The following is a 144179-nucleotide window of genomic DNA, read 5'->3' on the forward strand; positions in this document are numbered from 1 at the left end:
CGGCTCACCAGCACCTTAGTTGCAGCTCGCGGGCTCCTTCGTTGCGGCATGCATGTGGGATCTAGTTCCCTGACCAGGGATCGAATCTGCATTCCCTGCAGTGGGAGGAGGATTCTTAACCACTGTACCACCAGGGAAGTCCCTCTAGTTGGTTTTTTAAAAAAATTCATTTTATTTTTGGCTACGTTGGGTCTTTGTTGCTGCGCGTGGGCTTTCTCTAGTTGCCCCGAGCGGGGGCTACTCTTCGTTGCGGTGCATGGGCTTCTCATTGCGGTGGCTTCTCTTGTTGCAGAGCACGGGCTCTAGGCGCACAGGTTTCAGTAGTTGTGGCTCGTGGACTCTAGAGCGCAGGCTCAGTAGTTGTGGCGCACGGGCTTTGTTGCCTGCGGCATGTGAGATATTCCCAAATCAGGGATCAAACCTGTGTCCCCTGCATTGGCAGGCGGATTGTTAACCACTGCGCCATCAGGGAAGCCCTCTAGTCTTTCTTTTTCCCTATAGGTTTTCTGTTTGGGGTGTCATTCTTAGAAATGTCTTTCTCTCCACAAGATGACAAAACTTTCCACTCATATAATCTAGTACTTTTATGGTTTTGTCCCCACCTCTTAAAAATGTGGTTAAATGTACATAACATGAAATTTACCATTTTAGCCATTTTTCAGCGTATGGTTCTGTGACATTAAGTACATTGACATTTTTGTGCAACCATCACCACCATCATCTCCAGAACTTTTACATCTTTCTCAACTGAAACGCTGTACTCGTTAAATGAGAGCTCTCTATTCTCTCTCCCCCAGCCCTTGGCAACTGTCATTCTACTTTCTGTCTCTAGGAAGTTGAATTTGACTACTCATAAGTGGAATCATACCATTTTTGTCCTTTGTGACTGGCTTATTTTACTTAGCATAATGTCTTCAAGGTTCATTCACGTTGTAATATGTGTCAGAATTTCCTTCCTTTTGAAGGCTGAATAATATTCCATTCTATTATATACCAAATTTTATTTATCCATTCATCCATTGATAGGCAGTTGGGTTGTTTCTACCTTTTGCTATTGTGAATAATGCAATGCACATTGGTGCACAAATTTCTGTTCAAGGTCCTGCTTTCAATTATTTTCAGTATATACCCAGATGTGGTGTTCTTCCCCTTTAAGTGTGAAATCCATCTGAATATAAAGGCTGGTACTGAGGTAGGATGAGGTGGAAACCCACCTTTGTTTTAGTAAAGGGCTGACTAACCAGTCTGTGTCTCGACTGACTTTACGGAATAATTTTTTACCACTGTTTTGAAATGCCACCTGCAATGTCCGCTCTGCTTGACCAGCACAGTGACTCAGTCCAGTGGGACACTCACAGTCCCAAGACCAATAGGCCACACCTGGCATCAGCCTCATTTAGATCTATAGAAGGACACAGGACAGGAATTACAGCATGTCAGCAGAACAGCATCAGATGTGTCATCACCAGGGGTCCTTACAGAGTCCAGGAACTAGACTTTTGGCCTCCAAGGAGCAGCACAGGTATAACGGAACAAAGCCACACAAGAACCAAGACCACCATAGGAACCAATATTGTTTGTAAAAGCTCATGAACATCACTTCCAGGGCCCTGCATGGAAGTATGCACTCGCTCACAGGGTGAACCTCATAGTGAAGCCCCAGGGCCCTGCTTCCCACCAGGCGTTAAAAGCCTCCCAGACTAGGTGCAATTTACTCATTAGGGGGTCATTTTTACTATAAGCAATGCTGCCTGGTAACACAGCTGACACCCTACCCTATTAGGTTTCCAGGCAAATAATGCTGGGAGAAAGTGAATCCAAGGTCTTTTCCTTTTGGAAAAGGAGAAAGGGTTTTGTTAACTCTTTATTCCCACCATCTTAATTACATAGCAAATTCAAATGGTGACTATTTCTGGACTTTCTGTTTTGTTCCATTGAACTGTTAGTTTCTGAGCCAGTACCAAATTATTTTAATGATTATAACTTTACAACACATTTAATTTCTTTCTTTTTTTTGAACTTAATTTTTATTTTATATTGGGGTATAGTTGATGTACAATACTGTGTTAGTTTCAGGTGTGCAGCAAAGTGGTTCAGTTATACATATACATATATCCATTCTTTTTTAGATTCTTTTCCCATATAGGTTATTATAGAATACCGAGTAGAGTTCCCTGTGCTATACAGTAGGTTCTTGTTGATTATTTTATATATAGTAGTGTGTATATGTTAATCCCAACTTTCTAAATTATCTCCCCCCTCCACATGTCCCCTTTGGTAATCATAAGTTGGTTTTCAAAGTCTGTGAGTCTGTTTCTGTTTTGTAAATAAGTTCATTTGTATCATCTTTTTAGATTCCACATATAAGTGACATCATATGATATTTGTCTTTCTCTGTCTGACTTACGTCACTTAGTATAATAATCTCCAGGTCCATCCATGTTGCTTCAAGTGGCATTATTTCATTCTTTTTTATGCCTGAGTAATATTCCACTGTTGTATGTATGTACCACCTCTTTATGCATTCCTCTGTCGATGGACATTTAGGTTGCTTCCATGTCTTGGGTCTTGTAAATAGTGCTGCAATGAACATTGGGGTACACGTATTTTTTCACATTATGGTTTTCTCTGGATATCTGCCCAGGAGTGGGATTGCTGGATCATATGGTAGTTCTGTTTTTAGTTTTTTAAAGAACCTCCATATTGTTCTCCATAGTGGTTGTACCAATTTACCTTCCCACTCACAGTGTAGGAAGGTTCCCTTTCTCCACACCCTCTCCAGCATTTATTGTTTGTAGACTTTTTGATGATGGCCATTCTGACCAAAGTGAGCTGATACCTCATTGTAGTTTTGATTTGCATTTCTCTAATAATTAGTGATGTTAAGCAAATTTTCATGTGCTTTTTGGCCATCTGTATGTCTTCTGTTTTATCCCACTGAACTGTTTGTCTATTTCTGAGCCAGTACCAAATTATTTTAATATTTATAACTTCATAACACATTTATTTTCTTTTTAAAAATGGCTTATTTAGTGAAATTATAATATACTTAGGGAAAAGGGCTCAGATCACAAGTGTAGGGGCCAGTGAATTATTTCAAAGTGAACACCATGAAATCACCACCCAAATCAAGAGATAGAATGTGACCAGCTCCCCTACAGGCCACCTATACTCATTGCTGGTCAGAATGTGCGGTTTGAACTGTGTCAATCTAATTAAGGTGGAACTACATTTTCCAGAATTCCTTTCTCTGAGTGGTTCCATGTTAAGGTTGGCTTGGGGAGTTTGTGTGTGTGTGTGTGTGTGTGTGTGTGTGTGTATAAAATTTATGTTTGTGCAGTTGACTGCTCCCCCTAACCCCACCCCACTGCATTAGAAAATCCATGTGCTGCTATTTCTGCCTCAAAGACAAAGGAATTGATAGATGCCTCACTCAAGGGCAGGAAGGTAAAACCGTTTGTATAGAATCAGGACTCAAATCCTAGTTTTTTTGATTCTACATGTTGTGATCTCTAATTGAACACAGGCTTTTCCCCACACTTAGTTAATTTAAGGTTTTGTAAAATGAAAATACAAGTGCTATATTTGTTGGAAAAATTTGCATGCAAATGGACCTGTGCAGTTCAAACCCATATTGTTTAAGGATTACCTATGTGTATATATACACACATACATATATATGTATATATAATTTTATATAATATATTTTATAAACATATATATTTATAGATAAATAAAGTGAAATCTGTATTTTTATATATATTTGCTCTTGTTAAAAATTGAATTCTTATTTTCTTGAGTATTTTTATCTTCAATGGATGTTGATTTTTATTGAAGGCTTTTTCAGCATCTATGAAAATAATTATGATTTTTCCCATAGATTTTTAACATTTTTCCCTTTTGGTTTTTAATATGGTATATGATATTAGCAGATATCCTAATATTGAACCAACCTTGCATTCCTGGAATACATCCCAGTTGGTTATAGTATATTACTTTCTTGGTATGGTGTTGAATTCTGTTTGCGGATTCTTTAGTATTTTTGCATGAATATTCATGAGTGATATTGCTCTGTAGTTTTTTTAATCATCTTTATCAGGTTTAGGTATCAATGTTATACTTGCCTTAAAAAAGGTATTAGGAAGTTTTCCTTCATTTTAATGCTCTGGAATAATGATGAAGCATTTGGGTACCAGTCTTTGAAGCTTTGGTAGAATTCCACGTTTATGTTAGGTAATTTCTTAGTAACTTTCTCTGTTTCTTCTACAGAAATTAGTCTGTTTAAGCTTTCTATTATTAAGGGCATCATTTTTTTTTTTTTTTTTTGTCGTACGCAGGCCTCTCACTGTTGTGGCCACTCCCGTTGCGGAGCACAGGCTCTGGATGCGCAGGCCCAGCGGCCATGGCTCACGGGCCTAGCCGCGCCGCGGCATGTGGGATCTTCCCGGACCAGGGCACGAACCTGTGTCCCCTGCATCGGCAGGCGGACTCTCAACCACTGTGCCACCAGGGAAGCCCAAGGGCATCAATTTTGATCAGCTGTATTTCCCTAGGAAATTATCCCTTTCATCTAAGTTTTCAAATTTATTTGCAGCAAGATGTGCAAAGTAGTCTCTCATGACTTAAAATTTCTTCTGTTTCAATGGTTATTTCTGCCTTGTCATTTTTCAGTATTTATGCTTTTTCCCTTTTGAATGATCAAATTAACTAGTGGTTTTGTCTATTTTGTTAATTTTTTAAAATAGGATTTTAATTTATTTACTAGATCTATTTTTAAATCCTCTATCATCATTTTCTGCTTTTGTCTTTATTATTCCCTTCTTTGTATATTCTTTTGGTTTACTTTTTTCTTTAACTAGTTTCTATGAGCTTGAAACTTGATTTTTTGGTTTTCAGTTTTTCATTTTTATTTTTTTAATTTTTATTTATTTATTTATTTATTTATTTATTTTGCTTTATAACAAATTTAATTAGTTATACATATACATATGTTCCCATATCCCCGCCCTTTTGCGTCTCCCTCCTACCCTCCCTATCCCACCCCTCCAGGCGGTCACAAAGCACCGAGCTGATCTCCCTGTGCTATGCGGCTGCTTCCCACTAGCTATCTACCTTACGTTTGGTAGTGTATATATGTCCATGCCGCTCTTTCACTTTGTCACAGCTTACCCTTCCCCCTCCCCATATCCTCAAGTCCATTCTCTAGTAGGTCTGTGTCTTTATTCCTGTCTTACCCCTATGTTCTTCATGACATTTTTTTTCTTAAATTCCATATATATGTGTCAGCATACAGTATTTGTCTTTCTCTTTCTGACTTACTTCACTCTGTATGACAGACTCTAGGTCCATCCACCTCATTACAAATAGCTCAATTTCATTTCTTTTTATGGCTGAGTAATATTCCATTGTATATATGTGCCACATCTTCTTTACCCATTCATCCGATGATGGACACTTCAGTTGTTTCCATCTCCGGGCTATTGTAAATAGGGCTGCTATGAACATTTTGGTACATGTCTCTTTTTGAATTATGGTTTTCTCAGGGTATATGCCCAGGAGTGGGATTGCTGGGTCATATGGTAGTTCTATTTGTAGTTTTTTAAGGAACCTCCATACCGTTCTCCATAGTGGCTGTACCAATTCACATTCCCACCAGCAGTGCAAGAGTGTTCCCTTTTTTCCACACCCTCTCCAGCATTTATTGTTTCTAGATTTTTTGATGATGGCCATTCTGACTGGTGTGAGATGATATCTCATTGTAGTTTTGATTTGCATTTCTCAAATGAGTAAAGATGTTGAGCATCCTTTCATGTGTTTGTTGGCAGTCTGTATATCTTCTGTGGAGAAATGTCTATTTAGGTCTTCTGCCCATTTTTGGATTGGGTTGTTTGTTTTTTTGTTATTGAGCTGCATGAGCTGCTTATAAATTTTGGAGATTAATCCTTTGTCAGTTGCTTCATTTGCAAATATTTTCTCCCATTCTGAGGGTTGTCTTTTGGTCTTGTTTATGGTTTCCTTTGCTGTGCAAAAGCTTTGAAGTTTCATTAGGTCCCATGTGTTTATTTTTGTCTTTATTTCCATTTCTCTAGGAGGTGGGTCCACAAGGATCTTGCTGTGATTTATGTCATAGAGTGTTCTGCCTATGTTTTCCTCTAAGACTTTGATAGTGTCTGGCCTTACATTTAGGTCTTTAATCCATTTTGAGCTTATTTTTGTGTATGGTGTTAGGGAGTGATCTAATCTCATACTTTTACATGTCCCTGTCCAGTTTTCCCAGCACCACTTATTGAAGAGACTGTCCTTTCTCCACTGTACATTCCTGCCTCCTTTATCAAAGATAAGGTGACCATATGTCAGTGGGTTTATCTCTGGGCTTTCTATCCTGTTCCATTGATCTATCTGTCTGTTTTTGTGCCAGTACCATACTGTCTTGATGACTGTAGCTTTGTAGTATAGTCTGAAGTCAGGGAGCCTGATTCCTCCAGCTCCATTTTTCGTTCTCAAGATTGCTTCGGCTATTCGGGGTCTTTTGTGTTTCCATACAAATTGTGAAATTTTTTGTTCTAGTTCTGTGAAAAATGCCAGTGGTAGTTTGATAGGGATTGCATTGAATCTGTAGATTGCTTTGGGTAGTAGAGTCATTTTCACAATGTTTATTCTTCCAATCCAAGAACATGGTATATCTCTCCATCTATTTGTATCATCTTTAATTTCTTTCATCAGTGTCTTATAATTTTTTGCATACAGGTCTTTTGTCTCCTTAGGTAGGTTTATTCCTAGATATTTTATTCTTTTTGTTGCAATGGTAAATGGGAGTGTTTCCTTGATTTCACTTTCAGATTTTTCATCATTAGTATATAGGAATGCCAGAGATTTCTGTGCATTAATTTTGTATCCTGCAACTTTACCAAATTCATTGATTAGCTCTAGTAGTTTTCTGGTAGCATCTTTAGGATTCTCTATGTATAGTATCATGTCATCTGCAAACAGTGACAGCTTTACTTCTTCTTTTCCGATTTGGATTCCTTTTATTTCCTTTTCTTCTCTGATTGCTGTGGCTAGAACTTCCAAAACTATGTTGAATAAGAGTGGTGAGAGTGGGCAACCTTGTCTTGTTCCTGATCTTAGTGGAAATGGTTTCAGTTTTTCACCATTGAGGACAATGCTGGCTATGGGTTTGTCATATATGGCCTTTATTATGTTGAGGAAAGTTCCCTCTATGCCTACTTTCTGGAGGGTTTTTATCAAAAATGGGTGTTGAATTTTGTCGAAAGCTTTCTCTGCATCTATTGAGATGATCATATGGTTTTTCTCCTTCAATTTGTTAATATGGTGTATCACATTGATTGATTTGCGTATATTGAAGAATCCTTGCATTCCTGGAATAAACCCCACTTGATCATGGTGTATGATCCTTTTAATGTGCTGTTGGATTCTGTTTGCTAGTATTTTGTTGAGGATTTTTGCATCTATGTTCATCAGTGATATTGGCCTGTAGTGACATCCTTGTCTGGTTTTGGTATCAAGGTGATGGTGGCCTCGTAGAATGAGTTTGTGAGTGTTCCTCCCTCTGCTATATTTTGGAAGAGTTTCAGAAGGATAGGTGTTAGCTCTTCTCTAAATGTTTGATAGAATTCGCCTGTGAAGCCATCTGGTCCTGGGCTTTTGTTTTTTGGAAGATTTTTTATCACAGTTTCAATTTCAGTGCTTGTGATTGGTCTGTTCATATTTTCTATTTCTTCCTGATTCAGTCTTGGCAGGTTGTGCATTTCTAAGAATTTGTCCATTTCTTCCAGGTTGTCCATTTTATTGGCATAGAGTTGCTTATAGTAATCTCTCATGATCTTTTGTATTTCTGCAGTGTCAGTTGTTACTTCTCCTTTTTCATTTCTAATTCTATTAATTTGAGTCTTCTCCCTTTTTTTCTTGATGAGTCTGGCTAATGGTTTATCAATTTTGTTTATCTTCTCAAAGAACCAGCTTTTAGTTTTATTGATCTTTGCTATCGTTTCCTTCATTTCTTTTTCATTTATTTCTGATCTGATTTTTATGATTTCTTTCCTTTTGCTAACTTGGGAGTTATTTTGTTCTTCTTTCTCTAATTGCTTTAGGTTCAAGGTTAGGTTGTTTATTCGAGATGTTTCCTGTTTCTTAAGGTGGGATTGTATTGCTATAAACTTCCCTCTTAGAACTGCTTTTGCTACATCCCATAGGTTTTGGGTCGTCGTGTCTCCATTGTCATTTGTTTCTAGGTATTTTTTAATTCCCTCTTTGATTTCTTCAGTGATCACTTCGTTATTAAGTTGTGTATTGTTTAGCCTCCATGTGTTTGTATTTTTTACAGATCTTTTCCTGTAATTGATATCTAGTCTCATAGCATTGTGGTCGGAAAAGATACTTGATACAATTTCAATTTTCTTAAATTTACCAAGGCTTGATTTGTGACCCAAGATATGATCTATCCTGGAGAATGTTCCATGAGCACTTGAGAAAAATGTGTATTCTGTTGTTTTTGGATGGAATGTCCTATAAATATCAATTAAGTCCATCTTGTTTAATGTATCATTTAAAGCTTGTGTTTCCTTATTTATTTTCATTTTGGATGATCTGTCCATGGGTGAAAGTGGGGTGTTAAAGTCCCCTACTATGATTGTGTTACTGTCGATTTCTCCTTTTATGGCTGTTAGTATTTGCCTTATGTATTGAGGTGCTCCTATGTTGGGTGCATAAATATTTACAATTGTTATATCTTCTTCTTGGATCGATCCCTTGATCATTATGTAGTGTCCTTCTTTGTCTCTTCTAGTAGTCTTTATTTTAAAGTCTATTTTTTCTGATATGAGAATTGCTACACCAGCTTTCTTTTGGTTTCCATTTGCATGGAATATCTTTTTCCATCCCCTTACTTTCAGTCTGTATGTGTCTCTAGGTCTGAAGTGGGTCTATTGTAGACAGCATATATATGGGTCTTGTTTTTGTATCCATTCCGCCAAGCTGTGTCTTTTGGTGGGAGCATTTAGTCCATTTACATTTAAGGTAATTATCGATATGTATGTTCCTATTCCCATTTTCTTAATTGTTTTGGGTTCATTATTGTAGGTCTTTTCCTTCTGTTGTGTTTCTTGCCTAGAGAAGTTCCTTTAGCATTTGTTGTAAAGCTGGTTTGGTGGTGCTGAACTCTCTCAGCTTTTGCTTGTCTGTGAACGTTTTAATTTCTCCATCAAATCTGAATGAGATCCTTGCTGGGTAATCTTGGTTGCAGGTTTTTCTCCTTCATCACTTTAATTACGTCCCGCCACTCCCTTCTGGCTTGTAGAGTTTCTGCTGAGAGATCAGCTGTTATCCTGATGGGGATTCCCTTGTGTGTTATTTGTTGTTTTTGCTTTGCTGCTTTTAATATGATTTCTTTGTGTTTAATTTTTGACAGTTTGATTAATATGTGTCTTGGCGTATTTCTCCTTGGATTTATTCTGTATGGGACTCTCTGTGCTTCCTGGACTTGATTAACTATTTCCTTTCCCATATTAGGGAAGTTTTCAACTAGAATCTCTTCAAATATTTTCTCAGTCCCTTTCTTTTTCTCTTCTTCTTCTGGAACCCCTATAATTAGAATGTTGGTGCGTTTAATGTTGTCCCAGAGGTCTCTGAGACTGTCCTCTGTTCTTTTCATTCTTTTTTCTTTATTTTGCTCTGCAGCTATTATTTCCACTATTTTATCTTCCACCTCACTTATCCGTTCTTCTGCCTCAGTTATTCTGCTATTGATCCCATCTAGAGTATTTTTATTTCATTTATTGTGTTTTTAATCGATGCTTGACTCATCTTTAGTTCTTCTAGGTCCTTGTTAACTGTTTCTTGCATTTTGTCTATTCTATTTCCAAGATTTTGGATCTTGGAAATAGAATCTCGGTTCAGCTTTACCATCATTATTCTGAATTCTTTTTCAGGTAGACTGCCTATTACCTCTTCATTTGTTAGGTCTGGTGGGTTTTTATCTTGCTCCTTCTCGTGCTGTGTGTTTTTCTGTCTTCTCATTTTGCTTATCTTACTGTGTTTGGGGTCTCCTTTTTGCAGGCTGCAGGTTCGTAGTTCCCGTTGTTTTTGGTGTCTGTCCCCAGTGGCTAAGGTTGGTTTAGTGGGTTGTGTAGGCTTCCTGGTGGAGGGGACTAGTGCCTGTGTTCTGGTGGATGAGGCTGGATCTTGTCTTTCTGGTGGGCAGGTCCACGTCTGGTGGTGTGTTTTGGGGTGTCTGCAGACTTTTTATGATTTTAGGCCACCTCTCTGTTAATGGGTGGCGTTGTGTTCCTGTCTTGCTAGTTGTTTGGCATAGGGTGTCCAGCACTGTAGCTTGCTGGTCGTTGAGTGAAGCTGGGTGCTGGTGTTGAGATGCAGATCTCTGGAAGATTTTCGCCGTTTGATATTATGTGGAGCTGGGAGGTCTGTTGTGGACCAGTGTCCTGAAGTTGGCTCTCCCACCTCAGAGGCACAGCACTGACTCCTGGCTCCTCAATTTGGGATGATTTGTTGTCTATTCATGTATTCCACAGATGCAGGGTACATCAAGTTGATTGTGGAGCTTTAATCCACTACTTCTGAGGCTGCTGGGAGAGGTTTCCCTTTCTCTTCTTTGTTCTCACAGCTCCTGGGTCTCAGCTTTGGATTTGGCCCCGCCTCTGCGTGTAGGTCACCGGAGCGCGTCTGTTCTTCGCTCAGACAGGACAGGGTTAAAGGAGCAGCCTCTTCGGGGACTCTGGCTGACTCAGGCCGGGCGGGAGGGAGGGGCACGGAGTGCGGGGCTCGCCTGCAGCGGCAGAGGTCGGCGTGACGTTGCACCAGCCCGAGGCGCGCCGTGCGTTCTCCCAGGGAAGCCACCCCTGGATCCCGGGACCCCGGCAGTGGCGGGCTGCACAGGCTCCCGGAAGGGCGGTGTGGACAGTGACCTGCGCTCGCACACAGGCTTCTTGGTGGCGGCAGCAGCAGCCCCAGCGTCCCACGCCCGTCTCTGGGCTCCGCTCTTTCAGCCGTGACTCGCGCCCATCTGTGGAGCCCCTTTAAGCAGCGCTCTTAATCCCCTCTCCTCGCGCATCAGGAAACCAAGAGGGAAGAAAAAGTCTCTTGCCTCTTCGGCAGCTCCAGAGTTTTCCCGGACTCCCTGCCGGCTAGCTGTGGCACATTAGCCCCCTTCAGGCTGAGTTCTCGCCGCCAGCCCCAGTCCTGTCCCTGCGCTCTGACCGAAGCCCGAGCCTCAGCTTCCAGCGCCGCCCGCCCCGCCGGGCGAGCAGACAAGCCTCTCGGGCTGGTGAGTGCCACTCGGCACCGCTCCTCTGTGCGGGAATCTCTCCGCTTTGCCCTACCCAGGTATGTGGGGAGTTTCTTGCCTTTTGGGAGGTCTGGGGTCTTCTGCCAGCATTCAGTAGGTGTTCTGTAGGAGTTGTTCCACGTGTAGCTGTATTTCTGGTGTATCCGTGGGGAGGAAGGTCAGTTTTTCATTTTTATTGATAAAAATGTTTAGTGCTATGAATTCTGATCACTGCTAATATTTTGGTAAGGATTTTTGCATCTCTATTCATCAGGGATATTGGCTTGTAGTTTTATGGTATCCTTGTCTAGTTTGGTATCAGGGTAATGCTGGACTCATAAAATGAGTTTTGGAAGTGTGCCTTCCTCTTGTATTTTTTGGGAGAGTTTGACAAGGATTGGTATTAATTATTCTTTGAATGTTTGGTAGAATTCACCAGTGAGGCCATCTGGTCCTGGACTTTATTTTGTTGGGAGGTTTTTGATTACTGATTCAATCTCCTTATTTCTCTTCAGTATATTCAGATTTTCTATTTTTCATGATTCAGTCTCAAGGGTTGTATATTTCTAAGAATTTATTTCTTCTAGGTTGTCAAATTTGTTGGTGTGTAATTCTTCATAGTAGTCTGTTATGATCTTTTGTATTTCTGTGGTATCTCTCTTTTTTTCTTGGTGGGTCTAGCTTAAAATTTGTCAGTGTTGTTTATCTTTTCAAATAACCATCCTTAGTTTCATTAATCTTTTATGCTGTCTTTTTAGTCTCTATTTCATTCATTCCTGCTCTGTTCTTTATTTCTTTCCTTCTACTAACTTGGGCTTCATTTTTTTCTTTTCCTGATTTCTTGAGGTGTAGTGTTAGGTTGTTTGTGATTTTTCTCATGTCTTGAGGTAGGTGTTTATTGCTATAAACTTCCTTCTTAGAACTGCTTTTGCTGTATTCCATAAATTTTGGTGTGTTTTATTCCCATTTTCATTTGTCTTAGGTATTTTTTATTTCTCTTGTGATTCCTTCTTTGACCCACTGGTTGTTCCGTAGCATGTTGTTTATTCTCCACATATATGTGAGTTTTCCAGTTTTCTTCTTGTAATTAATTTCTACTTTTATACCATTGTTGTTAGAAAAGATGCGTGATATGATTTCAGTCTTCTTAAATTTATTAAGACTTGTTTTGTGGCCTAACATATGATCTATCCTAGAGAGTATTCCAAGCGCACTTGAGAAGAATGTGTATTCTGCTGCCTTGGGATGGAATGTTTTGTGTGTATCTGTTAAGTCTGTTTGATCTAATGTGTCATTTAAGGTCTAAGTTTCCTTATTGATTTTTCGTGTGGATGATCTATACATTGATGTAAGTGAAGTATTGTAGTCCCCTACTATTATTGTATTGTTGTCTATTTCTCCTTCTTTTTAGCCTGTTAATATTTGCTGTATATATTTAGGTGGCTGTTATGTTGGGAATGTAAATATTTATACCTGGTATATCCTTTTGCTGGACTGACCCCTTTATCATTATCTCCTTCTTTGTCTCTTATTACAGTCTTTGTTTTAAAGACTATAATATTTTGTCTGATAAGTATAGGTAACTCAGCTTTCTTTTTGTTTCTGTTGCATGGAGTCTCTTTTTTTATCCCTTCACTTTCAGTCTGTGTTCTTACAGATGGAGTGTCTTGTGAGCAGCATAGATGGGTCTTAGTTTTTATGTGTGTTTTTTCATGCATTTAGCCACTCTTTGTCTTTTGATTGGAAAATTTAGTTCATTTACATTTAAAGTAATTATTGATAGATATGTATTTATTGCCATTTTGTTAATTGTTTTCTGGCTGTTTTGTACTTCTTCTCTGTTCCTTTCTTCTCTTGATCTCTTCCTTTGTGGATTGGTGACTTCCTTTAGTGGTATACTTAGATTCCTTTCTCATTATCTTTTGTGTATCTACCATAGGTTTTTGCTTTGTGGCTACCATGAGGCTTATATATAACAACTTATAACAGTCAATAAGTTGATAATAAGTTTGAACATATTTTGAAGTTCTACCTTTTTATGCACCCCCAACGTTTTATATTTTTGATGTCACATTTTACATCTTTTAATCTTATGTATCCCTTAACTAATTATTATAGTTATTTTTACTACTTTTTTCTTTTTAGTTTTATAAGTGAATGATCCACTACATTTACCATGAGATTTATACTTTCATATGTTTTTCTGTTACTAATTACTGCCCTTCCTTTTCAGCTTAGAGAAATCCCTTTAACATTTCTTTTAAGGCTGGCTTCATGGTAATGGATCCCTTTAGTTTTTGCTTGCTTGGAAAACTCTTCATCTCTCCTTCAATTCTGAATAATAATTTTTCCAGGTAGAGTATTCTTGGTTGGAACATTTTTTTTCTTTTAGCACTTTAAATATATTGTGTCACTACCTTCTAGCCTGTGAAGTTTCTGCTGAAAAATCTGTTCAGAGTCTTATGGGAGGGTTCCCTTGTATGTAACAAACTGTTTTTCTCTTGCTGTTTTTAAGATTTTTTCATTGTCTTTCACTTTTGAAATTTTAATTGTAATGTGTTTCAGTGTGGATCTCTTTGGGTTCATCTTTTTTGGAACTCCCTAGGCTTTCTGGATCTGGATGTCTATTTCCTTTCCCATGTTAGGGAAGTTTTAAGCCATTATTTCTGCAAATAAGTTTCCTGCCCTTTTCTCTCTCTCTTCTCCTTCTTGGACCCCTTTAATGTGAATGTTAATATGCTTGATGTCCCATAAGTCGCTTAGGCCATCTTAACTTTTTTCATTCTTTTTCTTTTTGCTGCTCTGATTGGGTGAGTTCCACTGCCTGGCCTTTGAGTTGATTGATCCTTTCTTCTGCTTCATCTACTCTGCTTTTGAAACCCTTTAGTATATTTTTCAGTTCTGTTACTGTGTTCTTCAGTTCTGTGACTTCTATTTGGTACTTTCTTATATTTTTCATCTCTTTATTAAAGTTCTCACTAGGTTCATCCATTGTTCTCCCCAGTTTGGTGAGCATTTTTATGACCATTATTGAACTCTTTATCAGCTAAATTACTTATCTCTGTTTCATAGGTTTTATCTTCTTCCTTTATTTGGAACATATTCCTCAATTTCTTCATTTTACATGACTCTTTGTTGGTTTCTATATAGTAGACGAAACAACTACCTCTCTGTCTTGAAGGAGTGACCTTGTGTAGGAGATGAACCTTATCATTCAGCCCTGCCCCAGCTCTTCGTTGTCTCTCAATCCTTTGTGACTGTCCACACGGCCTATTTTTTTTAATAGTTCCCAGTAGTTGAGGGTGTGCCAAGACCTATCAGTGTTCCAAAGAGGGGTATTTCAGTCAGCACCTTGATTCAGGCAGATTTAGAAGCCAGACCTTCAGGCAGCAGCTTTTAAAGCATGCAAATATATACAGTCCTGTGGAACTGCAAGCATAAGTCCTGCTGGCCCCTAGAGCCAGGTGATCTGGAGGTGTTCCCTGGGCAACAGCTGCAAAAATCAAGGCTCCAGAGGAGTGTATAAGTTGCTTTTCTGGGAGTGAGGCAGAGGGAGAGAGTGTAGATGGTGTCCTCTTGCCCATATTTCTTGAGAGCACCTCCACATGCCTCTAAATGCATGCTATACCTGAATCCTGTCCCTTAGGCCAAAGCTCCAGGATAAATAAATACCTCTTTCACAGAAAGACCAAAGGTGTGTTTCAGGCTTCTGTCTGTGCAGTGCCCTGGGGGTGACAGTCTGCCAAGAATTCTCTCTTCTATTGTTACAGTCCTGTGGAACCCAGGAAGGTGAGCCCCTGTGGCTACCAGAGCCAGGTGATAAAGGGATGTTTCCTGGATGGCAGCCACAGAAACCAGGGCACCAGAGGTAAAAACTAGGGCCCTAGACATGTGTAAGAGCTCCTTCCCAAGCAATACTGGCATTCTGGAGTGCCAGTACCTGCTCTGGAGGGAGAGCATGAAGGCTGTGCCTGCCCTCTGCAGTCTCTAGAAAGGTTTACAGTCAGCCCTTGGTGTGTTTATAATTAGAAGCCTTGCCCCTATGCTGCATCAGTGATGCTAAACATTTAGGCCTCTTTCATAAGAAGACTGAGCTCCTGGCTCTCCTGAGCTCCTTGCCTCTTGCTGTGCCCTAAGGGTGGTAGCTGTTTAAGAATTCTTTCTCCTGGCTATAGTTCTGAGGGACCCATAGTGTAAGCCACCAGAGCCAGAAAATGTAGAGGTGTTCCCTGGTGGCAGCTGCAAAAATTGGGGCACCAAACAAGGGTATAAGCTCCTTTCTGGAATATACCAGCAAGCTGGAGTGAAGCAGGGGGAGAGCACAAAGATTGTGCCCACCAGCCTGTCTTACCCAAGGTCACCTCCTAGAAGCGTGCCAGACCAGTAAAGCCTGCCGCTCAGGTCAGAGCTCCTGGACAAGCAAATAGGCCTCTTTCTCAGAAACACTGTGAGTATGTTTTAGTAGGCTATCTTTGCAGTGCCCTGGGGGTAGTAGTCTGCCAAGAAGTGTCTCTGATTGTTACAGTCCTCTGGCACCCAGGAATGTAAGCCCTCATGCCTCCAGAGCCAAGTGATCAAGGGGCATCCTGTGGGCGGCACCCACAAAAACCAGGCACCAGATGCATGTAAAACCTCCCCTCTGGGAGATGCTGACACTCTGGAGCACAGTAGAGAGAGAGCACAAAGAAGGAGCCCACCCCAAGAAGAGAAAACAAAGGTCTCGAGTCGGGAAAAAAGATGGCACCTCTAGGTTTAGCAAAATTAAAGTTTTAGTGAGGATGGCACTCCCTGGTTGGAGGGTAGAGATGACACCTGCCAAGGGGTGAGAAAAAAAGGCACTCACTGGCTTTAGCAATGCAGAGGGAGAGTGTGAAAATGGTGCCCACTATCCTCCGTCCCTGGAGAGTATTGCAGCGCATCCCACCCTTCTGGTGGATGCTTTAAGATTAGCAGTTGAATCTCTTTCTTGTAAAGTCGAAGTGTTTTTCAAATGGCTGCTTCTGTGCTGGGCCCCGTGGTAAGTGAGTTCATGCAAGCCCTTCAAGGGCCATTTCTCAGATTGCTGCAGCCCTTTGGGTCTCATGGACATGAGCCCTGTTGGATTTCAAAGCCAGATGTTTTGGAGGCTTGTCTCTCATGTGCAAATCTTAAAAGTTGTGGTGGCTTTTTTGGGTATAAACCCTTCACTCCTCAGGGAGCCGCTCTGCATTTATGTTTCCTCCTGATTGTGGTTTGCCATGCCAGGGATGGGGTTTGTGATGAAATTGGATCTCAGCCTCTCCTACTGCTTTGATGTGGCCTTTTGCTCATTTTCCCCATGTAGAGATGCTCAGCTAGTTTTCAGAGGAAATTGTTCCATATATAGCTGTAGATTCAGTGTGTCCGTAGGAGGAGGTGGGTCCAGAATCTTCTTACATCATCGTCTTGAGCTGCCTCCCTTGCTTGTACTTTTTAAAAAGCTGTTACTCCAGTTTCCTTATTTAACCTTTGGCTATCTGGTTTATCAAGTTTTTTTTTTAATCCTTTAATGCCCTCCTGTGGCCTACATATCATTATTCTATTTTTGTATTTCCTTCTTCTTTTTGCCATTTTTGTAGTTGCATTTCTGCTTTGTCATAATATGTAAGATTTGTACATCAGTTTTTCATTGTCATTCCGACCTTTGCTTCATATATTGCTTTATATATTTTTAAATGCTCACACCATCAGTCCTTTGCCTGAAATTTTCCCAGTTATCACTTGGTTGGATGAGGCTCATCCTTAATACAGAGGTTGTTCAAATAAGGCCCACAGGCCAAATATGGCCCATAGCCCATTTTTATATGGCTTATGAGCTAAGAATTTTTCTCCTTATTCTTAAAGGATTGTATAAAAAAACACACACACAAACCAAAGAATAATGAGTGACAGAAACCGTATATGACCCTCAAAGCCCATAATATCTACCATCAGGCCCTTTACAGAGAAAGTTTGCTGACCTCTGCTCTTGCAAATTCCTTAAGAAGGGCTGATGGGTACAGAATTCTTTAAGTTTTTATATGTTTCTAACCAATTTTCTTAGTCTTGCTATTTGAAGGACAATGTATCTGGATATAAAATCCTTGGTTCACACACATTCTTTGAGTTTTTTTAACACATTCTTAGAGTTTTAAAAAATGCTACTTGTATTAACTTTTTATTGCTGCTACCTTAAACCCTTAAAATAATACACACTTATTATTTCATAGTTTCTGTGCATCAGGAATACAGACACAGCGAGGCTAGAGTCTCACTCAGGGTTTCATAGGCTGAAAGCAAGGTATCAGCAAGGCTGTGCTTCTCTCTGGAGGTCTAGGGAAGAATTTGCTTTGAAGCTCAACCTGGTTGTTGGCAGAATTCAGTTTTTTTTGCAGTTTTAGGACTGAGGTCAACATTTCCTTGCTGGTTTTCAGCCGGGGGCTGCTCTCAGCTCCTAGAGGACACCTGCATTCTTTGCCATGTGGCCTTCTCCATCTTCAAGGCAGCAAGGGCATGTGAAATCTTGTGCTTCAAATCTCTGACTTCCCCTTCTGTAACCAGGTGGGGAAAACAGTTTTTAAAAGACTCACGTGATTAGACCAGGATACTCTTCCTTTCTTAAAGTCAATTGTAACATATAATTGAATCATGAGGAAAATCACCATTTTCACAGTCCCAGGGATGGTGTAGGCATGGATATCAGAGTGTAGGAAATCTCAGGGCCTTAGAATTCTGCCTACCACACTGCTGCACTGTTGCTTTGCTTGGTGTGTTGGTTTTTAAATGTCTATTGCCAGTTTCTTTTGCCCTTTAAGTTATTTGATCTTTTTGCCTGTAGACTTTGATAACATTTTGTCTTTGAAATCTAATAGTTTTATTAGAATATGTCTCAAAGTTGATCAGTTTTCCCAGGGTACCCACAGCGTCCTTATAATGTAGATCCAGATATACATTTTTTTTTCTATTTTTGGAAAGTGTGCTTGGGCTGTAGGTTAAAATATTACTTCTATTCTACTGTTTTTTCTTCCTCAGGGCCTCCAATAACACAATTATTATTCCTTCTTTGCCTATTTTCCATTCCATTTACATTTTCTCTGAACTTCTTTATACAATTTTCATTTTCTTGGTTGTTTTCCTGCCTTTCTTCAATGACTGTTATTTTCATCTGAATCTGTTCTCCCTTGAGCATCTTGTAACTTATTCCTCATTTCTGAGACAATTTTGTCTTTTTCTTCCATTTCTTTCCTGAGTTTAAACAACTCTCCTTTTACTTCTGATTTTTGTCCATTTCTGTTCTCAGTTTTTGAATTTGTTTCCCAGTGGTTTATCGTGTCCTCAAAAGTTTGTCTGAAATACATTTGTTTGGAATGTTCACTTTTCATGTCCTCCTCCATGAATGCTTATTGGAAATTTTCCTCAGTTGAAATGTAGGGAATTTCACTTCCTGACTTTCTGCAGTAGCTCTGTACGGACTTAACTTTCCTCTTGTTCACAGGTATGGTATTTTATGCTTGTCTTTTTTCTTACTGGCCCTAAAATTTTCCTTTTTTCTCTTTCCCCTTAATACTTTCAAAAGAGGGCTTCTCCCTTTTGCCTTTATTACTCCTCCAGAATCTATGCATTTTGATGACTGCCCCCTTAAATCATGCCTGTACCTTTTAAATCATGTATGTACTTTGAAGTCCCTTTCCTGTAGTTCATGCTCTGATCTGCCTGGACACTTTTTAGTATTTCCAGATTTAGGGTGCTGTTAGTCTTTGTGGTGGCAGTTCAAGATCAACCTTAGACTCCTTCCCTAGTTTCCTTTTTCTGTCTTCACTGCACTTATTTTGGTCTACCTTTGTCTGCCACAGAGCCTTTTATTGAGGGAGGTGGGGCAGAAGTGTGAGAGAGCCATGCATGGGGATTTGGTGATTTTTTTTCTCCTCATTTTACTTAATTATTTTGAAGATTTGACATTATCTGCCTTCGAGTTATATAGAGTATGATTTTGTATAGAATTTACTTTTTCTTTCTTGTTTCATATTGCTTGTGAAGGGAGTATTAGGAGGCAGACAGCTAAGTAGCTGCCATGTCTTTAGTTACCTGAAAGCCCATATACATAGGTTACTAACGAAATATTTTTAAAAGCTTCAGGAAGAACTTGACAGCTTGTGGCTGTCCATTAGTGCTCTGGAGGAAAACGAGTGTCAGTATGAGGACCTTATCCACTACTCAAAGCTTTCTGGCTGCAGTGTAAATGAAGTTCACTAGTTACCTTGGTGTATTTTCTCCATTTACAAACTTTTGACATCTATGGTTTTGATCTGGTCCACCTCCTTTTCCCCTTTCTTCTGGAAATATCACTTAGATTTCCTTTGGGGACCACCCTCAGTTTCAGAGATGGACACATCTCACATAGAGACCTAACCAGTCAGTATACAATTCAGCTTTCAAGTCACAGTGATTGTTTGAGGGTGGCATTGAACCAATCCTTCCAATGAGACTCAATCCTGATCTCTTATTAGAACTATATAAGAAAAGAAAAACACTCTGCTGGGGCTGGTAATCAGGAAATATTCCAGTCTGTTTTAGTCTTCTATATATTGTTCATTGTTTCTGACCATTTAGAAAAGGGATTACATTAGCAAATGGTTTACAGAGTCCCTATTGCCCAAGGAAATCCAAGGTGGAGAAAATATTATAGTGTGGTGCCACCATAGAGCCATCTCACTCAATGAAGTGAGAGATCACCAGAGATAAAAGCCCAGAATAGACACTCTTGAGAAGAGAGATGTCAAATATTATCAAATAGTCAAATTTCTTAGAAAATCTCCTCTTTTTTCAAAAGTATTCAGGGGTAGACCCCACAGCTGAAGTAAAGGAGGACTAGTCCTCCCTTTTTTTAAACAGGCTCAAATATAAACTAGGGAACTTATTAAGAAAAAATTGAAACTATTTTTAGAAAATATATAATATGTGGCCAGATGTTTTTAGAGAGACTTAGAGAGTAAACAAGCTATGGCTCTCTAGATAAAAATTGACCCCTGAGATAAAAACTAGACCAAAAGGTCTTCTATTAAGAATTGGAAGCCTGTAGGTAAAGAAGCCAGGAGAACAGTGCAAGTGAAAGGAGCACTGAAATAACAGTTGTTCAATTCTGGCTAAGAAGCTGAAGGACAATCCAAAACCTGTCTAATCATGGCCGCTCTGAGGGAGACCTGAGTCCACAACAGTTCCTCGTCCTTCCTCTAAACTCCCAAGTGGAACAATATAGCATTCTTGTTGATATTAGTGTTCTCTATCCTTAATCCTGCTACTCTGGAACATCAGATCCTCAGAGGAGTTTTGAGGTTGTCTAAAAAGCAAAATGACTTACAGTGAGAGAGAGAGAGAGAAGAATTTTGTCTTAATGTAAAAATGACTGACATGATAAAAGATGATGAATAATTTGAAAATGTAATCATAGAAGCTTGAGAAGAAATCAACTTTATTTGATTTGGTCTACTAGAACCACTCTGAAAACTGAGAATTTACAACAACTCGAAGTCTCAACCCATATCTGATACTTTGGGATCTCTGTTGGAGAAATATTCCTTTATTCTTTGTGGCACCTACAGATTTAATAGGCAGGATCTACTTCCAGAGAAAATATACTGCAGCCCTTTCATATTATCAGATTATAGCTGATGTGACATTAGATTACCTACACTAGCCTAAAGAAATGACTCAAGGAATTACCAAAGATACTTACATGTGGAATCCCCCCAAAAAAGGTCAAACTCATAGAAACAGAGATTAGAAAAGTGATTTCCAGGGTTTGGGAGGTAGAGGAAATAGGAAGCAGTTGGGAAAAGGGTACAAACTTTCAGTTATAAGATAATGTATAACATGATGATTGTGGTTGAAAATGCTGTCTTGTATAACTAAAATTTACTAACAGTAGAAATTAAATGCTGTCACCAAATTTTTTTAAAAAAGATGTGAGGTGATGGATGTGTTAATTAGCAAGATGAGAAGAATCTTTCACAGTGAATATCAAATTATTACAATGTATACTTTAAATATCTTATAATTTAATGTCAGTTATACCTCAATAAAGCTGACCAAAAAATTACCAAAGAAATAGCTATGGTCTCAGAATCCCCAAGGGTAAAAGACTTTACAGACAGGCTAACTGGAACAAAGTCAATTAGAGTTCAGATGGATTCTTCCTAGATTTTTATAAATCTCTTTTTGTACTGACGTGAAAAGGTTAGGCCATGCTCTAGGGGTGTTAAAAACATGGCACTGCCTGTCCCTTAAATCAGTAGAAGCCATGGCTTAGTCTCCTTGCTTCAGAACAATTACAGTCTTCAAGAAATTAGTCAAAGCATCTTCAGATCTTGTGTTAGGCTCACCTTTAAATCTGATGTTACCACAGGCAGTAAATCTCTATTGCTAAAGGAAATCACTCATCATTTTTCTACTAGTTAACTAAATAATTATAAACTATTGCCGCTTTTTTTTTCTCATATTACCATCTACTGGTATAATATTCTTTGAATATACAGAATAGTTACAATAATTGTTTTAATGTCCTTGTCTGTCAACTCTAATGTTTGTGTTAGTTCTGGGTCAATTTTGATTTTCTCATTATGGGCCCTATTTTCCTGCTTCTTTGCATGCCTGATAATTTTGCCAGAAATCGTGATTCTACCTTGATGGGTACCATAATTTTGTATCCTTCTAAATATTCTTAAGCTCTGTTTTGGAACACAGTTACTTGGAAATGGGTCACTTGGGGCCATGCTGTTAAGACGTGTTAGGAGCAGAGCTGTGTTGACTCCAGGGCTCACTATTCACTACTACGGAGGCCAGGCCCTGTTGTTTACTACCCAGTGCCCGGAAATCACAAGGTTTCCAATTCTGGCTGGTGAGAACTGGTACTGCGCGCACGCGTGTGTGTGTGCGCGTATGTGTGCGTGCGTGCGTGTATGTGTGTGTGCATGTGCATGCTGGGCACTGTCACTTCTAACCCTTTTGGATGGCCTTTTCTCCAGCCTTAGGTAGATTCCTCAAAGGCATGTGCTGCCCAGTACTCAGCTCAGTACTCAGAGAGGACCTTGTGGGCGTCTCTGTGTGGCTCTCTCCTCTCCCGTCCTGTGTCCTGGAACGCTTGCAGCCTGTGTCTCCCTGGACTCTCAATTCTCATTCCTTAACCCAGGGAACCCATCCTGATTTCCACTCCTTGCATCACAGGCTGAACTCCCTCAAGGCTGTAAGTCGAGGCAACAATAGGGCTCACCTCACTTGTTCCCTTTCTTTCAGGGATGAGAGTGCTTTGTTGCTTGATGTCCAGTCTCTTAAAAACCATTGTTTCATATTTTGTCTGTTTTTTTGTTATTTCAAATGAAAGTAAAGGGTCACAATAGAAGCTAGTATATATGATAGACACTCTAAACGTACTATAGAAACACTTCTAAAGTATCATAGAAATGCTTTAACAAATCATCACACTAAATAGGCTGCTTTAATTATAATCTTGACTAGAAATGATCACCAGTCTAACTCTATAATTCTCCTCTTGTTCTGGATGAGGATATTAATATTCTTGGCATGTGACTGTTACGACAACACTCATTTGCAACCCATTAAGATTGATCATCTCTCCTGTGCAGCAATTGGGATCTTTGTTCCTATGCATATTTCAGGACCAAGGTTTTCAGTGCCACCCCAGGACCAGGTTAATTGTTCTCTGGGGCTCTTAGTTAGGCTGTTTCAAGATTCTGACTCCCCAATACCATCAAATTGACAATACCTCCTTACCTCCAAAGGGATAAATACTATAGGAGTTAGACAACTTAAGGAGGCTTTTACCAGCCTGCCAATCAGTGAGTCCCGCACTCTTGAAAGTCAGACACAGAAATGGATGCCCTCCAGGAAACTTGCCTCTGAATGTCAATTAATCAACAATAGTCTCACTCAAGTACTACACATCTGCAGATGATGTCAACCCACTTAAACCTCTGAAACTCTTCCAGTGCTTGAACTCCATGCTTCCTCAAAACACTAAATAAGATCAGCAGTTTGCTCTGATCAGGGAGGCCACTGTCTAACATCTCTCCCCTACCACAGTAAGCAATAAATTCAGCTGTGTTTATTTTTTAGTATTTTGTTCTATTTATTTATTTATTTAGGGCTGCATTGGGTATTCGTTGCTGCGTGTGGCTTTCTCTAGTTGCAGAGAGCAGGGGCTACTCTTTGTTGCAGTGCGTGGGCTTCTCATTGTGGTGCCTTCTCTTGTTGCGGAGCACGGGCTCTATGTGCGCGGGCTGCAGTGTTGCAGCACGCAGGCCCTAGAGTGCAGGCTTCAGTAGTTGTGGCACATGGGCTTAGTTGCTCTGCGGCATGTGGGATCTTCCTGGACCAGGGATTGAACCTATGTCTCCTGCATTGACAGGCGGATTCTTAAACACTGCACCACCAGGGAAGTCCCCAGCTGTGTTTTTTTATATTAGATATTGAGTGGTGGGCTCATCAACCTCTGAGTCTTATATTTGATATTCTAATTTTATAATTGCTCATTTGATTTAGGTCCTAATACTATTATCAGCAGCTACCATTACTTGAGCATCAAGTAAGCCAGGTATTATGCCAGCTGTTTACATACTTTAAATCTGGATTACTTAATCTGAAATGAGAAGATAAAGCTGAATTTATTGCTTACTATAGTAAGGGAGAGCTACATTGGTCAGGCATAATCTCCTGGAACAGAGTTGAATAAACTTCTTTGTAAATGTCCAAGGAACCTGCAAATACAACCTCTGAGATATCGTATATACGAATAGAGATATGGTCTTATAAAAGGTGTGCTAGTAATTACCCAGCATAGAAGGGTATATGTTTACTAGACAGTGGGAGAGTTTTTACCGCTTTTCAGGTGATCGTATTTCCAGGCAGTATCTACTAGATGTTAGACTAGGACATTTCACTGAAATAAAGTATCATATCATTTAGTTGCCAAATCATCCAGTACCTCATTAAATGCTTTTTGATAAAATTTACTTAAAACAATAGCCAAGTATCATGCAACAGCATCTCTTATCATACAACACATTAATATAAATTTACTGGGTGGAAAATGGGGAAAGGGACAGAAAAGATGGGGTGGTTCTGTATTGATATCAAAGAGTTCATAAAAGGATAAACTCAGGTCCAAAATCTTCAGTCCACGTCAAAGACTTCATGTCCTGATGACGGTGGAAACAGCCCAGCCCTAGTTGCTGAGCTCAGGGTATCAGGGTGATGTAGCTGTTCTAAGTGAAGAAGCTCCTCTGTCAAGGACACCACCTCTCTTTAGTTCAGAATGACACTTCTTGGGCACAAGTCTAAGATTCAGTTTATTCTCCCATCGATGTAGAGCAGACTGATCGGATATACTGCTGTGCCTTTTATCTTGGTCCTATTGGAAAGAAAACACACCCCAAAACTGTTAGAAACTAACTGCAGAGCTGAGGACCTATTTTGTCTTTATGGATGTCATTTTTTTTTCAAGATAGGTGGTTCTAAACAAGAAAGCTTGGGAGAGGTAGAACTTTTAAGAAAGAAATTCAGTTCATTGGTTTTCCAAACAGTAGTTTAAAGAGATCTACAGATTAGTGGAGAGTAGCTGGATGAAGACAGAACTTGTGTAATTAGAAATCTGAGAAGGAACAAATCCAGAGTTGCTTAAGACACACAAATATTCCACCTCTTTCGGCCACCTGTCTTCCCTCTGCAACGGGTTTTTGGTCAGCTCAAGTTGTAGGCCATTGCGTTTGCACTTAAACCAGCACCAAGCTTGCTCCAGGTTAGCTGTTATCTGCACATACAAATGTTCTCATTAAAATTTACAACAAAGGAACACTTAATCTTTTTGTGTATTAGTTCAAGAGACTCTTTTTTTTTTTTTTTTGCGGTACACGGGCCTCTCACTGTTGTGGCCTCTCCCGTTGTGGAGCACAGGCTCCGGACGCACAGGCTCAGCGGCCATGGCTCACGGGCCCAGCCGCTCCGCGGCGTGTGGGATCTTCCCGGACCGAGGCACGAACCCGTGTCCCCTGCATCAGCAGGCGGACTCTCAACCACTGCGCCACCAGGGAAGCCTGAGACTCTTTCTTTTTACACTTATAATTTAAAAGCTTTATTTCCCCCCACAATTAGCAAATGGGCTTCATATTAGTTAAACTGGAAGTTTTCTTCCTATAGTTGCCAGTTCAAGAGACTTTAACTAGATATTAAAAGACTCAAATTCTAACTTTATGGTCTTTGCAACCTGTTTGCATAATACACATCCTCCTATAGATGAGAGAATAATTTCTGAATATGGAGTTAAACAATGAATGCAAACCTGCTGATTTTTATGCATTTGTTAATATTTCCTGGATGTGAACTGAGGTGAGAGGGCTTGGGAGAAAGTTAAGATAGGAGTGAAAGTACAAGATGGCATTGAAAATTCATGTGGTAATTCAAACCACACTTTGAGTTCTGTTCTCTAAGCCTAAACACTTCTCCAAAGTCCCTGAACTGTAAAGCCTAGATTTTCCTGCTGTGCTTTATAAAGGTAATAGAATGAATTAGTAAAAACACTGGACCAGCTTAGTGTAAATGGTATTTTTTATTTCCTTTATCAAAATATTTTATACTTTAGCTCCTAAGCACAAACTTCCAAATGAACTGTTAGACTTGAAAACAGTCCCTCTAATAGTCTGCCTTTGAAGATGATCTAGAATCAGTATTCATTTACTTGACAAATATTTATTGAGTGCCTATATGTGCCTAGCACTTTTCTATGTATTTGGGATATTTTGTTATTTTGAAGGTAGAGCCAACAGGTTTTTATTATATATAAAGGTTGCTTCAAAATAGCTGTAGAACATATCCTCTAGAATAAAAAGTAAAATGACTGGTTTTCCCCCTTTGATTATTTATGTTTCATGGACAGCATTTTCATGTTTTGACTCTGAGGTCTCAGAGACTAGTGTATTTCTCTCTTGCTTGGGAGAAGGCAAGTTCGATGAGACCAGGGGTTTCTTCTGGCTTATTCACCCTATAGCTCCATCTCCTAGCACGGCACCAGCCATATAATAGGTCCTTTATAAATTTGTGCTACTATGTACTTGTCCCATATTAACCAGGTCACAGTGTGAGTACAAAATAGTGAGACAAGAAAATAGAGCTCTGCTTGTCATTTAACTTTTAGAAAGCTACAAAGCTAAAGTATTTTCCAGGTCTGTTTGTACATCCTGATGACAGTCACACTCCCATCCACCCCCAAACCAAACCCCACTTTTCTCTTTATCAGAAGTGGAGGGAAAGATGCTTGAAATGACATTCATTGTACATCATGTCTCCTCTTGTATGGTGAATGAGAATGGAGCCAACATTTATTGAAACTTACTCCAAGCCATCTATCAGAGTAACAGTGGTAGGTAATAACTTCCTGACTATTATAGAAGTGGTAACTGATGAGTTACAGAAAGTAAATGTAACTTCCTTAAGGGCCCAGTAAGTGTCATTGTTGGCAAACTCACAAGAGACGAGTCCATATTCCTTTAATTAATTAATTAATTAATTAATTAATTAAAACATCTTTATTGGAGTATAATTGCTTTACAATGGTGTGTTAGGTTCTGCTTTATAACAAAGTGAATCCGTTATACATATACATATGTCCCCATATCTCTTCCCTCTTGCGTCACCCTCCCTATCCCACCCCTCTAGGTGGTCACAAAGCACTGAGCTGATCTCCCTGTGCTATGCAGCCGCTTCCCACTAGCTATCTATTTTACGTTTGGTAGTGTATACATGTCCATGCCACTCTCTCACTTCGTCCCAGCTTACCCTTCCCCCTCCCTGTATCCTCAAGTCCATTCTCTAGTAGGTCTGTGTCTTTATTCCCGTCTTGCCCTTAGGTTCATCGTGACCTGTTTTGTTCTTTTTTTTTTTAGATTCCATATATATGTTAGCATATGGTACCTGATTTTCTCTTTCTGACTTACTTCACTCTTTATGACAGACTCTAGGTCCATCCACCTCAGTACAAATAACTCAATTTCGTTTACTTTTATGGCGAGTAATATTCCATTGTGTATATGTGCCACATCTTCTTTGTCCATTCATCTGTTGATGGACACTTAGGTTGCTTCCATGTCTTGGCTATTGTAAATAGAGCTGCAATGAACATTGTGGTACATGACTCTTTTTGAATTATGGTTTTCTCAGGGTACATGCCCAGTAGTGGGATTGCTGGGTCGTATGCTAGTTCTATTTTTAGTTTTTTAAGGAAACTCCATACTGTTCTCTATAGTGGCTGTATCAATTTACATTCCCACCAACAGTGCAAGAGGGTTTCCTTTTCTCCACACCCTCTCCAGCATTTACTGTTTGTAGATTTTTTTTTTTTTTGCGGTACGTGGGCCTCTCACTGTTGTGGCCTCTCCCGTTGCGGAGCACAGGCTCTGGACGCGCAGGCTCAGCGGCCATGGCTCATGGGCCCAGCTGCTCCGCGGCATGTGGGATCTTCCCAGACCGGGGCATGAACCCGTGTCCCCTGTATCGGCAGGTGGACTCTCAACCACTGCGCCACCAGGGAAGCCCAACTGTTTGTAGATTTTTTGATGATGGCCATTCAGACTGGTGTGAGGTGATACCTCATTGTAGTTTTGATTTGCATTTCTCTGATGATTAGTGATGTTGAGCATCTTTTCATGTGTTTGTTCACCATCTGTATCTTCTTAGGAGAAATGTCTCTTTAGGTCTTTTGCCCATTTTTGGGTTGGGTTTTCTGTTTTTTTGATATTGAGCTGCATGAGCTGCTTGTATATTTTGGAGATTAATCCTTTGTCAGTTGCTTCATTTGCAAATATTTTCTCCCATTCTGAGGGTGGTCTTTTCATCTTGTTTGTGGTTTCCTTTGTTGTGCAAAAGATTTTAAGTTTCATTAGGTCCCATTTGTTTTTGTTTCTGTTTCCATTTCTCTAGGAGGTGGGTCAAAAAGGATCTTGCTGTGATTTATGTCATAGAGTGTCCTCTAAGAGTTTGATAGTGTCTGGCTTTACATTTAGGTCTGTAATCCATTTTGAGTTTATTTTTGTGTATGGTGTTAGGGAGTGTTCTAATTTCATTCTTTTACATGTAGCTCTCCAGTTTTCCCAGCACCACTATTGAAGAGGCTGTCTTTTATCCATTGTATATTCTTGCCTCCTTTATCAAAGATAAGGTGAGCATATGTGAGTGGATTTATCTCTGGGCTTCCTATCCTGTTCCATTGATCTATATTTCTGTTTTTGTGCCAGTACCATACTGTCTTGATAACTGTAGCTTTGTAGTATAGTCTGAAGTCTGGGAGCCTGATTCCTCCAGCTCTGTCTTTCTTTCTCCAGATTGCTTTGGCTATTCGGGGTCTTTTGTGTTTCCATACAAATTGTGAAATTTGTAAGTTGCTTTGGGTGGTATGGTCATATTCACAAATGTTGATTCTTCCAATGCAAGAATATGGTATACCTCTCCATCTGTTTGTATCATCTTTAACTTCTTTCATCAGTGTCTTATAGTTTTCTGCATACAGGTCTTTTGTCTCCTTAGGTAGGTTTCTTCCTAGGTATTTTATTCTTTTTGTTGCAATGGTAAATGGGAGTGTTTCCTTAATTTCACTTTCAGATTTTTCATCATTAGTGTATAGGAATGCAAGAGATTCCTGTGCATTAATTTTGTATCCTGCTACACTACCAAATTCATTGATTAGCTCTAGTAGTTTTCTGGTAGCATCTTTAGGATTCTCTATGTATAGTATCATGGCATCTGCAAACAGTGAAAGTTTTACTTCTTTTTTTCTGAATTGCATTCCCTTTATTTCTTTTTCTTCTCTGATAGCTGTGGCTAAAACTTCCAAAACTATGCTGAATCATAGTGGTAAGAGTGGGCAACCTTGTCTTCTTCCTGATCTTAGAGGAAATGGTTTCAGTTTTTCCCCATTGAGGATGATATGCCTACTTTCTGGAGGGTTTTTATCATAAATGGGTTTTGGATTTTGTCAAAAGCTTTCTCTGCATATATTGAGATGGTCATATGGTTTTTCTCCATCAGTTTGTTAATATGTTGTATCACATTGATTGATTTGTGTATATTGAAGAATCCTTGCATTCTTTGGATAAACCCCACTTGATCATGGTGTATGATCCTTTTAATGTGCTGTAGGGATTCTGTTTGCTAGTATTTTGTTGAGGATTTTTGCATCTATGTTCATGAGCAATATTGGCCTGTAGTTTTCTTTCTTTGTGACATCTTTGTCTGGTTTTGATATCAGGGTGATGGTGGCCTCATAGAATGAGTTTAGGCGTGTTCCTTCCTCTGCTATATTTTGGAAGAGTTTCAGAAGGATAGGTGTTAACTCTTCTCTAAATGTTTGATAGACTTCACCTGTGAATCCATCTGGTCCTGGGCTTTTTTTTGTTGGAAGATTTTTAACCACAGTTTCAATTTCAGTGCTTGTGATTGGACTATTCATATTTTCTCTTTCTTCCTGGTTCAGTCTTGGCAGGTTGTGCATTTCTAAGAATTTGTCCATTTCTTCCAGGTTGTCCATTTTATTGGCATAGAGTTGCTTGTAGTAATCTCTCATGATCCTTTGTATTTCTGCAGTGTCAGTTGTTACTTCTCCTTTTTCATTTCTAATTCTATTGATTTGTGTCTTCTTCCTTTTTTTCTTGATGAGTCTGGCTAATGGTTTATCAATTTTGTTTATCTTCTCAAAGAACCAGCGTTTAGTTTTATTGATCTTTGCTATTGTTTCCTTCATTTCTTTTTCATTTATTTCTGATCTTTATGATTTCTTTCCTTTTGCTAACTTTGGGGTTATTTTGTTCTTCCTTCTCTAATTGCTTTAGGTGTAAGGTTAAGTCGTTTATTTGAGATGTTTCTTGTTTTTTGAGGTAGGATTTTTTTGCTATAAACTTCCCTCTTAGCACTGCTTCTGCTGCATCCCATAGGTTTTGTGTCGTCGTTTTCATTGCCATTTGTTTCTAGGTATTTTTTTGATTTACTCTTTGATTTCTTCAGTGATATCTTGGTTATTTAGCTGTGTATTGTTTAGCCTCCATGTATTTGTATTTCCTACAGATTTTTTCCTGTAGTTAATCGATAGCATTGTGGTCAGAAAAGATACTTGATACGATTTTCAATTTTCTTAAATTTACTGAGGATTGATCTGTGACCCAAGATATGATCTATTCTGAGTGTTCCATGAGCACTTGAGAAGAAAGTATATTCTGTTGTTTTTGGATGGAATGTCCTATAAATGTCAATTAAGTCCATCTGGTTTAATGTATTGTTTGAAGCTTGTGTTTCCTTATTTCTTTCCAGTTTGGATGATCTGTTCATTGGTGAAAGTGGGGTGTTAAAGTCCCCTGCTGTGATTGTGTTGCTGTTGATTTCCCCTTTTATGGCTGTTAGCATTTTCCTTACGTTTTGAGGTACTCCTATGTTGGGTGCATAAATATTTACAATTGTTATATCTTCTTGGATCAATCCCTTGATCATTATGTAGTGTCCTTGTCTCTTGTAATAGTCTTGATTTTAAAGTCTATTTTGTCTGATATGAGAATTGCTACTCCAGCTTTTTTTGCTTTCCATTTGCATGCAATATCTTTTTCTATCCCCTCACTTTCAGTCTGTATGTGTCCCTAGGTCTGAAGTGGGTCTCTTGTAGACAGCTTACATATGGGTCTTGTTTTTGTATCCATTCAGCCAGTCTGTGTCTTTTGGTTGGAGCATTTAATCCATTTACATTTAAGGTAATTATTGATATGTATGCTACTATTCCCATTTTCTTAATTGTTTTGGGTTTGTTATTGTAGGTCTTTTCCTTCTCTTGTGTTTCCTGCCTAGAGAAGTTCCTTTAGCATTTGTTGTAAAGCTGGTTTGGTGGTGCTGAATTCTCTTAGCTTTTGCTTATCTGTAAAGGTTTTAATTTCTCTGTTGAATCTGAATGACATCCTTGCTGGGTAGAGTAATATTGGTTGTAGGTTTTTCCCTTTCACCACTTTAATTATGTTCTGCCATCCCCTTTTGGGTTGCAGAGTTTCTGCTGAAAAATCAGCTGTTAACCTTATGGGGATTCCCTTGTATGTTATTTGTTGCTTTTCCTTTGCTGCTTTTAACATTTTTTTCCTTGTATTTAATTTTTGATAGTTTGATTAATGTGTCTCGGCATGTTTCTCTTTGGGTTTATCCTGTGTGGTACTCTCTGTGCTTCCTGGACTTGATTGACTATTTCATTTCCCATGTTAGGGAAGTTTTCAACTAGAATCTCTTCAAATATTTTCTCAGTCCCTTTCTTTTTCTCTTCTTCTTCTGGGACCCCTATATTTCGAATGTTGTTGTGTTTAATGTTGTCCCAGAGGTCTCTGAGACTGCCCTCAATTCTTTTCATTCTTTTATTCTGCTCCCTGGCAGTTATTTCCACCATCTTATCTTCCAGCTCACTTATCCATTCTTTTGCCTCAGTTATTCTGCTACTGATTTCTTCTAGAGTATTTCTAATTTCAGTAACTGTTTGTTTGTTTGCTCTTTAATTCTTCTAGATCCTTGTTAAATGTTTCTTGTAATTTCTCCATTCTGTTTCCGAGATTTTGGATCACGTTTACTATCATTACTCTGAATTCTTTTTCAGGTAGCTTGCCTATTTAATCTTCACTTACTTGTCTTTTAGGTTTTCACCTTGTTCCTTCATCTGTAACTTTTTTTTGTCATTTCATTTTTTTTTTGATGGGTGGTGCTGTATTCCTATCTATCTTACTGGTTGTCTGGCCTGAGACGTCCAGCACTGGAGTTTGCAGGCAGTTGGATAGAGCCGGGTCTTGGTGCTGAGATGAGGACCTCCAGGATGCCTCACTCCCATTAATATTCCCTGGGGTTTGAGGTTCTCTATTAGCGAAGCAGACTTGGAGCTCCCACCACAGGAGCTCGGGCCTGACCTCTGTCCTGGGAACCAAGATCTTGCAAGTTTTGTGGCATTGTGAAAAATAAAAAGAAAAAAGAAAAAGGAAAAAAAGGACCAGAGCAGCACAATATCAAAGAATGAAAAAGAAAATAATATTAGAAAGATAAAAAACATATTAGGAAATATAAAACTATAATTGAAACAAGTGCAACAAGGTAAAATAAAACCACAACAGAAAAAAGAAAAAAAGGTGGGGGGTACAAGCCAAAAGGAGAGAACAATAACAAAGTATAAAGAATAAAATAAAATTAGTAAAATAAAAGATTAGGAAATATAAAAATATAAGAGAATCAACAATGAGTCAACAAGGTAAAACAGAACCCCAATCTAAGAGAGGAAAAGAAAAAAAGCCTTAGCTATGGGGGGGTGGGGTTTAGGCAGGGGTGGAACTTAGGCAGGGGTGAGGTTTAAGGTGGGGCAGGACCTAGGCTCAGAACCCCCATAGCAGGAAAAGGCCCTGGGGGTGGGGCCTAGGTGGGGTGATGTTCAAGTGTGGGGCAGGGCCTCTGCTTAGGATCTGGGTGGAAGGAAGGGAAGGCCTCTGCAGTGTGGAGTTCTGGAGTTTGGAGGTAAGGCCCTGAGTGAGGGTGTGTGGGTGGGGTTTAGGCCCAGTGCCTTGGACGGGGTCTCTGAGTGTAGAGGTGGGGCCCTGGGTGGGGGGTGTAGGGGTAGGGCTTGGGCTCTGCGTAGTAGGAGGGAGGCTCCGAGGATTAGGCCCAGGAGCCCAACAGGGAAAGCGCTGGCCCTGTTTCCTTCCATTCCTCTGTGCCCTCCCCCACTGTCTCCTCCAGGGTCTCTCCCGTTGCTGCTAGACCCCTAACCGTGGGTGGGTCCCGCTGGGTGTAGGAACACCTTCCCTCCCCCAGCCACCCCTCAGGGGTGCCAGTCTCACAGGTCCAGCCTTTACTTTTGCTCCCCCTTCCCTCCCACTCCCTCAGGACCCACACAGCTGGAGGGGGCCTCAGTGAGCAGAGGGTCAGGCCCGGGATCTCAGCAGGCTCCCAGGGGCCCAAGTGGGCAGGGGAAACCTGGTCCTGGTCCCTTTTGATCCTCTGCCCTCCCAGTGGTACCAAAATTTCCCCCTACAGGCATGGAATCCCTTCCCCACCCCCAGCTGCCCATCAGGTGCCAGTCCTGTCCCACTTCAGCTTCTCCTCCCCCTTCACTCCCCCCCACGCCCAAGGTCCTACCTGGTCTCTGGGGGTTCCTCCCGTCCCCTTAGGTGTCCGTGGTCCCCCAGGTGCCCTCGTTGTGAGGAGACGTGAATTCCGCATCCTCCTAGTGCACCGTCTTCACCCCGCCCCCCCATTTTCCTTTAAATATACCATTCTGACAGTCATATTATCATGTAACTTAATGGCTACAAAAGGGATAAACTGGCATCAATGTCACTGTGATACCTTTAGCTTAAGAATCTCTTCTTTTTTGAGTTTTATTTATTTATTATACAGCAGGTTCTTATTGGTTATCTATTTTATACATATTAGTGTAGATATGTCAATCCCAATTCCAGGGATTTCTGGAATTTCAGGGGCTTGGACGACCAAGTTAATATTAGTCAATGTCAATAATCTTTTAGCATTCTATGATGACTCATCAAGACACAGAATCTTAATCTAAAACTATTCTTTATAACGGAGGCTATACTAAGGTATTGGTTCTTGCCTTTTGCACTCCTGACAACTGTGTTACTGAAGGACATTACACGGACTTGTGTTTCAGGGTCATCGTGTCTGAGGAAGCTTGTCTAAGTCTTCATGTCCGTGGGTCTGCCTTACCTGTTCTGATTCCACACTAGCTTCTTTCAGTGTATCCTCTGTTGCCTCTTTACATTTCTTCAGGTGTCTAACTGTTTCTTCCAATTCCTGAAAACGTGATACAAAGATTTTTTACAAACTCCCAAAGTACTATATATGGAAGAAAAGGCTTCAATATTGTAATAAATGAGCAACCAAATTATGAAAGTATGATGAGGTACTTTCTAACTCCAGGTGCTACCAGACTATAGGATAAAAACTATTATTTTCAGTTGAACCTACAGTATACATTTGTGTATATGATTATAGATTTTGATTTACAGATTCTCCTGAGAAAAGATGATTAACATCTCTTTCCAGAACTGGGGAATACTTTTCATAGCAGACAATCTCTGTTGGAAGGCAAGACCCTGATGGTCTCTTGAAGTCCCTTTTCCGTAATAAAATGTGCTTTTCATTAGGTTGGGAGTAGATAAAAGTCCTGTAATGGCAACAGATGTATCTGAGCTATGGGGAAGAACCAAGGGGTGTAAAGTTCCTGAAAGACTATGAAGTTCACAAGTCTTACTTAGTAACTAGTACTTTGCATGTGTGAGCTTTAGCCGTTCTTTAAAATGAGTATCATTTTTATTAAGTTGAACATGAAGATGAGGTGCCATAGTCAAAGCTCCAGGCTTCATTCCTAGATATGATTCTAAGGACTTAGCTAAGATGAACGACTTGTAAGTTTGTCTTCTTCTATAGAGCCTAGAAAAGCCAGGTGCCCTCATTCTGGGTTTTGCACATGGCCTTTGCTGGTAATCTCTGAGATGAATCTTAGAAACCCTTTTACCTGGCAGTGATGCTCCAGCTCCCACCTCCTCTTCTGCTCTGCCTCGAGTTGCAGCTCTTGCTGTTTATTCTGAGCTGACAGATCATGTTGGCTCTTGGCTAACAGCTGCATTTCCTGCTGTAGGTTAGTCATTTCAGATACACATCTCTGGATACTCAGTGACTGGTAGGGCACAAAGAGGGAGACAGCTGGTGAACCTGTCCAAGTTTGGGATTTCATGTGAATGGTAAACAGAGTGTGTGGAAATCATCTACCTGTTCATAGTTTTTTTTCTGATACTGATCCTTAATTAGCTCCATTTGCCTCAATTCTGTTTCTATTTGCTGAAAGTAAATGTGGAAATAACATAGAAAGATGATCAGTGGAAAAACTGGCTTGCTCTTTTTGCCTATAGGCTGACAGAAAGAATCCCACATGAGATCCACAGTTACCAGTTCCTGCTGGGCTCTCCTTCCCATCCAGCCCCCTGACCCCGAAAGAGCAAAGTCGTGTACAATCACTGTGGAAGAGACAGCTGGGGAGCCAGAATGTGACACTGGCAGCTAATGAGAAACCAAACACCGATGCAGCAGTATGTCTGCGGGAAAAAGAGTCTCCCCCCACCTCCCCCCAGGCAATCTGCCCACTTCCCAGGTGTAGCTGTAATTCCCAGAGAACACATGGTGGTGGTGGGGCTCTGAAACCATCTTCCCCAGACACCACTGCCTGCCTGGATCCTCATCAGATACTAAGGAGGAGAGGAGAGTTAGGGTTTCTCGTACAACCTTCCTCCTCTCTATGTTCTGAGCATTATTCTCCTTAGCTGATAAGTGGAACTTAATTTGGGCCTTTTGATCCTTTATTTTCTCCTTGCTGCTGTTCAGTATCTTTTCCAACTCTGTAAGTTTCTGCCGCAGCTCCCGGTTGGTCCGGGATACTTCCACTGATCTGAAGTTGCTTTCATCAAGGGCTTTCTTCAGCTGTGGGATACAAAGGGAAAATTAGAACATTTTAACCTTCCATTCAGTAAGAGAAGCTTATGTTTAGCTGTGTCCCTATATTTTGTTCTCTTTGGACCTTTGTTTTAAAAAGGAGGTTAAGTGATGGGACTTCCCTGGTGGTCCAGTGGCTAAGACTCTGTGCTCCCAATGCATGGGGGCCGGGTTTGATCCCTGGTCAGGGAACTAGATCCTGTGTGCCACAACTAAAGATCCTGTGTGCTGCAACTAAGACCTGGCACAGCCAAATAAATAGATATTTTAAAAAGGAGGGTAAGTGAGGCAATATTAAGAAGTAGATTTGTGGAGAAACACTCTCAGTGATTTTCATAATTTTTAACACTAAAGAACACAATTTTTCTTAGAACAGATAATGTAAATGTATGTTCGTCATTTGCTTTCTAAGAGCATGGCTTTGGAGTCAGACAGAAGTTAAAATCTCAGCTTCACCATACACTAGTCAAGTAATTTCAGATAATTAACTTCCCTAAGCTTCAGGTTCATCATTGGAAAAGTATGTGAATAGACTACTTCATAGGATTCATGTAACAGTTAAACAAGAGGAGGCAGAGAAGGAATATAGAGCCTGGCACACACTAATTGCTCAGTGCTCATTGCTGTGCTTTAAAGGTTTTTTTTTTTTTTTTTTTTTTAAAGCTTAAGCTCGTCTCTTTCTGTCACTTGTGACCTCATGTATGGAGAAGTGAAAATAAATTATATGGAGTTTATGTAAATACACCTGTCAGTTATTGACTATCCTTGCATGTATTTTTATAATCTTGCTTTTTTTTCTATTGAGGTATAGTTGATTTATGATATTATATTAGATTTAGGTGTATGACATAGTGATTAAAAATTTTTATAGATTATACTCCAGTTATTATACAATACTGGCTATATTCCCTGTGCTGTACAATATATCCTTGTAGCTTATTTACATAGTAGTTTATACTTCTTATGAATATTGCTTTTTGTTTAGAAATTTTAATAAACTTGTCTAGTGGAAAAATAACATAATGATTACTATGAAAAACAAGACAACAGGCCCACAATGAAGTCACTTATGCTAAACCTTATGTCACCAAACTGAGACTTAATTACAGTTTTGGCTCTCCCAGAAAAGGACTCTTAAACCAGTCAATCAGGAATGGCCTGATCAGCATTAGGTGAGTAATCTGCCTGACAGACCCCTGCCATCCCTTAAAGGAAGTAAACTCTACTACTAGTAATCTAATCTACTTTTTTGCCTAGTATAACTTCCTTGTTCCTGCTCCCCTCTGCCTATAAAAGTCTTTCATTTTATACAACTCCTCAGAGTGCCTTTCTATTGCAATCGATTGCATACTGCCTGATTCAAATTGATTTTTGTTCAAATAAACTCTTAATTTTATTATTCCTCAATTTATCTTTTAACATTACGTAAATCATTTTACAGAGTTCCCCCTCTTCCTCATATGCCCTTAAATGAGTACCACTGGATTTGTAGGAAGAAGAGTCGGCAGCTGAGAAGGGAGATGATAGGAGGGTGGTATACTCTGTGGCTGGTAAGTATTTAACATGTGAAAGAAAAAGTTCAAAGTTATTTGTTACCTTTTCTCTTTATACTAGCTCATTCCCTCAGATCCTAACCTCACACTACGTGTTAGTCTTTTATTGTCACCCAACTAAATTTCTGTTAGATATTCCACCATTACCTCAATCACAGCTTTGTCAAAACTGGGTAAGCCCTAAAAACTAACGCTCAAAACCACCCTGGAAGGCAGTTGTGATGATTTCCATTTTGATTGAGGAAACTGAGACTCAGAAGTGAAGTCATCTGCACAGATAGTAAATTTACACATTGCTAATAAGAGGCAGCGCTGGGAGTCTTAAACAGTGCACCCTGAGCCCACCCCTGCCACTAACTGCTCAAGACATCACACTCATACTGTTCCTTGGTCTCTCCTGCACAAGTTCACCATCTTTACTGATCCCCGTTAAAAGGATTTAATTTTTAAATATTCTGAACAACTCTCTCTGAATAAAGGTACTTTTAATTTCAGTGCCCATTTTTGTTTCCCGCAGAAATTATTTCTATAATATTTTTAACACTTATACAGTGCTTTTTCAATTTACAAAGCATCATATAAACGGTTGAATCTGATTTTGTGACTGTGCGCTGTCAAGTGCAATTGCTAAATACACTAAATTTGGGAAAATACAGACTGGCCACCCCAACCAAGTCTTGGAATTATTTAATTACTCCCTCCCCTTTGCTTATGATACATTTAGTGTCTGCTTTTTCTATTAATTAAAATGGATTTTTGATTTGATTGTTCTCTATTTTCAACAGAAACACTTTGCTTGGCTCTAATCATCTGAAGCCCAAAGTTACTGCTCTAGTTCCCCTTAGCCTCCATGTTTCCAGTTTCTCTTCATTCTTACCTACTCTCCACTGCTAACAGACTAACTGACCTAACATTGTGCTCACAGCCTCCTCAGAAACCTCCAGTGCTCTACTTTTACCTAATACTTTCCATCGAACACTCTGGGAGTCAAGGCCATCTACCAGCTGGTCTCATCTAAGCTAACCCCCTTTTCTCAGAAATTTCCTAAAGTCTCTGCTCTGATCAAGAGAGGCAAATCCTTTTTATTTGCTCACATGTCCTATTTATTTCTGTAACTAAGCTTTGTTCATCCTCTTACATAGAGTGTCACAGCCCTGTCAGCTCTGCCAGTCTCAACCCTGTAGAATTTCGTCAAGCTTCCCCTCTTCTTCGATCACCCAACCAGCCTAAAACAAACTTTCCCTTACTTTTGAATTCCTTTAAAATTGTACACAGCTTCTAGCTATCCAGGAAACATCTTCTGATGTCTTCCTAGTTGTCTCATGTAAAGAGTGGAGATGACAATTAAATAAGGGGTAATTTAGCACGGACCACATCTTCTGCTGTGTTTACTTGTGCCTCTTAGGAGGAGGTAGGTGCATGATGGATGCTAGTTAAGTGAATTGAGGAGACAGGTGATTGGCCATCTGTCTAGCAGATGGCGGTCTCCTCCTTCCCACTCAGTTATTATCCTCCAATGGGAAGGCTGTCATCAAGGCATTCCTTCATTGGGCAGATAACTGTATATCAGAAACTTTTTGTGTGTTAATTTACAAACAGCATAGAGATGTATCTGGCTTGCTGGCAAAAGGGGGATTAGAAGAACCAAAGAACAACTGTAGCCATTCTCGGAAATCCTGTAGCTGGTTCTCCTCTTCAAACGCATTCACCTAGAGGGAGACTTTTGTCACTTGCCTCCATACCTCAGTCACTTCCCGTTGTGCTGCTTTCTTTGCAGTTTCTCTCTCAATTTGAAACTGCTTTCTTAGAGCATCTATGCTTTCAGCATGCAATTCTGCTTCTGTTTTGGATTCTTTACTCATCCGTTCTCTGTTTTGAAAAAGAGACATGATAAATCACCTTTAGAAAACATCTTAGTAGGCGTTATTTACCAATGAGAAGCAGATCAGTCACCAGGTAAAAATCACTGATCTGGAACTCATTAACAGAAGAAGAAATAAGCATTTACCTACAGCATTCAAAAACAAAAAGTTGTTCAATATAAAGAGATCCACCCAAAAGAGTGAAACACATACTCTTGTTTTAACCAATACTGAGTAGTCTTGAGCCAGCAACATTTCACCAGAATATAAAATTTGTACAGATTACAAATATGAAAACTACCTTCTTTGCTTTAGCTTATACTTGTCTGCTATATCAGTATGTTCACTACGTGAAAGGAATAAAGATCCACGTGCACAATGCATTTCCCTTGGGTATAAATTTTCATGGGATGTTATTAATATCTAAATCCTATTTGCCTAGATAAAGTTTAACAAAAAACTTTAGTGGCTTGACCTGAACTTGATGGGTTTGACCTAACTAATCTCAGGAAAAAGTTGAAAACAATGAATGGTTTAGCAGCTGCTTAAATTGAATTATCCCACTCCTGGAGGGGTTATTCCCATCCATGCTTCTGCTTCTCCTTTTCCAAATCATGCTTTTAAAGGACACATAAGCTTCTGATAGAAAAGGTTTGGCAGAAACATGTAAGTATCCCTTCCAACTTGGTTTAAACCTTCATGTACAGAAGAAGATCAACACTAGATGAGGGAAGAGCTGAAAAGGAGTGTACCCCAGCCAGCTAATATCTGCTCTGCTCAACTATGCCTGCTTCCTTCACATGGCTCTGCTGGGAGTACTAGCTCAAAGTAGGGAAAAAGGGTTTAACTGGTTTATGTGAATTAGCCAAACTTTCTCTCCCAGAGGCTCTTCCCTAATTCCACTGTGACTATACTGCCCTTACATGAAGGTTTCCAAATTCCGTAGCTCAAGTTCTTTGCTTTCCAATTTCTCTTGAACAGGAACAAGCTTTGTTTGCAGCTGATGATTTGTCTGGAGAGCTTGCTCCAGGTTCATAGCCAGTCTCCTGTTTTCTTCTCTAGCTACATCTAGAGCTTTTTGTAGAGCCTCCATCTGAAAGAGAGAAGAAAGAAGATTGTTTATAATTCCACTGTAACAGATACAAGAAGTCCATAACGCTGTATATTCACTCTTTAAACTTTGAAACAATAATTATTTGGAATCAGAACCAAAGACTCCAGATGCCTGGAATATATATATGTGAGAACTTATTACAGACAGTCCTTAGGAGACTCTTAGAAGGTGATGGGAAGGGTATGCTCCACTGGTCACTAGAGAGTTTTGGAAAATAGAGCCAACTTATTTATCCTAATTTCTAAGGTTTTAAACCAGTTAAACTCCCCTTCCTGATCCTATGACCCTCTGGTCTCACTGCCTAGAGAGATAAGAACTGGCAACTGTCCCTTGTATATCCTTCTAGAAAAAGCTTTTTATAGGAAATATGTCTATTTTATATGTGTGCATACGTGTAGATACATATTCACGTGTGTATACACCTATAAACATGTGAGTATTCCTCCTTATTAAGTGGGATCACTCTAGCTACTTCTGACTAAAGTTATGTTGTTTTCTAAGCCCTTTAAGTTCACTTATGCATTAATACATGAAAAGAATGCAGACCATATAAGACAAAGAGAGTTAGGCATAATTATGGTCCTGGTTTGCCAATAAATGGTTCACTGTAAGATCACAGACCCATTTCCCATTTGGAAATATGTCACTGTTCAAAACTCAGACTTGAATGGAAAGGAAATTTACCCGATTGTTTTACTCCATTTTTCCAAAATAGCAATATCCCAATAAAATAAAAAATATCAACATTATCATCTATAAAAACCTGGCTTCTACCTTACTGTTGTGCTGGGCATCCACGACAAGGATTCTGGCCCGCAACTGGTCCACTTCTGCTTCCAGCTTCTGTACCCGCTGTTGATTTAGAGCCCTGTAAATGAAGGGCACAGGGAGAGTGACCACAGAAAAGTACCATCTAGGAGTGATACCACTGGGAGTTACAGGGCACCTCCCAGGAAGCCCAAATGGCATATGTAGTGGGCTACAGATGCTCAGAATATCTGAGAGTTGGCAGATGACAATTAGTAGCCTCAGCTTCTGGTTAAGAAACTAATTTTCCTATGGATTAAAAACTTGTCCCATTTATGATTCAATTTGGCTTTATATATTAAAGTATCAGTACATGTTAATGACTAACTTATGGGCTGGTAACTTTATACTATATATATTACTAGTACAAAAATATATCACCTCTGTATGGACTGGCTTGCTGTTGAGATTTCTGCTTTCTACCCAGAATTTTATTGTGAATAGTAAACTATTTTTAATACCATCCCCTTGACTTTTTTTAAGTTCAGAGGTAATACAGATTCATAATATGTAAAAAAACAAGCACAATGAAGAATATAAAACTCACTTGTTCTCCCATAACACAGAGGCAATATGAACCACTAATGTATTACAATATGTCTTAGAGGTCTGATTAAACTCAAACCATTTGTTCATTAACCTAAAAGGGAAACTTTTATGTAATTTTTGAAACATTTAAAGGAGTTCACTTATGAAACATGGCTAAAAGTAGTTCTCAGAATGATTCATCTAAAATAAATAGGATACTAATAAATGGATAATTAATTCAAACAGAAGTAGACACTTGGCTTTAATCTTGACAATTACCATTCCGTAGACCCAAGGGCAGGTATAAATGGTGTAGAAAACAGCAAGGATAAAACAGCATATATCACATGAATTTCTAGAATACATACTTATTTACATCACTACAAAATATGAGAATTTTTGGATATCATTTTTATTTATAATTCCAGATTTTCCTGAATTTGCTAGTTCTTTAAATACCATTTTACTACTTTATTTTCACAAGGGAATCAATAGAAAATGACTTTCTTGACTGCGCTTTGTTCTTTACTACAAGGCAGCAGAAAAATACAAGTACAAAGACAGAAAAATAATCTCTGGTACCTTTCTTTCTTGAGGCCTGCAATCTCTGCATCCCTCTGCCCAAGCTCTATTTGCATTTTTTCCAGAGCGCCTTGCATCTTACTGTGAGAAGCCAACACATTCTCCAACATGATTGTAACTTTGCAGTTGTCTTCTTTAGCTTCTGCCAGTCGCTGAAAGTTTCCCACCTAATAGAAAATGAAATAAGACAAAGATATTTGATCCTTTCTGGTTATTCTTCTGCTGAGACCCATGACTTCTAGAAGAGTATGGAAACCAGGTCTGGTAGAATGCTAAGAGGAAAAATTAAAGTATATTTTATATTTATTTTGTTTCTTAAGTTATTCTGACTTTGAGAAAACTAGACCCTAGATCATATGGATCCTATGAAGAACTCTGCAGTGCATCCTAACTATTGTCGTGTCACAGCACATATATTAACTGGAGACATAAGGACCAACAGCTTCTTGGGGCTAGAGGTGGTCCCAGACTGGCCTGTGCTAGCCCTCCTCAGCTATCTTATCGTGGGGTCAGAAGAAGATAACACATTTGAAGCCCATCAGAATTATCTGAGGAAAGAGGACCATAAGTGGAAGCTGCTGAAGAATGATGTGACTCGCAGCCCTCTTCAGAGGGGCAAAATCTAGCACCTGCTCTCATGAATTTTGGGATGTTACCTCTCTTCCCACTAAGTACACACACTGTTAAGCAGAAAGCATTTGGTAATTTGACTTAACATAAAATCTTAACAGTGTTATATCACATTAATAATACATAAGTAGGTGGTTATTATTACCAAGGTCAGATGTGTTTCAACAGAAAAAAATAGGACTTTTGATTATTTTAAGACAGGAAGAAAAAAAAACATTGGGAGTTAAATCATGTATTTTTAAAGGAAATATTTTAGAGCTCTTCTAAAGTTATCCTTTCTTTAGGAAAAAAAAAATCCTCCTCTGATCAATCCTCATTCTTTTTTAATAAAGGTAACAAGAAAAGAAAGAATATGGCTCATGAAAAATTTCAGAAGCGCTTCATTTCAGTAACAGACTTCAGAAAGGATTGATGTCTTGCCTTGTTCTCCCTGTCCTCCAAAGCTTTGAGGTCATGTTTCAACTTCTGACTCTCTTTCAGGGCTGCAGCACGACCCTTCACAACTCGTGAGAGCTCCCCTGCTTTCTTTTCAAGACTGGATTTCACCTTAGTAGAAAAAAAGAAATGATAAATGATTCTCCCAAAGCACAGTCAATCAGCAATTAGAATAAGACACAGCAATTTAGAAACCAAATTTAAAATGTTTAATTAAATATGCTTATATATTATTGTAAATAAAACTAGCTTTAGTAGCTGCTTTTCCCCTTAAAACTACAAAAAAATCTGTTAATAAACATGGCAAATCTCTAATATATGTCAATCTCTATGAAAGCACAGAATGAAGGTAAGGGAGATAAGACAATGATGCTAAGATGAAAAACGGGGGAGAAACTGATTATCACAGAATTTGAAAATACAAGGTAAATTAATATCATAAAAGCAAAGGTGAATAAGTACTAAATAGTGTCAAGAAAATAGTGTTACAGAAGTGTTCTAAATAGTGTCCTAATCCTAATTAGAAGTATTAGAATATTATATCTCTGAAATACTTTTACTATATCTACACAGTTGTTTCAGATTCATCATACTATTCTAAATACTACTCTTTTAAAAAATACTTTATCTTGAAATACAGACTCACAGGAGTTTACAAAACTGGTGCAGAGTCCCCATCCACTCTTTTCCCTGCTTCTAATGATGATATCTTATATTGTAGTTCAACATTAAAACCAGGAAATTGAATTTAATGAGATTAACTAGACTACAAAACTTACAATTTTCACTTTTTTTTTTTTTGCAGTACGTGGGCCTCTCACTGTTGTGGCCTCTCCCGTTGTGGAGCATAGGCTCCGGACACACAGGCTCAGTGGCCATGGCTCACGGGCCCAGCCGCTCCGCGGCATGTGGGATCTTCCCGGACCGGGGCACGAACCCGTGTCCCCTGCATCGGCAGGCGGACTCTCAACCACTGCGCCACCAGGGAAGCCCTCCCCCACTTCTATATCTCCCTGTTCCTACACATCCACCCAAGGCTACCACTGACCTGTTTTCTGTCACAATCAATTCACTTTTATTTCCTAGAATTTTATATAAATGAAATCATATTTTATGTACTCATTTTTGAATGATTTTCCACTCAGCACAATTATTGTGAGATTCACTCACTCTTCTTTATATATCAATACTTCTTCCTTTCTGTTGCTGAATAGTGTTCTGCTGAACACTTGAGTTGTTTGTTTTAAGCTGTTACAAGTAGAGCTGCTCTGGGCAGTTGTATACAGATCTTCGTGTAGATATATGCTTTCATTTATTGTTGGTGAATGCATAGGAGTGGAATGGCTGGGTTGTATGGTCGTAGTATGTCTCACTTTTATTTTATATTTATTTATTTATTTATCTATCTATCTATCTATCTATTTATTTATTTATTTATTATTAGTTTCTGCTTTATAACAAAGTGCATCAGTCATACATATACATCTGTTGCCACATCCCTTCCCTCATGCATCTCCCTCCCTCCCACCCTCCGTATCCCACCCCTCCAGGCGGTCACAAAGCACCGAGCTGATCTCCCTGTGCTCTGTGGCTGCTTCCCACTAGCTATCTACCTTACATTTGGTAGTGTATATATGTCCATGCCTCTCTTTCGCTTTGTCACAGCTTACCCTTCCCCCTCCCCATATCCTCAAGTCCATTCTCAAGTGGGTCTGTGTCTTTATTCCCGTTTTACCCCTAGGTTCTTCATGACATTTTTTAAAAAATTCCATATATTTGTGTTAGCATACAGTATTTGTCTTTCTCTTTCTGACATACTTCACTCTGTATGACAGACTCTAGGTCTATCCACCTCATTACAAATAGCTCAGTTTCATTTCTTTTTATGGCTGAGTAATATTCCATTGTATATATGTGCCACATCTTCTTTATCCATTCATCTGATGATGGACACTTAGGTTGTTTCCAGCTCCGGGCTATTGTGAATAGAGCTGCAATGAACATTTTGGTACATGTCTCTTTTTGAATTCTGGTTTTCTCAGGGTATATGCCTAGTAGTGGGATTGCTGGGTCATATGGCAGTTCTATTTTTAGTTTTTTAAGGAACCTCCATACTGTTCTCCATAGTGGCTGTACCAATTCACATTCCCACCAGCAGTGCAAGAGTGTTCCCTTTTCTCCACACCCTCTCCAGCATTTATTGTTTCTAGATTTCTTGATGATGGCCATTCTGACTGGTGTGAGATGATATCTCATTGTAGTTTTGATTTGCATTTCTCTAATGATTAATGATGTTGAGCATTCTTTCATGTGTTTGTTGGCAGTCTGTATATCTTCTTTGGAGAAATGCCTATTTAAGTCTTCTGCCCATTTTTGGATTGGGTTGTTTGTTTTTTTGCTATTGAGCTGCATGAGCTGTTTATAAATTTTGGAGATTTATCCTTTGTCAGTTGCTTCATTTGCAAATATTTTCTCCCATTCTGAGGGTTGTCTTTTGGTCTTGTTTATGGTTTCCTTTGCTGTGCAAAAGCTTTGAAGCTTCATTAGGTCCCATTTGTTTATCTTTGTTTTTATTTCCATTTCTCTAGGAGGTGGGTCCACAAGGATCTTGCTGTGATTTATGTCATAGAGTGTTCTGCCTCTGTTTTCCTCTAAGAGTTTGATAGTTTCTGGCCTTACATTTAGGTCTTTAATCCATTTTGAGCTTATTTTTGTGTATGGTTTTAGAGAGTGATCTAATCTCATACTTTTACATGTCCCTGTCCAGTTTTCCCAGCACCACTTATTGAAGAGGCTGTCCTTTCTCCACTGTACATTCCTGCCTCCTTTATCAAAGATAAGTTGACCATATGTGCGTGGGTTTATCTCTGGGCTTTCTATCCTGTTCCATTGATCTATCTTTCTGTTTTTATGCCAGTACCACACTGTCTTGATTACTGTAGCTTTGTAGTATAGTCTGAAGTCAGGGAGCCTGATTCCTCCAGCTCCGTTTTTCGTTCTCAAGATTGCTTTGGCTATTCGGAGTCTTTTGTTTTTCCAAACAAATTTTGAAATTTTTTGTTCTAGTTCTGTGAAAAATGCCAGTGGTAGTTTGATAGGGATTGCATTGAATCTGTAGATTGCTTTGGCTAGTAGAGTCATTTTCACAATATTGATTCTTCCAATCCAGGAGCATGGTATATCTCTCCATCTATTTGTATCATCTTTAATTTCTTTCATCAGTGTATTATAAATTTCCCCTTTTATGGATGTTAGTATTTGCCTTATGTATTGAGATGCTCCTACGTTGGGTGCATAGATATTTACAATTTTTATATCTTCTTCTTGGATCGATCCCTTTATCGTTATGTAGTGTCCTTCTTTGTCTCTTCTAATAGTCTTTATTTTAAAGTCTATTTTGTCTAAGAACTGCTACTCCAGCTTTCTTTTGATTTCCATTTGGATGGAATATCTTTTTCCATCTCCTTTCAATCTGTATGTGTCTCTAGGTCTGAAGTGGGTCTCTTGTAGACAGCATATATATGGGTCTTGTTTTTGTATCCATTCAGCCACTCTGCGTCTTTTGGTGGGAGCATTTAGTCCATTTACATTTAAGGTAATTATTTATATGTATGTTCCTATTCCCATTTCCTTAATTGCTTTGGGTTCGTTATTGTAGGTATATTCCTTCTGTTGTGTTTCTTGCCTAGAGAAGTTCCTTTAGCATTTGTTGTAAAGCTGGTTTGGTGGTGCTGAACTCTCTCAGCTTTTGCTTGTCTGTAAAGGTTTTAATTTCTCCATCAAATCTGAATGAGATCCTTGCTGGGTAGAGTAATCTTGGTTGCAGGTTTTTCTCCTTCATCACTTTAATTATGTCCTGCCACTCCCTTCTGGCTTGTAGAGTTTCTGCTGAGAGATCAGCTGTTATCCTGATGGGGATTCCCTTGTGTGTTATTTGTTTTTTTATTCCCTTGCTGCTTTTAATATGATTTCTTTGTGTTTAATTTTTGACAGTTTGATTAATATGTGTCTTGGCGTATTTCTCCTTGGATTTATTCTGTATGGGACTCTCTGTGCCTCCTGGACTTGATTAACTATTTCCTTTCCCATATTAGGGAAGTTTTCAACTAGAATCTCTTCAAATATTTTCTCAGTCCCTTTCTTTTTCTCTTCTTCTTCTGGAACCCCTATAATTAGAATGTTGGTGCGTTTAATGTTGTCCCAGAGGTCTCTGAGACTGTCCTCTGTTCTTTTCACTCTTTTTTCTTTATTTTGCTCTGCATCAGTTATTTCCACTATTTTATCTTCCACCTCACTTATCCGTTCTTCTGCCTCAGTTATTCTGCTATTGATCCCATCTAGAGTATTTTTCATTTCATTTATTGCATTTTTAATCGATGCTTGATTCATCTTTAGTTCTTCTAGGTCCTTGTTAACTGTTTCTTGCATTTTGTCTACTCTATTTCCAAGATTTTGGATCTTGGAAATAGAATCTTGGATCAGCTTTACTATCATTATTCTGAATTCTTTTTCAGGTAGACTGCCTATTACCTCTTCATTTGTTAGGTCTGGTAGGTTTTTATCTTGCTCCTTCACCTGCTGTGTGTTCTTCTGTCTTCTCATTTTGCTTATGTTACTGTGTTTGGGGTCTCCTTTTTGCAGGCTGCAGATTCGTAGTTCCCGTTGTTTTTGGTGTCTGTCCCCCGTGGCCAAGGTTGTTTCAGTAGGTTGTGTAGGCTTCCTGGTGGGGGGGACTAATGCTTGTGTTTTGGTGGTTGAGGCTCGATCTTGTCTTTCTGGTGGACAGGTCCACGTCTGGTGGTGTGTTTTGGGGTGCCTGTGGCCTTATTATGTTTTTAGGTAGCCTCTCTGCTAATGGGTGGGGTTGTGTTCCTGCCTTGTTAGTTGCTTGGCATAGGGTGACCAGCACTGTAGCTTGCTGGTCGTTGAGTGAAGCTGGCTGCTGGTGTTGAGATGGAGATCTCTGGGAGATTTTTGCTGCTTGATATTATGTGGAGCTGGGAGGTCTCTTGTGGACCCGTGTCCTGAAGTTGGCTCTCCCACTTCAGAGGCACAGCACTGACTGCTGGCTGCAGCACCAAGAGCCTTTCATCCACCCGGCTCAGAATAACAGGGAGAAAAAGTAGAAAGAAAGAATTAGTAGAAGAAAGAAAGAGAGAGGGAAAGAAAGGAAGAAGGGAAGAAAGGAAGGAAGGAAGAAAGAAAGAAAGGAGGGAGGAAGGATGGAAACAGAGAAAGGAGGGAGGGAGGGAGGAATGAAAGCAAAAGGAAGAGTGAATGGAAGAAGGGAGGGAGGGAGGAAGGAAAGAAAGAAAGGGAGGGAGGGAGGAAGGAAAGAGAAAGAAAGTGGAAAGAAGAAGGGTGGGAGGGAGGGAGGGAGGAAAGAAAAAGAAAGAAGGAAAGGAGGAGCGGAGGGAGGGAGGGAGGAAGGGAAGGTAGGAAAAAAGAGCAGGTAAAGTAAAATAGAATAAAGTATGAAATATAGTAGCGTTATTAAAATTAAAAAGTAATTATTGAAAAAAAAACGGACCGATAGAACCCTGGGACATATGGTGGAAGCAAAGCTATACAGAGAGAATCTTACACAGAAGATTACACATACACATTCACAAAAAGAGAGCAGGGGGGAAAATCAAAAATCTTGCTCTCCAAGTCTACCTCCTCAATTTGGGATAATTCGTTGTAAAAAGAGGAAAAGGGAGTGAAGTCTGAAATCTTGCTCTCTAAGTCCACCTCCTTAATTTGGGATAATTCGTTGTAAAAAGAGGAAAAGGGGGTAAAGTCTTAAATCTTGTCCTCAAAGTCCCACTTCCTCAATTTGGGATGATTCGCTGTCCATTTATGCACTCCACAGACGCAGGGCACATCAAATGGACCGTGGAGCTTTAATCCGCTGCCGCCGAGGCTGCACAGAGAGATTTCCCTGTCTCTTCTCTGCTCTCACAGCTCCCGGGTCTCAGCCTTGGACCTGGCCCCGCCTCTGCGCGTAGGTCGCCGGAGGGCGTCCGTTCTTCGCTCAGACAGGACGGGTTTAAAGGAGCCGCTGATTCGGGGGCTCTGGCTCACTCAGGCAGAGGGGAGGGAGGGGCGCGCAGTGTGGGGCGGGCCTGCGGCGGCAGAGGCCGGCATGACGTTGCAGCAGCCCGAGGCGCTCCGTGCGCTTTCCCGGAAAAGCCGTCCCCGGGTCCCGGGACCCTGGCAGTGGCGGGGTGCACAGGCCCCCCGGAAGGCGGGGCGGACAGTGACCCGCGCTCGCACACAGGCCCCGCGGCAGCGGCGGCGGCAGCAGCAGCCCCAGCGTCCCACGCCCGTCTCCGAGGTCCGCGCCTTTAGCCGCGGCTCGTGCCTGTCTCCGGCGCTTCCCCAAGCAGCCCTCTTAATGCCCTCTCCTCGCTCACCAGGAAACAAAAGGGACAAAAGTCTCTTGCCTCTTCGGCAGCTCCAGACCCTTTCCCTGGACTCCCTCCGGGCTAGCCGTGGTCCACTAACCCCTTCAGGCTCTCTTCCTGCCGCCAGCCCCAGTCCTCTCCCTGCGCTCCGACTGAAAGCCGATACCCGAGCCTCAGCTCCCAGCCCCGCCCGCCCCGGCGGCCGAGCAGACAAGCCTCTCGGGCTGGTGTGTGCCTGAGGGCACCGATCCTCTGTGCCGGAATCTCTCCGCTTTGCCCTCCACACCCGTTGCTGTGCTCTCCTCCGCTACTCCGAAGCTTTCCCCCTCCGCCACCTGCAGTCTCCGCCCGCGAAGGGGCTTGTAGTGTGTGGAAACCTTTCCTCCTTCACGGCTCCCTCCCACTGGTGCAGGTCCCGTCCCTATCCTATTGTCTCTGTTTATTCTTTTTTTCTTTTGCCCTACCCAGGTATGTGGGGAGTTTCTTGCCTTTTGGGGGGTCTGAGGTCTTCTGTCAGCGTTCAGTAGGTGTTCTGTAGGAGTTGTTCCACGTGTAGATGAATTTCTGATGTATCTGTGGGGAGGAAGGTGATCTCCGCGTCTTACTCTTCCGCCATCTTCCTCCGGGGGCCTGTCTCACTTTTAAAGAAACTACCAAACTATTTTCCAGAGTGGCCGAGTGATTTTACATTCCCTTCAGCAATGTATGAGAGTTCCTCCACATCTTCACTAACACTTGGGGTAATCAGTTTTTCAATCTTAGACATTCTAATAGTGTGTGGTAGTATCTCACTGCAGTTTTAATTTGCATTTCCCTAATGACTGATGTTTAACATCTTTTCAGGTGCTTATTTATCATCCGTATATCTTTTTTGGTGAAACGTGTGTTCACCAAATAAATAAAATACTTTGCGTCTTTTTTTTTCAGATTGTTTTTTCTTCTTAGTGAGTTCTGAGAGTTTTTAATAAACTGTGGAGACAAGACCTTTTTCAGATATGTGATTTGCAAATGTTTTTTCCCCCAGCCTGTAGCTGTTCATTTTCTTAACAATGTCTTTGAAGAGCATACGTTGTCAATGTTAGTTTTTCCTTTATGGACATGGTTTTGATGTCAAATCTAAGAAACCTTTGTGTAATTCAAGATCACAATGGTTTCATCCTATGTTTCAGAAGTTTTAAAGTTTTAGGTTTTACCTTTAGGGCTTTCATCCATTTTGAGTTAATTTTTATATATGGTAAGAGGTATGGATCAAAGGTATTTTGTTTTTTTGTTTCTGCATATGATACCCAATTGCTTTAGCACATTTGTTGAAAAGACCATCCTTTCTCTACTTTTACTTCTGTTGAAAATAAACACTGTTCATAAAATTTTTCTGGATGGGTAGCACATTCACATTACTCTTAAAGTACAAAAGGATAAAGTGAAAAATCTCCCAGCCACCCAGTTTCCTTCCTTGAAAATAATGTTGCCAAGTTATTACGATTCATTTTAGAGACTCTATTCAAAAGTGAATACATATGTATACTTCATCGCCCCAACCCTTTTGCACACAAATAGTAAAATACTCTGTATACTCTTCTGAACCTTGACTGTTTTAACCTAATAATAGATATGTTATGATTAAGATAAATATATCTTCAAACAGTATTCCAAACTATGGATATACCATGATTTATTTAGCCAGCCTCTTACTGATGGAATTTTGGTTGTTTCTAGTCTTTTGCTAATAACAAACAATACTTCAGAAAGTAACCTTGTAAACATGCCTTATGTACAAGCTAGTGTATCTGTAGGAAAAAGTACAACTGTGGGTGTAAAGTGATAAACAAAGCCAAATTGTCCTCCATAGGAAAAGGGCACTCCAAAAGCAGCAAAGAAGAATGCCTTTTCCCCACATCTTCCTCAATATTATACTTCCTTATAACTTTTAACCTGTAACGTTAAAAATACTTTAACGTCTTCTGTAAGGATTCAAGAATAGTACAAAAGATGCTAACTTATAAGGTTTTGAAAACCTATTGGATTTTGTTCTAGAAAAGTACATTAGGAAGAATATAGTTTTTATAATTTTACCAGTGTTTATAAAATATTTACAAAAATGAAAAGGCCACTAGCAAAAGTGCTTACAGAAAGGGTCTAAATTGTAGTTAACTCTAGAAGACAAGCTCTAGTACTTTCTATTTTTAAATACCAAACAAAGATGGATGCTCTAGTAAGTTTTCTTTGGAAAGTATTTTCCAGTGTTCAAGTCCTCAGGGCTTCTATTTATGTATTTCTACTTGAAAATCAGGCTTTACCCATTTTACTGTAAATGTTAAGACTATTAGCATTAATTTTTAAAGTGAAACTTAGATTAAAAATCTCAATGGTTACTCTTAAGCCAAATATGACATTTCTGTGTCCAAATCAAAAACTAAGTATGCAGTAGCCAGAATGATGGTTTTGATCTACATCATCAGTTTTTGCTGTTTGTGAAGAAGTTCTTTCCTTGTTGTTACTCACACCTCCAAACGTTATCTTTCTAGATGTTACTACTTTTCTTCATTGTTGTATAAATCTGAAATTTCCTTATGATTTAATTTGTGGCCTTCACTTACCGAAGCCCGGTGAAGAAAATTTGGTGACTCATCATTTTTTAATGGTCTTGAGGCAAGAATGTCTATTTTACCTTCCAGTCTTCCCTCCATGGTTTTAATGGCATTCAAAAGAGTCTTTAGAGAGATCCCAGAGTCTCCAATCTCCTGAGAAGACCTCACAGAAGTCAGGGTAGGTGCAAAGGTCACATGGTGTGTAGGGTTTGGCCTAACACTGGGCAAAACAACTGATGAACTTCGTTCCTTTACATTGTTGACACGGGGCCTATGGCTTTCAAGTAATGTTGAAGATGCAGGCCTCTCTGGAGACTTCCTTCTTCTTGGAAGCATCAGCAATTTAAAAAGACAAAATCAACTAAACCTAGAATTCTTTTTCAGTGAGTGCCCCCTTTACTATGAGAAACAACACAATGTTCTAAATGCAGCTGGCATGGAAGATATACTTAAAAATGTGTTCCTTTGCTTTCAGAATGAAGAAAATACTAGTGTAAAGTATGTCCTCATGAAGAAACAAAGCATATCTAATGAGGTCCCCTTTACCAGTATAGTCAGATTGTTAGAACCCTAGCAGCATTCCATTTGAAGACACATTCTAGTTGCTTGGTTACCAAGGGTATACATACACAAACGTTATAGTTAAAGAAGTTACACATGCTTACACTGTTAAAAATTAAAAATAAATAATGTGATAAATTTGTAAATCATTGAAATGAATCACTTTCTTTTAGCAACATATTCCTGGATTATTTTCTTCACTAAATGTTTTACATATCTTCTTTGTCTAATTTTCTCTGTTCATGTTAAATTGTTATGTGACCTACAAACAGTTTTACGAGTCTCAATAGTCTCAGTCTCAGTAGCCACCATGCTAACAAGTAAGCACCTTCACTACTAATACCTCTTTCAAGTGCGCTATTGCAGGTATATCTTGTTGGCAATGAGTTCTGCATTCGCCTGTAATTAAAAACCCAAAGATACTTGTTCCTCACGTCTGCCGAAAGTTTTCAGGCTCAAATTAAAAAACCACTTCCTCTATGATAGAGATTCTTGATGCTTTCATCATGATGATGTTCCCTATGCATGCTCACAATACAATCTATTTTGTTTCTGAAAGGCATAACCTTCTATTCTATAATAAAGTCTGCCGAGTACATTCCTAATCCTGCAATTAGAGCATGCAAGTTGAATGTCCCAATACTGCTTCAGGCATCTTTATTAATTCTTCTGTGGTTGAGTGGAACCTGTATGTACATCGAGGGTGTTTAAAATATTTTTGATAAATTGAGTCAAGTGAGAGAATATTCATCTTTCTGGGATCATACGGTGAGGTGGGGAGAAAGTCACCAATTTCTTAAAAGCTAATTAAAACAACATAGAAGCAATCTGTTTTATAGCTATTAATCACACCTGAGCATATTTGCCCTCTAGTGCCTTATTCAACTTGCGTAGATGGTCGTTCTGTGAACTGGTTTCAGTAAAAGAATGTAGTTGTTGTTCTAGCTGCTTAACTTTTATCTAGAGGAAAAACAGAAGAATAAAAAAACAAGTCTCATTAACGAAATATATATATATATATATACTCCAAAACAGAAAAAAAAAGATGTCACAAGTTTTGCAGAAAAACAAATCACAGAAAATCCTTAAAACTTGTAAAAAGCGATCCTGTTTTTCTAATGACGCTATTTTAACTAAAATAGCTATTTCAACAAATAAAATAGGCTATAGCCCTATAAATGTACTGAGATAATTCATTTGGTTTATAGCATTTATGGAAACTCCAAATTAACATGACTCATGAATATAACAGTGAGACTTTGTGGGTAAAATATTTCAATTTTAAAGAAATTGTGGTGTCTAGTATTCAAAACCCTTTCTGAGTACGGATAATTAGAATTGTCAATATGTAAGGAGACAAGAGTCTTGTGTTTACCCACAGAGAATTACGAAAGTTGAATTAACAGAATTCTTATAGGCTGAATTATATTTGAAAACTAACTCATAAAGCTGACTACTCACATCTTTCACTTTAAAGAAAAGATGATTTGGGGGAATAAAATCATTAATATTTACTCACAAATCTCCAAATTGTGTGTTTTTCTACATTTTCTTCCTCTTATTCCCAACCCTCTCAATACAAATTGACAATTAACATTACTGAGCCTATCTCTGAATCAGAAAAAAATTCATCCAAAATTTTTAATTTAAATCAACATTTTCCTCTCTCAGTATCTTTCCTTGTTTCCCACCTCTGAAGGGCAAACTCCTCTTGGTTGTAGCCACTGATTGTTTTCAAGAACTGTTAAAATTTGAGTGCTAACACTTAGTTTTTTTTAGAAAGGCTACATGAAAACACATTTTGTCTTAGGAAATCTCTCTTGTTCCATCAGCAGAATCCTTTTTCTCATCTTTGCCTGTTTCTGGTGCTCTTTTCCACAGTGTACAGTATAAAACATGTTCCATGGCTCCCCCTTAAGTGTATTCACTTAAGGTTCAGAATTAGAATGGCTGCCTCTAAAGAGAGGTATTGATGCAACACTTACTCTCATTTTAAACGTAAGCAAACTGCTGTTAACCTTAGAACTCAGTGGAAAATAATGATGAACACTCAAGAATTTTCGATTTGCCTCTCTTCAAACAAAACACAGAATATCCTTGTTCCACAATATTTCTCAGGTAACTTACGCTACCCCCAGCATCAGAGTACTCAATAAAATGCCCTGAAACTTGTCAGATGGCATGTTCTCATCTATAAAGCACTTTACTTTTTATACTGGATTTCTTTTTTGGAAGAACTTCTAATTCAGGACACTGAAATGGGGAAGAACACAGAAGCAAATAAATCCTGCTGCCCTCAGAGATCTGATGTTTCTGTGTCATTAAAATCCAAGTAGCTTCCACAGCTAGCTTACCAGGCAGTCTCAGAAATACCAGTATTTAGGTCAAGGTCATATCCTCCTACTGTTTCAAATGATCTAAATATATATAGATACATATTTTTAAAATTGAGGTATAGTTGAGTTATAATATTATGTAAGTTTCAACTATACAACATAGTGATTCACAATTTTTAAAGATTATACTCCATTTTTAGTTATTATAAAATATTGGCTATATTCCATGTAATGTACAATATATCCTTGTAGCTTATTTTATACACAGTAGTCTGTACTTCTTAATCTCCTACCCTAATATTGCCCCTTACATATATTTTCTAATATAAAACTATAAAAACATAACACTATAGAAACTGTGAGACACCTAAGAAATGGATGAAAAGGAACTTTTTTCTTTTTTTTTGTGGTACACGGGCCTCTCACTGTTGTGGTCTCTCCCGTTGCGGAGCACAGGCTCCAGATGTGCAAGCTCAGCGGCCATGGCTCACGGGTCCAGCCACTCCGCGGCATGTGGGATCTTCCCGGGCCGGGGCACGTATCCGCGTCCCCTGCATCGGCAGGCAGACTCTCAACCACTGCGCCACCAGGGAAGCCCGGAACTTATTTTTATGTGTTTTATAATGCAAGTATTCTAAATTAATGTTATTAATAAATTTCCTAGGTTTTTTCTTCTTCGATACATATGATAAGTTGGAAATAAAGTAGGACAAGCCTACAACGTTACTCCAAAGTTCGAAATGAGCTACAGAGTTGAAACAACCTAAACTGCCAGAGTTATGTATTTTGACTAGAAGTATGAAAATACATTTATAAAACTGATAATTTCAGCACAGCGCCCTTAATAATATTCATATAATTCCATGAAGCAATTCAAATCAAAGAAGTACAACAACAATCAACATGGATGGATCTCTCAATTATAATGCTGGGTGAAAGAAACAAGACACACAAAAACTATATACTGTATTATTATATAAAGTTCAAAAATTAATCTGGGGTATTAGAAGTCAGGATGATGGATAGTAACATCATGGGGGACAGTGACTGAAAAAGGCTATGAAATGGGTTCTGGGTGCTGGGAATATTCTGTGTGCCAGTCACATGGTTACCTGTACTTTGTGAAAATCCATTAACTGTATCCTGTGTACTTTTCTGTACAATATTTTACAGTTCAATAATAATTTATTAAAACAAAACAAACAAAACCTTTAAATAATCTCTAAATTAAGGTCACAAATGCAGCTGCTCCTAAGGGGCTAGGCAGCTAACATAATATTTGAATCCAGTTGGTATAAGAGTGATGGGGCCAGTGGTAGATTAAAGTGAGCATAAAGCACTAACTAACATATGTTTAATGACAAGAAAAAGGTGTTGGGCTTCCCTGGTGGTGCAGTGGTTAAGAATCCTCCTGCCAATGCAGGGGACACGGGTTCGATCCCTGGTCCAGGACGATCCCCTATGCTGTGGAGCAACTAAGCCTGTGCACCACAACTACTGAGCCTGCGCTCTAGAACCTGCGAGCCACAACTACTGAAGCCCACGAGCCTACAGCCCGTGCTCTGCAACGAGAAGCCACCGCAATGAAAAGCCCACGCACCACAACGAAGAGTAGCCCCAGCTCACAGGAACTAGAGACAGCCCTGCATGCAGCAATGAAGACCCAATGCAGCCAAAAATAAATAAAATAAATGTATTTTAAAAATGTTGGAAATCTTTCAGGCATATATAGCAACATCCCTTCTATTCATCACTCAACTTAAAAAGAATAAAACATTACTAATATAGTTGAAACCCTCTGTGTAGCCTAATCCAACTAAATCTCTTCTATCCTGGAGTTAACTACTATCCTGAATTTGGTGTTTTATCATTCCTATTCCTTTTAAATAATTTTACTATAAATGTATCCCTCAACAGTATGTAGTATTATTTTATGAGATTCATCCATGTTAACACATGTCACTCTACATCCTCTTATATAGACTGCTTTCTAAACTGGTATAATTACTTTTAGGAGAAATTTGAAAAACTCCAGTAAATTTCAATTTATGTACATCATGCAACCCAGCAATTCTCCTCCTAAGAATTATACCTAGAATAGAGAATATTTTGGATGAGAACAAAGACATGTGCAAGAATTCATCATATCAGCATTATTTGCAAACAACTGAAAACTGCTTAAATTTCCATCAACATAAGAAAGGATAGATATATTTGGGCATATTTAGATAATGCAATAGTATACAGCACCATATATGAAACTGAAATCACGTTTGAGTGTGAGGCGACAGTTTCTGACAGTCTGCATTAACACGTAAAACCCGGTATTTACATCATTAAGTCAATTTTGACAATGCAATATTTTATCTAATATGGTTCATATGTAATATTTTAATCGATTATAATCCAATTGAGAGAACACACAGCAGACTATTGTTTTGATTACATTTAATATGTAGCTCTTCTTGTAGATTATCTTGTGAGAGTAATATGCTATACATTTACAATAGCCAAGACATAGAAGCAACCAAGATATGCATCGATAGAGGAATGGTAAAGAAGATGTGTGTGTGTATATATGTATGTATGTGTGTGTGTGTGTGTGTGTGTATATATATATATATATACATATATACACACACACACAATGGTCTATTACTCAGCCATAAAAAAGAATGAACTAATGCCATTTGCAGAAACATGGATGGCCCTAGAGATTATCATACTAAGTGAAGTAAGTCAGACAGAGAAAGAAAAATACCATATGATATCACTTATATGTGGACTCTAAAATATGACACAAATGAACTTATTTACAAAACAAACAGACTCATAGGCATAAAAAACAAACTTATGGTTACCAAAGGAGAGAGTGGGGGTGAAGATAAATTAGGAGTTTGGGAGTGGCAGATGCAAGCTACTGTGTATAAAATAAACAACAAGGTCCTACTATGTAGCACACGGAGCTATATTTAATATTTTTAAATAAAGTATAATGGAAAAGAATATGAAAAAGTGCATATATACACACACACATATATAAAACTGAACCACTTTGCTGTACACCAGCAACTAACACAAGATTGTCAATTAAAAAAGAAAATAATGTGCTATATAAGAGCACTTTCCCTTGGGCTGATGAGGTCAGTGCCTTTTGGAATGTGCCAACCCAAGGCATGACATAAAAACACCAGTGAATCAATAGTTTCAAAAGTGTTTCACCTTTCAAAGGCTATCAAAAAGCTTCAGCCCTTATTACAGGAATATGGACAGAAAAAAAGGCATGTATTTTCCTTAAGATTATAAGGATGATCTCTAACATGTAATCAAGGTTTAAAAGGTTAGAGAGGTAACATCAGACTCACTAATAAATCTTAAAATGTATTCCACTCCCAGCTAAAGTTTGGCATCAAGGGTTTAAGATTTGGCTATGAGTATTTAAGAGTTTTCTCACACACTTAAAAATATACTTAATTTCTCTTGGGAAAGCTAAAAGCAGGTCAAAATCATGGGCCACAGCTTCTATGAGATGATTAGTTTCACAAAGGAGAAAGTATATACCCAGCCTATTACACTGATCACTTTTCCCAGTGAGAAGTAAATAAGAGAGGTGTACTTCCCCAGCTCATTTCATAGGTGAATAAGATGAAACGAGAAAATTAAGACTTGTGCAAGGTTACACAAGTATAGATGATTATACTTAAGTGCATTGCTGCCTCTGGAAAATATTAATTAAAAGCACACAAATAGTGGCCAAATAGCTTTATCTTTTTTTTTTTTTTTTTTTTTTTGTGGTACGCGGGCCTCTCACTGTTGTGGCCTCTCCCGTAGCAGAGCACAGGCTCCGGACGTGCAGGCTCAGTGGCCATGGCTCACGGGCACAGCCGCTCTGAGGCATGTGGGATCTTCCCGGACTGGGGCACGAACCCGTGTCCCCTGCATCGGCAGGCGGACTCTCAACCACTGCACCACCAGGGAAGCCCAGCTTTATCTTTTTACTGGACAACATACTGTTTCACAACCATGGTTTATCAACTGTCTTTCAGATCACCTGCCATTTCTGGGCTGGATCTTGTCTGCTAACCCTATGGTAAGTCCCTTGGGAAGATGAGATAAGATTAACACTGAGGTGTTCGGCAAATCTCTAGGGAGATTACTTATTCAGTCAGCTCTATAGCTGCCAAGCCTAACCAGACTTCACTTCTTACCATTCAGTCCTGTGGTGCTCAACTATGGGTGCACATTGGAATCAACGGGGATTTAAAAAGTATTGAAGCCTATGACTTATTTCCTGAGATTCTGATTTAATTGTTCTGGGGTGCAAGCCCGGTCATGGGGAGTTTTCCCTTTATATTTTATTATGAAAAAATTTAAATATACAGAAAAATTGAAATGTGCATACACCTGCCATTCAAATTCAACCATTAACGTTTTTATACTTACTTATCATATATCCATCCATCATTTCCTGTATCGATCTACCAAACTATTTTCTTTTTTCTTTTTTTAATGATTCATTTCAAAGTAAATGGCAGACATCATATACTTCCTAGCATGAAGAGTTTTTAAAATTCCCCAGGGGATCCTACTGTGTAGCTAAGGCTGAGGACCACTAATTTAGACTTCAGTGTTTCTACTGAAGTTGGTTTAAGGCAGGTCTAGCCTTATTAGTGGCAAGCTTCCTGCTCTGAGGACACTTTCGGGACAAAACTCACATGGAGTGAAAGAACAGTATCATCTCATGCACAAGTCAATTCTATTGCCTTGCATCTCAATTTCCAGGGTTATTTCTTTTTAGGAATGTTATAAAAATTTTTCAAAAAGGAAAACATATGCGATGGAGGGAATCAAGATGGTGGAGTAGGATGATGCTGAGCTCACCTACCCCTACAAACAAATCAAAAACACATCTATATGTGTAGCAGCTCTCAGTGAAAACAAACTGGAGACTGGCAGGAAGATGTCTACAACCAAGGCTGCAAAGAAAGATCCACAGATTTTGGTAGGAAGGGAGAAGTGATCAGGTCGGGACCTATGTCCCTAGTAGGGATACAGAAGAGGAGGGGATATCACAGGTTCAGAGATCCTCCCTGGGGATTTTGGGGCTTGAACCACATATTAGGAACCCCAGTCCTGGGGACCAACAATGGAAAGATGAATCCCACTAGCTGGTTTGAAAATCAGTGGGACATACCAGAGAACTGTAAGAACCCGAGACTCCGCTCCTGAAGAGTGCACACACGCTTGCTTACTCCCAGGAACAATGGAGAGGAAACAGATTAAAAATGGCCTGGGGCTCTGGCTGGTTTCCCAAGACCACCCCAACAGCTGCCCTAGCCTGCACGGATGCCAGCTCCAGCCCCTCTTGCTCTGGAGCAGCACTGGGAGCAGCTCCGCACTAGGTAAAGGCTGCCACTGTCAAGGAGGATAAGCACTTGGGGGAGATGGAGCAGTTCAGACTGGGCCCTGCATCTGAATAGGGTGAGGGCAATCATTACCAGTGTGTGCAGAAGTGGTGGGGCAGGAGCTACCTGGAACTCCTACTGATGTGCTGGGACCATCCCAGTGCATACCCCAGCCCATGCCAGGCACCTACTCTGGACCCTTTTGCTCTGATTCAGCTGCCCACTAGGGCAAAGGCTGCCATTGCTTTAGGGGCGAGGGAGTGCACAGTTAAGAGAGAACAAAACCAGCCTGCAGCTGACCCTTAGGCTTCTGCTCCAGCACCTTGATACCTGGCCCTACACCTGATAGGGTGGCTATAGCCATTGAGCAGAGCAGAAATGCCAGCTCACACCTGGCTCTGGCTCTAGCCCCTCCATCTCTGGCCCTACCTCCCACCAAGGTGGTAACTGCCAGCACACCCTGGGGGAAGATGTAACCTGTGCTCACTTCAGATTCAGCTCTCCCAACAAAGCCACTGGACACGAGCAGACTGCACAGGGACACTCCCACACAAGGACACCCCTTTAAGTTTGGGATAAGTAACTTTTACCTAGAGATACAGAAAGTAAAGCAAAATGAGAGATAAAAGAATGTATTTGAAACAAAAGAACAAAAAACAACCCTGAATAAAACAACTAATGAAATAGAGATAAATAATTTACCAGATATAGAGGTCCAAGCATTAGTAATAAGAATGCTAACTGAACTTGGGAAAAGAATAGATGAGCAGAGTAAGAATTTTAACAAGGGACTAGAAAATATAAAAAAGAACCAGTTGGAGCTGAAAATCATAATAACTGAAATGAAAAGTACACTAAAGGACTTCCCAGGTTGCGCAGTGGTTGAGAGTCTGCCTCCCGATTCAGGGGACACAGGTTCGTGCCCCGGTCCGGGAGGATCCCACATGCCGTGGAGTGGATGGTTCCGTGGGCCATGGCCGCTGGGCCTGCGCGTCCGGAGCCTGTGCTCGGCTGCGGGAGAGGCCACAACAGTGAGAGGCCCACGTACCACAAAAAAAAAAGTACACTAAAAGGAATTAATAACAGACTAGGAGATACAGAAGAATGCATAAGTAATCAGGAAGATACAATATTGGAAATCACCAATTCAGAAGAGCAAAAAGGAAAACAAATTTTAAAAAATGAGGATAGTTGAAGGAACCTCTGGGACAACATTCCCATTTTAGGGGTCCTAGAAGGAGAAGAGCAAGAGAAGAAGGTTAAAAATGTATTTGATGAAATTATGGCTGAAAAAATTTATTCCTGAGGATGAAGAAAGAAACAGATTTCTAGGTATAGGAAGTACAAAGAGTTCCAAATAAGATGAACCTAAAAAGACCCACACCAAGACATATAATTAAAATGGCAAAAGTTAATGAGAGAATTTTAAAGGCAGCAAGAAAAAAAAATAAAGAGTAACATACAAAGGAACCTCCGTAAGGCTATCAGCTGATTTTTCCATAGAAACTTGGCAGGTCAGAAGGGAGTGGCATGATATATTTAAAGTATTGAAAGGGAAAAACCCACAAGCCAGAATCCTCTACCCAGCAAAATTATTATTCAGAATTGAAAGAGAGATGAACAACTTCTCAGAGAAGCAAAAACTAAGAGAGCTCATCTAACTGATGTCACAAGTGTTAAAGGGTCTTCTCTAAGTGGAAAAGGCTACAAGAAGAATTATAGGAAAGGAAAATCCCACTAGTAAAGGCAAATATAAGATAAAGGTTGTGGATCAACTACTTAAGTAAGCTAGTAGAAGATTAAGAGACAAAAATTATAAAATCAACCATAACTACAATAAATAGTTAAGGGATAGACATGAATATGTAAAATATGACATTGAAAACACAAAATGTGGGGGGAGGGAATAAAAAATGTAGCTTTTTAAAAGTGTATAAATGTATCTGAACTTAAATGACTATCGGTTTAAAATAAGCACATAAAGTTCTAGGTCAACATATATGAACTCCACAGTAACCACAAATAAAAAACCTACAATAGATACACAGAAACTAGAGAAAAGAATACAAGCACACCACTAAAGAAAATCATCAAACCACAAGGGAAGGAAGTAAAAGAAGAAGATAACAGAGAAGATCTATAAAAACAACCAGAAAACTAGTGACAAAATGGCAATAAGTACACACTTATCAATAATCACTTTAAATATCAATGGGCTAGGGCCTCCCTGGTGGCGCAGTGGTTGGGAGTCCGCCTGCCGATGCAGGGGATACGGGTTCTTGCCCCGGTCTGGGAGGATCCCATATGCCGTGGAGCGGCTGGGCCCGTGAGCCATGGCCGCTGGGCCTGCGCATCCAGAGCCTGTGCTCCACAACGGGAGAGGCCACAACAGTGAGAGGCCCGCATACCGCAAACAAAAAAAAAAAAAAAAAAAAATCAATGGGCTAAATGCTCCAGTCAAAAGACATAGAGTGGCTGACTGGATAAAAATGAAGACCCATCTATATGCTGCCTGCAAGAGACACATCTCAGAGACACACACACAGCCTGAAAGTGAGGGGATGGAAAAAGATAGTTCATGTAAATGGAAGAGAAAAAAAAGCTGAGGTAGCAATACTCATAGCAGACAAAGTAGACTTTAAAATAAAGTCTATAACAAAAGACAACAAACAGCATTATATAATAATAAAGGGATCTGTACAAGAATAGGATTAACTTTCATTAACATATATGTACATAAAACAGGTGAACCTAATCAGGAGCATCTAAACATATAGAGCAAATATTAACAGACATAAAGGGAGAAAATGACAACAATACAATAATAGTACGGGACTTTAACACTCCACTTGTATCGATGGACAGAAAATCAATAAGGAAACAGTGGTCTTAAATGGCACATTAGACCAGTTGGACTTAATAGATATCTACGGGACTTTCGTCCAAAAACAGAAGAATACACATTCTTTTTAAATGCATATGGGGGATTCCCTGGTGGCACAGTGGTTGGGAGTCCACCTGCCAATGCAGGGGACACAGGTTCGAGCCCTGGCCTGGGAAGATCCCACATGCCACGGAGCAACTAAGCCCATGCGCCACAACTGCTGAACCTGCGCTCTGGAGCTCGCGTGCCACAACTACTGAAGGCCGTGCACCTAGAGCCCGTGCTCCACAAGAGAAGCCACAGCAATGAGAAGCCTGCACACCACAATGAAGAACAGCCCCTGCGTGCCACAACCAGAGAAAGCCTGCGCACAGCAATGAAGACCCAATGCAGCCAAAAATTTTAAAAAATAATAAATAAATAAAATTTAAATGCATATGGAATGTTTTCCAGGATAGATCACACGCTAGGTCATAAAACAAGTCTCAACAAATTGAAGAGAACAGAAATTATATCAAGCATTTTTTTAAGAACACAATGGTATGTAACTAGAAATCAACTACAGGAAGAAAAATGGGAAAACCACAAACATGTGGAGCCTACACAACATGCTATTACAATCTATGGGTAGGTAAAGAAATCAAAGAGGAAATCAGAAAATACCTTGAAACAAATGAAAATAAAAACACAACTTTCCAAAATAAATGAGATGCAGCAGAAACAGTCCTAAGAGGGAAGTTTATGGTGACACAGGACTACCTCAAGAAAAAAGAAAAATTTCAAATGAACAACCTAACATACCATCTAAAGGAATTAGAAAAAGAACAAAGCCCAAAGTCAGCAAAAGGAAGGAAATAATAAAGATCAGAGAGGAAATAAATGAAAAGGAGACTAAAAAAAAACACCAATAGAAAGGATCAATGAAACTAAGAGCTGGTTTTTTGAAAAGATAAATAAAATCAATAAGCCTTCAGCCAGGCACTTTAAGAAAAAAAGACAGAGGACACAAATGAACAAAATAATACCTGAAAGAGGAGAAATTACAACTGATATCACAGAGGTACAAAAAAACATCAGAAGAGAATACTATGAACAGCTATATGCCAACAAATTGGACAACGTAGAAGAAATGGATAAATTTCTAGAAACATACAATCTTCCAAGACTGAATGAGGAAGAAAGAGATAATCTGAACAGACTGATCACTAGTAGTGGAATTGAATTAGTAATCAAAAAACTCCCAGCAAACAAAAGTCCAGGACCTGACAGCTTCACAGGGAAATTCTATCAATAACAAACATATAAGAAGAGCTGATACCTATCCTTCTCAAACTACTCCAAAAAACTGAACAGAAGGGAACACTCCCAAATTCATTCTATGAGCCTACGATTATCCTGATACCAAAATCAGACAAAGACACCACAAAAAAAGAGAAAATTACAGGCCAACATCTCTGATTAATATAGTTGCAAAAATCCCCAACAAAATATTAGAAAACTGAATTCAACAATTATAAAAAGGATTATATACCGTGATCAAGCGGGATTTATGCCAGGGATGCAAGGATGGTTTAATACCTACAAATTAATCAATGTGATATACCACATTAACAAAAGAAAGGATAAAAATCACATGATCATCTCAACAGATGTAGAAAAAGTATTTGACAAACTTCAACAAACATTCATAATACAAACTTTCATCAAAGTTGGTATAGATGAAACATATCTCAACATAAATAAAGGCCACTTATGACAAACCGACAGCTAACATCATACACAGTGTTGGAAAGCTGAAAGCTTTTCCTCTAAAATCAGAAACAAGGCAAGGATGCCTACTCTTCCCATTTATATTTTACACAGTATTGGAAATCCTAGACACAGGAATCAGACAAGAAAAAGAAATAAAAGGCATCAAACTGGAAGGGAAAAGGTAAATCTGTCACTATTTGCAGATGACATTATACTTATATATAAAACCCTAAAGTCTCCACCAAAAAACTATTAGAATAAATTAATTCAGTAAAGTTGCAGGATACAAGATTAATATACAGAAGTCTGTTGCTTTTCTATACTCTTACAATGAACAATCACAAAGAGAAAGCAAAACAATCCTGTTTAAAATCACACCAAAAGAATAAAATACCTAGGAATGATCTTAACCAAGAAGGTGAAAGACCTATACTCTCCAAAACTAAAAAACACTGGTGAAGGAAATTAAAGATGATATAAGGAAAGGGAAAGATATCCCATGTTCACAGAAATTTTGGTAAAATGTCCATACTACACAAAGCAATCTACAGATTTAATGCAATCCCTATCAAAAACCCATGGCATTTTTCACAGAACTAGAATAATCATAAAATTTATATTGAACCACAAAAGATCCTGAATAGCCAAAGCAATCTTGAGAAAAATGAACAAAGTTGGAGTTAACATATGCTCCCTGACTTCAGACTATACTACAAAGCTACAGTAATCAAAATAGTATGGTACTGGAATAAAAAGAGACACATAGATCAATGGAACAATGGAACAAAACAGAGAGTCCAGAAAGAAACCCACACATATATGGTCAATTATTTTACAACAAAGGAACCAAGAATGGGAAAAAGGTAGTCTCTTCAATAAACTGTGTTGTGGAAAGTGGACAGGCACTTGACAAAGAAAGAAAATGGACCACTAACTTATACCATTTACAAAAATTAACTTGAAATGGATTAAAGACTTGAATGTAAGACCTGAAACCACAAGACTCCTAGAAGAAAACACAGAACACTCTTTGACATACATTGTAGCAATCTTTCTTTGGTTCTTTCTCCTAAGGCAAAGGAAACAAAGGCAAAAATAAAACAAATGGGACCTAATTAAGCTTAAAACCTTTTGCACAGCAAAGAAAACCATTGACAAAATGAAAAGACAACCTATTGAGTGGGAGAAAATGTTTGCAAATGGAATGACTGATAAGGGGTTAATATCCAAATTACATAAACAGCTAATACAACTCAAAATCAAAAAACCCAAACACCCCAATTAAAAAAATGGTCAGAAAACCTGAACAGACGTTTCTTCAAAGAAGATGTACAGAGGGCCAACATGCACATGAAAAGATGCTCAACACTGCTTATCATCAGGGAAATGCAAATCAAAACCACAATGAGATATCACCTCACACCTGTCAGAATGGCTATCATCAAAAAGACCACAAATAACAAACATTGGCAAGGATGTGGAGAAAAGGGAACCATAGTGCAATGTTGGTGGGAATGTAAATTGTTGCAGCCATATGGAAAACAGTATGGAGGTTCCTTAAAAAACTAAAAATAGAACTACCATATGATCCAGCAATTTCTCCCAAGTATATATCTGAAGAAAATGAAAATACTAATTCAAAAACCCCAATGTTCAATAATAGTGGGGGACTTTAACACCTCACTTACACCAATGGACAGATCATCCAAACAGAAAATTAATAAGGAAACACAAGCGTTAAATGACACAATAGACCAGATAGATTTAATTGATATTTATAGGACATTCGATCCAAAAACAGCAGATTACACTTTCTTCTCAAGTGCGCATGGAACATTCTTCAGGATAGATCACATCTTGGTTCACAAATCAAGCCTCAGTAAATTTAAGAAAATTGAAATCATATCAAGCATCTTTTCTGAGCAAAACGCAATGAGATTAGACATCAATTACAGGGAAAATTACATAAAAAACCACAAACACATGGAGGCTAAACAATACATTACTAAATAACCAAGAGATTACTGAAGAAATCAAAGAGGAAATCAAAAAATACCTAGAGGAAATGACAATGAAAACATGAGGATCAAAAACCTATGGGATGCAGCAAAAGCAGTTCTAAGAGGGAAGTTTATAGCTATACCAGCCTACCTCAAGAAACAGGAAAAATCTCAAATAAACAATCTAACCTTACACCTAAAGGAACTAGACAAAGAACAACAAACAAAATCCAAAGTTAGCAGCAGGAAAGAGTTCATGAAGCTCAGAGCAGAAATAAATGAAATAGAAACAAAGAACACAACAGCAAAGATCAATAAAACTAAAAGCTGGTTCTTTGAAAAGATAAACAAAATTGATAAACCATTAGCCAGACTCATCAAAAAAGGAGGGAGAGGACTCAAATCAATAAGATTAGAAATGAAAAAGGAGAAGTTAGTTACAACAGACACCGCAGAAATACAAAGTATCCTAAGAAACTACTACAAGCAACTCTATGCCAATAAAATGGACAACCTGGAAGAAATGGACAAATTCTTCGAAAGGTATAACCTTCCAAGTCTGAACCAGGAAGAAATAGAAAATATGAACAGATCAATCACAAGTAATGAAATTGAAACTGTGATTAAAAATCTTCCAACAAACAAAAGTCCAGGACCAGATGGCTTCACAGGTGAATTCTATCAAACATGTAGAGAAGAGCTAACACACATCCTTCTCAAACTCTTCCAAAAATTGCAGAGGGAGGAACACTCCCAAACTCATTCTATGAGGCCACCATCACCCCGATAACAAAACCAGACAAAGATACTACAAAAAAAAGAGAAAATTTCAGACCAATATCACTGATGAATATAGATACAAAAATCTTCAACAAAATACTAGCAAACAGAATCCAACAACACATTAAAAGAATCATACACCATGATCAAATGGGATTTATCCCAGGGATGAAAGGATTCTTCAATATATGCAAATCAATCAATGTGATACACCATAGTAAAAATTTGAAGAATAAAAACCATATGATCACCTCAATAGATGCAGAAAAAGCTTCTGACAAAATTCAACACCCATTTATGATAAAAACTCTCCAGAAAGTGGGCATAGAGGGAACTTTCCTCAACATAATAAAAGCCATATATGACAAACCCACAGCAAACATCATTCTCAGTGGTGAAAAACTGAAAGCATTTCCTCTAAGATCAGGAACAAGGATGTCCACTCTCACCACTATTATTCAACATAGTTTTGGAAGTCCTAGCCACAGCAATCAGAGAAGAAAAAGAAATAAAAGGAATACAAATTGGAAAAGAAATAAAACTGTCACTGTTTGCAGATGACATGATACTATACAGAGAGAATCCTAAAGATGCCACCAGAAAACTACTACAGCTAATCAATGAATTTGGTAAAGTTGCAGGATACAAAATTAATGCACAGAAATCTCTTGCATTCCTATACACTAATGATGAAAAATCTGAAAGACAAATTAAGGAAACACTCCCATTTACCACTGCAACAAAAAGAATAAAATACCTAGGAATAAATCTACCTAGGGAGACAAAACACCTGTATGCAGAAAACTATTAAGACACTGATGAAAGAAATTAAAGATGATACAAACAGATGGAGAGATATACCATGTTCTTGGATTGGAAGAATCAATAGTGTGAAAATGACTATGCAACACAAAGCAATCTACAGATTCAATGCTATCGTTATCAAATTACCAATGGCATTTTTTACAGAACTAGAACAAAAAAATCTTAAAATTTGTATGGAGACACAAAAGACCCTGAATAGCCAAAGCAATCTTGAGGGAAAAAAACGGAGCTGGAGGAATAGACTCCCTGACTTCAGACTATACTACAAAGCTACAGTAATCAAGACAATATGGTACTGGCACAAAAACAGAAATATAGATCAATGGAACAAGATAGAAAGCCCAGAGATAAACCCATGCACCTATGGTCAACTAATCTATCACAAAGGAGGCATGGATATACAATGGAGAAAAGACAGTCTCTTCAGTAAGTGGTGCTGGTAAAACTGGACAGCTACATGTAAAAGAATGAACTTAGAACACTCCCTAACACAAAAATAAACTCAAAATGGATTCAAGACCTAAACGTAAGACTGGACACTATAAAACTCTTAGAGGAAAACCTAGGCAGAACACTCTGACATAAATCACAGCAAGATGTTTTTTGATCCACCTCCTAGAGTAATGGAAATAAAAACAAAAATAAACAAATGGGACCTAATGAAACTTAAAAGCTTTTGCACAGCAAAGGAAACCATAAACAAGAAGAAAAGACAACCCTCAAAATGGGAGAACAAATCAACGGACAAAGGATTAATCTCCAATATATATAAATAGCTCATGCAGCTCAATATTAAAAAAACAAACAACCCAATCCAAAAATGGGCAGAAGACCTAAATAGACATTTCTCCAAAGAAGACATACAGATGGCCAAGAAGCACATGAAAAGCTGCTCAACATCACTAATTATTAGAGAAATGCAAATCAAAACTACAATGACAGGGCTTCCCTGGTGGTGCAGTGGTTGAGAGTCTGCCTGCCAATGCAGGGGACACGGGTTCTTGCCCTGGTCCAGGAAGATCCCACATGCCGCGGAGAGGCTGGGATCATGAGCCATGGCTGCTGAGCCTGCGTGTCCGGAGCCTGAGCTCCACAATGAGAGAGGCCACAACAGTGAGAGGCCCGCGTACCACACACACACACAAAAAAAACTACAATGACATATCACCTCACACCAGTTAGAATGGGCATCATCAGAAAATCTATGAACAACAAATGCTGGAGAGGGTGTGGAGAAAAGGTTACCCTCTTGCACTGTTAGTGGGAATGTAAACTGATACAGCCACTATGGAGAACAGTATGGAGGTTCCTTAAAAAACTAAAAATAGAATTATCATATGATCTAGCAATCCCACTACTGGGCATATACCCAGAGAAAACCATAATTCAAAAAGACACATGCACCCCAATTTCATTGCAGCACTATTTACCATAGCCAGGTCATGGAAGCAACCTAAATTGCCCACTGAGAGACAAATGGATAAAGATGTGGCACGTTTATACAATGGAATATTACTCAGCCATAAAAATGAACAAAATTGGGTCATTTGTAGAGACGTGGATGGACTTGGAGACTGTCATACAGAGTGAAGTAAGTCAGAAAGAGAAAAGCAAATACCGTATATTAACACATATATGTGGAACCTAGAAAAATGGTACAGATGAACCAGTTTGCAGGGTAGAAATAGAGACACAGATGTAGAGAACAATCGTATGGACACCAAGGGGGGAAAGCAGCTCCGGGGGGGGGTGGTTAAAAAAAAAAGAAAAAAAAAAGAGTTCTTTTTCACACTTCAAAAATTAAACATGGTCCCGAATAGGAAAATCTACAGAGACAGAGAGTAAATTAGTGGTTGCCAGAGGCTAGGGAAGGGGAGAATGGGGAATGACTGCTAGTGGGTACAGGGTTTCTTTCTGTCATGATGAAAATATTCTGGAATTAGACAGTGGTAATGATTCCACAACTTTGTGAATGTACTATAAACCACTAAATTTTACATTTTAAACGTGAATTATATCTCAATAAACCCATTATTTTAGGAGGAAAAAAACCACAATCTTCATAGCAGCATTATTTACAATAGCCAAGATATGGAATCAACCTAAGGGTCTATCAACAGATGACTGGATAAAGAAGATGTGAGAATATATATATATATATTCTCTCTCTTTCTCTCTCTCTATATATACATATACATAGGTGTACGTATATAGACACAGACACAGACATATATATATATATATATATAGAGAGAGAGAGAGAGAGAGAGAGAATATTAGCCAGCCATAAAAAGGAATGAAATCTTGCCATTTGCAACAACATGGATAGACCAGAAAGGTATTATACTTAGAGAAATAAGTCAGACAAAGAAAGACAAATATTATATGTTAGCACTTATATGTGGAATCTAAAGAATAAAACAAAGCAATGAAAATAACAAAACAGAGACAGACTCACAGAAATAGAGAATAAACTAGTGGTTATCAGTGGGGGGAAGGAAGGTGGGAGGGGCAAAACAGGGGTAGGGGATTAAGAGGTACAAACTACTATGTATAAAATAAACAAGCTACAAGGACTGATTGTTCAGTACAGGGAATATAGCCAATATTTTATAATAACTTTAAATGGAGTATGATCTATAAAAGTATTGAGTCACTCTGTTGTACACCTGAAACTAATGTAATACTGTAAATCAACTATACTTCGATAAAGAAAGAGAGAACATAGGCTTTCTACATTGGCAGCAAATGACCATGCATAAAATAATTATAATAAAGTTTTATACTGTCACAGAATGAGCCTTGGCTTCACAATTTTAGGTTTCAGTATTATATTATAGGTGTGTAAATAGAAGTCACCTGGATTTCAATGAGGGACCAAACTTAGGGAGGCTTAAAATCTTGTCCAAAGTTATAGAATTAGTAAATGACAGAGCTAAGTCCTCTCAAAATCCAGCAAAATTTAGCTTGACAACTGGCATTAAAAAATTAGAAAACAAAAATCAAAAAACGAAATCTCATACCTGTAGTCTTCCCTTTTCATAGGCCAGTTTATTTTTACTCTCAGTAATTTTTCCCAAGACATTTTCCACCTGCTGTTGGGCAAGCTGATAAAGCAAACACAGGTATCAGTACCTCTAGGCATAGAATGAATAATCATTTTCTTTCTTAAACAAGTATTTATACCCTTACTATTTCTAAAGTAATGAATCCAGGATTCATATTTATTTGCTACTGCTACAGCTGATCATAGTGTAATATGAAACATGTAGAGAGACTGCTAATGAAAATATGAGTGCCTTAGGACTCACTGTTGTTCTTTGTTTCCTAATTCTGTTTTTGTTATGTCAAGTATTCCTTTGTAGTTGCAACCTAACCCAGATGTGGGGTGGTTTTATCAGTGGTTGCAGATATGCAGTTTGAGGATTATATGCAGTTGGCCCTCTGTATCCACAGGTTCCACATCCACTGGTTAAACCAACTGTGGATCAAAAATATTCAGGAAAAATTAATTTCCAGTAAGTTCCAAAAAGCAAAACTTGAATTTGCCACACACGGGCAACTGACAACTATTTAAATAGCATTACATTGTGTTAGGTATTATAAATAATCTGGAGATGATTTAAAGTATATGGAAGGATGTGCATAGATTATATGCAAATATCACACCATTTTATATAAGGGACTTGAGCATCCACAGATTTTGGTATCTGGGGGGTCCTGGAACCAATCCCCCACAGATACTGAGGGATGATTGTAGTTATTTAAGACAGTGGGAGCTACAAATGATCACAACCATTTGGTCAATAGCAGACACCTCAGTTACCATAGTAAAAGGCAGTAAAAAAAGAAAAAAAAAACTGAAAAAAAAACAAAAGAAATGTTTGTCGGAAACTCCAACATTGTTTGATCAAGTACTCAACATAATGTTATCTAGGACAAACATTACTGAAGTCTCTATATTTCATGAAATTACATATTTAGTCATTCAAACAGCCTTTAATAATGAGGGTTTTTTTCTTTTTTGCGGTACGCAGGCCTCTCACTGTTGTGGCCTCTCCCATTGTGGAGCACAGGCTCTGGATGCTCAGGCTCAGCAGCCATGGTTCACGGGCCCAGCCACTCCGCGGCATGTGGGATCTTCCCGGACCGGGGCACGAACCCATATCCCCTGCATCGGCAGGCGGACTCTCAACCACTGCGCCACCAGGGAAGCGCTGAGATTATGTTTTGATCAAGCCTTCAGCAGAAAATATATGACAAGGATGGCCAATAATGCTACAAATACAAAGCTACACCATAACCATAAAAGCTGAATTATTTAAAACTTAAAATTCAGTTCCAAGTCCTATAAATCAAGGTGCCCAATGTGCTGCAAAATGTAGGTATAGCTTATAAAAAGTCAAGAGCCAGATTTAACCAAAAATATGCTAGCTATTACAAATAAAAACACTCAAAAATAACTTTGCTTGCCTTCTTGGAATGTGGAAGGCTTTTTATTTAAATAACTTGGATAGTCTGGGTCTCTTATAAAATGTGTCCAAGAATTTTTAAAATAATGGTACTTTTTTCTTCAATAAAATTCCCTCTTTTAGGCAAAGGCATAAAGAATTCTATTACTCCTTCAAATACACTTTTAAAATAATTTCCCCTTTTTGCCACCCAAGAGAACACTAATGCACTGATAAGTGAAAACTAAGAAAAATCAAAATGTGTTACTGTTTGACACAAAGTCACTTATTTAAATTTATGACAAACAAAAATAAATTGTTCCAGTTGCTAAAGGAAAGTAGATGTTAAGGCAGTCACTTAAACTACTGTTTTCAGATTATTTAAATAGGCCCTGTACTTAAGAAAATTGGTGGAACACCAAAAATTAGAGAGAGACCACTTAAATGAGTGAATATCTCAGATTCTGAGTTGTGGAATGAAGAACTCAATGTAACCTTTGCTTAAATAATCTTGGCAATATACTATAAAATTTATTAATATACAGAGCAAAACAGAAACTGGAGAATCATCTGAGAAACAGCATACAAAGAAAAATGTTAATGGTTAGAATATACATTTTAACTCAAGCACAAAAACATCACTCCTTGGAAAAGCAGGAAGCTAACACAGAAAGAATTATCTTAAGATATGAAAGGTAGGTTGACAAGGATCAACAGTAAGCCACAAAGTGATTTCTAAAATAATTTTAAAAATCTGGGTAAGCTCTAAAAGTTAGCAGAAGCTGTTAGAAGGATACATAAAACCAAGAGATAGTAGCATCTTGGTAAAGCTGTTTTATAAGTAGATTGTTAAGTACGAATTTTATTCAAAATGTTTAACAACCAGTATGACATAGGCCCCCGCAAATGGAACCAACTCTGTCACCCTCACAAGTATACACTGACTGAATGTCACCCTAGTTTTAAGAAATACTACATTTAATACATTGTTTAATTTCAAGTCATTATAATCCTAGTTGTGTATGCAACTAATTCTACTTCTGTCTGGTGCTACCATTTGAAAATGTATGTTTAAAATACAAATGAGAAGTGGGGCAAATAGTCATTTAACTTGAATCCAGGAATAGTAACCTTCTCACATTTGGATCTTTTCTCATTGTGTTTCCCTGCATGACTGCCTGTGGTAACGGACTTAAATTACACCATTATTCATAGCAAACAGACTTGTGGTTGCCAAGGGGGAGGGGAGAATGGGGGAGGGAGGGAGTGGGAGTTTGGGGTTAGCAGATGCAAACTATTATATATAGAATATATAAACAACAAGGTCCTACTGTATAGCACAGGGAACTATATTCAATATCCTGTGATAAACCACATGGAAAAGAATATTTAAAAATATAAAAGTATAACCGAGTCACTTTGCTGTACAGCAGAAATTAACACAACGTTGTAAATCAACTATATTTCAATAGAAAAATTTAAAAATTACACAGTCATTAAAGGCTGAAATGGCAAACATAAACCTAAAATTAGGAAGTGTGAGAAAAAGAAGAAATTATATTTATACAAGTATACTGTATATGTTGGCCCTGTGAGGGGCACTTTACTCACAGTATGACATTTAATCCTCACAGCCTGGTAAGACACACATGACCCTCTTTGTGCTCTACCCAATCAACATTTCTTAAACACCTATTATGTATTAGGCATTACGGTAGGCAAGGGAGTATACAGATGAGTAACTACTCTTCTTGCATTAGAAGAGAGTGAAGGCAGATGCATAAGCAGGTCAATTTCTAACTTAGCAGTTAGAAATGTAGTAACTATTTTGATATGGGTTTGCACAGTAGAACCCCACAGTTAGGGCAGATCTCCTTGGCGCTGAAGGCCATAGAGGTTAAGAACTTGCCCAGGTCACACAGTAAATGGAGCTGAGTATTGTAACCAGGTCTGAATTTAAATCTGTGGTGTGGCATACACAACACACATTCATATGTATATCTCTAAAAATCAGTAAGAGGTTATACTAGAGGGTAGTTTTTATTGAGAATTTCAAGTGTTAATTCTCAAAGAACAATAGGTTTAATGACATTGCTCGGATTGAAAAAAAAAAGTTCTTAACCTCTTTCCTCAAGACTCATAGAGCCAAGTGAAGCACTTCCAGGCAGGTTTGGTCAGAGAAGATTCTATGCATAGACATATAAGCTGGAATTGAGGTATGTGATATCACTGGGAGACCTTAATCAAGAGATGCTGTGGACAGGCAAGAATCAGCATTGAGCAAATCACTTGCAAGACCCGTAAAAGTCACTAATAGGATAAGGTCACAGGCCTGCTCACTGGCAGTAGAGGCATGAAAGAATCATGCAGACTGAGATATGGTCTTCCAGAGAGACCCAAACCAGGTGGGTGGATAAGCCCAGCTGAGGCCTGGCCAACAGGAAAGGACATGGATGAATCTTTAATCTTGGGGGAGGGAGGCGTGGTTTGAGACAGTACCAGGAATTAGAGCTAATGCACCTTGTTGCTCTGATAGGAACTTACAGGTTTTCTTCTGAGACAGTTGAGATACTAAGAATTCAATAAATGTTAGAATGCTCTACATGTTTTACATGTATTAACTTACTTAACCTCAACAACCTCCTAATAATAGTATGATTATCCCCATTTTGAGAGATTAAGAAACTCAGGCTCCGAGAAGTTAAGGATCACACCCAAGGTCACAGCCAAAATTGAAATATAGATAGTCTGGCTCTAAAGCCATGAAAAATATAAGAGTATTTATACATATATTTTAAATTTTTATTTATTTATTTATTTTTGGCTGTATGGGGTCTTCGTTGCTGCGCACGGGCTTTTTCTAGTTGCAGTGAGCGGGGGCTACTCTTCATTGGGGTGTATGAGTTTCTCATTGAGGTGGCTTCTCTTTGTTGCAGAGCACAGGCTCTAGGCATGCGGGCTTCAGTAGTTGTGGCACGAGGGCTCAGCAGTTGTGGCTCACGGGCCCTAGAGCGCAGGCTCAGTAGTTGTGGCACACGGGCTTAGTTGCTCCGTGGCATGTGGGATCTTACTGGACCAGGGCTTGAACCCATGTCTCCTGCATTGGCAGGCGGATTCTTAACCACTGCACCACCAGGGAAGTCCCAGGATTTAGATTTAGTCTCTGTAATTTTTTATAGTTGAAGTAATGAGCAGCTTATGAGAGTTTGAAAGAATTTCGTTCACATTAAGGCAGACTTCACAACAGGGCCTTCTTTGGAATTTTGAAAGATGATTTGCATGTTATAGAAGCAATGGCTAATTCTTTCTCAAGTATTCAGAAGCACATGGAAAACTTATTAGCTGTTTAACATAACAATCATCTCTTTAAATCTCCTTCACCTGGACATGTTTTAAGACTTCTACCATTTATTTGTAATGGACTGACCTTGTCAAGTAGCTTTTAGGAATCGAACTTACTATTGATTTCCTAATGGATGGAACTGTCAGAAAGAGAAAAAAAATACAAGTTTGGGCTTCCCTGGTGACGCGGTGGTTGAGAGTCCGCCTGCCGATGCAGGGGACACGGGTTCGTGCCCCGGTCCGGGAGGATCCCACATGCTGCGGAGCGGCTGGGCCCGTGAGCCATGGCCGCTGAGCCTGTGCGTCCAGAGCCTGTGCTCCGCAACGGGAGAGGCCATGACAGTGAGAGGCCCACATACCGAAAAAAAAACAAAAAACAAGTTTGTTCCTCACAATTTATGGAAAAGAAAATATTTTAAAACGTTAGAAATATTGGTGCTTTTCAGCATTATAGATCATCTGTGTAGGCAGACATTTAAAGGCTGTCTTAAACTCTTGTTTTCCTAAATCCTGTATTGTCTGAATACCGTAGGGCTCTCTGACATATTTAGCCTGCATTATTCAGACTTGTGATAATTATCAAAAAAAAAATGAAGGAAACCCATCTCCTGATTTCTGATTGTTTTTAAAACTCATAGTCATTAATTGCTAATTTAGACTGACTTTTTATACCCCCAATGGTAATCAGAAGTTGCTTGCTCAAGTTCTAGGGAAGCAATTTGATCTGCCAGTTGTGTATTCTTTTCCTCTAGAGTTTTCAGGTTGCAGGTTAATGCATTTATGCCTACCTTTAGAAGAAAAAAGAGAAAAGAATTCTATGCCAAATCCAAAAATATTATCTTGTTTTTTGTTTGTTTGTTTTTTTGTGGTACGCAGGCCTCTCACTGTTGTGGCCTCTCCCAATGTGGAACACAGCCTCCGGACGTGCAGGCTCAGCGGCCATGGCTCACGGGCCTAGCCACTCCACGGCATGTGGGATCTTCCCAGACCGGGGCACGAACCTGTGTCCCCTGCATCGGCAGGCGGACTCTCAACCACTGCGCCACCAGAGAAGCCCTTATCTTGTTTTTAAAATGACATTTTTAACTGTAAAATAAATGGTATCTTATGAATATGTTTCCCTGCTTTTTAGTTGTCTTTAGCAGGAGAGTTATTACAAATTGCATAGTGTACATTTACTAGAAGTGAAAGTCCTTCTGATACTTGGTACCTATTTATATATTAACTCAAGCATATAAATATAGAGGCAAAAATACTCCAAAAAATATTAGCAAAATGAATCCAGCAATCCTAATAACAAATCAGGACTAAGTATAGTTTATTCTAGTAATACAAGGCTTGTTCAACATTCAAAATTAATTACAATAATTCACCACATCAATAGACTACAGAAGAAAAACCATATGACCATCTCAATAGACACAGAAAAAGCATTTCACAAAATTCAAATTAATTTATGATAAAAACCCAGTAACCTAGAAATGAAAGGGAACCATCTCTATGTGATCAATTATGTCTGTAAAAACCTACAACTAATATCAGTATTGGTGGAAGACTGAATGTTTTCCCCTAAGACTGGGAAAAAGGCAAGGATATCTGCTCTTGACATTCCTATTCAGTATCATACGGGAGGCCTTAGCTGGTGCAACAAGGTAAGAAAAAGTAATAAAAAGCATAGAAATTGGAAAGGGAGAAATAAAACTGTCTCCACTTACAACAGACATGATAGTCTACATAGGAAATCCCAGAGAATCTACAAAAGAAATCCTAGAATAAGTGAGTTTAGTAAGGTTGAAGGATACAAGGTCAAATCAATTGTATTTCTATATATTAGCAACAAACAATTGGAAATTGGTATTTCTTAAAAGTTCCATTTATAACAGCACCAAAATCCATGAAATTCTTAGGTACAAATCTAAGAAAAAATATGTCCAATATTTGACATGCTGAAAATTACAGTATGCTGACAAGACAAATCAAAAGCCTAAATAAAATGGAGAGACATACTGTGTCCCTGTATTAGGAAGATACAATATTGCTAAGATGTCAATTCTCTCTAATCCCAATTTAAATTGTGTGGGATAATTTACCAGTGTCCGCCCTTTGGTGGGGTCTAGACTGTGAGGCTAGAAAAAAATGCCCTGTAAGAAATGCTAAAGGGAGCTCTTCAGGCTGAAATAAAAGGGGATTAGATAATAACTGGAATCCACATAAAGAAATAAAGGGTACCAGAAAATGTAGCAACGTAGGTACATGTAGAAGACATATAAATATGTAGTTTTTGTTTGTAACTCAGTTATCTATAAATCAAAAATATATAGTAAAAGAAAGGTTAAGGGAATTAAAATAGTGCACCAGAAATATCTACTTAACACAAAGGAAGGCAATACTGGAGAAACAGAGGAACAAATATCACATAAAACATATAAAAAATAGTAAAGTGGCAGATGTAAATCCTACCTTATGGGTAATGATGTTAAATATTAATGGATTAAACACTCCAACTAAGAAGCAGAGACAGGCAGAATAAATTTTTTAAAAGACCCAACTGTATGCTGTTTATAAGAGACACACTTTAGATCCAAAGACACAAATGGGTTGAAAATAAAAGGATGGGAAAAGATATATGATGTAAACAGTAATCTGAAAAGAGCTGGAGTGGCTACACTAACATGAGACAAAGTAGATATTAAGACAAAAATCTGTGAGATAAAGAAGGACATTATAGGGTTTCCCTGGTGGCGCAGTGGTTGAGAGTCCGCCTGCCGATGCAGGGGACACGGGTTCGTGCCCCGGTTCGGGAAGATCCCACATGCTGTGGAGCAGCTGGGCCCGTGAGCCATGGCTGCTGAGCCTGCGCATCCAGAGCCTGTGCTCCACAACGGGAGAGGCCACAACAGTGAGAGGCCCACGAAACAAAAAAAAAAAAAAAAAGAAGGACATTATATATTGAAAAAAGGATCAACCCATTAAGAAGATAACATTTATAAATGCATTTGCATCTAACAACACAACCCCAATGAAGCAAAAACAATACAGCAAAAACTGACAGAATTGAAGGGAGAAATAACAATTCAACACTAACAGTTGAAGACTTCAATATCCCTCTTTCAATAATAGGTGGAACAGTTAGATGATCAATGAAGAAACAGCTGATGACTTGAACAACACTATAAAGCAACTGGACCTAACAGACATCTTTAGAACACTCCACCAGACAATAATAGAATACACATTTTTCTCAAGTGCACATGAAGCATGCTCTAGGATATACCACATGTTAAACCATAAAACAACTCTCAATAAATGTGACAGGACTGAAATTATATAAAGTATGTTCTCCAACACCAATGAAATAAAATTAAATGAATAAAAGAAGGAAATTTGGAAGATTCACATATATGGGGAAATCAACAACATATTTCTAAATAATCAATGGGTCAAAGAGGAAATTACAAAGGAAATTAAAGAATATTTTGAGATGAATGAAAATGAAAATATAACATGATAAAGAAAATGTATGGTATGCAGCTAAAGTGGTGCTTAGAGGGAAATATGTAGCTGTATAAACTTATATTTTAAAAAAGAGAAATATCTCATATCAATAACCTAAGCATCCATCTTAAGAACCTAGAAAAAGAAAATTAAACTCAAAGCAAGCAAAAGGAAGAAAATAATAAGGATTATAGCAGAAATAAAACAGAGGTCAGAAAAACAATAGAGAAAATCAATAAAACCAGAAGTTGGTTCTTTGACAAGATCAACAAAATTGACAAGCCACTGTGGTATTAACCAAGAAAAAAAATATAAAGAATACACAAATTGCTAAAATTAGAAATGAAAGAAGAGAGAGTGTATTGAACTCCCAGAAATTAAAAAGGGGCTACTATGAACAACTGTATGCCAATTAATTACATAGCCTAGATGAAATGGACAAATTCCTAGAAAGACCCAAATGACTAAAACTCAAAAAGAAGTACAAATATGAATGGAACTATAACAAATAAAGAGACTGGATCAATAATAATAATAATTAAAAACAAAACACTCCCCACAAAGAAAAACCTAGAACCAGATGGCTTTACTGTTGAATTCTACAAAACACTGAAAGAATTAACACCATCCCTCACAAAGTCTTCTCAAAATAGGAGAGGGAACACTATCAAATCATTTTAAGAGGCCAATATTATTCAATACCTTGATACCAAAACCAAAGATGTCACAAGAAAAAAAATATGGGATAACCCTTATTAATATAGATTTTTAAATCCTCAAAAAAATAATAGCAAGCCAAATCAAACAACATATGAAAAGGATTATACACCATGATCAAGTGAAATGTATCCTCCAAAGGAAAACTTGGTTCAACATTTGAAATCAATCAATGTAATACACCTTAGTAATTGAATAAAGGACAAAATCCACAAGATTATTCCAACAGATATAGAAAAAGCAACTGAACAAGTTCAACGTATTTTCATGGTAAAAATTCCCAACAAACGAGTAATAGAAGGGAATTTTCTCATCCTGATCATGGGCATTTAGGAAAAGCACACAGCTAACATCATACTTAATGGTGCCAAACTGAAAGCTAACCCTCTAAACTCAGGAACAAAACAAGGATGTCTGCTCTCATCACTTCTATTCAACCTCTCATGGCTGGAGGTTCTAGCCAAAGCAATTACACAAGAAAAAGAAACAAACAGCAACAAATTGGAAAGGAAAAAATAAAACTCTCTCCATTTGCAGATGGCACAGTCTTATACAGAGAAAATATATACTCTATTGTTAAGATCGCAATACTCTCCAAATTGATCTACAGGATCATACAAACCCTATCAAAATTCCAGCTCCTCTTTTTTTGCAGAAATGGAAAATCTGATCCTGAAATTCATATAGACATGCAAGGATCCAGAATAGCCAGAACAATCTCAAAAAAAATAAAGTTGGAGGGCTCACACGTCTCAATTTTAAAACTTATTACAAAGCTACAGTAATCAAGACCATGTGGTACTGGCACACGTACAGTCATATATATCAATGCAATGGAATTGAGAGTCCAGAAATAAGCCCATGCATCTATGGTTAACTAGATTTTGACAAGGGAGCCAAGATCATTCAATAGAAAGAACAGTCTTCCAACAAATCGTCCTGGGATAACTGGATATCCACAGGCAAAATAATGAAGTTAAACCTCTACCTCATACCATATATAAAATTTAACACAAAATGGATCAAAGACCAAAATGTAATCTGTAAAACTATAAAATTGTTAGAATAAAAAATGGGTGCAGGATGACAGTTGCAAGATGGGGGAGTAGAAGGACATGAGCTCACTCTTTCATACAAAAACACCAAAATCACAACTAACTGCTGAACAACCATAGAAAATAAAGCACTAGAACCTACCTAAAGAGACACCCTACATCCAAAGACAAAGAGGAAGCCACAACAAGATGGTAGGAGGGGCACAACTACAATAAAATCAAATCCCATACCCACTGGGTGGGCGACCCACAAACTAGAAAGTAATTATACATGAAAAGGCCTCCCACAGGACTGAAAGTTCAGAGCCCCATGTCAGCCTTCCCAGCGTGGGGGCCTGGTAAGAGGAGGAAGAGACCCCAGAGAATCTGGTTTTGAAGGCCAGCGGGGTTTGATTGCAGGAATTCCACAGGACTGGGGAAACAGAAACTCCACTCTTGGAGGGCACAGGCAAGGTCTCATGTGCACCAGGACCCAGGGAAAAAAAGCAGTGACCTCTTATATAAGAGACTGGGCCAGACCTACCTGCTAGTATTGGAGGGTCTCCTGGAGAGGCAGGGGAGGTGCTATGGCTCACTGCAGGTACAAAGACACTGGCAGCAGTAGTTGTGGGGAGTAATCATTAGCATGAGCACTCCTGGACGCTGCCATTTCCTCCCAATGACCTAGCCCCACCCAACAGCCTGTAGTCTCCAGTGCTGGGACGCCTCAGGCCAAACAACCAACAGGGCGGGAATACAGTCATACCCATCAGCAGACAGGCTGCTTAAAGTCTTCCTGAGCATGGCCCTGCCCAGAGGGACAAGAACCAGCTCTACCCACCAGTGGGCAGGAACCAGGAAGCCTGCACAAGCCTCTTAGACAGCCTCATCCACCAGAGCGCAGACAGCAGAAGCAAGAACTACAATCCTGCAGCTTGCAGAATGGAAACCGCAATCACAGAAAGTTAGACAAAATGAGACGGCAAAGGAATATGTCCCAGATGAAAGAAAAAGATAAAACACCAGAAGAACAACTAAGTGAAGTGGAGATAGGCCATCTACTGGAAAAAGAATTCAGAGTAATGATATTGAAGATGTTCCAAGATCTCAGGAAAAGAACCGAGGCACAGACTGAGAAGATACAAGAAATGTTTAAAAAAGACATAGAGGAACTAAAGACCAAACAAACAGAGATGTACAATACAATAACTGAAATGAAAAATACACTAGAAGGAATCAATAGCAGAATAACTGAGGCAGAAGAATGGATAAATGAGGTGGAAGACAGAATGGTGGAAATCACTGCTATGGAGCAGAATAAAGAAAAAAGAATGAAAAGAAATGAAGAGAGTCTAAGAGACTTCGGGACAACATTAAATGCACCAACATTCACATTATAGGCCTCCCAGAAGAAGAATAGAGAGAGAAAGAACCTTTGAAAATATTTGAAGAGATAATAGTTGAAAACTTCCCTAACATAGAAAAGGAAACAGTAACCCAAGTCCAGGAAGCAGAGAGAATCCCAGGTAGGATGATCCCAAGGAGGAATATACCAGGACACACAGTAATCAAACTGACAAAAATTAAAGGCAAAGAAAAGATATTAAAAGCAACAAGGGAAAAGCAACAAATAACATACAAAGGAATTCCCATAAGGCTATCAAGTGATTTCTCAGCAGAAACTCTGCAGGCCAGAAGGGAGTGGCAAGATATATTTAAAATGATTAAAGGCAAGAACCTAAAACCAGGAATACTCTACCCACCAAGGCTCTCTTTCAGATTTGAAGGAGAAATCAAAAGCTTTATAGACAAGCAAAAGCCAAGAGAATTCAGCACCACCAGACCACCTTTACAACAAACACTAAAGGAACTTCTCTAGGTGGAAAAGAAAAGGCCACAACTAGAAACAAGAAAATTATGAATGGAAAGCTCAGCAGTAAAGGTAAACATACAGTTAATGTAGGAAATCATCTGCACACAAATATGATATCAAAACCAGTAACTGTGAGAAGAGGGGAGCACAAATGCAGGATACTGGAATTGCATTTGAAATTAAAAGACTAGAAACTTAAAGCAATCTTCTTTATATATAGACTACTGTATCAAAAGCTCATGGGAACCATAAACCGAAAATCTGCAATAGATACACACAAAAAAGAAAAAGGAATTGAAACACAACATTGAAGTTGGTCATCAAATCACAAGATAAGAGAACAAAAGAGGAAGGAAAGAAGAAAGACCTACAAAAACAAATCCAGGGAATTCCCTGGTGGTCCAGTGGTTAGGACTTGGCACTTTCACTGCCATGTCCCAAAACAAGGGATGCAGCCAAAAAAACCCACAGAAAAACCCAAATCCAAAACAATTACGAAAATGGCAAGAGGAACACACATATTGATAATTACCTTAAATGTAAATGGATTAAATGCTCCAACCAAAAGACACAGACTGGCTGAATGGATACAAAAACAAGATCCGTATATATGTTGTCTATAAGAGACCCACCTCAGATCTAGGGACACATACAGACTGAAATTGAGAGGATGGAAAAAGATATTCCATGCAGATAGAAATCAAAAGAAAGCTGAAGTAGCCATACTCATATCAGACAAAATAGACTTTAAAATAAAGACTGTTACAAGAGATAAAGAAGGCCACTACATAATGATCAAGAGATCGATCTAAGAAGAAACTATAACAATCGAAAACGTATATGTACCCAACATAGGAGCACTCCAATATATAAGGCAAATACTAACAGCCATAAAAGGAGAAATTGACAGTAATACAATAATAGTGGGGGACTTTAACACCCCACTTTCATCCAAGAACAGATCATCCAGAAAGAAAATCAATAAGGAAACAAAGGCCTTAAATGACACATTAGACCAGACGGACCTAACTGATATTTATAGAGCATTTCATTCAAAAGCAGCAGAGTAAACATTCTTCTGAAGTGCACATGGAACATTCTCCAGGACTGATCACAAAGCGAGTCTTGGTAACTTTAAGGAAATTGAAATCATATCAAGCATCTTTTCCAACCACAATGCTATGAGATTAGAAATAAACTACAAGAAAAAAAACTGTAAAAAACACAAACATGTGGAGGCTAAACAATATGTTACTAAACAACCGATGGATCACTGAAGAAATCAAAGAGGAAATAAAACAATACTAACAGACAAATGAAAACCAAACCACAATGATCCAAAATCTATGGGATGCAGCAAAAGCAGTTCTAACAGGGAAGTTTCTAGCAATAAAATCTTACCTTAGGAAACAAGAAAAATCACATATAAACAACCTAACCTTACACCTAAAGCAACTAGAGAAAGAAGAACAAACAAAACCCAAAGTTAGTAGAAGGGAAAAAATTATAAAGATCAGAGCGGAAAGAAATGAAATCGAGACAAAGAAAACAACAGAAAAGATCAATGAAACGAAAAGCTGGTTCTTTGAGAAGATAAACAAAATTGATAAACCTTTAGCCAGAGTCATGGAGAAAAAGAGGGAGGGGCTCAAATCAGTAAAATTAGATATGGCAAAGGAGAAGTTACAACAATCACCATAGAAATACAAAGGATCATAAGAGACTGCTAAAAGCAACTATATGCCAATAAAACAGACAACCTAGAAGAAATGGACAAGTTCTTAGAAAAATATAATCTCCCAAGACTGAACCAGAAAGAAATAGAAAATATGAACAGACCAACCACAAGCCCTGAAATTAAAACTGTGCTTTAAAAACTCCCAACAAACAAAAGTCCAGGACCAGATGGCTTCACAGGCGACTTCTATCAAACATTTAGAGAAGTGTTAACACTTATCCTTCTGAAACTATTCCAAAACACTGCAGAGGAGGGAAGACTTTCACACTCATTCTATGAGGCCACCATCACCCTGATACCAAAACCAGACAAAGATACCACAAAAAAGGAAAATTATAGGCCAGTATCACTGATGAACACAGATGCAAACATCCTCAACAAAATACTAGCAAACCAAATCCAACAATACATTAAAAGGATCATACACTACGATCAAGTGGAATTTATCCCAGGGATGCAAGGATTTTTCAGTCTCTACAAATTAATCAGTGTGATACACCACATCAACAAATTGAAGAATAAAAACCATATGATCCTCTCAATAGATGCAGAAAAAGCTTTTGACAAAATTCAACACCCATTTATGATAAAAACTCTACAGAAAGTGGGCCTAGAGAGAACCTACCTCAACATAATAAAGACTGTATGTGACAAACCTACAGCTAACATCATACTCAACTGTGAATAGTTGAAAACACCTCCCCTAAGATCAGGAACAAGACAAGGATGTCCACTCTCACCACTTTCATTCAACACAGTTTTGGAAGTCCTAGTCACAGTAATCAGAGAAGAAAAAGAAATAAAGGAATCAAAACTGGAAAAGAAGAAGTAAAACTGTCACTGTTTGCAGGTGTTTGCAGATACTATACATAGAAAATCCTAAAGATGCTACCAGAAAACTACTAGAGCTCATCAGTGAATTCAGTGAAGTTTCAGGATACAAAATTAATACACAGAAATCTGTTGCATTTCTATACACTAACAATGAGAGATCAGAGGAGAAATTAGGGAAACAATCACAGTTACCATCATATTAAAAAGAATAAAACACCTAGGAATAAACTTACCTAAGGAGGCAAAAGACCATTATTCTGAAAACTGTAAGATGCTGATGAAAGAAATCAAAGATGACACAGATGGAAAGATATACCATGTTCTTGGATTGGAAGAAGCAATATTGTCAAAATGACTATACTACCCAAGACAATCTACAGATTCGATGAAATCCCTACCAAATTACCAATGGCATTTTTCACAGAACTAGAACAAAAAATCTTAAAATCTGTATGGAGACACAAAAGACCCTGAATAGCCAAAGCACTCTTGAGAAAGAAAAACGAAGCTGGAGGAATCAGGCTCCCTGAGTTCAGACCATACTACAAAGCTACAGTAATCAAAACAGTAGTATCATACTGGCACAAAAACAGAAATATAATTCAATGGAACAGGATAGAGAGCCCAGAAATAAACCACCCACCTATCATCAATTAATCTACAATAAAGGAGGTAAGACTATACAATGGAGGAAAGATAGTCTCTTCAATAAGTGGTGCTGGGAAAACTGGAGAGCTACATGTAAAACAATGAAATCAGAACACTCCCTAACACCATACAGAAAAATAAACTCAAAATGGATTAAAGACCTAAATGTAATACTGGACACTATAAAACTCTTAGAGGAAAACATAGGAAAAACACTCTTTGACATAAACCACAGCAAGATCTTTTTTGACCCACCTACTAGAGTAATGAAAATAAAAACAAAAATAAACAAATGGGACCAAATTAAACTCAAAAGCTTTTGAACAGCAAAAGAAACCATAAACAAAATGAAGACAACCCACAGAATGGGAGAAAATATTTGTAAACAATGTAACCGACAAGGGATTAGTCTTCAAAACTTACCAACAGCTCATGCGGCTCAATACCAAAAAAACGACCCAATCAAAAAATGGGCAGAAGACCTAAATAGACATTCCTCCAAAGAAGACATACAGATGGCCAAGAGGTACACAAAAAGATGCTCAACACTGTTAATTATTAGAGAAATGCAACTCAAAACTACAATGAGATATCCCCTCACATGAGTCAGAATGGCCATTATCAAAAAGTCTACAAAAAATAAATGCTAAAGAGGGTGTGGAGAAAAGGGGACCCTCCTACACTGCTGGTGGAAATGTAAGTTGGTGCAGCCACTGTGGAGAACAATATGGAGGTTCCTTAAAAAACTAAAATTAGAACTACTATATGATCTAGGAATCCCACTCTTGGGCACATATCTGCCAAAAAACATGGTTTGACAGGATATATGCACCCCAATGTTCACTGCAGCGCTGTTTACAAGAGCCAAGACATGGAAGCAACCTAAATGTCCATCGAGAGAGAAGTGGATAAAGAAGATGAGGTACATAAATATAATGGAATATTACTCAGCCATTGAAAAGAATGAAATAATCCTATTTTCAGCAACATGGATGGAGTTGGAGATTATTACACTAAGTGAAGTAAGTCAGACAGAGAAAGACAAGTATCATGATATCGCTTATATGTGGAATGTAAAATAAAAAGACACAAATGAACTTATTTACAAAACAGAAACAGACCACAGACTTAGAGAATGATCTTATGGTTACAGGGGGAAGGGTAGGGTAGGGGAGGGATTGGGAGTTTGGGACTGACATGTACACACTGCTATATTTAAAACAGATAACCAACAAGGACCTACTGTATAGCACAGGAAACTGTTCAATATTCTGTAATAACCTAAATGGAAAAAGAATATGAAAAAGAATAGGTACATGTATAACATAATCACTTGTCTGTACACCTGAAACTAACACAACATTGTTAATCAACTATACTCCAATATAAAAACAAAACAAAACAAAAAGGTGTAAATCTTTGTGACCTTGGATCAAGCAACAGTTTCTCAGATGTGACACTTAAAGAACAGGCAAACAAAGAAAAAATCGATAAACTGGACTTTATAAAAATATAAAAATTTAAACAGAACCCACAGAATGGGAGAAAAATATCTGGAAGTCACATATCTGATAAGAGTCTACCATTCAAAATATATAAAGAACTCTTACAACTCAACAATTAAAAGACATTAAATAACCCACCTTAAAAATTGGTAAAGGATCTGAGTGGACAGCTCTCCAAAGAAGATATACAAATGGCCAATAAACACATAATAAGATGCTCAACATTATTAGCCATTAAGTAAATGCAAATCAAAACCAAAATGAGGTACCACTTTCACATTTACTAGGATGGCTATTATCAAAAAACAAAAAATAGGTGCTTCCCTGATGGTGCAGTCGTTAAGAATCTGCATGCTATCCAAGGAGAAACACACTAAGACACATATTAAACGACCTGTCGAAAATTAAATACAAAGAAAACATATTAAAAGCAGCAAGGGAAAAACAACAAATAACACACAAGGGAATCCCCATAAGGTTAACAGCTGATCTTTCAGCAGAAACTCTGCAAGCCAGAAGGGACTGGCAGGACATATTTAAAGTGATGAAGGAGAAAAGCCTACAACCAAGATTACTCTACCCAGCAAGGATCTCATTCAGATTTGATGGAGAAATGAAAACCTTTACAGACAGTCAAAAGCTGAGAGAGTTCCGCACCACCAAACCAGCTTTACAGCAAAAGCTAAAGGAACTTCTCTAGGCAAGATACACAAGAGAAGGAAAAGACCTACAATAACAAACCCAAAACAATTAAGAAAATGGGAAGAGAAACATACATATGGATAATTACCTTAAACGTAAATGGATTAAATACTCCCACCAAAAGACACAGACTGGCTGAATGGATAAAAAAACAAGACCCATATATATGCTGTCTACAAGAGACCCACTTCAGACCTAGAGACACATACAGACTGATAGTGAGGGGATGGAAAAAGATATTCCAGGCAAATGGAAATCAAAAGAAAGCTGGAGTAGCAATTCTCATATCAGACAAAATAGACTTTAAAATAAAGACTATTACAAGAGACAAGGAAGGACACGACATAATGATCAAGGGATTGATCCAAGAAGAAGATATAACAATTGTAAATATTTATGCACCCAACATAGGAGCACCTCAATACATAAGGCAAATACTAACAGCCATAAAAGGGGAAATCGACAGTAACACAATCATAGTAGGGAACTTTAACACCCCACTTTCACCAATGGACAGATCATCCAAAATGAAAGTAAACAAGGAAACACAAGCTTTAAATGATACATTAAACAAGATGGACTTAATTGATATTTATAGGACATTCCATCACAAAAAAACAGAATACACATTTTTCTCAAGTGCTCATGGAACATTCTCCAGGATAGATCATATCATGGGTCACAAATCAAGCCTTGGTAAATTTAAGAAAATTGAAATTGTATCAAGTATCTTTTCCGACCACAACACTACAAGACTAGATATCAATTACAGGAAAAGATCTGTAAAAAATACAAACACATGGAGTTTAAACAATACACTACTTAATAACGAAGTGATCACTGAAGAAATCATAGAGGAAATAAAAAAATACCTAGAAACAAATGACAATGGAAACACAACGACCCAAAACCTATGGGACGCAGCAAAAGCAGTTCTAAGGGGGAAGTTTATAGCAATACAATCCCACCTTAAGAAACAGGAAACATCTCGAATAAACAACCTAACATTGCACCTAAAGCAATTAGAGAAAGAAGAACAAAAAACCCCAAAGGTTAGCAGAAGGAAAGAAATCATAAAGATCAGATCAGAAATAAATGAAAAGGAAATGAAGGAAACGATAGCAAAGATCAATAAAACTAAAAGCTGGTTCTTTGAGAAGATAAACAAAATTGATAAACCATTAGCCAGACTCATCAAGAAAAAAAGGGAGAAGATTCAAATCAATAGAATTAGAAATGAAAAAGAAGTAACAACTGACACTGCAGAAATACAAAAGATCATGAGAGATTACTACAAGCAACTCTGTGCCAATAAAATGGACAACCTGGAAGAAATGGACAAATTATTAGAAATGCACAACCTGCCAAGATGAAATCAGGAAGAAACAGAAAATATGAACAGACCAATCACAAGCACTGAAATTGAAACTGTGATTAAAAATCTTCCAAAAAACAAAAGCCCAGGACCAGATGGCTTCACAGGCGAATTCTATCAAACATTTAGAGAAGAGCTAACACCTATCCTTCTCAAACTCTTCCAAACCATAGCAGAGGGAGGAACACTTCCAAACTCATTCTACGTGGCCACCATCACCCTGATACCAAAACCAGACAAGCATGTCACAAAGAAGGAAAACTACAGGCCAATATCACTGATGAACATAGATGCAAAAATCCTCAACAAAATACTAGCAAACAGAATCCAACAGCATATTAAGAGGATCATACACCATGATCAAGTGGGGTTTATTCCAGGAATGCAAGGATTCTTCAATATACACAAATCAATCAATGTAATACACCATATTAACAAACTGAAGGAGAAAAACCATATGGTCATCTCAATAGATGCAGAGAAAGCTTTTGTCAAAATTCAACACCCATTTTTGATAAAAACCCTCCAGAAAGTAGGCACAGAGGGAACTTTCCTCAACATAATAAAGGCCATATATGACAAACCCACAGCCAACATCGTCCTCAATGGTGAAAAACTGAAACCATTTCCACTAAGATCAGGAACAAGACAAGGTTGCCCACTCTCACCACTCTTATTCAACGTAGTTTTGGAAGTTTTAGGCACAGCAATCAGAGAAGAAAAGGAAATAAAAGGAATGCAAATCGGAAAAGAAGAAGTATAGCTGTCACTGTTTGCAGATGACATGATACTATACATAGAGAATCCTAAAGATGCTACCAGAAAACTACTAGAGCTAATTAATGAATTCGGTAAAGGAGCAGGATACAAAATTAATGCACAGATATATCTGGCATTCCTATACACTAATGATGAAAAATCTGAAAGTGAAATCAAGAAAATACTCCCATTTACCATTGCAACACAAAGAATAAAATATCTAGGAATAAACCTACCTAAGGACACAAAAGACCTGTATGCAGAAAATTATAAGACACTGATGAAAGAAATTAAAGATGATACAAATAGATGGAGAGATATATCATGTTCTTGGATTGGAAGAATCAACATTGTGAAAATGACTCTACTACCCAAAGCAATCTACAGATTCAATGCAATCCCTATCAAACTACCACTGGCATTTTTCACAGAACTAGAACAAAAAATTTCACAATTTGTATGGAAAGACAAAAGACCCCGAATAGCCAAAGCAATCTTGAGAATGAAAAACGGAGCTGGAGGAAACAGGCTCCCTGACTTCAGACTATACTACAAAGCTACAGTAATCAAGACAGTATGGTACTGGCACAAAAACAGACAGATAGATCAATGGAACAGGATAGAAAGCCCAGAGATAAACCCACGGACATATGGTCACCTTATCTTTGATAAAGGAGGCAGGAATGTACAGTGGAGAAAGGACAGCCGCTTCAATAAGTGGTGCTGGGAAAACTGGACAGGTACATGTAAAAGTATCAGATTAGATCACTCCCTAACACCATACATAAAAATAAGCTCAAAATGGATTAAAGACCTAAATGTAAGGCTAGAAACTATCAAACTCTTAGAGGAAAACAAAGGCAGAACACTCTATGACATAAATCACAGCAAGATCCTTTTGGACCCACCTCCTAGAGAAATGGAAATAAAAGCAAAAATAAACAAATGGGACCTAATGAAACTGCAAAGCTTTTGCACAGCAAAGGAAACCATAAACAAGATGAAAAGACAACCCTCAGAATGAGAGAAAATATTTGCAAATGAAGCAACTGACAAAGGATTAATCTCCAAAATTTAGAAGCAGCTCATGCAGCTCAATATCAAAAAAAACAAACAACCCAATCCAAAAATGGGCAGAAGATCTAAATAGACATTACTCCAAAGAAGATATACAGACTGCCAACAAACACATGAAAGAATTCTCAACATCATTAATCATTAGAGAAATGCAAATCAAAACTACAATGAGATATCATCTCACACCAGTCAGAATGGCCATCATCAAAAAATCTAGAAACAATAAATGCTGGAGAGGGTGTGGAGAAAAGGGAACACTCTTGCACTGCTGGTGGGAATGTGAATTGGTACAGCCACTATGGAGAACGGTATGGAGGTTCCTTAAAAAACTACAAATAGAACTACCATATGACCCAGCAATCCCACTCCTGGGCATATACCCTGAGAAAACCATAATTCAAAAAGAGACATGTACCAAAATGTTCATTGCAGCTCTACTTACAATAGCCCGGAGATGGAAACAACCTAAGTGTCCATTGACAGATGAATGGATAAAGAAGATGCGGCACATATATACAATGGAATATTACTCAGCCATAAAAAGAAACAAAATTGAGCTATTTGTAATGAGGTAGATAGACCTAGAGTCTGTCATACAGAGTGAAGTAAGTCAGAAAGAGAAAGACAAATACTGTATGCTAACACATATATATGAAATTTAAGAAAAAAAAATGTCATGCAGAACCTAGGGGTAAAACAGGAATAAAGACACAGACCTACTTGAGAATGGACTTGAGGATATGGGGAGGGGGAAGGGTAAGCTGTGACAAAGCGAGAGAGAGGCATGGACATATATACACTACCAAATGTAAGGTAGATAGCTGGCGGGAGGCAGCCGCATAGCACAGGGAGATCAGCTCGGTGCTTTGTGGCCGCCTGGAGGGGTGGGATAGGGAGTGTGGGAGGGAGGGAGACGCAGGAGGGAAGGGATGTGGGAACAGATGTATATGTGTGACTGATTCTCTTTGTTATAAAGCAGAAACTAAAAAAAAAGAATAAATGCATTCTTCTGATATTTAGGCTTTTTGGGAGTGAGAAATAGATATTAGACTTAATTACTAGCAAAATTACATTAGACTGCTTAAACTAATGTATCATAACTTTCCCTTAAATTGTACATTCTTTTTAATCCAGTAAGAAGGTAGATGAAAGACTTTTATAAGTTTTAGTATGGAAAGATCTATGGTGCCATTAAAGCAAAAACCTTGGAGGGAAAAAAAAGAATCATGTACCAAAATATTCATTGCAGCTCTGTTTGCAATAGCCAGGAGATGGAAACAACCTAAGTGTCCATCATCGGATGAATGGATAAAGAAGAAGTGGCATATATATACAATGGAATATTACTCAGCCATAAAAAGAAACGAAATTGAGCTATTTGTAATGAGGTGGATGGACCTAGAGTGTGTCATACAGAGTGAAGTAAGTCAGAAAGAGAAAGACAAATACTGTATGCTAACACATATATATGGAATTTAAGAAAAAAAATGTCATGAAGAACCTAGGGGTAAGACAGGAATAAAGACACAGACCTACTAGAGAATGGACTTGAGGATGTGGGGAGGGGGAAGCTGTGACAAAGTGAGAGAGTGGCATGGACATATATACACTACCAAATGTAAAATAGATAGGTAGTGGGAAGCAGCTGCATAGCACAGGGAGATCAGCTCGGTGCTTTGTGACCATCTAGAGGGGTGGGATAGGGAGGGTGGGAGGGAGGGAGACACAAGAGGGAAGAGATATGGGAACATATGCATATGTATAACTGATTCACTTTGTTATAAAGCAGAAACTAACACATCATTGTAAAGCAATTATACTCCAATAAAGATGTAAAAAAAAGAATCTGCCTGCTGATGCAGGGGACATGGGTTCGAGCCCTGGTCCAGGAAGATCTCACATGCTGTGGAGCAACTGGGCCCGTGTGCCACAACTAGTGAGCCTGCGCTCTAGATCCCACGTGCCACAACTACTGAAGCCCACAACCCTAGAGCCTGCGCTCCACCACAAGGGAAGCCACTGCAATGAGAAGCCCGCGCACTGAAAGGAAGAGTAGCCCCCGTTCGATGCAACTAGAGAGAGCCCACGTGCAGCAACAAAGACCCAACACAGCCAAAAGTAAAATAAATAAAATAATTAAATAAATAAATAAATAAATAACATGCTGGTGAGAATGTGGAGCAACTGGAGCCCTTGTACACTGCTGGTGGGAAGAAAAAGTGGTTCAGCACTGTGGAAAACAGTCTGGTGGTTCTTCAGAAAGTTAAACATAAAATCACCATATGACCCTGCAATTCCACTCATAGCTATATATCTCAAAGATATGAAAACAGGTACTTACAAAGACACATACAAGTGTTTATAGCAGCACTAATCACAACAGCCAAAAGGCAGAAACAATGCAAACATCCATCAACAGACAAACAGATAAAGAAATTGTGGTCTGTGTGTGTGCATATATACACGTGTGTGTGTGTGCATGTATACACACACACATACATATACTGGGTTGGCCAAGAAATTCGTTTGGGTTTCCTGTAAAATCTTACAAAAAACCCAAACGAACTTTTTAGCCAACTCAACACACACACACACACACACACACAATGAATATTACTCAACCATAAAAAGGAATGAGGTACTGATACATACTGATACAAAAACATGGATGACCCTCAAAAACATTATGCTAAGTGAAAGAAGCCACATACAAAAGATCCCATATCGTATCGTTATATTCATATGAAATATCCATAATAGGTAAATCCATAGAGACAGAATGCAGAGTAGTGGTTGTCAGGGGCTGGGGGAAGGAGGGAATAAGGAGTGATTGCTTAATGGGTATGGGGTTTCCTTTCGGAGTATTGAAATGTTTTGGAACTAGACAGAGGTGGTGGTTGCACAATATTGTGAATATTGTACTAAATGCCACTGAATTGTTCACTTCTAAATGGCTGATTTTATAGTATGTGAATTTCACCTCAGTTAAAAAAAAGAACCGCAATGAGATACTTCACACCTACTAGGATGGGTGTAATTTTTTTTTAAGTTTTTTTAAACAAGTTTAGGTGAGGACGTAGATAGTGGAATGCTCATACATTGCTAGTGGGATTGTAAAATGGTGCAACTACCTTACGTGTGAAACAGTTTGGCAGTTTCTCAAAATGATAAACAGAGTTCTCACATGACCCAGTAGTTTTGCTCCTGGAGAACTGAAAACATATGCTCACAAAAAGAACTGTACACAAATGTTCATAGCATTATTCTTAATAGCCAAAAAATGGAAACGGCTTAAATGTCTATCAACTGATGAATGGATAAATGAAGTGTGTTATATTCATGCAATATTATTCAGCCATAAAAGAAACGAAGTACTTCTATACACTACAAAATGGACAAACTTTGAAATCATCATGCTAGGAAGCCAGACCCAAAAGGCCACATACTATTTGATTCTATTTACCTGACATGTCCAGAACAGACAAATCCACTGAGGTAGAAAGTAGAATAGTAGTTGCCAGAGGTGGGCAGGGGTAAATAGGGAGTGACTCCTAATGGGTACTGGGTTTCTTTTTAGGATGATAAAAAAGGTTCTAGAATAAGATAGTGGTGGTATTTGTGCAAACTTGTGAATATACTAAGAAATCACTAACTTGTATATTTTAAGAAGGTGAATTTATGGTATATTAGTTATATCTCAATAATAAAAGGTACTAAAACAGTCAGATGATCCACCTAAGCATAAATGAACCTTGGACTACATCTTGCATGATATACAAAAATTAACTTGAAGTGGATCATACACCTCATATTGAACAAAAAATTTCTAGAGAACAAAGGAGAAAATCTATGTAATCTTAGATTAGGCAAAAATTTCTTAGCTACAACACAAAAAGTATCATCCATAAAAGTTGAAGAATTGATAAACTGGACTTAATCAAAATATAAAACTTCTGCTCTTTAAAAGAGCATGAAAAGGCATAATACAGAAGAAAAGTAGGTAAAGCACATAGAAAATTTGTTTATATACAAATAGTAATAACTATTACATGAGGATTAATAGGACACTATTTTTAAAGCTCTGAAATATAAATTATAAGAAAACAAACAACTGAATTAAAAATGGTTAAAAGATTTGAAGAGACACTTTAAGTTGTTGATGGCAAATAAGCAGATGAAAAGGTACTCAATGTTACTAGTCACTGGAGAAAAGCAAAGTACACCACAATGACATACCCCTACACACCAATCAGAATGGCTGAAACTGAAAGAACTGACAATGTCAAGTGTTGGTGAGAGTGTAGAGAAACTGGAACTCATATATTCCTGGTAGGAATGCAAGATGGCACACATCCTTTGGAAGACAGTTGAACATATATTTACTGTAGGATCTAGAAGTCCAATTCCTGATATGTATCCAAGAGAAATAAAAATACATGTTCACATATGAATATTTATACAGGTTTTTTCATAACTGCCAAAATCTGGAAGCAATCCAAATGTTCTTCAATTGGCAAATGGGTAAAGAAACTGTGATATAACAGAACATAAACTACTGATACATACAGTAACATGCATGAATCTCAAATCTCAAATGCTTTATGCTAAATAAAAGAAGCCAGACTTATAATGCTACATATTGTATGATACAATTTATACGATATTCTGGAAAAGGTATAACTACAGGGATAGAAAAACAGAGCAGTGGTTGCCAGGGGATGGGGATGGAGGAAGAGGCTGACTACTAAAAGGCACAAGGGAACTTTCCGGGGTGATAGAAATGTTCTATATTTTGATTGTTGTGGTGGTGGTTACATGATTGTGTTTATCAAAGCTCACAGAACTGTACAGTAAAAAAAGGGTGAATTTCACTCTAAATTATAACTCAATAAGCCTGACTTTAAGAAAACATAGCTTTACAATGAGTACACATGTAAAAAATATCAAGTTAGACCAAAAAACGGAACTCTGTAGAAGCACTGTCATTTGGCTTAATAGAACCTCTCTAACGAGCAAGTATCTTTCAGCCCCATGAACATACACTTAGTCTACATTAAAACAAATGAAATCAGACAAGCAAAATAATAATACCATGTTTTAATCACAAATAGCATTTGCCTTAGCCATGAAATATTCACTAGCATTTTAAAGCAAAAAGTATTAATGAATTTAATAGTATCCACCAAATTCCCAAATTTTAAAAAACATATTTGAGGCCACATTGACACCAGCAAAGCCCTTGCCACAGGAAGTCAGCTTTATTTGAAAGATTTTTGGGGTGGACTGTTTTCAAATCACTAGATATGAGTGACTAAACCACAGAAGGTACCTGCCAGCTTAGTGAACTGTCTTTGAGCTCCAGCTCAGAATTTAGCTTTTCTTCTCTCCCCAGTTCTTAAACTAAAAGTTCACATATATGGTACTAAGAATGCTATTTAGCTGAGCCAAGAAACAGTCAAGGCTTGATGACTATATCTGACACCTGTTGCTGGGTTTATTGCATGCGGATGGGCTGAGAGTCCTTGATGCTCCAGATATATTCTCTAGATGATAGTGATACATAATCTTTACCCTGTTCAAATTTTGAAATGCAAACAGCAATGTCTGAAAGATTTTTTTTTGTTTGAATAAGGATTGTATTTGTTTCTCTGGCCATTCTACCTTCATAGAACCCAGAAAGGGCTATCTCACAAATAAAGTGGCAAGTGCTAACAAGTTAGGAAGCTTAGTTAAAAAAAAAAACAAAAAACAAACAAACAAACAAACACCAGCAGCGTCAGCAATCATCCCTTTGCAGCCCACAGGCCCATTAGCTCACTCTCAGGGGACTCCGTGGCTAAACTACTCGGTGAACACTAGGGTCCGAGGCAGTGATGACTCACTGGCAAACATGAGATGCTCAACAAGCAAACATTCCCCAGACGCAGCCTTATGCTGAAGTGACTGGAGTGCTCCAAGTGCATCCAGCTTCGCGGCTTCTCTATTTCCCCCATGTTTTGGTATTCAACAAAATAACCCATCTCCTCATTCAGATAAGCTGATACAGGAGGCAGCAATACAGAAGGAATTAAATATAATGACATAACAACAAATAAAATGTGGAATACCTTGCTTTTAGCTAATTCCTTTTCCAAGTTGCAGTTTTCTTCTGCTATTTCTTTCTCAGTTTTATTAACCTGCCCAAGAGAAGGGAAAAAAAAAGAAATGGGTCATTTAAAAAATAGCAGACAGGCTCTACTATAGCAGATACACCCTGCATGTCAATTAATACCTACACTGCAGAGATAGCACATCCTCTCAGAAAAGGGGCCACTCGGGGAGTCTCTGAGGCAGAGCAGACTTCACAAATAGCCCTGAAATTAGAAAGACACGTCTGCATGTCAGACTCTGCCGGTTCTTTCCTAACTAGGAAGACAGGGCTGTTTCCCCTTACATTGTTTCCACTACACTCTCCCACTTCTACTGGGAAAATCGAGTTTTAAATCTGACTCCTTAACTAACATGAGGATGTGTGCATGGTTAACATTCACTCACACTATATAAGGGCATCTATTTGGCACAGTGCACTCACAGGCTAAAAGACACAGATTAGCCACCCAAAGGTTTCTTTCACAGGCAACTCAGACAAACTGCCTCTGGGTTGTATTTCTTGTCTTTTGCACTTACAAGAAAATTTAAAAACAAGATCATCACCACAACCAGGAGGTAACATAAATCTGCCTCTACCTACCTCTCCCTGAAGTCCTTCTTTCTCCTCTAGCAGAGAGGTCTTCTCTTGCATTGATGCTTCCAGTTCACTTCGCAATCTTGCAATAGTTGATTCTAGCAGCTCTTTTTGCACAGCTGCCCTCTTCTCAGCATCCTGTGCTTTCTGGATACACTGGTTATGCTCAAGGACTAAATGGTCCCTGCAGGAAGAGAACAAGGAGATATGAAAGCTGAATGAGAGTTCTTCCTTAACAGAAAGACTAAATGTTCTTACAGAACATATCTCCTGCCTGAGAGCAGTTACCAAAATGCTCTAACAAAACTAGTTCCTTTAGGGCAGAGTCTTTATTTTTGTGACTGGCCCAGCAAATGCAGAATTAAACATTTTCATTAAAGATAAGAAATACAAATGCAAAAACAAAAGTTGCCCACAGTTTACTTACAGATGCATTTGGAGTTGTGTTTTCTCATTCTGAACAGTCTGAAGCTCACTTGTGATACTGGCATGGGCTGCATCCAGCAGTAAGTTTTGTTCTTGAAATGTCTGTGTCATCATTTTCTGTTCTTCCTGAGTGTTAGAAGCAATATTAAAAGTTGAGATGCCAGAAGTCATTTGATAGGGTATCACTCTAAACAACTGATCAAAGATACTGATACTTACAAAAGTCAAATTTAATTTATATAAATAAAACCCCTTTTTAAAAGAATTTATCTTAATGTCCAGCTTGCTCTTTGTACCTACCCTGGCCTGACCACAATTCTATCATTTTATAGCTCTTCTAGCCAGTAATCAAGAGGCATTATTTATCCAGCTTGCTGCAAAATTTATAAAACTCCTAACATGAACAAATTTTTAGATACCATGTATAAAATAGACAACTGATAGCAACATACTGTATAGCACAGGGAACTCTACCTAATGCACTGTGGTAACCTAAATGGGAGGGAAGTCCAAGAGGGAGGGGGTATCTGTATGTGTATGGCTGATTCATTTTGTTGTGCAGTGGAGGCTAACACAACATTGTAAAGCAACCATACTCCAAAAGAGATGAAAAAAAAACTATATTAAGTATATTTTGGTACTTCAAAATTTCAACATGATACTATATTTTAAAAAGTAAAACAATATCAACGTATATAAAGTGAAATGATCACTCCACCTCTATCTCCCCCACATCTCTTCCAAATAATTCCATTCTCCAGGGACAATCATGTTTCATAGTTTAAATTCTTTTGACAGTATCTGAAATTGCACTCAGACACTGCTACAGCAGACGTCTATAACTGTTCTGCACAATTTCCTCTTGCTTACTATTTTCAATTATCAAAACAGCATTTTTATGCACACTTCCTCTACCTACAATTTACAAAGCTTTTGTAAATATAGTACATATTAATAATTATATTTGTAAACATATTTTAAAACACTTCTTTTTGAACAATATTTGATTGCAAGGTAAACCTTCACACCTTCATACTTGGTAAAATGGGATCTCACTTGTGTCATATTCCAAGGTTTTAAAACGTTTGTGAAAGTGTTACATACATAAGTCACATTCTTCAGTCTACTAAATTGTAAGTTCCATGAAAGTAGGGACTTGTCTTGTTCACTGCCATAATTCTATCTAGATCTAGCAACATACTTGCATGAGGTAAACACTAAATGCTTGCTAAATAAAAAATATTTATTGAGTACCTGTTATGTGCAAAACACGCTTAGCCCTATAGGTAATAACAAAGGTATGTAAGACAATGTCCTAGGAACGTAGTACAGGAAATGAGCCATGCACATAAACTACTACTATAGAATGCAGAACAAGAGAAGCAACATAACATAAATGATTAAAAACACTGAGTCTGGAGTCAAGTCTAGATTGAAATCTGGCTCCACCCTATACTAGCTGGGTGATTTTGGGCAAGTTGATTAACTTCTCTAAATCTTATTTTTATTATCTGTAAAACGAGGATGATAACTATCCCTTTATGTAACTGCTAGGATTAAAGGAGGTAATATATGTAAAATCCTTAGCACAATGCTTGGTATATAGTAAGTACGCTCAAAAAAGAAAAAAAAAAAGAGAGAGCCTTATTATTACAGCCTGTTTAGTGTCCTAGAAGTAGAAATTAAAAGACAAAACTGATTTTTTCTGATTGGAGTGATCAAGCTTCTGGGTGAAAGTGAGTCTTAAAGAATGAACACAATCTCAAACAGTTGAAAATGAAGTAAAGACCACTCTCAGCAGAGGGAATGGCATAAGCAAAATGGGAAAGCACAGGTTTTTGGGGAAAAGATAAATACTTTAGGGTCAGTCATAAGTATTCTCCATAAGTCTATCAGTACTGGGACAGGTAATTACTTTTCCTAAAGTAATGATATTTGAGAAGAAACCATTAAGAAAGCTCTGAGTGTAAGGCCAAATGACCCCTCTGATGAAAACAGAAAACAACTAATTAAAAAATAAAATAATTCAGAAAAATCCTTGAAATTAATTGCTAAGATATTTTATGTATCCAGTTGGCTATTTGTATTTCCTGATCTCTTAGCCAAGGAGGCTTCCTGATGACTCTACCAGAAATTGACTAGTGTTAAAAATGAATACCTGCAGAATGGCTTGGTGGTCAGCAATGATTTGGGTATTTTCCATTCGAACAGTCTGAAGCATTCTGTTCAGCTCTGAACACTTTCTAGTCAGTTGGTCATTCAAAACCTAAGACAACATATACAGCAAAGCACAGATCTCTCCAATAAATAAGTCCTTTTACTTATGTATCATCATTTTTAACAATGGCATAGTATTTCACCATACATGTGAACTTAATTTATTTAACCTAATCTCAATTGATATTTCATTAGATTATAAAATACTTTCAAATATTTGGAGTCATCATCCTAAGCAACTGTAAATTAAAAGGGGAAATTTGGTGATACAGTGGAACAACTGAAGCATTTGGCAGTTTACCAATCTTCCATTCTTCATAATTTTGAATGCTGGTCAATTACAGCAAGACATCTACAGAATGGAATTTACAATGTAGATGCATGGCCCATGTTATAGAAATCCATTCTCAAAACTGGATGATGAGCTTTCAGAACTGTTTAGCTGATAACAAAATATCTAAGCTCCTTCATCACCAATTACAGTATTCAAAAAAGCAAAATACAGATCACTGTGCCATTTCACAAGATTAACCTTCCAAAATAAAACAAAAATCTTTTCTGTAACATACATGTAGTTAGTTTATAATTCTCTTGTCCTTTTGGTATTTTGAAATTTGTATTCCTGTGGAAAATATTTATCTTAATTCTCAGTTATTTTTGCAAAGTATATTTGGTAAGGATCTCATGTTTTAATGTATAAACTCTTTAAGGATGGGGCAAATAACTCTGAAGCGTTAATAGAAAAATCCCTCAAAAACAACAGTAACAAGAAAGGAGAGATAAAGATTATCTGGACAGCATCATAAGTGGGACAGCATCATAAGACAGGAATACACTCATGGGCATCTTAAAGTTATAACCAGATGCACAAACTACTTATCAAGGAATACTTGGGGGTAAGAGGAGAACTCTTGCTCCTTGAAAAGAAATAGCTAATTTTCTTTACAGCTAGATTGCTGGGCTCAAATTCCAACTGGGTCACTTACTAGCTATATATATATATATATTTTTTTTTCTTTTTGCGGTATGCGGGCCTCTCACTGTTGTGGCCTCTCCCGTTGCGGAGCACAGGCTCCGGATGCGCAGGCCCAGCGGCCGTGGCTCACAGGCCCAGCTGCTTCGCGGCATATGGGATCCTCCCAGACCGGGGCACGAACCCGTATCCCCTGCATCGGCAGGCGGACTCTCAACCACTGCGCCACCAGGGAGGCCCTATATTTTTTTTTTAAATGATTTTTGGCTGCGTTGGGTCATCATTGTTGCACGTTGGTTTTCTCTAGTTGCGGTGAGCAGGGGCTACTCTTCATTGCAGTGTGTGGGCCTCTCATTGCGGTGGCTTCTCTTGTTGCAGAGCACGGGCTCTAGGCTCGAGGGCTTCAGTAGTTGTGGCACGCGGGCTCAGTAGTTGTGGCTCGCAGGCTCTAGAGAGCAGGCTCAGTAGTTGTGGCGCACAGGCTTAGCTGCTCTGCAGCATGTGGGATCCTCCCAGACCAGGGCTTGAACCCTGTTCCTTGCATTGGCAGGCGGATTCTTAACCACTGTGCCACCAGGGAAGCCCTAGCTATATTATTAAACTTCTCTGTATATCAACTTTCTTATCTTTAAAATGGGAATAATAATAGTTCTAAAGAAGTCCTATTGAGAGGATTACAATTTGTTAGTAACATGAAGTGCTTAGAATTGTGCCATGACTGTAGTATGGATTCAGTAAATGTTAACTATCATTTATAGTAAGAGTAGTAGTAGTTACTGTTATCATTATTTTATGAAAGATCACATTTTGTATTTTCTTTATCATAAAGACAGCATAACAACACTATGATCCTAACATTGAAATAATCAAATTGTACTAACAAAAAGTTCTTTTAAACGATCGATACTATTTCTTTGGGCCCTATGAGAAATAACTCGGTTGCTTGCATATGTGGTGACTCCTTTCCATATACATGCATATAGAGAAAACATCAGCTGAATTTGGGAACCACCATCCCACGTAAAATGATTACACATAACTCCAAAATCAGCAAGTATTTATTCGGTTCCTACTGTGCTTTGCCATAGAAGATACAAAGAAAGTATAAGATAGCCCTTGGCATTGAACTGCTTAGAGTTTCATAGGGGGAAATAAAAGGTATACATTTAGTGAGTAAATTAGAAAGCAAACAAGGCAAAGTTTAAACTAGTGCATGGTTTAGCAGTATATCTCAAATACCTACGTATCACAGGAATTTAGAGGGTGAAATGGGAAATGTGGTTAATTTGATGATGTTTCACAAATGAAGTAAATCTTATGGAAATAAAAATTTTGGATGATGGCAATGGTATGAATTCATGTACCCAGGATTAATCTTGGTTCTTGGTTCTTTAACTGAACAAAATTAACATCTAAACACTAGAGAAATGGGAAGATTTACCTGTGCTTTTTCTGATGCTTCATGAATGGATATTATTTCAGACCTCAAATATGCATTTTCTTCATGTTCCTTGTTGAAAGACAACTGTATATCCTACAGGAAAAAAAAAGAATTTCTCTTTTTCTACATGTAAGAGCTATTACATGTATCTCTATCAAAATACCTGTTCTGTATTGTGGCTAGTACCAATTCAAGTTCTAATATACATAGATAAGTGTCTTATAAAGGATTTTTTAAAATCTTGATATATCCAACTCCCAAACTTCTCTTAATTTATAAATTATTTATCAAAACTATTTATTAAAAATATTCTCATACTGGGACTCCAATTAGAAAGAATTTGCCTAAAAACAAACCTTGATATTTACCTGGTATCCTTATGTCAAAAAAATTCTACTAAGATGAAATATTTTTAGTTTATGTTACATACACATTTCTTCCTATTAGTAGTATGAGCTTATTATTTCAAAGAAACACATGCAAGGATCTTTTAAAATTATAAGTAGGGGAAGAGATTTTCATCAAGGAATACCTGAGGGTGGAGCAGAAGAAAGCACCTTTGCTCTGTGAAAAAAAATGTTCTCTTTGAGATGAGGGAAAGGTGATAGGGATGTGAGTTTTGGGCTGGGTTTTACCTAATAGGTACTTAGTCAAATGGGGAAGAACAAAGTCTAAGTCCTCTTCCTTCAGAGAGAGAACCACTTTTCTAGCTTTCTAGAAGAAGCATCTCAAGAAAAGTTAACATCATATAACATCTACACCATGAGATTGATTTAGAAATGTCTTGATATAAAAGTAGTAACATTTATCCTATTTTTTATTTTTTATTGTGGTAAAATACACATAACAAAATTTATCATTTTAACCATTTTTAAGTCTTTTTAATGAAATGTCTTTTTTATTGAAGTATAGTTGACTTACAATATTGTGTTAGTTTCAGGTGTACAGCACAGTGATTCAGTTATATATAATAATAATACTATTAATATTATATACAAATATACATTATATTATTATATAATTACATATAACAATATGTATTCTTTTTCAGATTCTTTTCCCCTGTAGGGGAAAGGGGCGGGGAAGGATAAATTAGGAGGTTGGGATTAACATATACACACTACTCTATATAAAATAGATAACCAGCAAGGGCTTACTGTATAGCGCTATACTCATTTTAACTATTTCTAAGAGTACAGTTCACTTAAAACTATTTAAGTATTAAGTGTTAAATTCAGTGGTAGTAAGTACATACATTCATGTTGTTGATAAACCATCACCAAAAATAGTTAATATTTCTTACATTTCATAAAAAAAGCTTCACAGCAATTCATTTGCAATAGGTATAAAATGCAAATAAGTCTCAGTAGTTTTGCCAACTCACCTTTTTTCAAACTATACTAACCTGCATGAAATGATTTATTTCCTAATACCCAGTTGACAACAGTTCTGGATATACGCTCATTTACACTGAAACTTTTTTTCATAAAGATTTTAGGAGAATCAGAAGGACTGTAAACCAACATGAGTAAGGAAATACTAGTTAGTGAAGAGATGAAAGAAAACCTCTGTACTCAAAACCTCAAAACCTACCTTATTTTCTTCAACCAACTTGGAAATGAGGTCATCTCTAGAAACTAAAAACAAAGAAAGTCCACATAACTATGATGATCATAACTTACAAGTACATTGAAATCACATGGTATTTTCCCTGAGAAACTTTGATTAAAAAAATTGTTTTCGTCTGTAGTTTGCAGAAATAAGGAGAACGCAAGTATTTCTATCATATTTTTATAGACTGGAAACGAAATCCTGAAATTATCAAGAAACTAGTCCACAGTCACGTACTATGGTAAATGAGGTCACGTTTTACTCAATGCACAGATGATGATGAGTCTGAGGGATTTCAAGACAGAGAGGCACACAATCAAAAAGATCAAAAAGCCTTTTGTTAGATTACTCTGACAAAGGCTCAATAAAGACAGGGAGATCAGTTTAGTAGCTGTTGCAGTAATCCAAGTGTAAAACAATGAGAGCTGGCTCTGAGGTAATGATGCAGAAGGAAAAGACTTGTGAAAAGCAAGCAGGGAGAATTGTCGGGACTTGGTGACTGACCAGTGGTGTAAAGGCAATAGATGAGTCAAGGAAAATATCTAGTGTACAGACCTGGACAGTGGGGGTGGTTGGTGGATTCTAACAGGGAATTCAGGGCAAGGAGCAGGTTTGGGGGATATAATGAGTAAAAATGACTGCAACACTTAAGCTTTCATCATGTGTTTTGAGGTATCTGCAAAGCATCTAAATATAGATGATTAGTTGGCAGTACGATACCATCTGGAGCTCAGGAGGATGATTTGGTGTAGGAAAAAAAAGATTTGAAACCACTCAGAGTATGTATATACAGTGAAAATAAAACCAAAGGCAGAAATAGGAGAACAGTTTGGCACTGTATACTAGTAGCCAAGAGATATAAACTTTTCTGAGGTTAATGTTTGACTTCATAGAAAATTCATAAAGATCTATTAGTTTTGTTTCACTTAAAAATTCTAAAGCCAGAAAATTATAAAACTTATAAAAACTCATTTTATTTAGGATATACTCAGAAAAACTGTACTTCTTGAAAATGAGTCCAAGACTCATTTTAAGTCAATTCTAATTTAACATATGTGAAGGATCAAAAAGATAAACTACATGATCTATTTTGAAAATTCCACTAGCCAAAGAAAGACTAAAAGGGGAATGTTTATCCTACTTTGGAGAACAATTTAATCACTTTAATTAATGTGTGTGTAATACACACACATAAACACACACATATACATATAATGTTTATTGCTAATAAATAAACAGTTATTAATAAATAAGTACATTTTAAAATTCATTGAAGCAAATATCTAAAGGCATTCCTTTTATTAATATGGTTAGAATAACTGTACCTTAAAGTAATAAAATTGCATGCATGTAAAGCATCTATTATTCACTATGAAGCATATAGCTGGTATTCAGACAGGCTTCCTTTTTTATGTTAATTTGAATTACTGTTATTCTAATGTCAATGTTTTTAATGGTCCTCCATATATTCTTACAAAATTCAAAAAGCATTAATCCATTAAGAAAGTAACATTTTTAAAAATCACTTAATCAGAAGGACAACTAATATAATAGAAAGATCTGTGTTTAGTCCCAGCTATTCTATTTACTGTGGGTCGTTCACTATTGATCTTTTCATCCTTTTGTAGAATGGGGTACATTTTCTTATCTTTCTCACTAGTTTGCTGTAAGGCTCAAATGGGATAATGTGGTAGTACAATAAAATGTAACATGTATTTTTGTAGGCATGCAGTCACAGGAAGACAGAAAATTATTTAGGGACATTATCAGTGAGAACTTCACAGAATAATTCATTACTCAACAACTATATGGAAAAAGAATACTTTCTGCTAAAAGCAGTAAGTAAAAGCATTGAATGGGTTACCCTTTATGGTTTCTTTTTTCTAATTTTCATTTCCCTTTTGGTATTCCCTGTCCTCATTACAGCCACAGAGCAGGCGGGCCACAGTGGCAAGAACATTGGGTTTGGAGTTAGAAGATCCAGGTTGAGGCCTCACTTCACCATTTATTCATTTTGTAACTTTAGGAATTACAGATAGTTTTGTGTATTACATGAGATAATGTATGTGAAAGCCCTGTGTAAACCATGAAGTGTTATTCATGCGTAAAGCACTTCACTGGAACTCTGTGTGATCTCTATAGTGAGATCTACCTGAACACTGCTGTTACAATTATATATTAACAAACAGTCGTCTGATAAGGGCTGTTGGGTTGGAAGAAGCAGGTCTCTGAGCAGCCTGGGATCAAGTCTAGACACTTCCATTTCCTAGCTCTGTCACCTTTTAGGACTATTTTTTAAAACAGACATTTTTTCCTCCTCAAACGAGTAGTTAATCTAACCTCTCTCTATGGTACCTTACAACTATCCTTTACTACAAATACCAGTTGACCAAAATAGGTCGATAACCTGAAGAATGGAGAGTCTGACATGATAAATCGTTAGAATCAGTAGGATAGCAACGATTAATGACCTCATTTCCTTATTAGCATTCTATTATCCAATATTCAATCTAGATTTATAGAACCCAAATGTTCCCAAGTCCACAGTTAAATAAACCTGAAAAAAATCCACATAAGTTTACAATTAAGAGGGTCAAATTCTATTTTATTACCAACATTCTCTGTCTTTCTCAGTGCCACAGATAAAAAGGAAATCAGCAACTTTTTACATTCAGGTCTGCGGGAAATACCAGTAACACTGGCCACTTCGAGAATTTGGAATCTTAAAGAGTTTTCACATGAAATCTCAAAAAACTAACAAAAGTGTAATTTCTAGCATCTGTTTTCATACCTAGATCAGACTTGAGCTGTGAGGTAGCGGTCTCCAACTCTCCTTTCTGTTGTCGCTCCTGTGCCACTAGTTCTTGGGTGGTCTGAAAACAGCAACGCAGTTTTGCTGCAAAATTTGCACCTGAAATCCTATAAGAAAAACTCCTTTTCTGTAAGGTAAAGATTTCTACTAAGCTAACTTATAGCACAGGTGTAAGGCAGATTTTTCTGATCTTAATGTTCTTGGAGGAAGAAGCGGTGTTTATGTGTTACAGTTAAAAGATCTCAACAGAGTGCAGGGTCTTACAGCAGTGCTGTCCAGGAGAACTTTCTGTGCACTCTTCAACAGCACTCAAAATGTGGCCAGAGTGAGTGAGGAACTGAATCTTTAATTTTGTTTAATTTTAACAAATAAGATTAATTTTCATTTAAATAGCCACATGTGGCTAGTGCCTACTATATTGGCAGTATAAAGTATAGCAATAAAGGATCATTTGCAAATTCTTTAAGTAGAATCCTCTTTATTCTACTTAAGGACATTGTAGAAGGACACCACTCATTAAAATAATAAAAATTATGTAATCTAATAATAGGTATTATGATTTGAAACTACTAATTGCCTCAGTACTTAGAATTTAAAATATTCTAAATTACATATAGATATTTCAAATAACAACTTTGATGAAAGCAAAAATATTATGCTAAAATAATGAGACTTGAAAACAGCAATGTAAACACATTCCTGATTATCTGACTTATTCCTTGCTTCAAATGTCAGCTCAGTTTAATCTTTCTTTTCTATGCACATCATATACAATACATATAGCATGAGACTAGGTCAGTGCCTTCCAAAATCAACTCTTGTAACAGGGATTATATGGTGTAGAGGGAAGGATTCCCTCCCAGGAACTAAGAGTTCACTTCTGTAAAGCCTGAGACAAAATAACCTCTCTGTCCTTAGCTCCCTCATTCATAAATTGAGAGCGCTGGACTAAATGGCATCAGAGTCCGTTCTTATTTTGCACTAAAGTTTTTTAAATTGTAATAAGAATGTTAATAGAGGAATACTAAAGAAAGGAATTTAATAAATCTAGAGGAAATAAGCAAAACTATAGGTTTGTAGGTAAAACATTGGCTTTTCCCTTTTGGTTTCACTTTCCCAACATAAACAAGGAGAGAAAATCTCTCTACATGTTTCCGTTCCACCTCCACTGTTGATCCCATTTCTTGAATTTTGAGTAGCATGGCTGATCCAGATTTCTCAAGAGATTCCCTTAGGTGCTTCTCTTGAGACAGTTGTCTCCTTAGCTACAGAGCAACACTGCAGTTAGGCAAGACCAAGGGAACTTCATAGCAGTTTCACAAAGATCAAAGTCACCATGAAAAGTTTACCAGACACGCCATCTCACCCCCATTCTTTGTTCATTTATGACTACTCAGAAACATGCTTTTGTCTCTCCCTAACGGATAACCTTCTAGGAAATGCAGAGTCAAATTTGTTACCCTCATCTTCCTACTGTGTAAGTCTGTTTTCCAAACTGTGGGTCAAGACGCATTGGTAAGTTGAAAGAAGCACTTGAAAAAGGGGGGAGAGAAGAATACAAAGAAAATATCAGAGCACATAGCAAGTAGTAAGGAAGGGTAAGTACTGCTTCATGAAATGTTTGTGTATATGCATGTATGTATGGTGTTGCAGTGTAAAATATGTCTTACAATGTACTGCTGTCAAAAGAAGTTTGAAAAACACTAATATGTCTTAGTATATGTATTTTCTGTATTTCTCTATTTTCTAACTTTATTTTTTAACTCTTTATTTTCCTGTATTTTGATTTCTTCACCTATATATATATATATATATATATACCTTTTTTATCCCATAGTATTATAAACATTCCTCTGAAAGCTGTTTCAATTACGTACTGGAATTTTTTTTTTCATGTATTGGAACTTAAAGATCAAAACAAATAATGAAGTAGTTGTTAAGCAGCAGACAAAAACAACACTCAAGAATTTGGGTACACTGACCTTATTTCTATCAATAAATGACTATAAAATGAGTCAGATAAAGATACAAAGAAGGTTAAGAGTCTCTTTTATCATGAAGTAAAGAAATCCTTTCTAATTTAAATGGGAACTGAAAAATGCTGTTCCTTTTATGAAGTGATGTTAAATTGAAAGAATTTCTTTTTTAATTTATTTACTTATTTACTTATTTTTGGCTGCGTTGGGTCTTCGTTGCTGCACGTGGACTTTTTCTAGTTGCGGTGAGTGGGGGCTACTCTTCGTTGTGGTGCGCAGGTTTTTTGTTGTGGTGGCTTCTCTTGTTGTGGAGGCTTCTCTTGTTGTGGAGCATGGGCTCTAGGTGAGTGGGTTTCAGTAGTTTTGGCACACGGGCTTAGTTGCTCCGCAGCATGTCGGATCTTCTCGGACCAGGGCTCAAACCCATGACCCCTGCATTGGCAGGCGGATTCTTAACCACTGTGCCACGAGGGAAGTTCCAGAAATTCTATTTTTAAACCCCAGTAAACATGATGTAAGAGTACACTTTATAACTCTTCTCTACATTGTACATATGCACTTTATATGTGTTTTCTTGAAGAATGATATATTTAACAATTTAAGAAGTTTTTAAAAAGTGAAATGAGATGAAAAATATGTTGACACGAAATAGTTACAAGATAGCCCATTTTGGAAATGTTCTATGATTTTCTTAACCATACACCGAATATTGAACATTTGGATATTTCCAGTGTTTTGCTATTCTAAATACTGTTCTGCTGAACATGCTTGTGAATAAATCTTTCACTGAATTTCTGATTACTTCCTTGGGATAAATCCTACAAAAGGAATCACTAGGTTAAAGGTATAAACATTTTTTAGACTTTTGATACATTTTGTAATTCTCCTTCCAATTTTACCTTATCAGTAGTATTTGAATAAATCTCATCAGCACTACAGATTATCACTTTCTTAAATCTTTGCTAATAAATGAAAAACAACACCTTAATATTTTTGCATTTCTTTGGTTCCTAGTGAGATTAAACATTTTCTAATATGGTTATTAGTTCTTTATATATTTTCTGAACTGTTCTTATCCTTTGCCCTCTGTTTTTGTTTTTTTTTTTTCTTTTTGCGGTATGCGGGCCTCTCACTGTTGTGGCCTCTCCCGTTGCGGAGCACAGGCCCCAGATGCGCAGGCCCAGCGGCCATGGCTCACGGGCCCAGCCGCTCCGCGGCATATGGGATCCTCCCAGACCGGGGCACGAACCCGTATCCCCTGCATCGGCAGGCGGACTCTCAACCACTGCGCCACCAGGGAGGCCCTGCCCTCTGTTTTTTTAAGTCAATTTAAGTTCTTTAAAAGGGAAGATTATTAACTGTCTAGTTTTGTTATGTTGTATTAGTTTTGCTTTTTTATACATATATAAGATTTTAATTTTTATATGGTCAAACTTATCGAGCTTTTTATAATCCTGTTCCTTCTTTTCAAGCTTAGAAATTCCTTCCTTATCCAATAATCAGTTAAATATTAATATTTGAATCTTATTTAAGAATGAGCTATAGTTTTTGTTTTGGGCTATATTTTTCAGGTTTTATTTTAGTATCAGATTATAATCACTTTATAATTTAGAGTAGCATAATATACTTTTCTAAGCTCTACATCGAATTATATAGTATAATTTGCTCAAGATATAATTTAAGTGCCTTATAAAGGGAATCTTTATTTGATAACTATACTACTAAGATATTCATCCCTAAAGCATTATGAAGGGCTATCAGTTAATCTATTTCATGTTCATCGGAACCAGATTTCATATATATATATATATATATATATATATATATTTCTTATCTCTTAGAAAGATATATACTGCATTTACTTTATCTTTGTATAGTCCTTTGTTATGGGCTGAACTGCATCCCTCTGAAATCCATATGTTGAAGCCCTAAACCCCAGTATCTCAATATATGACTGTGCTTGGAGATAGGGCCTTTAAAGAGTTGTTTCAGTTATGAGGCCGCTGGGGTGGGCCCTAATCCAACATGACTGTTGTCCTTATAAGAAGAGGAAATTTGTACTCAAAGAGACACCAGGGATGTGTACACAGAGAAAAGACCATGTGAGGACACAGAAAAAAAGGCAGCCATCTGCAAGCCAAGGAGAAAGGACTCAGGAAAAAACCAAACCTGCTAATGATATTTTGATCTTGAACTTTTCACCTCCAGAATGGTGAGACATAAATTTCTGTTGTTAAAGCCACCAGTCTGTGGTACTTTGTTATGGCAGCCCCTGCAGACTAATACATCCTTCCTGCCTCACATACCCTCAAAATGTCCCTATTTGACTAGCACAGTCCTTCTACAGGTCCTTGACAAGTTCCATGAAAATTCAACATTTTACTACAGCACCAAGAATTAAGACTTCCCCAATAAAATAGTGTTAAGTGGCAATCCAAAGGATAGTCTTTTCAACAAATGGTGCTGGAACAACTAGACATACACATACACAAACTCACCCAAAGAATCTAGATACAGACCTCACACCTTTCACAAAAAATAATTCAAAACCTAAATGTAAAATGCAAGCTATAAAACTTCTAAAAGATAACATAGAAAAATCTAGGTGACCTTGGGTTTGGCAATGATATTTTATTAATAGATATAATACCAAAAGTACAATCCAGGAAAAAAAATGGGTAAGTTGTACTTCATTAAAATTAAAAGCATCTGGGGCTTCCCTGGTGGTGCAGTGGTTGAGAGTCCGCCAGCCGATGCGGGGAACACAGGTTCATGCCCCGGTCCGGGAAGATCCCACGTGCCATGGAGCAGCTGGGCCCGTGAGCCATGGCCGCTGAGCCTGCGCGTCCGGAGCCTGTGCTCCACAACGGGAGAGGCCACAACAGTGAGAGGCCTGCGTACTGCAAAAAAAAAAAAAAAAAATTAAAAGTGTCTGCTCTGCAAAAGACACTGTTAAGAGAATGAAAAGATAAGCTAGAGATTGGGAGAAAATATTTGTAAAACACATACTGGATAAAGGATTGGTATCCAAAATATAAAAAGAACTCTAAAAACTCAACAATAGGAAAAAAAACCCAGCTGCAAAGTGGGCAAATGATCTAAGATACCTCACCAAAGAAGACAGACAGATGGCAAATAAGCATATGAAAAGATGCTCAATATCACGTCCGTAGAAAACTTCAAATTAAAACAAGATACTGTACGTACGCCTATAAATTTGGCAAAAATTCAAAACACTGACAACACAAAATGCTGGTGAGGATGTGGAACAACAGGAACTCTCATTCACTGCTGGTGGGAACACAACATGGCATAGCCACTGCAACAGGTTGGCAATTTCTTGGAAAGCTAAACATAAGCTTATCATATGATAAGTATGAGTCGTACTCCTAGGTATTTATCCAAAGGAGTTGAAAACTTATGTCCATATAAAAAACTGCATATGAATGTTTACAGCAGCTTTATTCATAACTGCCAAACTTGGAAGCAACTAAGATGTCCTTCAGTAGGTGAATGGATAAACTACGGTACATCCAGACAATGGATGGATTATTGTTCACTGATAAAAAGAAATGAGCTATCAAACCATGAAAAGACATGGAGGATTAAATGCATATGCTAAGTGAAAGAAGCCAGTCCAAAAAGGCTACACGCTGTATGATTCCAATTAGAGAGACAGTGAAAAGATCAGTGGTTGCCAGGGGCTTGGGGAAAGACAGGGGTGGGGGAGAGAGGCGCGGGGTGATGTGTATGTAGAGCACAGGGCATTTTTAGGGCAGTGAAGCTATTCTGTATACTGTGATGACCAAAAAGTAAAACTTAATCTAAACTGTGAATTTAGTAATCATGTATCAAAACTGGTTCATCACAGACTAATACAGAATGTGAATAACAGAGGAAGCTCTGGGGGTGGGGAGAAAGGATATATGGGAACTCTGTTTCTGTACAGTTTTTCTAAAAACTTAAAACTGCTCTAAAAAGAATCTATTAAAATAGCCAAAATATTTTTTAAAGCATGAAACAATATACTCCAACTAACAATGAACAATCATGCTTTTATCAGTAACTATTGGCAAAAAAAATACTCTACGTGAGAGAATGTCCCAGATAGCTACACTTACCGCCCTAAACACACTGAAGTTCATAATTTTTAAAATAGTGTATCTATTTCTGTTTTGTATAACAGAATATTTTAAATAGAACTTGATCCTTTTGGTTTGGACTAATGTCAACTATTATTCTGTCAGGGAATATTGAGGTTTTTAGGCCACTGTCAAGGTGTATTGAACTGGTAATTCTTCTGACTCTTCCACTGCTTTCAGCTGCAAACTTTTAGTCCAACAACTTTTAGCAGCCACCTACTCCATAATTCCAATCTGTTATCTACTGAAATTTAGACTGAAATGAAAGTTTTAAGGTAAAATTAGATGAGCAGACTTATTAAAAGCTTTTTATTTTAAACACAACTTTAGTGTAAAAGGCCTTTTTATGTCCACTTAACTCTAGTATATGGGCAACTGCATGAGTTTCACGGTAACTGTTTCCCTCCTGGCTCAGAGAGCATTTATTTTTTATTTCTGGTTTTGTGGCAGTACTGGGGTGAAAGGAAGTCTTAATGTCACATACGGGCAGGTATAACATCATGTGGCATATTTTTAAAATCTTCCGAATAAACAGCCACATATTTTCTTCTTCAATGGTTTCTTTTCATTCTATCCACTACCTTGACTTCCCCCTCTGCAATTCCAATGCCTCCTTCACCTTCCAGCTTCCTTTTTATCTTACCTCCTGAATTTTAAGGTTCATTTTACATTTTGTGGTCTTCAGTTCCTCTTCAATAATGGCTGCATTCTTCTAAAAATAGGAGGAGAAAAGGTTCTAAATAATCTGAAATGACAGGAAGAAACTGTCTATGGTATATCACAGTTCAAATCTAGACTTTTTTGGGGCAACCTATAAATGCTAATCTGAATACAGTTATAAACACTTCTTATTATGAGTCTAAAGTAATTATTACAATGAGATATTTAAAGTTATTTTATTACTTTCATTCATGACTTCTATCATTTTCCCTTTCAGATAATTAAAAAATGATTAGTCACATGTACCTCCTATGTAAAATTCAATAATCAGAGAAAAACCTGGTAATTGCTAGACATTTTTCTTACAGGGTATAGTCCTATTTTCTTAAGTACTGCATTTTTTCTAGCCTCAAATATTATCTATGCTTAGGAGTTGAGGATGAAAAACACAGCTTTCACTATTCATCCTCTTTTATATTATTATTAATGGCACTATAATCTAAGATGTAAAAACTCAAAGCTGTCCTTGCCTTCTTCTCTACCTTCAGCCCCTATCCAATACCACATTCTAACATATCTTTCCTCTCAAAATGCCACAACTGTAGTTCAGACCTAATAAGGTCTATGTCTCAAATAAGGCAATGGATTCCTAATGGGTTTTCCTATCTCCAATCTCTTCTCCTATAATTGGTACTCTACACTACTGCTAGATTAGTTTTCTTGTTTTCAATTATGTCACTTTCTTATCAAAAATTTAATCACTCCCCATAGGATCAAGCCCAAATACTTAATTATTCTTGATTTTGAGATCCTCTATGATGTTATCCCTTGCCAATTTCCAACTTATTTTACACAAACAAATCCTCACTCCTGTCCAGCTAGTTTATGCATTGCCTCCTAACTGCACCCAAGGGAAGGATCTAGGTTCAAATCTGAGTTACAGGAAGAAAACAGGCAAGTGTGATCTCAGAGAGATGACTTCTCTCTGAGCCCCAGTACACTCATCATTAAAATAGACAGTAGGGCTTCCCTGGTGGCGCAGTGGTTGACGTCCGCCTGCTGATGCAGGGGACACGGGTTCGTGCCCCGGTCCGGGAAGATCCCACATGCCGCGGAACGGCTGGGCCCGTGAGCCATGGCTGCTGAGCCTGGGCGTCTGGAGCCTGTGCTCCGCAACGGGAGAGGCCACAACAGTGAGAGGCCCGTGTACCGCAAAAAAAAAAAAAAAAAAAAAAAAAAGAGAGAGAGCCAACAATATCCTCCATCTTGAGGTTTTGCAGAGATTAAACAAAACATGTTTTAAACAAAATAACATCTGTTACACTGCTTGGCCTGTGAAGGGAAAACAAAATCATTAGTTTTTTTTCCCTAGTCTTATTTTTTGCTGCCTCTGTGTGAGGTCTTTTAAATGTCCTCACCTCACTGCTTTGCCTTCTAAAGGCTCATCTCAAGTCCCATGTCTTCCTTGAAGCCTAGCCTAATCTGTTCTAGACAGGACATGCGTACCTTCTCAAACCCACCTGAATACAGAACACTTAGTTGGCAATATTTGCTTATTGTCCTACACTGTCCTTTAATATTTCTTATACCCTTCTTTTCTCTCTTTTCTCCTGCTGTGCCTTGTGCTCCCAGCTAGCATACAAGCTCTTGTAGAGCACAGACTCCCTCATATCTCTGGATCCACACAGTCACAGGTAGAGGGTAGGAATCTATAAATACTCAATTACCGACAGCACACAATGTTATAGGCTATCGATGTAGATAAATTTCAGATGTCAAGAATCCTCACACCAACATCACCTATTTTTAAAAGTCAGCTTTATGGGTCTGTTGCCTCCTCCAGCTAACACATTAACAGTGAGTTTGTATTCCAGAACTCTGGACTCAAACCTTTGTCTCTGAGGCAAGCTGCAGAGTCACAGTCAACCTTTGCACCTCATCTTGTGCCGTGTCTTCTTTCTCTTTTACATCTCTTAGTTGCTGGCACAAATTCATCACTTCCAGTTGCAATAGCTTCAGATCCTTGGAATGCTCCTCCTGTGTGGTATTCAGTCTTTCCTTCAGAAAATCTATCAGACAGGACAGGAGGGTCATCAAGCAGTTTAAAGAAGGTCAGGAAAGGAAAAGAATCATGAACTCATCAAGCACCCACACAGGACCGAATTTCTGATGACTCTCTTCTCTCTATACCTGTTTTCTGTGGGTTCAAATCTTTTTCAGTTTGCAGATGAAGATGTTCATCTTCAAGGACTGGATGAGGCTTTCCAGACGGCACATTCGATTTACCAGAAACTCACAGTTCTTCCATAAAATATCTGTTTTTCCTGAACAAATTATTTCATTCTGGATAGGGCTAATGATGTTCTGGCTCACAGGCTCTTCTAGATATTTTGGAGTTTCCAAGTGGCCTCTGGACAAAGATTCCAATATAACAATATTATAGGGTAATCCCAACCATCGAATCAATGTAACACTTCTACTGAGTATAAAAACTATAGTCTTTAGTTAACCAGTATCTGATAGCCCCTGCAAATTTAAACATAGAGAGCACTATTAGGTAAAGAGGACGAGACCAATGTGGGATGGGTACAGACCACTGATTTTTTTTTTTTTTTTTTTTTTTTTTGCGGTACGTGGGCCTCTCACTGTTGTGGCCTCTCCCATTGCGGAGCACAGGCTCCGGACACGCAGGCTCAGTGGCCATGGCTCACGGGCCCAGCCGCTCCGCGGCATGTGGGATCTTCCCAGACCGGGGCACGAACCTGTGTCCCCTGCATCGGCAGGTGGACTCTCAACCACTGCGCCAGCAGGGAAGCCCAAGACCACTGATTTTTTAACGGTTATTTTAATCGGAATTTTTTGTAAACTTATTTTGTATGTAAAAGCAAGTGATATATAAAACAGGTTAAATGCTAATTCTATAATGGTAAACTAAGAATTAAAGTTAGCATGGAGGCAGTATTTCACATCCTTTTTAGAAAATTTTTAAACAAGGTGATAATAAATATTCCCATTTTGTTCTAACATGCTCAACACTGGTACAAATTTAATCTTTGCTGAAGAGTTATTTATTCTACGTGTGCTATAATACCAACTATACCAATTTTAGGTCTTCATAAGAGACACTCAGGAAATACATACGTAATTTTAAAGACAATCACACCAGTAAATTCAACATTGGCCACTTAAGCACCCAGATTCCTCAAGGCCTTTTGACAATCTAACTTTTAATGGCAATAACTTCTTCAGGAGCACAAAGGAAAAACACAGTTCTTCTTTTGAGTACTTCATTCTAAACTATGAATTTTTTTTAAGACTTACAACCTTTCTTTTAATTTACAATAAATTTGGAGAAAGAAAATACAGACCATATTAATGGCATGAATCAAGTTGTAGATGTTCACCTTAACTAATATCAAAGTCTATTTTTATTTTTAAAAAAGGTCCCAATTTTTTTTTCTAATTATGTAAAAAATTACATTTGTTTTTAATCAAGTATTGAGGGAGAATAGGATATCAAAGTTTGTGCACCTAATTAACACACTTTAAAAATCTGTTTAGAATAGTGGTAGTAGCTCCATTACAGGAGGACAACTCTTTATCTTGCAAATATTTCCTAATTAGTATTCTAATGTTATTTCTCAATTCTTTTCTAAGTACTTATTTCACCTGCCAAACCACCCACACTGTGACTCCTTATTAGTAACCAGTGAGGCAAAATTTCTTCAACCTACAAAGATACTGTAACACAATTTTTTTATTTGTTACCTTTTTTCACCAAAGTCCAACATTATTAGGTCATCCCTCAGAGAACTGGTCTGTTTCTCAACTATTCTCATCCTTTGCTGAAGTACCGTGAATGTTTTAGAAGCTGTAACATTAAAGCGGGCTGGAGAGAAGACTGGTCTGGACATTGTAGTTTCCATATGCACCTGAGATTAAAGTCACAATAATAGTGTAGTCGGTTCTATTATTGTTTAGAATAGCCACTGCCCCTTCCTGTGGAGGATTATACATCCCTGTCCTCTTGAGCTTGGAAATGGCCATGTGTCCTGCCTTGGTCAATTAAATGTGGGTAGAAGCTTTAAGAGCCAACTTGTCATTCATCATCTCTTTTCCCTTCTCCATGCGATGAGCAACATCCCAGATAGGGCCTGCTCCATGTGCCAAGATCCCAGAGTAAAGATTACATGAGCAGAGCCATGGCCCATCCTTGACATACAGTGTGAGTGAGCAAGAAACTAATGTTGTTATAAGCCGCAGATTGTTAGGTAGTTTGTTACTGCAGCACAGTCTAGTCTAACCTGTCTGCTACTATTAGACATACACTAGGACCTATGACTTGGCTGAAGAAGTTATTACCTCTTTTCATTGCCAGCCATTTTCATTTTAACATATTCCCATCCAACCTTTCTGAAAACAAAACAAAACAACACTCTACAGTACTTGGATCTCTGAGCAGTTGTCATAAAATAGGTTTACCAACTACCTTGAAGCAGTGACTTTTAAAAAGAACTTGCAAACATAACTTCATAGCAAAGACTCTTTTACACTTACTGACATCAAATTTCCAGACTCCTCCTGCAAGACCACATGAGAGTAAATGGGAGTAGTGAGACTACTCTTTCAGGTATTAGTGACAGAAGCAGAATCAGCTTATAAGAAGTCCCAACATTTAAACGAATCATGTGCTCAAAGTTCAATGACAAGATCATTGGTGGAAACTTTAAGGACATTTTCCTGCAACTCTATCCTGTACAGACAGTTTTATACTAATCAAACCATAAACCGTAAGCATCACTAGCAATGGTGTATCTGTGGGAATGTGTTCACAAAGGCCCCACCTGGGATATTCGTAATACAACTTTCTCTCCCACTTGCTGTGTGATTAGATGCCTCCCCGAGGTATCCCAGGCAATGGAAGTGGGGACTCCCTTAGGTTCAAGTCACTGAAGGTGGTCCCCAGGACCCAGGGAAGGAATTAAGGAAGTCTTAAAACTGGTGGCAGGATTTAAGGGGGCACCAGTGGAAAGGCTGAGCTTCTTGCCAATGTAACACTGTTACAGCCCCTGAGGACAGCTCTCTAACCACCTTCTGTCTTTCCCCCACTGGTCCCAGAGAACGGCCTGTTTCTCTCTTTTTACTTAAAATAAAACAAAACAAACCCCAAACAAACAAACAAATACTTTACTGAGGAATAGTTGACAAATATAATTGTATACATTTAAAGTGTACAACATGATGATTTTATATACATATACCTTGCAGAATGGTTACCAAGATCAAAATAATTAACACATCCACATAATTAACAACCTCACATAGTTGATATAAGTAACTTTTTTTCTTTGTGGTAAGAATACTTAAAGATCTACTCTCAGCAACTTTCAAGTATACAATACCATATTATTAACTATAGTCACCATGTTATACATTTGATCCTCAGAATGTCTTATTTGAAAAGGCAACCTGCAGAATGGGAGAAAATATTCGCAAACCATATATCTGATAAAGGGTTAATATCCAAAATATACAAAGAACTCATACAACTCAGTAGCAAAGGAAGAAATAATCCAATTAAAAAATGGGCAGAGGGCCTAAATAGACATTTTTCTAAAGAAAATATACAGGTGGCCAACAGGTACATGAAACGATGCTCAACATCACCAATCATCAGGGAAATGCAAATCGAAATCACAAGATAGTAGCTCACACCTGTTAGAATGGCTCGTTTTAAAAGACAGATAACAAACGTTGGCAAGGATGTGGAGGAAAGGGAACCTTATGTACTGTTGGTGGGAATGTAAACTGGTACAGCCATAATGGAAAACAGTATGGAGGTTTCTCAAAAAATTAAAACTTGAACTACCATATGATCCAGCAACCCCACTCCTGGGTATATATCTGAAGGAACTAAAATCAATATCTTGAGATATCTGCATATCCATGTTCACTGCACCATTATTCACAATAGCCAAGAGATGGAAACAACCTAAACGTCCTTCAGTGGATGAACAGATAAAGATGTGATCTATCTATCTATCTATCTATCTATATATATATATATATATATGGAATGTTATTCAGCCACATGAGAGGAAATCCTGCCATTTGCAGGATGAATCTGGAGGGCATTATGCTAAGCGAAATAAGCTGGACAGAGAAAAAACAGTGTGTGGTTATCACTTATATATGGACTCTAAAAACCAACCAAACAAAAAAATCTGATTTCATAGAAACAGAGAATAGAATGGTGGTTGCCAGGGGCTGGAAGATAGGGGAAATGGAATGATGTAGGTCAAAGGGTACAAATTTTCTTTTTATTCTTATTTTGTGCTCCTGACCAAGATTTCTCTCCTTTGTGCTGCTCTATAAAACAGAATGCATTTCCGACACACATAACCTTTTTGAATTCTTTAGATTTTCTGTTAACAAACAGCTTAAGGACAGGGGGTAAAGAAGTTCTCTTCTATTAACTGCTTTTCATGCTTTCAATTCATTCTTGAAGGGAATGACAAAAGTAGACACAGATATTAATAGAGTCTCTGGATACACAAAGATGTGAAGCAAGGTTCATCTACATTTCTGAAAAAAGCCAGGTTTGGAGTTTCCTGCTCAGGTGACCACATGGGCCAGGACAGTGTGCCTCAGGTAACAGAAAGAAGAGCCTCGAAGACAAACCTTAGGGCTGGTTCTACTGCCATGAAACCAGGGCTAGGGTTGGGGGAACCACCAATAGTGTGGGGTGGGAAGAAAAGAGAGAGGTAACAGTGAAGAAACACCAGATGGGTTTACCCTCCATTCCATTTTCTGTCACCTGCTGTCTGGCTACTGCCAACATAGAAAGAAATCAGGCCTGGGGGTTGGGAGAAAAAGGATGGAAAGGGTGTTTAATGGGGTTTGTGACAGGCAGTTGGCTCCTTTGTCCTACCTCCAAAAGAAGTTGAAAAGTTCATGTCTCCACCCTCCCTTACAGCTGGCACATCCATGTCACATATCCTGGCCAGTGAGACTCTAGGCAGAAGTTTGCAAGAAGCTTCTGGGAAGACTTTTTCTTTTCTGATAAAAAGAACAGAAATGATGGCACCTGTCCTTTCCTTCCCCTGTATGATGCCCGGAGCTCTGAGGGCTCTCTTTAAGTCAGCCATGCAGTACCTCACTGTTAAATGTAAACAAAGAGTCGGGGATCACCAGCATCTGAGAAACAAGGAAAAGGCCAGAGAAGCTCAGATTAACCTGACTTTTTGAAATAAAACTAGTAACCTCCAAACTTTGCTTATGTGAGAAATATAAACTTCTGTTGAGTCACACTTTCCTGTTGCTCGCAACAAAAGCAGTCCTGGAATACACAGTCGTCCCAGATAATAGTTGGTAGAGAAATAGGAAGAAGGAGGAGGTAAAGAAAATGACAAGCGGTGCCGGAGGTGGGAGGGGAGGGCAATTTCTGTGGCAACTTGTTAGGCCCAGGGAGCTGGGTATAATATAAAGGACTGTCTAATTAATTTATGTCAGAAGTCAGATACATAATACTAACACAAATATAAAAGTTCATTTTTGGGAAAAAAATACAGAAAATGGAGTACAAGTTTCCCACATATTTTTAATAAGATGCAGATTCCCAGCTAAATTTTTTTCGTGTAATTGTCCAAATGTCATAATTTTGCTGTTATTTCCCCAAGGTACCCAAAATAGATATAAAAGGCTTACATAACCTTACAAGGTATGTGTGCGCATTCAGCCATAAAAACAAGATGGAAAACAACACAAATTAAATGGCTTCATTTTCTCAGAAAAGAGAAAGTAAGTCTATATATGTTTAGGTAAGAATTTGATTGGCATCATCACTCACACCCACCTGAACCTGGTCTATACTGGAGCGTCTCAGGCTTCTGGAGAGAAAAAATACTCTCAAGCAAAAAGGAAGAAGAAACTTGGCCCCCAGCCTCTGAGGGAGAGGAGGTTTATAGAAAATTCATCCTAAGGAGGGAGAGATCGAGGTGCCTGGGGCACTGACTGACGGTGGGCAGAGGATAAAGCTTTTGAGTGAAATACATGGTGTTGTCCTTGAAATATCCTCTTAGTCAATCAGTGAGGTTCAGGTCATCAAAGAAGTGGATTCAAAAACGAAACAAGACAATCTACCCTTTGAGGATTTATTACAAACAGGTCTCAGGGTTAGTTGAAAATTCTTCCCTACCCCCTCTCCACATGGGGAGAAAAACAATGTCAAGGTCAGGAGAGCCCTCAGAAACAAAAATGGAAGCAATGGTGGCCCAGGAGCGAGAGCAGGACAGCCTTAATATCCACCAGGAAGTCCCTGAGTACCTGCGAGCCTGTTAAAGGAAGAGTAAAGTAAGAACTTGGGATCCAGTGAATCCGTTGAGTTGAGGTTTAGGGTCAGGAGAGATTCTCATTTTCGTTGCAGTTGCTCATACCCCTGCCTCTCCTCCCTCATCCGGCAGGTCCAAGCAAGGGTAACAGAAACACCATGCCTCCACACACAATCCACAGGCCACCTGGAGGTCAGTGGCCGTAACTCTATGACTTCCATGCTTAGTAGACTTATAACTCTATATGTTATTAAGAAGTTACAGACTTTCAACTCTATCTATAACTTATGGGGATAGAAGCCATAACTCTTCTTACAAGAAGAGAACTTAGCTCTAATTGCTAATATTCCAGCAAAGAGACTATAGCTTGAACATATCTGTGCTTTGCTGTTTTTGAAAGGGAGTAAATATCATTGAATGCAGCCTTGAACCTAAGCCCTGATGCTTGATAGCAACGAGAATAAAAATACGAAGATATAAGCTTTTATTTTTAAAAAAGTTAATTCACAATTACTTTCCTAAATATATCATTATCAAATTAATACAGTGCTGTCTCTATGTTTAGGGAAAGTATTTCCAGAGAGCTCAGGTTACCTCACTGAAAGCATGGCATGAATAAGACAAATGTCATAAGTAATATACTAGTAAAAGCCAGGTGGCTTTGAAAAGGCAACACTTGCTTCTGTAGGCACAGGCTCCATTCTTATATCTGGCAATAGCTACAACTAGATGCTCTTGGTTCCAAAGTAACAGGCCAGGAACTCAGTGTTGCTTACCACAATCACTGGAAAATAATTTGGTCAGAAATATTTTCTTCATTCACTCATATGTCCAATAAACGTTTCCTGAACGCCTACCATGAGCCAGAAACTGTTTTGACACCAGGCAATACAGCAATGATAGAAAGAGACTAACTCCCTGCCCTCCTGGAGCTTATATTCCAGTTGAAGAAATAAGTAAAATATATAGTTTGTTCACTGGTGATAAGTACAATGGAGAAAAAGCAGGAAAGAGGATGGGAGGGAGGCTGTGGTGCAGGCTTCCATTTTAAACAGAGCGGTCAAAGGAAACCTCCCTGAGATGATATTTAAGCAAAGACCTGGGAAGGAGGTACAGGAGTGACATCTGGATGGGACAGAAAGGTCCAGAAAGAGAACACAGAGAGTGCAAGTCAGAAGGCCTGATGGGTCCACAAACAGTAAGGAGGTCAGTTTGACTGGGAAGCACAAAGTGAAGGAGAGAATAGTGGGAGATAAGGTCAGAGAGTAATAACAGGACAGGTTACATAGAGCCTTAAAGGCTATTGTAAAGGTCTGCCTTTACTTTCAGAGCTATTGGAGGGTTTAGAGTGGAGAAGTGTTGTGATCTACCTTAACTTTTAACTCGATCAGCCTGCCTAGATGGTAGCCAGGCAGAGATGGTAGAAAGACAACAGCAAAGTAGGAAGACCACTTGTAAAGCTACTACGATAACCCAAGGGAGATGCCGCTGGCTAGGACCAGGGTGCTAGCAACGGAACAGTCAGAAGTGGTCAGAGTCCAGACATATTTTAAAGATAGGTCTGGTTGATAGATTAGATGAGAAAGGATGCATTGGAAGGATGCATTGGATGCCATTAACTGAGACAATGAAAGCCTTTAGGAAGAACAAGTTTCAGGAGGAAAGATCAAGAGTTGTTTTGGAAATGTTAAATTTAAAACACGAAAGATGCCCAATACCTGACTGAACTTGTAGATTTGGAGTCAGGGGAGAAAGGTGGACCTTTCTCCCCTGACTCCAAATAAGGGATATAAATTCTGAAGTTGTCAATATATACATGGCTTTTAAAGCCGCGGAGACTGGATAACAGAGAACAGAAAAGATTCAAGGACCCAGTCCTGGGCGCTCCAAGATCAGTGTGGAGCATTCAAGCCAGACTAACCCGAGCTTCACCTCAGTAAGGTCAGATTCTTAATCATTTTCTATCTTCAGAGCCCAGACAGTACATGGGACATTGTGGGTGGCAAACAGCGGTAGAGTTCAACAAAAACTTAACTTTGTTCCAGCCTAATTGGTAGGAGCTGGGGAAACAGCAATGAACGAATGTAAATTCCTGACACCTGCATTCTAACGAGTGGGCCAGGGAAGATAACCGGTAGCAAAACCATAAAATTAACGAAATGGCTTTCCCAGGAACCTATAACACCAACCTAACATATAAATAAAGAAAAGTCGGACTGGGGCTTATGCGCGGCCCTCTCTGGTGGCTATCCTTCCCCCGCTGGAGCCAGGTCAATGCAAACCTCGCTCCTAAACGGTTTTCATCGGCATCCAGCGCAGAAGCGCCATTAATCAGGGTCCTGAGGTCCAGAGGGCAAGAGTAAACTCCGCCAGCTAGGGGAGAGGGCGGCAGGGAGAGATGACTGGGACCTTATCTGAACTGCCGACCCGCCCCCGCGGACTCCGGACCTCCCAGGGCCCCGCAGCCTCACCCCACAGTCCATCGGTCCGCCTGTGGCTCTGTCCTGCAGCAGGTGGGCTGGTTTCTATGGAACTAAGACAGCGCTTAAACCTACCCGCTCTTCCGCGCGGTAGCTCCCGTACGCAGGCGCACCCGTGGCAGGGCATGCCGGGAATCACAGTTTTCCCGGCCCTGGAGGGCCCTCCGCCCTGGGCGGGACCCAGGCCGCTCCCCGGGGGCGCGCACGGAGCGCGCAGCCCCGTGACCCGGACGACTACAGATCTTCGTTGTGCTCGCGAGCGGGGCACGCCGGGATAGGTAGTTTCAGCCCACTCACGTCCCGGAGGTCCTGCGGCGTCCGCTTTGCGGAATTACCCGTCCCATGCCGGTGAGCGTGCGGCGTTTGGGTCATTTGACACATACCCTGCATCCGGTCAGAGTCCAAGAGAAGAAAATGTTTTGAGTTTTAGAAGGATGAAAGTATCAAGTAACTTATGAACGACAGGAAAATAAGATTTTGTTAATGAGCATAAAAAATGGTAAAAATACCGAGCTCAAACATGCTCATTGAAGAAAAAAACAAGCCCCTCTTCATCCTCATTCATCATGGCCAGACCGAGAGTAAAACACATGTCTGCTCCCCGGTTTTTTGTCTCTTCAGCATAATTTATTTCTTGCTTTGTCTACAGGTGAGTAGGTATTTCTGTTTGACTGTAAGTAGCTGCGAAACGAGAGAGAGCACCGAGAGTAAAACTGCAGTCGTTTCTGAGTTTTGCTGTAAGACTGGGAATTCACACTTACCGGGAAGTCTTCTACAGTGAAAAGGCAACACGGCTTTGCTTTAGGTAGCTGGACAGAACACCTTTTACCAGCACCAGGGCAATTAATGTATTCTTCTCGTCTCTCTGGGGTTGCAGCTGAGAAGAACTTTAGCCCTCAAGTGAATGCAGTCAGATCCGAGATGAGTCCTCCTTTGCTTAGCGAGTGGCTGGCTGAATTGATCTGGCAATTCTTATTCTGATAGATGAGACTCACGTGAGATGGAGAGAATGTCCAAACCACAGCTGTAAGGCATATTCATCAAACTGTGGGGCCATTCGGTGAAGGAGAAACGAGCACCGCAAACGTCATCCAGGTGAAGGGGCCAAATAAAGCTTTTAATATGAAAAGTGGGAGAGTATTTTAGAGTGTCAATATAAAGAGCCAATTACTCGTAAGTTTTCTCTTGCAGTGACCTCTGATTTATGGATGAAGATGGGGGATATGTGTATGCACCTGGTAGATAATCTGCACACTTCAGTGTAATGACAGTTTTCACCTTCTCCTTGACTCTCCATATTAGACAGCAGTCAGGGAGCCAAATTGATTAAATTTAGTGTTTTTAATTTATTTTCCTCTGTCTACCATTTGGTAAACCACATTAGAACTTAAGTCAGGCAATTACAGAGTTAAAGAATCTGAAGTCGTCAATAAACTAATTCATCTGTTAGAGAAGGGGTTTCTGGACACCTGAGAATTTACTATATTAAAAGTCTGGGGGGGGTTTTTGTGTGTGTATGTGGTACGCGGGCCTCTCACTGTTGTGGTCTCTCCCGTTGCGGAGCACAGGCTCCAGACGCGCAGGCTCAGCGGCCATGGCTCACGGGCCCAGCCGCTCTGCGGCACGTGGGATCCTCCCGTACCGGGGCACGAACCCGTGTCCCCTGCTTCGGCAGGCGGACCCTCAACCACTGCACCACCAGGGAAGCCCTAAAAGTCTGTTTTTATTCTAAGTGCCTGAACATATTGATTTTTTTTCTGATTTCCCTCTTGATTTTCAATTGATAAATAGTTTCACACTTGTTGACCCCACTCAAAAACAAGGTCTTTTCGGCCATGGAAATCCTAGGGATTCCATGAGGACCATCCTCTCTCATGACTACTATGATAGCCTTCTAACTGGTTTTCTGATCACTCTTCCCAAAGCATCCTTCATATAGCTACTAAAATGATCTTCTGAGAAAGTAAATCTGATTATCTTATTCCTTTGCTTAAAAACATTTAATAGTTCCCCACTTGAACTTTTAGTTTCCCATTGAACAGTATGAAGCCCAAGTTTCTAATGGCTTCAGCCTAATCCACCAGCCTCATCTGCATCTGGCCCCCCAAGGGAACCTTGAATTCAAGCCTACAGGCACGTCTTTGTGCTTGCAGGCTCTGCGCCCTCCGCCAGGCATGCCCTGCCTCTTATCAGTGTGGTGAATTCAACAGAAATGTAACCTCTTCTGTAGAGCCATTCTGTTCCCTCCCAAAGTGTTTATTGTACAGCGTTAATTGTCAGTGTGCCTTACCTCCCCTTGATTAGGCTGTAAGCTACTTGAGGACAGGACCTTTGTTCTCTTTATTTTGATTTTTAAATTTTCAACGGCAAGCACGATGCCTGGCAGACAGTAGAGGCTTGGTAAGTTCTTGTTTAGTGAATGAATTAATGAATACATTTTGAATGCTTCTACAGAGGTTATGTCTCACTCTCCTGACTAATCTTATATAATCATGGTACAGTGATCAAAACTAAGAAATTAGTACTGGTATGATACAGTTAATGAAACAACAAACTGCATTTGGATTTCATCAGTTTACCCACTAATGTCTTTTTTCTGTTTCAGGATGCAATCCAGGAGCCTACATTGCATTTACTTGTCCTGTCTCCTTCCTCAGCCTTTGTCTTTCATGACCTTAGGATCTTTGAAGACTACTGGTCAGTTATTTTGTAAAATGTCCCTCAATTTGGGTTTGTCATGATTTCTCATGACTAGATCGAGGTTATGCAATTTGGGAAAAATACCACAGAAGTGATATTGTGTACTTCTTGGTGCCTCATATTCGGGGGGACATGATATGCCTGCCTTATTACTGTTTAAGTTAATATTCATCCCTTGCTTAGGGTGATGCCTGTTAGATTTCTCCAGTAATCTTACTGTGTTCTTTTCTGTAACTAATAAGTATTTGGGGAGAGACACTTCAAGCCTGTGCAAATATCCTGTTTCTCCTTAAACTTTCACCCACTAAATTTAGCTGGTTTTTCTTGCTAACAGCTTTTATGGTGTGTTAATGGTGGCTTTCTCTTTTCCTCATTTACTAGTTTGAGTTCCTTTGTAGAGACGAGTTGTATGTTTTCTCCCATTTATTGATTTATTCAGTTATTTACATCAGTATGAGCTTAAGGATATTTATTTTATTCTTTGGGTTATAATTCAATACCATTATTCTTTTATTTCTGAAATTGTTCCAGCTTTGGCCATTCAGAGACCATTAAGGAGCCACTGTGTCTCATTTTTTTTTCTTTAAGCACTACCCTACTTTCTATCATTGCAAGATTTCCAGGCTCATCTTGTATTTTCCTGGCCCAGCCCTAGATTCAACCACTTCTCCAAGGAGCCCTGTTTCTTTTTATTAAAGAATGGTATTTAAAATCTGAATGCTAGGCTATCACTGCTTCTAGTTCCTCTCAGAAGACAGAGATAGGAAATATATGTATAAATACCACCCCATGCATATACATTAATATATCTATATTTCTGTATCTATCTGTGTATATATATATGTTTTACATGTATGTAAATGCGTGGATATATAAACAAGACATGAGTTCATACTGATATTCCCACTCAAATCCAGCACCACAGTTTATTCTAACTTTTGCCCTTTTCTTTTAACTTCTTTCTGTGACTGTGGGAAACCTGGCTCTCATTATCCACAATACATCTACTTGTTTGTTCAACCCTAGCACACATACAAAGCAGTTTTAAAAATTGCTAATCCATACCGGAAAAGAAACACATTTAAAACTAGAGCATGTTGCTTGGGCACAGATCTTTTTGTCTTCAGCCTTATAGCACCCAGTCCAAACACCATTTTCCAAAGTTACTTGGGTCACTCCTTTCTTCTCCACCTGCTTCAGGGTGGCTATTAGATTTATTTGGAATACAGTTAGATTTATATGTCCCAGTCTGTATTCCAGCTTGTGTTCTGTCCAAATCCTGGTTGGTTTTCTCTAATTTCCATATGGTAAAATGTACTATTTGTGGTGTCCAGTCCAATGAGTTTCAACAAATTATTAGAGTTTTCTATCTCCCACCACCGTTGTATACAGAAGTTTCCTCACCCTCAAAATTCCATCATTCTACCCCTTAATAGTCAATCCCTCCCCCCCACCTCCCAGCCTCTGACAACTACTGATATGTTTTCCATACCCATAATTTTGCTTTTCCAAAATGTCATGTTAATGCAGTCACACCCTTTGGGTCTGACCTCTTTCATTTAGCAAATGCATTTCAGATTTATGCATGTTGTTGCATGAATCAATAATTCACTTTTGGGCTTCCCTGGTGGCGCAGTGGTTGAGAGTCCGCCTGTCGATGCAGGGGACACGGGTTCGTGCCCCGGTCCGGGAAGATCCCACATGCCGCAGAGCAGCTAAGCCCGTGAGCCATGGCCGCTGAGCCTGCATGTCTGGAGCCTGTGCTCCGCAACGGGAGAGGCCACAACAGTGAGAGGCCCGTGTACCATAAAAAAAAATTCATTTTTATAGCTGACTAGCATTCCACTGTATTGATATATCAGTTTGCTTATTCATTCACTGGTTGAAGGACATCTCAGTTGTTTCCAGTTTGGGGAGGTGGTTGTTAATAAAGCTTCTATAAATATTTGCATAGAAGTTTTTGTGTAAAAATAAATTTTTCATTTCTCTTGGATTAAACACTTAGGAGTGGGATTTCTGGATTATATAGTAGGTACATGCTTAAATTTGTAAGACACTGCCAAACTGCTTTCCACAGTGGCTCTACCATCTTGCATATACATCAACAATGTATGGCATTCCCAGTTGCTTCTCATCCTTGTCCACACTTGATAGTGTCAGTATTTTTTTTCTTTAGCCATTCTAGTAAGTGTGTAGTGGTATCTTGTGGCTTAGTTCACATCTCCTCAGTGACTAATGATGTTGAACATATTTTCATATGTTTATTTGACATGAATGTATCTTTTATAATAATTTGTCTGTTCATACCTTTTGCCCATTTTAAAAATGGGGTGGTTTTCTTCTGATCAATTTTTTGAGATACAAGCCCTTTATCAAAATGTGATTTGACAACATTTTCTCTTAGTCTGTGGCTTGTCTTTTCACTTTCTGAACGGTGTTTTGCAGAGCAAAAGTTTTTAATTTTGATAGAACCAACTTACCAGTTTTTTTATTTTATGTATTGCTCTTTAGGTGTCATACCTAAAAATTCCTTGCCTAACCCTAGGTCATGCAGATTTTTTCCTATGATTTCTTCTGGAAGTTGTACCATTTGGTGTTTTACTTTTAGGTCTATGATCTAGAGTTATTTTTTAAAATTAGGTATGAGGTATAAGTTGTTTTGTTTTTGGTTATGGACATCCAATTATTCTAGCACTATTGTTGGAAAGATTATCCATCCTTTCTTCTAGTGCAACACTGTCTTTGGTTAGTGTAGTTTACAGTATTTCTTGAAATCAGAAAGCGTAGTCTTCCAACTTTGTTCTTCTTTTTCAACTTTATTTTGGCTATTCTAATTCCTTTGCCTTTCCCTAGAAATTTAAAAATCAACTTGTTGATACCTACAAAAAATTCTGCTAAGGTTTTGTTGGGGAATATGCTGAATCTGTATATCAAGTTGGGGAGAATTTAGGATTAATATTATTGAGTCTATCAATCCACGAACATGATATATCTCTCTACTTATTTAAGTCTTCTTTAATTTATTTTATCAGTATTTTATAGTTTTCAGCATATAGATCCTACTCATAGTTTGATTTATATCTCAGTTTTCTTTTTTTGGTGCTATTGTAAAGTGTTTTTAATATTTTTAAATCCAAGCTAGTTTATAGAAATGTAATTGACTTTTGTATTTATCTCTTATCCTGTGACTTTGGTAAATTCACTTACTAGTTTTAGGAACTGTTTTTGCTATATTTGGGGGGATTTTCTATGTAAAAATCCTGTCATCTGTATATAGAGTATTTTCCCCCCTTACAATCTGAAATGACTTTATTTTTCTCACCTTGTTACACCGGCTAGGACTTTCACTGTGGTGTTGAGTAGGAGTGGTGAAAGGAGATTATCTTTACCATGTTCCCATTAAGTTTGATATTAGTTGTAGGTTTTTTATGGTTATCCTTTATCAGGTTAAGGAATTTTCCTTCCATTTCTAGTTTGTTGAGCGTTTTTATTATGAAGAGGTGTTGAATTTTGTCAAATGCTATTGAGATAATCATGTTTTGTTTTGTTTTTTTTTCTTCTTTAGTCTGGTAATGTGGTGAATTACACTGCGTTTTCAGAAGTTGAACCAACCTTGTATTCCTAGGTTTTGCCCGACTTGGTCAGTCTGTATTATTTTTGTTATATATGCCTAGACTTGATGTGCTAATCGTTTTTCTTTTAATTTTTATTTTATATTGGACTATAGTTGATTTACAATGTTGTGTTACTTTCAGGTGTACACAAAGTGATTCAGTTATACATGTACGTATATTTATTCTTTTTCAGATTCTTTTCCCATATAGGTTATTACAGAATATTGAGTAGAGTTCCCTGTGCTATACAGTGGGTCCTTATTCATTATCTTTTTTTGTTTGTTTTTGTTTTGTTTTGTTTTTTTGTGGTATGTGGACCTCTCACTGTTGTGGCCTCTCCCACTGCGGAGCACAGGCTCTGGACGCTCAGGCCCAGTGGCCATAGCTCACGGGCCCCGCCGCTCTGTGGTATGTGGGATCTTCCTGGACTGGGGCACGAACCCGTATCCCCTGCATCGACAGGTGGACTCTCAACCACTGCACCACCAGGTAAGCCCTGATTATCTATTTTATATTTAGTAGTGTGTATATGTTAATCCCAACCCTCTAATTTATCCCTCCCTGAAACCTTTTCCCTTTGGTAACCAGAAGTTTGTTTTCTAAGTCTGTGAGTGTTTCTGTTTTGTAAATAAGTTCATTTGTATCATCTTTTCAGATCCCACATATAAGTGATATCATATGATATTTGTCTTTCTCTGTCTGACTTACTTCACTTAGTATGATAATCTTTAGGCCCATGCAGGTTGCTGCAAATGGCATTATTTCATTCATTTTTATGGCTGAGTAATATTCCATTTATATATGTACCATATCTTATTGCTAATAGTTTATTGAGGATTTTTGTATCTATGTTTATGGGGGGGCGATACTGGTATTTATTTTCAGTTTATTATAATGTGTTTGGTTGTGATATTAGGATAATCCTAGCAGTATAAAATACATGAGAAGTGTTTCCTCTTCTTATATTTTCTGAAAGGGATTATTTAGAATTGATATTATTTCTTCCTTAAGTGATTTTAGAATTTCCCAGTGAACATTTGGGCCTGGAGTTTTCTCTGTTGAAAGGTTTTGAACTACAAATTCAGTTTCTTTAATAGCTATAGGACTGGGTTTTTTTCTTTTTTCTTTCTTTTTTTTCTTGGTATTGCAGTGTTTTTTAGTGAGTTTAAGTAATTTTTGTCTTTTAATAATTGGTCTCTTTTATCTGAGTTGATTTATAGGCATAGAGTTGTTTGCAGTCTTCTTTTATTATCCTTTTATTCTCTATAGGATCTGTTGTGATAGTTCCTCTTTCATTCCTAATATTGGCAATTTTTGTCTTCTGTCTGTTTTCTTGGTCAGTATGGCTAGAGGTTTATCAATTTTATTGATTTTTTTTCAAAGAACAAGCTTTTGGTTTCATTGATTCTCTCTATTGATTTTCTGTTTTCAAATTTATTGATTTTTTTCTCTCATGTTTATTATTTAAACCAGAACATTTTCAAGAATAAAAAGGGGGTACTATTAATAATTAAACCAAGATAAAAAGCACAAACTGGAAATGTTCCAGGAAAACCAGGGTGTATGGTCACTCTGCCTATAGGATACGTGGGATGGGGAAAATGGTAGCTGGGAACCTCTGTGGGAATAAAACTTTACAGTGTATACATTTTAGTATTATGTTCATTTTTAATCATTTGAATGTATAACCTATTAAAAATAAAATAAATGTACTTCTTTAAATATCTGGCATAAAGTAAGATCTCAGTGTATGCTGTTGAATAAACGAATGAATCAGTCAATTAGGTATCATTGGTGATTACCCGAGTTTCATTGGAGAAAATGGGATAATCATTATATATCCAACTCTGAAAGTCTACAACATATGTATCAGAATTAAATGATTAGTTTGTTCTGTATTCCTAACCTGCAGGTTTGGTGACATGAATATTATTATCTCAGACTTGGTTATATTGTTCTCATTATTTATATCTTTCTTTGCATGCTTTTTGATTTATTTGAAGCATCTTACATATGAGGAAAGAGTAAACTGCAACTTACTGTAGAAAATCGGGAGAAAAGAAAGGGGCATCATTGAGGTCCTGCAGAGGGCATCATTGAGGGTTTCCTCAGCGCTGTTCCTTTTCCTCAGAACCTGTGCCTCATCTCCAGGGTTACTGTGGGGATTTCCATTTTCATACTTTGTTCTGTATATATGTCTCCAGCACAGCCAGAGTCTTTTCCACATAATTTTTGGCCAAGAGAAGCTGCACAGTAACGGGAAAATTGATGAGAAATAAAATTTATAAAGTGGTTGTTTAGAATTCAATGGGTGAAATGTTATAACTGCAGCAAGGACCTTAGTTCAGTTGTTTCTGAAATTTAGCTGCATTATTGTATATTCAGTACCTCCTTGAGTTCCGTGAGTCAATAAATCATATGAATAGAATAAAAATTTTATTTATGGAATGAAAAAAGGTTCTTAAAGAACTGATCTGATAAGTTAAATGTAAGTAATGAATTCAGATAAGTGTTCCTATAAATAATAAGAATGCTCCTATTTTTAATAATCAAAGATTAACTCAGCCCTTCAAAACACAAGGCTCTGGAATAAGCTACAGGTCAGTATTACAACAGGAATGTGTCTCATCTAAAATATAGGAAATTTCAGGTGGGTGAAAAAGGTGGAAATCAAAATAATGTTTTACCCAGACATTGAATTCTAAACAGCCAATTTATAGATATTATTTCTCAGAATCTGTTCCATTATTGCTAAGGTTCTATGATTCCTTTATAGACCTCTCATAATTATATTTGGACAGAGATGACACTTTGTTACAATAGTGATAATCCCTACAGAATATAAATATATGTATTCCACTAGAAACATTCAAATCGAGATCAAGGTATCACTTGGATATCTCGGTGAAACAATGATCAAATGGTAAAAGGTTAAATCTTTATAAAACATTATTTAATAAGATTATATGACAAAGTAGAACTGTTTCTCCTCTGGCACTCAACAAACAGAAAAATCCATATTCACATTGCTTTCTTCTTTGTTTCCTCCATAACAATCAGTACTGAAAACCCACAAAGATAGTAAATTCAGTCAAACATATTGATGATAAAATCAAGCTTCTATATTAGCTCTGAAGTGCATACTGTCTCTTGAAACCTTTGACAACTTGGCTGGTTTCATTTTCTACCCCCGTGTGTTCTCTTCCTGGAAAGTGTCCTGGCTTCTTAAACTAACTGTTCGTGGAAAACATTCTCTCTAGATACAGTGCTATGAAGATATAATATTTTTCCTTATATAAACTCAACAGCTTAATGAAGTCAAAAGGACTACTATTTAATATGATAATGAAGAAATTGAGTTCATATATTCCTTATTCTAGGATTACAGTATTAAAGATTTTTCTTAAACAGAAATCTATCTTTGTTCTAGAAATATTAACCAATATGCCTGACTCTTTAGCTGTATGATCTTGGGAAAGTTACTAGACTCTCCGTACTTTAGTTTCCATATTTGTAAAGTAGAGAGGATTAAGTAAGTTTATAATACCACCAGGATACAATTGTCTCTAGGTCTCTCACATTTCTCTATGACTCGTGAAGAAAGGCACTGATTGCCCTTTCTCTGGACTCTCTTTTCAAGAATATTTTTAGAGGGAAAATAGAGACAGAGTCTGCCTCTGGAGCAAAGGGAAGGCTTGCTTACCGTCCATTATAAAAGATTTGGATTCCCAAAGCTCAGGGATCCCTTCCTGTAACACCATCCACTTCATATGCAATGAGGCCCCTCTGGTAATTTGAGGAAAAGGGAACTAATGCAAACATGCTGATCCTTATGCTGCTTGCTGTGTCCAGAGTAACAAAGTCCTTTGTCTCTTACCCAGGAGTCTCGTGTCTCTGTCAGCATCCATGAAACTGTGGCAGAATAACTTGTTAGCTTGAAAGCAGGGTAAAATCTGAGACCCTTTACAGTTTTTGGCACATATGACAGTCTTGGAGTCTGGAATGTAGAAAATGTTCAACAAATCTTAATATTTATCACCATCAACATTATTTAGCATCAAAAATACTAAGATTTGACCTAGCAATTATACTTCTGGGAATTTGTCAGGCTGAAAGTTGTGAGATATGTGTCAAGTGCTAGATATTAATTGTAAATTTTTAATAAAAATTGGAATAAACATAAATGACCATCCTATAAACATGCTATCACCACAGTAATACCATCAAACACAGCCATTCTAAAACTCAGTGTCATAAAGCCAAGCATTTATTTTCACACTCGTGATGTCTGTAAGTTGGCTGGGAAAACTCTGCTCCATGTGTCCCCTTCTGGGGCCCAGGCAAAAGGGGGCAGTGACTATCTGGGGCATACTCTTCTTGGGAATGACGGAAGAACAAGAGGGCAAGCCCAATTGCACAAGCACGTTTCAAGCCTCTGCTTGTGTCACATCTGATAATATCCTAATGGTCAAAGCAAGTAACACAGCCAAGCCCGAAGTCAAGACGTGGGAAATTATGCCAAGACCACCTCAAAGCCATGGTAAGGATGTTCAATGTACTATAGAAGAGTGCAGGATTGGAATCCACAATTTACTCTACCATAATCAATAGGAAAGTGGCTAACTAAATACAGTGTATTCATACTAAGCAGCCATCAGAAAGAATGAGTGAATCTGAATGTTCTAAAATAGAAAATGTATACAATACATTACTGAATGAAAAGAACAAATTGTGAGATATGCATACGATCCTATTTTCATTTAAAAGAAAAACCTTTGAATACATGTATTTATTTTATATGGACAATAAAGAGCTTGCATAGATACACAAACCGTTAGTATTTATCTTCAGGATTGGAATTGGGAGATGAGGGATAAATTCCTTCCACTTTATGCTTTATGCACTTTTGTATTATTAGAAAAAATGTTTTATAAATATGTTTTACTTTTGTAATAAAAAACCTGATAAAGATAAGACAAAAAATACTAAAAGAAAATGACAAAAATGTTTTTAGCTTCCAGGTATTTTTTAGTTGATGACTCATTTTCCATTCCCTTTCCCCAGTATACATAAGAATAAAATAATTCTAATACCTAGAAGATTTTGGTCTCAGATCCTGCCCCTACAAAACTTCATTCTGCTTCAGAAATGATTGGTTTCATTCCACATAAGCACCTTTAGACTTATGTGATACATTTTGATACTGTTGGGTCTCTCGGTAGAGCAGAGAATTCCTAATAATATTTGAGGATTTTCTGAGTTTCTCGACATTTATTTCAGATATGTAGTTTTTCTGTTTTAAAATTCCCATTTGGTTCTTTTTTATAATTACTATAGTTTCTATTTCTTTATTTTTTTAAATAAATTTCTTTATTTCTTACTTTATTTTTGGCTGTGGTGGGTCTTCGTTGCTGCACCCGGGCTTTCTCTAGCTGTGGCGAGTGGGGGGGCTACTCTTCGTTGCGGTGCATGTGCTTCTCGTTGCGGTGGCTTCTCTTGTTGCGGAGCACGGGCTCTAGGTGCACGTGTTTCAGTAGTTGTAGCACGTAGCCTCAGTACTTGTGGCTCGTGGGCTCTAGAGCTCAGGCTCAGTAGCTGTGGCGCACGGACTTAGTTGCCCCACGGCATGTGGGATCTTCCCGGACCAGGGCCCGAACCCGTGGCCCGAACCCGTGGCCCCTGCATTGGCAGGAGGATTCTTAACAACTGCGCCACCGGGGAAACCCTAGTTTCTATTTCTTAGTTGAGAAGATCTCTATCTTTTCATCCATTTCAAGTGTTTACCTTTACCATATGGCGTATTGTTAAAATAGCTACTTTAGAATCTTTGTCTGATGTTTCCACCATCTGTATCAAGAGCCAACAAGCTACAGCCTGTAAACCAAATCCAACCTATTGTCTGGTATTGTTTGGTTCATGAGCAAAGAATTGTTTTCACACTACAGTTTTAACCAAAGCTAAACTTTTAAATGGTTGGGAAAAAATTTTTTAAAAGGCTAATATTTTGTGATGTGAAAATTACATGAAATTAAAATTTCACTTTCCATAAATACAAATTTATTGGAACACAGCCATGCTTATTCATCTACATATTGTATGTGACTGCTTTTGTGACAGAGCTGAGTTGTTGTGACACACATCATATGGCCCAAATAACCGAAAATATTCCTTCCATTTGGCTGTTTACATAAAAAGTTTGCACCTGATCTGGGTTATCTCAGGCTTTGCATCTGTTGAGTGTCTTTTCCGTTAAGAATTGGCCACATGTTCCTAGTTTTTTGTATGTTGAGTAATTTTGGATTGTGCTCTGGACATTTTGAATAATATATAGTGAGACTCTGGGACCTGTTAAAGTCCTCTGGAGAATGTTGATTACTTTTTGATTTAACAGAAATCCACCTAGTTAGGTTCACACTTTAAGCTCTATCTCAACTTCTGTGGGAGCGGCTCCAATATCATTTCAATTTTTGAAGGCTTTTCAATGCTACTTTACATTTATTCCATGTGTGTACAGCTCGGTGGTGAGCTTGTGACTTATGTTGGTTCATACACAGAACCAAGGGATCTCCTTTAGCTCTGTCCTCTCTGATATTTCCATCATTTTCTCCAACTTCTTAGGGCCCCTTTTCCCAGTCTTCCGACTAGAAAGATGGTATTTCTCTCAGAGTTATAGTTGCCCATGGTACTACACAGTTACACACAACTGGAGTTTTCTTTAGGTTAACACCAGCAGATAAAAGAGAAAAAGAAAAAAAGAAGAAGAAAGGAAAATTAACCCCTGTGCACAGGCCATTCTTCAAATTTTGAGTCCTCTCCATGGTCCACCTGTTATTTTTCTCCCTGAAGTCCCCAGGTAGTTGCTATTCATATACTGTCCATGGTTTATATTTGTATAAGGTTTTAGCTCCTGCATGGAATTAAGGGGTTGAGATTTCCAGGGCATAAACACATCCTAAGCAATATCTTAATAATCCATATAGCACTGTTTGGTAATAATTTTGCTCTAAAATTTTGGACTTTGTGGGATTCAGAATATGCAAAAGGCAATATCATGTTTGATTTACCCAAGACCATCAATCCTCATGAGTCCTGAGAATTTATACTAGAATGTAACAGGTGAATGAATTTCCATGATGAATCCTCATTGACCTGGGTGAAGAGGTTTACAGACCATGATAAATCCAAGTGGACTCAAACTATTTATTCTGTAAGATTTAATATGAGGAGTTTTGTGGTCAGTCAGTGAGGCCAGGACTCTTATTTGCAAGTGACAAGAGGAAGAGAAGAAGAAAATAATTTTTTACAAGTCCAGGGGGGATTTAGTGTGGTAGAAAGACCAATGGCTCCCCAAAGATGTCCACATCCTAATCCCCAGCACCTGTGAGTATGTTACCTTGCATGGCAAAAGGAACTTCACAGATGAAGATCTTGTCATGGAGAGATTCTCCTGGATTTTCTGGGTCCAAGTAATCACAAGGGACTTTATAAGGGAAAGAGGAAGGCAGGAATGTCAGAATGATAGAAGAAGATGACATAATGGAAGCAGGGGTCAGAGAGAGAGAGAGAGCTTTGAAAATGGAGGAAAGGGCCATGAGCCAAAGAATTCAGGTAGCCTCTAGAATCTGGAAAAAGCAAGGAACCAGATTCTCCTCTAGAGTCTCCAGAAGGAATAAATCCTGTCAATAACTTGACTTTAGCCCAGTGACACTGATTTTGGATTTCTGCCCTCCAGAACTGTAAGGTAAGAAATTATATTGTCTTAAGCCACTGACTTTGTAGCAATTTGTTATGGCAGCAATAGGAAACTAATACAGTTAGCTCAGCCACAAAATGGATCCAATGACTTAAGTTATTCTTAGCAAGGCTAGGGCCCAACTCCTCCCTCTCTCTCCCTCCCTCCCCCCCAACTTCCACCAACTTACCCTTCCTTCTGTTTATCTCTACTTGACCTCACTTCTATTGCAGATACAGGCTTTTCCCACATGGTAAGGAAGATGGCTGTAAGCAGCACCAATTTCACCTCTTTCTAGCCCTGTGTCTTTGGAGTCAAATGGGACTTTATGCCCTAGAGCCATTTAGAATCTCAGAGGAGGACTTTAATTGGCTTGGCTAGGGTCAGGCGCCCAACCATTGAACCAATTATCCCAATAAATGGAAGAGGGAATAATGATAAGCCAGAACTGCCTGAGTTACCTGCAGACCCCTCCCCCGCAACTATGTGGAAGGCAATGAAATGGCAGTCCCACTAGAAGCATGTGGAAAAAATAACAAATTCTCCGAAGGAGAAAGGGGTGCATTCAGACAAAGTGAACAAATGTCCATGACAACTAGTCATTTTACTAGCTAGACCCAGCAAGGATAATGTCAATACATAAACCTGAATTTCCATTGAGATTACCAACTAAGACCACAGTCCATATCCTTTTCTATCAACGTGGCTGCACTCACTTGCTCACATCCCCAGATGCTCAGTTAATGTTAGATTTTGCATTAAGTGACAGTAAACTGAAAATAACAGTGGCTTAAATAAGATGGTGTTGAGGGAGGGATTGTTTCTCGGTCATGTAAATGAAATCAGGAGGTGGACAGTTAAGGGCTGGCAGATGCTCCTTGGTGCCAGGGTTCTAAACATTTCTTGTCTACCATCCTTAAAAGGGACTTCCACGTTATGGTTCCAGATGGCTCCTCAGGCTCTAACCATCATTTTTGTACCGCACAAGGCAGAAAAGAAGAAATAAAGAGGAGCACCTCTCCTTCCTAAAGATATTCCCTGGAAGTTAAACACATCCAGTTGATCAAAATATAGTCACATAGCCTCGTTCTCAAGCCACAGGCTTATTTCCTGAAAGCTACTGGAAAATATTTTTTTAACATCGTTATTGGAATATAATTGCTTTACTATGTTGTGTTAGTTTCTGCTGTATAACAAAGTGAATCAGTTACATGCATACATATATCCCCATATCCCCTCCCTCTTGCGCCTCCCTCCCACCCTCCCTATCCCAACCATCTAGGTGGTCAAAAAGCACTGACCTGATCTCCCTGTGCTATGCAGCTGCTTCCCACTAATATTTTACATTTGGTAGTGTATAGACATCAATGCTACTCTTTCACTTCATCCCAGCTTACCCTTCCCCTCCCCATGTTCTCAAGTCCATTCTCTATGTCTGTCTTTATTCCTGTCCCGCCCCTAGGTTCATCAGAACCATTTTCTTTTTTAGATTCCATATATATGTGTTAGCATACGGTATCTGTTTGTTTTTTTAACAACTTTATTGGAGTACAATTGCCCCAAAATGGTGCATTAGTTTCTGCTTTATAACAAAGTGAGTCATCTATACATATACACATATCCCCATATCTCCTCCCTCTTGCATCTCCCTCCCATTGTTTTTCTGTTTCTGACTTACTTTACTCTGTATGACAGACTCTAGGTCCATCCACCTCACTACAAATAACTCAATTTCGTTTCTTTTTATGGCTGAGTAATATTCCATTGTATATATGTGCCACATTTTCTTTATCCATTCATCTGTTGATGGACATTTAGACTGCTTCCATGTCCTGGTTATTGTAAATAGTGCTGCAATGAACATTGTGGTACATGTCTCTCTTTTTTTTAAAAAAAAAAGTCTCTATTGGAGTATATTTGCTTTACATGTTGTGTTAGTTTCTGCTGTACAACAAAGTGCATGCGCTATATGCATACATATACCCCCATATCCCCTCCCTCTTGTGTCTCCCTCCCACCCTCCTCATCCCACCCCTCTAGGTGGTCGCAAAGAACCAAGCTGATCTCCCTGTTCTATGCAGCTGCTTCCCACTACCTATCTGATTTACAGTTGGTAGTGTATATATGTCATTGCCACTCTCTCACTTCGGGTCAGCTTACCCTTCCCCCTCCCTGTCTCCTCACGTCCATACTCTAGTAGGTCTGTGTCTTTATTCCCGTCTTGCCCCTAGGTTCTTCATGACCATTGTTTTGTTTTTATGTTTTTAGATTCCATATGTATGTGTTAGCATACGGTATTTGATTTTCTCTTTCTGACTTACTTCACGTTGTATGACAGATTCTAGGTCCATCCACCTCACTACAAATAAATCAATTTCGTTTCTTTTTATGGCTGAGTAATATTCCATTGTATTTATGTGCCACATCTTCTTTATCCATTCATCTGTCGATGGACACTTAGGTTTCTTCCATGTCCTGGCTATTATAAATAGAGATGCAATGAACATTGTGGTATATGACTCTTTTTGAATTATGGTTTCTCAGGGTATTTGCCCAGTAGTGGGATTGCTTGGTCATATGGTAGTTCTATTTTTATTTTTTTAAGGAACCTCCATACTGTTCTCTATAGTGGCTGTATCAATTTACATTCCCACCAACAGTGCAAGAGGTTTCCCTTTTCTCCACACCCTCTCCAGCATTTATTGTTTGTAAATTTTTTGATGATGGCCATTCTGACTGGTGTCAGGTGATACCTCATTGTAGTTTTGATTTGCATTTCTCTAATGATTAGTGATGTGGAGCATCTTTTCATGTGTTTGTTGTCCATCTGTATATCTTCTTTGGAGAAATGTCTACTTAGGTCTTCTGCCCACTTTTGGATTGGGTTGTTTGTTTTTTTGATATTGAGCTGCATGAGCTGCTTGTATATTTTGGAGGTTAATCCTTTGTCAGTTTCTTCATTTGAAAATATTTTCTCCTATTCTGAGGGTGGTTTTTTGTCTTGTTTAAGGTTTCCTTTGCTGTGCAAAAGCTTTGAAGTTTAATTAGGTCCCATTTGTTTATTTTTGTTTTTATTTCCATTTCCCTAGGAGGTGGGTCAAAAAGGGTCTTGCTGTGATGTGTGTCATAGAGTGTTCTGCCTATGTTTTCCTCTAAGAGTTTGATAGTGTCTGGCCTTACATTTAGGTCTTTAATCCATTTTGAGTTTATTTTTGTGTATGGTGTTAGGGAGTGTTCTAATTTCATTCTTTGACATGTAGCTCTCCTGTTTTCCCAGCACCACTTATTTAAGAGGCTATCTTTTATCCATTGTTTACTCTTGCCTCCTTTATCAAAAATAAGGTGACCATATGTGCTTGGGTTTATCTCTGGGCTTTCTATCCTGTTCCATGGATTTGTATTTCTGTTTTTGTGCCAGTACCATACTGTCTTGATTACTATAGCTTTGTAGTACAGTCTGAAGTCCAGGAGCCTGATTCCTCCAGCTCCATTTTTCGTTCTCAAGATTGCTTTGGCTATTTGGAGTCTTTTGTGTTTCCATACAAATTGTCAAATTTTTTGTTCTAGTTCTGTGAAAAATGCCAGTGGTAGTTTGGTAAGGATTGCATTGAATCTGTAGATTGCTTTGGTTAGTAGAGTCATGTTCACAATGTTGATTCTTCCAATCCAAGAACATGGTATATCTCTCCATCTGTTTGTATCATCCTTAATTTCTGTCATCAGTGTCTTATAGATTTCTGCATACAGGTCTTTTGTCTCCTTAGGTAGGTTCATTCCTAGGTATTTTATTCTTTTTGTTGCAGTGGTAAATGGGAGTGTTTCCTTAATTTCTCTTTTATAATTTTCATCATTAGTGTATAGGAATGCATGAGATTTCTGTGCATTAATTTTGTATCCTGCTAC

The 144179-nt window shown here is 38.3% G+C and overlaps 1 pseudogene across 1 annotated transcript; it reads right to left on the reverse strand.

The window, feature by feature from the left end:
* Window positions 1-24360: 24360 nt before the first annotated feature.
* Window positions 24361-119346, reverse strand: LOC309809475 (coiled-coil domain-containing protein 150-like; annotated as a pseudogene). Its single transcript has 26 exons — window positions 119189-119346; window positions 117611-117830; window positions 117311-117489; window positions 115404-115472; window positions 109791-109907; window positions 108622-108741; window positions 105813-105856; window positions 104220-104312; window positions 101747-101854; window positions 99590-99714; window positions 99169-99346; window positions 98546-98614; window positions 77354-77469; window positions 71912-71995; window positions 53759-53866; window positions 43327-43479; window positions 42304-42470; window positions 41161-41254; window positions 40196-40365; window positions 39153-39279; window positions 35651-35845; window positions 35141-35209; window positions 34887-35048; window positions 34076-34162; window positions 25008-25118; window positions 24361-24719 (listed from the first exon to the last, which is right to left on the reverse strand). The product of its transcript is annotated as a coiled-coil domain-containing protein 150-like (transcript).
* Window positions 119347-144179: the final 24833 nt, after the last annotated feature.

The sequence above is a fragment of the Mesoplodon mirus genome (assembly GCF_964341445.2).
Source record: "Mesoplodon mirus genome assembly, chromosome: 8".
NCBI classification, from domain to species: Eukaryota; Metazoa; Chordata; class Mammalia; order Artiodactyla; family Ziphiidae; genus Mesoplodon; species Mesoplodon mirus.